At 35.7% G+C, this 119454-nt stretch overlaps 2 protein-coding genes across 2 annotated transcripts; both read right to left on the bottom strand.

The window, feature by feature from the left end:
- Positions 1-5922: 5922 nt before the first annotated feature.
- On the bottom strand, positions 5923-75291 carry VTA1 (vesicle trafficking 1). Its single transcript, XM_059082954.2, has 8 exons — positions 75089-75291; positions 56792-56886; positions 54176-54303; positions 53457-53532; positions 36854-36962; positions 27603-27776; positions 15475-15555; positions 5923-8368 (listed from the first exon to the last, which is right to left on the bottom strand). The coding sequence occupies exons 1-8, from the start codon at positions 75207-75209 to the stop codon at positions 8223-8225; spliced, it is 930 nt and encodes a 309-aa protein (XP_058938937.1). The 5' UTR covers positions 75210-75291; the 3' UTR covers positions 5923-8222.
- A 10512-nt stretch (positions 75292-85803) lies between these two features.
- Positions 85804-87864, bottom strand: GJE1 (gap junction protein epsilon 1). Its single transcript, XM_059083196.2, has 3 exons — positions 87627-87864; positions 86773-86955; positions 85804-86211 (listed from the first exon to the last, which is right to left on the bottom strand). Exons 1-3 carry the CDS (start codon positions 87663-87665, stop codon positions 85804-85806), a joined length of 630 nt encoding a protein of 209 aa, XP_058939179.1. The 5' UTR covers positions 87666-87864.
- Between the last annotated feature and the right edge of the window lie 31590 nt (positions 87865-119454).

Genomic DNA, 119454 nt, shown 5'->3' with positions numbered 1-119454 from the left:
AATAACTTAGCACACCCATGCGTTTCCCTTTAAATTCAGCATCAAAAAAAGCAGACATATTGCTTGCAGTCTTCACACATGTAGAAATAAAATCTCCAATTTTGAGAAACAGGGTCAGAAGATCATTCTCATATCATCCTATGTAGGAGTCACTACAAAAGAAAAGCAAACAAAACCCACTGCAGAAAGAAAAAAAAGATACATTGGTTTTATTCAGGATCATAGACCAATTTTAAGGGTCATATTTTCTTATTGTTCCATCAATTAATAAGATGGCTATTAAAATCCCCAATTATAATTCTGAATTTTTCTATTTCTCCTTGAAATTATACTAGTTTTTGCTTCATGTATTTTTTTTTTTTTTTTGCAGTACGCCGGCCTCTCACTGTTGCGGCCTCTCCCATTTGTGGAGCTAGCCTTTCCGCGGCATGTGGGATCTTCCCGGACCGGGGCACGAACCCGTGTCCTCTGCATCGGCAGGCGGACTCTCAACCACTGCACCACCAGCGAAGCCCTGCTTCATGTATTTTGAAGCTCTGTTGGTAAGTACATAAACCTTTAGGATTGTTATGCCCTCTTGATTAACTGACCACTTTTTCACTATGAAATGACTCTCTTTGTCCCTGGTAATATTCTTTGTCAGATTTTTGCTCACTGGCAATCTTTGCATTGGCAGCAGAAAATTCCCTGCCCAAAGGAACAACAATTATTTTGCTGTCTTGATCCTTGGTTTCAACTTTGTTCAAAACTATTTATTTACTGAATTCTTGGCATATTAATATACGATATTCAGGGGATATTTATTCATTAAATAGGATGGATGTCAGAATTTAAGTTTTGAAAACATGGTATAATGTGTCTAGTTCAAATGAAGACTGATTCAAGGACCACTGACCTAACCTCAAAATTTGCCTACAGAAATCTATGGAGTAGTCAGAGATTTAAGGAATCTTAGATCTTTAAAGGATATTATATACCTAACCCAAGCTGCTTATGTTATATGTGGGATGATTAATGCTCAGAGGAAGGTCAGGGAGGGTAAATTTTCTCTAGTCAATGGGCAGAGAAGATTACAGCAACAAGGGTACCGGAACCACGGTTTCCTGACTCAGAATAGAACACTTTTTGCATTATATCACCCTGTGCCCGTGGTTTTATAATCTTCACACCTTTTCTTCAGTTGCTTGTCTTTGGAGCAGTGGGTAGGATAAAGTAGTATACACTGAGAAAAAAATTCAAATGAGTTCTGACTTTTCTCAAAATGTTCAGGTCTCAGTGGCAGCTTCTAAAATTTTAAACTTTTATTTGCCCATTCATCTGTAAAAATAATCTTTCAGTTACAATTTCCTCAGACACCACAATTATGTCCAATTTTCACTGTGCCCTGAGTATTTTTTTCCCCCTATTTTTAAGACAGAGGTTTTCTTGTCAAATAACTCCAATGGGCTTGAACATATTAATTTCTGCTAGAGTATAGACAGACTGAGAACCTATAACCTGCCAGCAGGGAACATGTATGTTGTTACGAAGATGTTATTAGTATATATTATAAGAATGTTCTGAGCATATCTAAGTCACTGTTATCCTTCATGTTTTCAACAGATAAAGAACCATGTATCTGAATTAGGAATCAAGACTTACTGGTTGGTATAGATGGATTCTACCAATATTCCAATATTCTGATATTGTGGAATGAGGGTTTCTTAGATAGCAATGATTAACAAATGATTTCAGAACTTTTGGATGTAATTATCCTTATAAATTTATCTTACACTTCAATATTTGAGAACTGAGGTTTCTGAACACAATTAACATTTATTTTATGAGTTCAGAATAATGTCTTTATTCTTCCACCATTCATCTATTAATTTTGCCAGTTAGGGATAATTAATATGTAACAGACATTATGTGAAATACTAGGGATTCACAGATGTATAAATAGCTCTTACCATACTTAGCATCTAATGATCTAATGAAGGGAATATATATATATATATATATATATATGTATATATATAACTTACATGATATATAAGGTGAAGATGTAAATAGTAATTTTGCCAAGTTATGGTTGTTAGAGGGGTATTACTAGTTTTATATAAAAAAGTATAGGGACTTCCTTGGTGGTGCAGTGGTTAAGAATCCACCTGCCAATTTAGGGAACATGGGTTCGATCCCTGGTCCAGGAAGATCCCACATGCCACGGAGCAACTAAGCCCGTGTGCCACAACTACTGAGCATGTGCTCTAGGGTCTGCGTGCTGCAACTACTGAAGCCGGCGCATCCTAGAGCCCGTGTTCCGCAACAATAGAAGCCCTTTTATGAGAAGACTGCGCACCACAACAAAGAGTAGACACCGCTCGCCGCAACTAGAGAAAGCCCGCACACAGCAACGAAGACCCAACGCAGCCAAAAAAATAAAAAGTATAAAAGCACAGCACTATAGACAAATCTAAACATTCTTCTTCCTTCTCAAGGGACTTTGAATGGCTCCTGTATCACAACACAAATAACACAGCTGAGGGGTCAAAAAGACAAAACCAACTTGATGGTTCACCAATGTAAAACAAGCAACCAATGTTAGGAGCATATCTGAGGCGATCAAAGCCTTAAACTGTGAGAAATTTAGGTTGGAAGTCCAAGATCAAGGTGCCATAACGGTGGGGTTCTGGTGAGTTCATTTTTTCTGGCTTGTAGGTGGCCGCCTTCTCATTGTGCCCTCGCATGACCATGGAGAGAACTCTGGCGTCTCTCTTTTTTTTTTTTTTCTCGGTACGCGGGCCTCTCTGTTGTGGCCTCTCCTGTTGCGGAGCACAGGCTCCGGAAGCGCAGGCTCAGCGGCCATGGCTCACGGGCCCAGCCACTCCGCGGCATGTGGGATCTTCCCGGACCGGGGCACGAACCCGTGTTCCCTGCATCGGCAGGCGGACTCTCAACCACTGCGCCACCGGAGAAGCCTATGGCGTCTCTTGTCTCCAATAACACCAGCCCTATGGACTTACAGTCCCACCCTTATGACTTCATTTAACCTTAATTACCTCCCCAAAGGCCCTATATCCAAATATAGTCACATTGGGAGGTAGGGCTTCAACCTGTGAAGTTTCGGGGGGAGACTATTTAGTCCCTAACATCTTCCCACGTATGCAATCTCACATTTATAATTCTTGGTCTTAATAAGGCATCTGCCATAGCAACACTAAATTTCTCAAATTCCCTGAATTTCCAACATTTTTTTCTCCATGTTTTTGATCATGTTTTATTTTTGCTAAGTTCTCCCTGCTTCTGTGTCTGGCAAACCTGCAAGTCAATCTCTTTTCCCAGGCCTTCCCTGACTTTTTACAGGAAGAATGACTGTCTCATACATAACCTCTCATACGGTACAGCACTATCACGTTAAACTTAATTTATGGTAGAAGCTCAATACATATTACTATTTTTCAACAAATGGATGATACATTTTTACAAAATCTCCCAATATTGCTCACTATGAAGATAGTTCTCCAGGAAGTTATATTCATGCATTATTGTTATGCAATCATTTCTTTTCCCCCCAATTTTAAGGGATATCTAAAGTAAGGGATAGGTGTTCTTGTCTCATACTTTAGGCAAAAATTTAATTTAAAGAAATAACTAATTATAAACATTATTGTTATTTTGAAGTCCTGTGACAGCTATGCAATTAGGAAAAATAGTTATGTTGTTTAAAATAAAGAGAAAAAAGCAGGTGTGTCTGGGAAACCCAGGACTCCCTAGTGATGTGGGACTCTCTCCAGATGACATATTAATCCATTGGACCAGTCATTCAAATCTGCCTATTTTCTCTCTGGACACAAACTCCATTTGCTATCAGGCCATGGCTCCAGTGTGTGATCATGCCCTGTATTCACTGCCTAGCACCCACAGTTAATTGGAACATATTGTCCAGATAACAAAAAAAATCTAGTTGCTACACATCCCACTAATAAAAGGAATTGTCCAGTGACCTTGATAACATCTCACTTTTCTCATAATAATTTAACTGATCCTTTACCTACATGGATAATATTATTGCCTGAAATAGGCAGCCTGAGCTTAGAAAATTTCAATATTAGCTGTGTAGCCTCAGGCAAATTTATTACCTTGTGGTTGTCTCCTCATCTGTAAACAGGGACCATCCTCATCTGTAAACAGGGACCAATGGTAGGACCCACCTCTCAGGATCGCTGGCAAGATTAAATGAATACATGTAAAATACTCAGAATAGTGCCTGACATTTAGTAAACACTCAAATGTTAGTTATTATATTTACTATTATTGAAGTATCACTTAGTTGAAATTAGTCCTACTGAAGTATACTCCATTAAATGAGCTTTTAGTCTCCGAATTCCACATGGACATCAAAGATTACAACCAACCAGGTGAGCATACTTCCATATGAGGGACGCCTTAAAATTTTGTGATCTCTTTTGAAAATAGAACTTTTCTACTGGTGGAGGTTTATGTACTGTCCAAACTAGATGATCTGATCCTACTGCTTTGGAACATAAAATGAGTAAAGTTAAAAAAAATGGGGACGGGTAGAGAAAGCTGTGCAGATAACCAAAAACATTCAATCCTGAGTCAGTTATTGTTCTTTTCAAGTTGAAGATAATTGTAACAATCCTATTAGGATTTAAGTTTCTTTAGAAAGGACAGCATATAACCATTTCTTAACCCATACACAGTGATGTCACATTTCTAGAAGTACAAGTTATATATAAATAAATTCTATGAATACTAGGATGTTAATTTTCAAGACCTGTAACTGGAGTCTTTTTCAAGGGTGTAATCTTGGAAGCCTGCAAACTTCTTGACCATAACCTTGGGAACCGTTCTTGGCTTCTAGGTCCAGTTCAGCAGTGATTTGGTGAGATGTCTGTGCCAATCACTGTAGACAGAACTTATCTTTTCTTCTTCCTCCTGTCTGTATTGACAAAACAATGTTATCAAATACTTTTACTGGGATGCTCACAAGAACTTGGGAACACTGTACTTCAGCCTAAATGTCAGCAGAATTCCGTGACTTTCCCCACTGCAATTAATGACTACTTGCTCCTTCCAAGCATTCAAGTTAAATTTGGGGAGTCAACCTTCACTCCTTCTATGCTCATACCCCAAATCCGGTTTTTCAGAAATACTGTGGCTCTACAGAAAACCATTACACTGTATAACCTCCACTTCTACTCCTGATCTAAGCCATCATAACATTGCACCTTGAATTGTTGCAACTCTTTTTAACTCCTCTCCTAGCTTCCACCCTTGCCCACCTCATGGTCTTGTCTCAACACAGTAGTATGATCCTTTTAAAAGCTGCATCAGGCTACTCTTTTGTTCAAAACCTTTGAGTGGCTCCCTATCTTGCTCAGAGGAAAACCTAAGTGTTTTACAAAAAGCCTGTGTAATCCTGAGCTTCTTGCTCCTTCACCAGCCTTCCTCACTTATCCCCTCTTCCCTCCTCTGTTGACCTCCCTCTGCCACGAATACTCTTCCTCCCTTTTCCTTTTCACAAAACTGTCACCTCAGTGAGGCTTATCCCATCCTATTTAAATGTGCACAGGCCCCCACACACCCAAGCATTTCCTATCCCATACTGTGGTTTTCTCCAGAGCATTTATCACTATCTAATACAGAAGTTCCTGAAGTGTGATTCCCATCCCACGTGACACTGATGCTGGGCGTCCAGGCACACTTCAGGCGAATCTTCCTCCCAGACTCTCCATCTTTCCGATGGAAGTAGGGCTAAATCACTCAGACTCGAGGGACCACCAGATTACAAGAAGTGTTTTGTAAAGTGTTTCTTAAAACTCAGAAGGCTGGGCCCCACCCTTGGAATTTCTGATTGGGTAGGACTGTGGTAAGGTCTGAGATTTACATTTCTAACAATTACATGTTCAAAACCACTGGTTGAATAGAATATATGATATACTTTTTATTAAGCTTGTCCGTCTCCTCCCCATTAGAATAAAACTCTATGAGGCAGGGATTATTTTTTGTTTTCTGCTGTTTCCTCATGCAAAGGACAATATCAGGCACATAGTAGCTGCTCAATAAACACATGGTGACTGACCAAATAAAAACTATTTACCCTAGTGTTACATCAGAAAATTTCTAACTTTCTCCTGTCAGATTTTATATGCAGAAGTACAAAGCTAAAAGTCTTTATAGTTCAATCGCTTCATGCAAGAAAGCATTTTAAAGCAATGGGCCACAGAAACAACTGGGATTTCCTGATAGTCAGGAAACAAATGATTAACAATTTACATTATTGTTGTAACATTAATGTTAATTACAATAAACATTTATGGAATGCTACTACTTGCTGAGCACTTCATGTGTAGTATCTAACTTAGTGCTCATGACAAACTCTGAGGTGGCTAGTGGTGTCACCTCCATTTTACAGGTAAGGGCTGCTACATCACAGCTCACTTCTCAGTGGACTCCATGGTTTCCACAGCATCTTCTGCCCTCCATGCGCTCTCCCAACTGGGAGCAATAGGTAGGGTGTGAAATGAGAGGTGACAGTTTTCTTCCTAGTGGCCAGACATGTTAGGATTTGAATTAAAATTTGCTGAACTGTATTTTACATTTACCTTTTATAAAATGAAAGATCACCCAAGTCATTTTTCTATTTCTATAAACTTCTCTATAACTGTATCAGAGTCCTGGAATTCCAGATGCAAATGTTGAACCCTGCAAATGTTTTAAGAATTCAGCTGTGAAAGATGTGAAAATGTTTTTCAGGAGGCATGTTTTTGGGGGGCTTGTTTTTGCAATAATTTAGAACAGTTTATTCTGTCAATATTCATTCTATCGAACTCTATATAAATAACATTACACTTATGCAAAGAAAAATAGAAAGACATAAGAGATTATGAGATAATGATTCATTTTCTTTCAAACAGACTGTCAGAACAGGGGTCAGCAAACTTTTCCTTAAAGGGCCAAGTAGTATATATTTTAGACTTGCAGGCCATATAATTCTGCCATCGTGGAAAGCAACCAAACACAAAATATAAATAAATGGCTATTATTTGGTTTCAATAAAACTTTATTTACACAAATGGCCAGCCCATGGACCATAGTTTGCTGACCCCTTTGTTAAAAGATTCCCAGTATTAGTGGAATGAATGAAATGGACCAGATAATTTCAGGTAAATCTGCCAAATTTCTCTCTCTTTATATTATTATAACTAAAAATAATGACTTTAGAAAAGTGACAATTTTAGCATGCACAACAGACATTTGGCTCTGTGATAAACTGAATTAGTTAAAAGAATCCTTGTATTTATTTTTTAAACAGCACAAATGCAGGTGACATAGTAAGTCCATAATTCCCACATAACTTATAAACTTAACAACTGAAAGTCTATGTTTTTATAATCTTCTGCATCATTCATAACTATACACTCTATGGAATCCATTCCATAGCAGCAGAGGAGAACCTTAACTCAAAGCACCAAGTTTCCAGGCATTATTACAAATGTCTTGTTTTCATTCTCTAATACATGCAGTCAAACTGCCTAGGAAGCAAATACCAATTCACCTTAAGCGTCAATGAATAAGGGAAAACAGTTGAGCAACCAACATTACTCTTATGTCTAAAACTGATTCTACCTCTTTACCTTATTACATTTCCTTCCATGAACATTTTAACTATTAATGTAGCTATATTAAATATGAATATAAATTGAAATTTGAACATAATCTCTTTCAGATTCAACTAACAGTTTAGGATTTTGTATCTGTTTCAGAAGTCCTGATGAAAACAAAAACATCTCTAGAATATTCTGGCAATCTTAAAAGTTAAATTTAGAATTTTATAGCAAAGTAATATGGTCTGTCCGAATTATAGATTAAAAAATTCCTTAATTTATGTAGATTAAGATACAAAGCTAATTCCCAATACATTTTATAGAAGTGTGTTCTTATTTTTTGAACAAGCAGGGTTCAAATGAGCATTTTTAGGACCTTGCTCACATCAGCCCTATATACCCAGAGACTACTGAATCCACTAAATGGACAATGAAAACTGGTTGAGGCTGCTGATGAATGCTTCAACAGGAATCTGATACACAGACACAGATTCCATTGTTATAGTCAATGGAACTGAAGTCTTCCTTAAAATATGCTCCTGATAGGCTGAAGATAGAGTATTGGACTGTTAGTTCTTTAAGCCAAAAATGCATGGATGTTGTACAAAGGCTTCATTCTCTGCCTGTAGTCAGTAACTTGAGGGCCTTCTGTAGATTCTGCACTGCAGTGCTGACATCTTCATACTGCAAAGCACTGCCAGCGTATTTGCAGTATTTCTGAGCTCTAGCAAAGTCCTCTGGTGTTAGTCGGATATCTCCTAAGAGAAATACAGAGTAATTAAGATATTTATAAAGAATATAGGAAGCGTTCTCTTAGGCTAGGTAAATGCTTATATTCAAGATTACAGACAATGTTTAAGGTTATATTAAAAAATGAAGGTTTTTTTTCCCCAATCCCCAGTTGTATCTGAATGAAGTTTCTTTATGCTTTAAAATTTTTAAATTACTAATATAAACCATACAGATGTCAAAACATAACAACTTATATGAGCAAGATTTTCCTACCAGAAATCATAAACTGGAAGCCTTTATATTTTGGCAAATTAACTGCAAAAAAATTATATTCTGTATAAAATAAGGAAAATAGCTTTGGTGTGTATGTTAGAATTGCTGAGCCTCTCTTTTCATGGAACAATAAATACACACAGACTAAACCATTCAACCCTCATTTGAACTAGAATATAAATATAACTCAAAAAAAATTAAATAACCAACTTTATGTTAAAAAATTACATAAGTCATCTGTTTTTTAAAAATAGTTTGCATTTTTGTGCTGTCCATATACAAAACTCTAAGGTTTAACTAAGATATATCATTACACTACACAATTTTTAAACATGTAAACAACTCTTACCAATTATTTGTCCAAAATTTATCCCAGCAAGTTTTCTAGTTACACTTATGATTAATATGGATGAGCCCAACTAAATAATTTGGGTAAAAAAACCACACTGAAAACATTTCATTTAATCTAAGATTTGAATATACTTGAATATATATTTCTAAAGGTGAAATTAAAAACTGACTTTGTGTCTTACCTTTGGAAATAAATACCATTTTCTTTAGAAATTTTTATGAGGATTCTAAGGAGAACTGGTCAGAAGGCTGGGGGCATACAATATAATGAAAAGATAATATATTTCAATTGTTTCTAAATGAACATATAATATATTTTGATCCTGTTTATAAGCTTGTAGTTATAAATATAATTATTTTTTAGTTGCTTTTAATTTTGCCAGATAGTACAGCATTAAATGAAAACTCTGACATTCCCTAGGCAAGGACTTCAAAGTATGTAGCAATTCCAGGTACTCTGATACTAAATTCTTATCCAAATTATTATTTTCTAAAAATTTTCAAAAAAGAATACTGAAACAATGTATCCTAAAGTTTCTAGCCCAGTGTAAGTGCCCAATAACTTCAACAAAGGAATATAAAAAAAGCTGTCTGTACTTTAAATTCTTCCCACATTTTAAAAGGGATAAAAGTTCATAGAATTAAACATTAATTTTCAGATTTTAAGATAATGTACTTATACATTTACATATAATAACTAGCCCAGTGTGTTATACATACAAAGCCTTCAAATATTTGTTGAATTAATATTATTAAAGCTTATATTAAGAGTTGGTCCTTACTGTTGTGAATCAGAGATCACACATTCCAATTTTAACAGAACTTATTTTAATTTCCCTGAATTCTGGTCCTGCCTAAACTTTAAGAAATACAAATGAATAAACTAGTAAAATATAATTATATATTTAAAAAACAAAAAACAGTTTCTCCACAGTTCTGTTTTTAGTATTTTAGTGACTTGGCACTTGTTACCCATTAAACCTAAAAAACAATTGTCCCGCAGTTCTTTTGACAATTTAGTCAGGCACACTTCTGCTTATTTTTTTTTATTGAAAGATTCATCAATGTTTTTTTCAAAGTATATTGAGAGGCTCTAGTCACCTAGATGTATACTATTATCTAGGTGAGTGAGACATATTATCTAGGTGAGTGAGACATCTATGAAAATTAAGTTTACCTTAATACTACTCATTTAGTTCTTTAATAGTCTATTCTTCTATCCCCAGGCAACGTTTAAATATGTAAGACATCTACCCAGAGTTTACTGGACTTGCTGGAGGAAAGCCCTAATGCTCAGGACTAATTTTATTTTTTACAGCATCAGCTTTAACATTGTTTTGCTGATGTATCACTTATTTACTAATAAGATAAAAATGTGGGGCTTCCCTGGTGGCGCAGTGGTTGAGAGTCCGCCTGCCTATGCAGGGGACACGGGTTCATGCCCTGGTCCGGGAAGATCCCACATGCCGCGGAGCAGCTGGGCCCGTGAGCCATGGCCGCTGAGCCTGTGCTCCGCAACAGGAGAGGCCACAGCAGTGAGAGGCCCGTGTACCGCAAAAAAAAAGTGTATTGTAGTAAGAACTCTGTTACTATTTTAGTTTTTCTAAACTAATCTACTAGTGATAAAACTATTTTAAAACACAAATATTGCATTTTTTTATGGAATAACAATTGCAATGTTTATAAAGTGTGAATAAAATAACAGCAGAAAACTATAATTACAGATACATAATATATAGCTTACAGCATGTATGACAAATTATGTAACTATCTTATAAAATGTAATAACTAGATGATAAGAACCAACTTACAGATTTAGATGTAAAATGTAATTTACAGATTTATATAGATGTTAAGATTTATTTTTACCAATTAAATAAATATATAAATATTATAAGTAAATATACATTTATGCAGAATATATAAAAATATTCTATATAAATATATAATATATATAAATAAAGAACTTAAAAAGCCATGTCAAATAGTTACTTTTGATATTTTGTAATATTTCAAGCTTTCTTTCCTTTAAAAATATTATCTATGTCATTAATAATAAAACACATGAATTAAAATTTTAAATTAAATAAAAATAAAATCTGCTTCCTAGTTAGGATTCTTTTAAATTAGCATTTAAAAACTAAATAGAGAAAGTGAAAAAGATATAACAAAGGAAAACATATTTCAGGAAGACAACAACTGTTCAATTTCAGTTTATCTGATTTTATATTCAAAATGGTAACTATTACTTAATGCACCTAAATGAAAGCTTTTTCTTCTATCATTAAAATTTACCAGAAGCCATAATCAGAACCAGAGAGAGCACACTGTGGATCTAAAAGGTGTTTAAAGAATCAGAAAAAAAAGAAAGATCACATACAGCTAATCCAACCATAAAAAAAAAGATTTAGAGAAGTTGTCTAATTTAATACAATATCTCTTTTTTGAAATCTGTGCTTATAAGTTCCAGATGCCTTCAAGAAGACTGTCTTTATCACAGAGCTACTTCTCCCCTTCATAGGGCAGGACAAGAACCAGGCAGAGGAGAGGTAGAGCCATCAGTTAAGTTCTCTATTCCGGGGGAAAGAGCCTGGGTCAGCACTGGATCAAAGGTAACATTATTTGGTATAAAGAGAAATCCCTGCATGCTCAGTTGCTAGAAGCATCTATTTCCAAGGTTGATTTATCTAACCTTGACAGAGATAGAATACTTAATTGTAAATATTTCCGAAATGGGTCTTTAGAGATTTTTTCCTACTTAACTAGACATTCATGTGAAGGACCTTGGCTAATAATCTGATCCTAGTGTACTCAATTATCCTCCGACTTGAATGGAAAGCATAGGCAAAATCATATGGGAATCATCTGATTCCCCGCAGTAAATCTTGGAGGTAAATATAAAGTACAGTACTGATCCCTTAAATCCAGGCATCGCCACGACACATCACTTGATAATGGCAACAGCAATAGTAATGATTAGAGGCAGAATATTATGTCTTGAACCATGCTAAATATTTTTCATATATCCCATTTAATTTTTAAAAAACCTTTAAGAGGTAAGTTGTTATTCACACTCTAATACTATCAGGTATATACAAGTTAAAAAAGTAAATACAGTACTTCAAATACCTACCTTCCCAATTCCATTCTCCTCTTCAGAGTGAGCCACAAATTCATTATAAAAGTATTTAACCTTTTCTAATATGTGCACAGTATTCCATAGGACAGATGGATCATAACTTCTCATTAATAGACACTTAAAATTGTTTCCTACTAATACAAGTGAGGCTGAAATAAAATATCCTTGTAAATACATTTTGTGCTCATAGCTAAATATTTCTCTAAGATAGATTCCCAAAAGTGGAATAGCTGAGTCAAAAAAACATTTGCAATTCTGACAGTGACAGAATGCTACTGAAGAAGGCTTTACCAATTTATATTCCCACAAACAGCATACAAGAGTCATTCCTTATGTTTATTTCTCTGTTTTTTTTTCCTATTAAGTTTTATTTATTTATCTGCAGGAGCTCTTTATATATACTCTGAACAGTAGTTCTTCATTTTTTTAAGTATTGATTTCCTCCTGGTCTATTAGTTGCATTTTAACAATATAATGCGGAGAGGAAATCTTTTGCTGTATGCAATTTATTACTTTTCATTAGTCCAACTTGTTAAGATACAACCAAATGAGATATAGGAATTGGGGGATAGTATCTAATATATCTTTTTTCTAACATCAGTTTTGATGTTTTGTTTTTCTTGCCACACTGATCCAAATGCCACTTTCGTCATTATGTTAATTCCCATACTGTGTGGCCTGATTTCTGGATTCTTTATTCTGTTTCACTGTTCTGTCTAGTCTGCTTCAGATATTTTCACATCATATTTTAGGGAGAGCTTTTACAGGTACATGGGACTGCAGAGAGGAATCTGGAAAACAAGTTTAACAGAGGAATATAGTATTTGCTGGGCAGGTTATCTGTCTACTAATAGACATTTTCCACTATGTTCTTGGGTAATTTGCTAGTTTATTATAGTTTCTTTACTCTTCTTACCTTACCACTATGTTCCCCCATGAAACATACACATACTCTTAAACTAGGCCTTTCAGGATTCAAAGGCCATTGCAGCTCTTGATTTTAGGTTGTATAACTTATCTGCTTTTAATAAAACCAGGAAAAGTAGAATAAACTTAATGTAACTCATATACTTAAATAAGTCATCTACCTTGCCCCTCCCCACTTCACTTTTGAATTATTTCTATTTTTTGTTTTCTTAGGTTACTTCCCTAACCCCAGTTGATAAGCTTACACCACCATTTCTTGATTTATCAGTTTTTAGGCTTTATGTACTGACACTCTGCTATGAAACGTAAAGAATTTATCTCACTTTCCTCCTCTCCTGCCCTATCTCCTTCTAAATTTATTAGTGCTTTTAAATTTCTTAGTTGCTTACTTTTGTCTTCTATTTCTCATTCCATCAACTCTAGAAAAAAAATCACAACATTTCACTTCTGGACACTTGTCCTAATAACAGCTTTCTTTTATTCCACCTTTCAACTTCCAGAAATCTCTCTCTACCTTCACTTGTCAGTGTTGATTTATATTCTGCCCTGAATAAAGTATTCTGTTTGTGATAAGCCTATGCCATTTCAAGGAGAATGTTCTTTGTGTCCAAGTTAAACAAAATCCCTTTTCTTATATTTCATAATTCTATTATTGCTCAAAATCATGGCATATTTCAGTTTGCTTCTTACTTGAAACTACTTGTACGATTTAAAATGTTTTCTTGGATCTTTTTGTTCTTCTTGGGAAAGGAATTCTACAGCTTCTTATCCATTTCTTTCCCATTCTACAGCTTCTTATTCTCTATATTGCATAGAATCTGCTTGATTTTTCTTTAAGGCGGGGAGCTCTGATTTTCTGTTCTAATTTTAGAGCAATTGCTTTTCAAGCCTATGGAAAAGCTGTCAATGGAATTTTTCTTTAGGTGACCTAAGATTAATTTCACCATTTCTTATATCTCATATTTCTTTTCTTGGTTATCATTCTTTTCTTAATGGAGTAACTTCTTCTGAATAACTTCCTTAGAAATGGTGTATGGTAGGCAAAACTTCAGAATCCTTACATATTTAATAATATTTATTTTGCCTTCACATCTGACAGTTTGGTTGGGTAAAGAATTCCATGGTTCTAGTTCTAGATGATAGACTAGAACTAGAACCCCTAAGCACACATAATTGACTATTTTTCCTTCTGAAACTATATTAAAATAAGGTAAAACAAAAGGAAATAAATTCTAAAATTGAAGGAAAAGCAGAGAAAAGAGTGTAAAAACTGGAAAGGATAATTGGCAAGAGATTTAAAGAAACTTCTAGAAAAGTAGAAATTAAGTGAAGGTATGCTGTTAGATAAAACAGTGTCAAAAATCCCAATTCAGGGGCTTCCCTGGTGGCGCAGTGGTTGAGAGTCCGCCTGCCGATGCAGGGGATACGGGTTCGTGCCCCGGTCCGGGAGGATCCCACATGCCGCGGAGCGGCTGGGCCCGTGAGCCATGGCCGCTGAGCCTGCGCGTCCGGAGCCTGTGCCCCGCAACGGGAGAGGCCACAACAGTGAGAGGCCCGCGTACCACAAAAAAAAAAAAAAAAAAAAAAAAAAAAAAAAAAAAAAAAAAATCCCAATTCAGAACATGTAATATAGGAGGCAACTGGGGAGCCTATCCAGAGAAACTTCAGAGAGAGTCTAGCTGTATGAGGAGTGGGACTGGAGGGATCTTTACTTGACTTTTCTGTTCTCCCCTGTGAGTGGGTCTAAAACAATTATCTGCACTAGTTTCACATCCTTCCCTCCCTCTATCAACCTCTGCATACCTGTACACCCTCAGCCTTAATGGCTTCCCATCCCTCACATGAGTCCCTAGGCAAAAAAGATAGAGAATGTCTCTCTAAAATTGTGGAATTAACTTCCTGGACAGCTAGGACTGACAAGGTATGTGTGGTACACCCTTTGCCATCCTCCTCCAAGAAAAGATCTCCTCATCCATGGCTGAGATGCAGCAGGAAGCTGAATGGCCTGTTCCCACTCACAGGGTAGAACAGAAAAATCAAGTGGGAAACAGACCTGCAGACATAGTATCAGAGGAAATTCAATAACATCTACTGAAAATAATCAATCAACATCTTCATTCTAAATATAAAAGGAATACTCTCATCACACATATGAAGAAAACTCTGAATAAGAAAGACCAAATTAAACAAACAGAACAAACAAGTGGGGGAAAGAAAAAGAAGTTGAAAAGATTAAAAAAAAAAGAGAAGGCCTTTGGATTTAGGTATTTTTGATAGTAAGAAACAACCCTGGTTTACTGGAGAATCTAGTGAATAAAGGCATTCAAAGAAATGTGTTTCAAATTACCTAGACATTCAAATACACTGCACTCCTAAGATAAAAGTACAAAACAATGCCCCCAAACAGCAGAAACACTATAGCTCATAAAACAGCTGACTTACCCTGGGAAACTGTATTGAAAAGTGCAGGATCAATGGCCGGAATAGTCTGTGGAGTAGGCTGGATAGTGTTACTTGCTACACCTGCAAATCAGAAAACCATAAATGGGTATAAAAGTGTTACACCTCTCAATTACATTCTAGGAAAGCACTCAAAGGATCGTGGAGGAATTTCGTTACTTCACTTAATTACTTTCTTGAAACCTTAATGAACTGAAATTTGATATACTTATTTGATGGTGGAGGTTGCTACAGGAAATATGCAGAAAAATACATTTTGAGTGTTTACACACATGTATTGGCCACACATTTCTTATTATGTATTTTGCATTTTCTATCATGTCTAATACTTCAAGTTGCTTCTCAAGTAAAGCTTACCTAATATCTGTAGAAGTAACAGACTCCCTTCCTACCTTTTAATTTCTTAAATAAATAATTAATTTGGGGGATAAGGTGGGATATAATTTTGATTTAGTTTAACTTATGGGATGAGTCCCATTTCATCACTATGAATGAAATTACAAATTATATATTCCAGTTTTCCAGTTTATGTTTTTAAGATAATATTTTTATATACCCAATAAGCAATTAGTTTTGACTTCCTATTAGAACTTGTCATGACTGTCATATTCAGTGGATAACTAGCATTCTTGACTAATGCTAAGTAATATACTAGAGTTGAAGATTATTAATCATCTAAAAAATTAACACAAATTGTTGAAACTTCCCAAAAGAGACTTAGGTGATTCAATTAACAAGAAAGCAAATGAACAGGAAAAGTTGATTGCTCTTGATTAATGGACTCAAATAGAAAACAGGATTCTTCTGCCCTAAGCTAACAGGTTAAATCTAAATAGGCCATCTGTAGTAAAGGTAAAGTAGGAGAGACACTAGGACAAGAAGACGGGAACAGAAGAGAGGGAAAAAACAAATTGTGAAGTTTTCAGTGTCACGGATACATAGCCAATGAGAGTTCTAGAGCTATCATTTCACAAAGGTTGACTGAAGTTCTGAAATATACTCTGCAGCTATGAAGTCTTGACTGTGAAGGATCTTCTCAACCCCTATCCAAAGGAAAAAAAATGGTTTAAATATATACTATTTTATCTCATTTAATTTTGTCTTAGGACAAACTAGTTTCACTTTACAGGCTTAGTGCAATTAAGTCATGAAAATCTTACTTTTTTAACTAAAAATTGAACAAAAATTTTAACAGTACAAAGGGGTATGGATGAAAAGTCAAGTACAAATTTTAAATAGTAAAAAAAAAAAAAAAGAGAGAGAGAGAGAGAGAGAGAGGAAAAAAAACGGTGAAAAGCCTGCCTCTCATTCCTATTCCAGGTCACTTGAGGGCTATCACTAGTTTTAGGATACCCTTCTATGCACATACAAACATGTGTGTGTCCAGGCCAGTGTGTGTGTGTGTGTGTGTGTGTGTGTGTGTGTGTGTGTGTGTGAAATAAATGTACTTTGCTAAGAAATTTGTGTTCTAGCCTAAATCAAAACCCTCCGGACAAACTCCTTTCTCTATGGAGAATGCATTATTTGGTATGTATGTTTTGCCAATGGTAATATGTCTGCATACTGTACTATTCTGTGCATTTTTCACTTAATATGCCTTAGCAATAATTCCAGATTAAATATATTTAAATCAGCCTTTTTTTTTTTAAGATTTTTTTTTGATGTGGACCATTTTTAAAATCTTTATTGAATTTGTTAAAATACTGCTTCTGTTTTATGTTTTGTTTTTTTGGCCATGAGGCATGTGGGCTCTTAGCTCCCTGACCAGGGATTCAACTTGCACCCCCTGCACTGCAAGGCAAAGTCTTAACCAATGGACCACCAGGGAAGTCCCTAATCCTCCTTGTTCCTTTTAATGGCTACATAGTGTTCCATTCCATGCATGAACCACAATTTATAATGCTATCCATTACTGATGAAAATTTAGGTTGTTTCCAAACTTTTGTTGCTATAGCTAATACCACATGAATATTTTTATACACTGTATACATATACATGCATGAATATATTTACAGGAAAAAATTACAGAAGTATAACTGCAAAGTCAGGAGATATACAAATTTAAACTGACCAATTCAATCACTATCTTTTGCTTGATTTTGATAAATGCTAACAAAATATATTAAACTGTAAACATATGACATAATTCTCCCCACAGAACTTGAACTTTCAGAGGCACATAATTTACATAACATATATTTTTTAAAGTTAGAATGCAAGATTTGAGAGGGCTCTTGAGACTACCTGGTAAAGTCCAGTGATTTGAAGCAGCTGAGCATAAAAACACAGGTAGGTGACTACATATATTTTTCACACAGATCTTTAGAAAAAAGGATAAGTTGACAACCATCTCACAGACAATCTGGATATCAGTGCCATTCCTTACTAAGAAATTAGTGCTTCTGCCTAAATTAAAATTCTCCTAACAAACCCTTTTCTCTATGGAGAAGGCATACTTTCTTTGGTCAGCCTCCTGCATTAATTTTTAAATGCTTATTTGTACATCTCCAGGTGATTAATTAAGTAGGTAATATTATTTAACAAGAACAAAACAATTTACAGAGAGATAATTTACGTATGTAGTAAAATTTTACTTGAGCGATATTAAAAAAAACACAGATTATCTGCATTTTATTAAGAACTCTGGTCACTGTCATTCAACCAAGACTTGAACTGACAGCACAGGCTGCTCAACACACCTCATGCAGCAGTCAGAAGATGCTGCTTCTCATTTGTTTCCACGCCCAGGGACCAAGGCCTGTGTTCTTGGCAGCCATCATGACATGTTCCCACAAGGGCCTAGCATACAGGTTCAATTAAGTGCATAAATATCTGCTAAATCAATAAAAATGGTTTTTAGTTTATGTTATTTATTTTTTGAAATGCCCAAATCTAGTTAATTTTCCTTCTTTCTTAATTTGGAAAGATTTCAATTGTCAATTTGTGAATGGGTTGCAGCCCCCTGGACTACAGTATGTTGGAATGATGTCACCATAAAAACATTCCTGGGGGAAAGCAGAACTGTGTTAGAAATTTCCTTATTTCTATTACTCAACAAAAAGAAATGTTAACAAGTAACTTCTGGTTAATTTTTTAGCGGATGGTTGTTACACAGGCTATTTGATGAGATTAACATATATTCAAGAATTAAATGCTATATGATTTCTAGTTAAGTACTAAATTGTTCTCCTGACTACGTGGTGTGGGGATTCTGAAAAGGGAGAAATGGGTGTTAGTTAGAAAACTCTAGAAGACGTTGTAAAAAGTATTAATTAAACAGAACCCTGAAGGTCAGTAGCATTTGGAGAGGCAGAGAAAGAGAAAGACATGCTAACTATGAGGAACACTGTAAGCAAATGTAAGACTGGGTTAAATAAACCTCAGAATAATTATGGAAAATAGCACTGATAGAAATGGTTAGGCCAGAATATTAACCACTTTGAAAGCTGTACAGCAGAATTCAAATGCAGTACTTCTGTCACTTAAAAGAACAATAAAAGACCTAAGTTTTTGATTTACTTATGAGGTGAGCTGCATTTATAATTAAAAGGCTAGCATTAATTCTAAAATAACTCTTTTCATCTATTTAGATTTATTACTGACATCTTCAATATTTACAGACTGTGAAAAGCATGTTTCAAGAGAAAGAAAAAAAAAAAAAAAGAGAAAGAAAAAACCGTAGGCTGTATTGCCTCTATCTGATATTACACAGTGGTAAAAGCACAGAGGTAAACACTTGGCTGTTCAAACAATCACTATCCCCGCCCTCCTTGCACCCTCTGCTTTTCTGTGGAAGAACTAAAAACTGTATATTAGTACATACTATTCTTTTCAGCTATCTTAAGGATTTCCCTTTGATAAAAGTGCATCCTGGACCTTAATATGAAAGAAAGTAAATCATTCTTAAAGTGAGTAAAAGGGGAAACATCTGCCATATTTATAAACTAAAAATGTTATTTCACTTTCTAGTAGGCAACTATAAACTATTTTTTTTTACTGTTTTAAATATAATAGAAAAAAAAATCTGCCAGCAAAGAGGAGATCCCCATATCTCAAGCCAACCTTAAGAGAAAAAATATTATGAGAAATGTAGGTTTTGATTTAGAACTTTAGTTCCTTGGAAGGGAAACAGAAGGGAGGTGCCAAAAACATGAAATCCAAAAGACTTGGATTCAAATTCTAGTACTGTCACTTATTAGGTATGTTTCTATGTGTATTTTTTTGGGATAACTGCTTAATTTCTTTAGTTTGTAAAGTCGGGATAGCAATATCTAATATAGCTCTGTTAGAATAAGTTTATGAAATAGCTATGATAATTATTTAAATGCTAAGTCTATAAGAATGTACACCTGATGCCCTAAAGCAGGTCCAAGGTTTTTAGTTTTATGTCCCACTCTGAAAAACATGAGAGTGAAAAAAACAATAAGGCTCATGCCAGATTTAAATGGATCAAAATGAACTGCTCATGCCAGAAAGCTTCCTAACAGAAATAGAAGACTACCTCCTGATATCTATCTTTATGTGTGGATATTCTGAGCAGGAGTCTATTAGCTTGAACATATGAAACTACTAATATTTTATCACTTTTGTTGTACAAAAAGACATTTTGTTTGGTTCAACCTATTACAACCCTCTCATATATACATACAGTATGCCTACATATAAAATAGATGTATATGGGCCTATACCACAACTCTGCCCTAAGATACACTGTCTGAGCAATACCCCTTAGGCAATCTTTTGGTAAGGTCAATGTCCTACCCCAACAGTGACACATTTCTTGATTGACAAAATGATTTTAAGTGTTCATTAACTTGCTATTAAATACCCTTTCTTTGGCACAGAAATAGGAAGGAACATTTAAAAAAAGGAAGTATAACTAAGGCTCGTACCAGGCACCCGTGGAGGACCACGGACACCTAAGGGGATGGGAGGAACCCCCAGCGACTGGGTAGGACGTGGGGCGTAGGGGGGAGTGAGGGGGGAGGAGAAGTGGAGGTGGGAGGGACTGGCGCCCCTGGGGGTAATGGGGGAGGGGAAGGGATCCCACGCCCGAAGAGGGAAACTGGGGAACCACTGGGAGGGCAGAGGATCAAAAGGGAGCGTGGCCAGGTTTCCCCTGCCCACTTGGGCCCCCAGGAACCTGCTGAGATCCCAGGCCTGATCCTCTGTCCACCAAGGCCCCCTCCAGCCATGCGGGTCCTGAGGGAGCGGGAGGTAGGGGGAAGCAAAAGTAAAGGCCGGGCTACAGGACCAGCACCCCTCAGGGGTGGCTGGGGGAAGGGAGGAGTTCCTAAACCCAGTGACCCACACACGGTTAAGGGTCCCATGGGGACAGGGGAGACCCTGGGTGGGGACAGGGGGGCTCGGAGGAACAGAAGGGAATGGGGCCAGCACATTCCTCGTCCACTTCGCTACCGGGGAGCCTGCTGGGCTCTTGGGCCTAATCCTCTGCCCTCAGAGCCCACCTCCTGCCATGTAGAGCCGGAGCCCCACTCCCACACCCTCACCCAGGCCCTACCTCCAAACTCCGGAGCTTCACACTCCAGAGGTCCTCCTTTGGACATGCTGCCTCTCCCCTTCCCTGCAGGTCCTAAGCAGAGGCCCTGTCCCCAGGGCTTTTTCCAGCTGGGTCCTGAGCCTAGGCCCCGCCCCACACTCAAGCGTCACCCCCCCACCTGCCTAGGCCCCGCCCCACCATAACCCCACCCCTGCCTAAGTTCCACCCCCACCTAAATTCTGCCCCATACAAAGGCTTTTTTTTTTTTTTTTCCTCTTTTAGACTGGGGTTCTGTTTTATCTTGTGAATTCACTGTTGTTGATTCATTTACATTTCTATTTTTCCTAATAAAGCTTTTATTTTTCAAATTTATTTTATTCTTTATAGTTTGTTATTGTTCTCTCCCTTTGGCTTGTTCCCCCCACCCCCCCTTTTTTTCTGTTGTAGTTTTATTTTACCTTGTTGTGTCAATTATATTTTTATTTTTCCTAATTTTATTTTGTTTTCATTCTTTGATATTGTACTGCTCCTTTCTTTCTTTTTTTTTTTTTTTTTTTTTTGCTGTGCCATGCAGCTTGCAGGACCTCCCCAGCTCCTGTGGTGGGAGCTCCAAGTCCAACCCACTGGACTAACAGAGAACCTCAGATCCCAGGGAATATTAATCGGAGTAAGGCCTCCCAGAGGTCCTCCTCTCAGCACCAAGACCCAGCTCTATTCAACGGCCTGCAAACTCCAGTGCTGGAGGCCTCAGGCCAAATGACCAGTAAGACAGGAGTAAAGCCCCACCCAACAAAAAAATTTTTTTTAAACTGGAAACGACAAAAAAATATGTTACAGATGAAGAAGCAAGGTAAAAACCTACAAGACCAAATAAATGAAGATGATGAGGCAACCTACCTGAAAAAGAATTCAGAGTAATCATAGTAAACATGACCCAAAATCTGGGAAACAGAATGGGGAAAATACAAGAAACATTTAACAAGGATCTAGAAGAACTAAAGAGCAAACAAACAGTGATGAACAACACAATAACTGAAACTGAAAATATTCTAGAAGGAATGAATAGCAGAAAAACTGAGGCAGAAGAATGGGTAAGTGAGCTGGAAGATAAAATGGTGGAAATAACTGCCAGGGAGCAGAATAAAGAAAAAAGAATGAAAAGAATTGAGGACAGTCTCAGAGACCTCTGGGACAAAATTAAATGTATCAACATTCGAATTATAGGGGTCCCAGAAGAAGAAGCGAAAAAGAAATGGTCTGAGAAAATATTTGAAGAGATTATATTCAAAAACTTCCCTAACATGGGAAAGGTGATAGTCAATCAAATCCAGGAAGAGCAGAGAGTGCCATATATGATAAACCCAAAGAGAAACATGCCAGACACATATTACTCAAACTATCAAAAATTAAATACAAAGAAAAAATATTAAAAGCAGCAAGAGAAGAGCAACAAATAACATACAAGGGAATCCCCATAAGGTTAACAGCTGATCTTTCAGCAGAAACTCTGCAAGCCAGAAGGGTGTGGCAGGACATATTTAGAGTGAAGAAAGGGAAAAACCTACAACCAAGAGTATTCTACGCAGCAAGGATCTCGTTCAGATTCGATGGAGAAATTAAAACCTTTACAGGAAGCAAAAGCTAAGAGAATTCAGCACCACCAAACCAGCTTCACAACAAATGCTAAAGGAACTTCTCTAGGCAGGAAACACAAGAGAAGGAAAAGATCTACAATAACAAACCCCCCCAAATTAAGAAAATGGTAATAGGAACATACATATCGATAACTGCCTTAAATTAAAATGGGTTAAATGCTCCAACCAAAAGACACAGACTGGCTCAATGGATACAAAAACAAGACCTGTATATATGCTGTCTACAAGAGACCCATTTCAGACCTAGGGAACATACAGACAGAAAGTGAGGGGATGGAAAAAGATATTCCATGCAAATGGAAATCAAAAGAAAGCTGGAGTTTATCACACAAAATAGACTTTAAAATAAAGACTATTACAAGAGACAATGAAGGACACTACATAATGATCAAGGGATCAATCTAAGAAGAAGATATAACAATGGTAAATATTTAGGCACCCAACATAGGAGCACCTCCATACATAAGGCAAATGCTAACAGCCATAAAAGTGGAAATTGACAGGAACACAATCATAGCAGGGGACTTTAACACCCCACTTTCACCAATGGACAGATCATCCAAAATGAAAATAAGGAAACACAAGCTTTAAATGACACATTAAACAAGATGGACTTAACTGATATTTATAGGACATTCCATCCAAAAACAACAGAATATACTTTCTTCTTAAGTGCTCACGGAACATTCTCCAGGATAGACCATATCTTGGGTCACAAATCAAGCCTTGGTAAATTTAAGAAAATTGAAATCGTATCAGGTATCTTTTCCGACCACAACGCTATAAGACTAGATATCAATTACAGGAAAAAATCTGTAAAAAATACAAACACATGGAGGCTAAACAATACACTACTCAATAACAAAGAGATCACTGAACAAATCAAAGAGGAAATGAAAAAATACCTAGAAACAAATGACAAAGAAAACACAACCACCCAAAATCTATGGAATGCAGCAAAAGCAGTTCTCAGAGGGAAGTCAATAGAAATACAATCCTACCTCAAAACAAGAAAAATCTCAAATAAACAACCTAACCTTACAACTAAGGCAATTAGAGAAAGAGAGACAAAAAAGTCCCAAAGTTAGCAGAAGGAAGAAATCATAAAGATCAGATCAGAAATAAATAAAAAAGAAATGAAGAAAACAATAGCAAAGATTAATAAAACTAAATGCTGGTTCTTTAAGATAAACAAAACTGATAAACCATTAGCCAGACTCAACAAGAAAAAAAGGGAGAAGACTCAAATCAACAGAATTAGAAATGAAAAAGGAGAAGTAACAACTGACACTGCAGAAATACAGAGAATCATGAGAGATTACTACAAGCAACTATATGCCAATAAAATGGACAACCTGGAAGAAATGGACAAATTCTTAGAAAAGCGCAACCTTCCAAGATTGAACCAGAAAGAGATAGAAAATATAAACAGACCAATCACAAGCACTGAAATTGAAACTGTGATGAAAAATCTTCCAACTGGGCTTCCCTGGTGGCGCAGTGGTTGAGAATCCGCCTGCCGATGCAGGAGACACGGGTTCGTGCCCCGGTCCGGGAAGATCCCACGTGCCGCGGAGCGGCTGGGCCCGTGATCCATGGCCGCTGGGCCTGCGCGTCCAGAGCCTGTGCTCCGCAACGGGAGAGGCCACAACAGTGAGAGGCCCGCGGTACCGCCAAAAAAAAAAAAAAAAAAAAAAAAAAAAAAAAAAAAAAAAAAAAAAAAAATCTTCCAACAAACAAAAGCCCAGGACCAGATGGCTTCACAGGCGAATTCTATCAAACATTTAGAGAAGGGCTAACACCTATGCTTCTCAAACTCTTCCAAAATACAGCAGAGGGAGGAAAGCTCCCAAACTCATTCTATGAGGCCACCATCACCCTGATACCAAAACCAGACAAAGATGTCACAAAATAAAGAAAATCACAGACCAATATTACTGATGAACATAGATGCAAAAATGGAAATAAAAACAAAACTAAACAAATGGGACCTAATGAAATTTAAAAGCTTTTGTACAGCAAAGGAAACCATAAACAAGACAAAAAGACAACCCTTACCATGGGAGAAAATATTTGCAAACGAAGCAAATGACAAAGGATTAATCTCCAAAATATACATGCAGCTCATGCTGCTCAATATCAAAAAAACAATCAACCCAATCCAAAAATGGGCAGAAGACATAAACAGACATTTCTCCAAAGAAGATATACAGATTGCCAACAAACACATGAAAGGATGCTCAACATCCCTGTCATCAGAGAAATGCAAATCAAAACTACAATGAGGTATCACCTCACACCGGTCAGAATGGCCATAATCAAAAAAATCTACAAACAATAAATGCTGGAGAGGTGTGGAAAAAACGGAACCCTCTTGCACTGTTGGTGGGAATGTAAATTGATACAGCCACTATGGAGAACAGTATGGAGGTTCCTTAAAAAACTAAAAATAGAACTACCATACGACCCAGCAATCCCACTTCTGGGCATATACCCTGAGAAAACCATAATTCAAAAAGAGTCATGTACCACAATGTTCACTGCAGCTCTATTTACTATAGCCAGGACATAGAAGCAACCTAAGTGTCCATGGACAGGTGAATGGATAAAGAAGATGTGGCACATATATACAATGGAATATTACTCAGCCACAAAAAGAAACGAAACTGAGTTATTTGTAGTGAGGTGGATGGACCCTGAGTCTGTCATACAGAGTGAAGTGAGAAAGAGAAAAATACTGTATGTTAATACATATATATGGAATCTAAGAAAAAAAATGGTTCTGATGAACCTAGGGGCAGGAAAGGAATAAAGATGCAGACGTAGAGAACGAACTTGAGGACACAGGGAGAGGGAAGGGTAAGCTGGGACGAAGTGAGAGAGCAGCACTGATATATATACACTACCAAATGTAAAGTAGATAGCTAGTGGGAAGCAGCCTCATAGCACAGGGAGATCAGCTCAGTGCCTTGTTACCACCTAGAGGGGTGGGATAGGGAGGGTGGGAGGGAGACGCAAGACGGAGGGGATATAGGGATGTATACATATACATATAGCTGATTCACTTTGTTATACAGCAGAAAGTAACACAACATTGTAAAGCAATTACACTCCAACAAAGATGTTAAAAAAAAAAAAAGATGACCAACAAGGACCTACTGTATAGCAAAGGAAACTCTACTTAATATTCTGTAATAAAATATATGTGAAAAGAAAAAGAAAAAAAAAAAAGGAAAAGGAAGCTAATTTGCTGAACACTGATTTTGTGTTAGGCATAGTAGTCAACTTTCATACTTCTTCCCCTTTAATAATTGAAACAACTATGAGAAGTATGATTAATTTCATTTTAAAAGAGGGAATAACCTCCGTTGGGAACTGAGTAACAGTTGAGTTTGTGGTTTAGCAAGCAGTAGAAACTAATAACTAATACTATGTGACTCCCAAGTGTATTTTATTCTCACTTCACCCTTCTGTAAGGATGCTTGTGTTGGAGGCTCTTGGTCAGTTTTTAAACTTACTATCAACAGTATAACTTGAGCAGTATTTATCAAAGGCAAATACATCTAAATATGTAGCTGGTTTTGCTTACTTCATTCTACCCTGGAAATACTGAATATTCCCAAAAGATAATAAAATATTTAAAACAGTGCTCCATGAAATTTACTTACAAAACTAATGGAAACTGGTCTATTAATTCCATCACATAGACCTTAAAGCAATGAAAAGTCAGGCAGGGTAAAATATACAGAATAATGATACTTAAAGAGATACTAATGATACTGAAGTGTTAAAATTATCCTGTTCATCAATATGCTTAAAGACAAAAATGTCTGCATTATTTGTAGATGATATGAAGTTGAAAGCTTTAAAATAGGAGGAAAGAAACTAATTATAATTGCTGCTACAAGGGTCAAAACAGAAAACTCTTAAATGTTGTTCAACTCATGCAAAATAACCTAAATGGTTTGGGTGAACTGAGGCTGAAAATTTGAAAGTCAATGAAGTAATGGTGAATAACTGCAATGGCAGAAATCAAGGTGCAAAGACAACTTTTATTCTATTAATTAAATATTTTGAAATATATAGGTTACTACCATAGATTACCCTTATGCTGAGACAAAAGTTTAAAAACAGTTTTTGGAAAAAAAATTAAAATTAATTAAATTTAAGATTTATCTAAACTATGGTTTTAAATGCCCCTCTATTTGTAAGTAAGGGTGATACTCTGTCAACAATACAAGTAAACAAGAGTATCTGCAACTTTCAAAAGTTTGTTTTATGACATTGACTTATTCCTGGAGACTAGTTTTGTCAGATATTTTTTCTATGAAAACACAGACATATAGTACTAATTTATCCAAAGATAGCAGGCATCACTTCTGTGGTTTATTTTTAGACACGTTTGCAATATTAAAACAAACAAACAAACAAACCCCAAACCCCCTCCTTTCACTTGTCTGTGAATCCACTGCTATTGAGATTCTGTGCCTCAAAGCTTGCTCCTTCATCAATAAAACCCATGTTGAGGGCAGAGGCAGGGTCCTAAGGGAATAAGTCAAGAAAAATGAATCTTGCGATCACAGTGGGAACCTGACGGACACATCCTATAAGCCCCACTCACCTCAGTGCTATTCTTGAACAGTGAAGGGGAAAGAAAGGCAGGGGAAGAAAAAGAAAACAGCCACACACACACGAAAAGCACAGGAACTTTACTTATTAATAAAACATAAGGTCAATAGTAATCAATTGCACATAAATATTTTGTCATTTCTTAAAAAATTAAAATACAACTAATATTAAAACTTCAGTGAAAAGGATTTAATTTTTTGGTGGGTTCAAGTGGAACTTAAAGATCTTATCATGCTTTAGGACCATCATTATGAGGCACAAATATGAGAAGTGCAGTTGTTATTTATGAAAGGAGAGTTCAAACTCATTAAGCTTCAATTTCCTACCTGTGCTATGAGGCACTTCTGCTGGGGTATTAGCTGGAGCGTGGGCACCAGGAGGAATCTGTATTCCAGTATAGCTGCTTGATGGCATGTTGCTTGGGTCATACGTTGAAGATGACGGCTGAGGTGGCTGATTAGGCAGAGAGGCTGCTCCAGCGTCTTCATTTTCCTCAACATCTATTATATAATATACATGCAATGTTAAATGAGGTCCACACAGTCCCTGATTCATGGGGTTTTTGTACGATGGTGCAAAAGTGATAGGAACTCAGTAGAAACCATACTTTGAATTTTGATCTTTTCCCGGGCTAGCGATATGCAGTATAGTACTCTCTGTGATGCTGAGCAGCTGCAGCCACAGCTCCCAGTCAGCCACGCAATCACAAGGGTAAAAAACCGACACACTTACAACCATTTTGTTTTTCACTTTCAGTACACTATTCAGTAAATTACATGAGATATTCAACACTTTATTATAAAACAGGCTTTGTGTTAGATGACTTTGCCCAACTGTGGGTTACTGTAAGTGTTCTGAGCGCTTTTAAGGTAGGCTGGGCTAAGCTATGATGTCCAGTAGGGTAAGTGTATTAAATGCATTTTCAAATTATATTACCAATTTATGATGGGTTATCAGGATATATAACCCCATTGTAAGTCGAGGAAGATCTGTATTTTGAAATAGAAATGCCAAATACTCTTATTCTGCTATATGGACATGACAGACATTTGAATGTAATTCTATTTAATGCAACTGATAAGCAGCTTCTCTTAAAATAATTGTTTTAATTTCTTTCCTTTTCTTAAAACAGTGGTGCCTTGCAGTATGATCAACATTTCTTTAAATTAATACTTTCCAACTCTGTAAAATCTTTGCATATATTATATTTTTCTTAAAAATAAATTTTCTTTAAACCCATTCTTTAAATTTATGAAAACTGGAGGACATTTTTGGCAAAACATGTCACATTTATGCTCTCCATAAGAACTCTACTTTCTGACAGCTGCTTTTTACTCAATATTTATTGTTTGCTAGCTATTAAATGATTACCTGTGTGTTGTTCAACAAATTAATCAACAAAAACAAAGGAATAAAATTTAACATTGAGCTGTCTATGTAGAAAGGAGTAATAAGAGAGCCACTTTTGGGAATTTTACTAAGTTGTAGATGTATGTATACTTTATATATATATATATCATTTTCTCCCATATTAGAGAACTCTAACACTAATACATCCTGGGAAGGAAAAACCAAACAAACAAAAAACCCCCCAACACTTTTTAGAGATACTGGCAAGTGATCAAAAGCTGGTAGAAATTAAAGTGAAGATGGCCCTTGAGAGAGGAAATCTCACCATGTTAAGTCTGCTTTCATGTGGTTTTTCACCTGAGGGCACCCAAAAGTCTATGCAAAAGAAAGAGTTGCAAAAAAGTGGGCCTTGAAATGTGTGTACAAACTTCAACTAAATACCTATATGGCCCTGAACTATGCACGCACACTCAGGGAAGATTCTAAGGGGCCTGAAGAAAGCAACAGCCTTAAAGCTGAAAGAAAAGAGGGGCAGTGTTTGAGTTCAGGCAAGTTAATCGTCTGCTAGAACAAGAATCAAGACTTTGCAGAGGAAGATAACTGAATGCAAAGCTACAAGATGTTATCAATAATAAAAATTATTAGAAATATGGGGGCGGGGGGGGGGGAAATGTGACCAGAGTCAGTAGAAGAAGAGAGCCTATAGAAAAAGACTCCAGCATGCCCCAGATACTGAAATTAGCAGAAAATAACTTTAAAGCAGGTATTATAAATACATTCAAGGTCACAGAGAAAAATGTAGTCATAATGAATGAAAGAAGAAAAATTCACCAGAGAAAAGAAAACTGTAAGAGGCAACAGAAGCAGATGGGACTAACAGAAAACAAATGGCAAAAACAGTAGGCTTAAATACAGTAATAATTACACAAAATGTAAATGGCTAAACACTATTTTGAAGGCTGATGTTGAAAGGCTGCAAAATAAAAGACACACTTATGTGCTTTAAGACTCAGATATGTTTAAACTGAAAGGATGAAAATAGATACCATGTAAATATCAAGAGGCAAAAGCTGAAAGTGGCTAATTTCAGTAACAGACAAAACAGAATTCATGTCAAGGAATATTAGCAGAGATATAATTGGATGTTTCATAATGATGAAAAGGTTAGGTCAATTAAAAAAAAAAAGCAATTGTAGGGCTTCACCGGTGGCGCAGTGGTTAAGAATCCACCTGCCAATGCAGGGGACACGGGTTGGAGCCCTGGTCCGGGAAGATCCCACATGATGTGGAGCAACTAAGCCCGTGCACCACAACTACTGAGCCTGCGCTCTAAAGCCTGTGAGCCACAACTACTGAGCTCTCGTGCCACAACTACTGAAGCCCACGTGCCTAGAGCCTGTGCTCTGCGACAAGAGAAGCCACCGCAATGAGAAGCCTGTGCACCGCAATGAGGAGTAGCCCCCTCTCGCCGCAATTAGAGAAAGCCCACGTGCAGCAACGAAGACCCAATGCAGCCAAGAATAAATAAATAAATTTACATATATTAAAAACAATTGTAAAGGTGTATGTGCCTAATAAAATAACAAAGTTTCTAGTGAAAAAAAGCTGACAGAACTAGTAAAATCCCCATAGTTGGAGAATAAAATATCAATTAAAATATTAATTAAAATATACCCTCATATAATTCATATTCACAGAACACCACATCTAATAAATGCAGAATACATTCTTTTCAAATGCACATGCAACATTCACCAAGACAGATAATATTTTGGGCCATGATACAAATCTTAATGAACTTTGAAATACTGAAATCTTACAAAAAAAATGTTCTCTGACCAAAACAGAATTAAATTTAGACAGCTAGGGCTTCCCTGGTGGTGCAGTGGTTGAGAATCCGCCTGCCGATAGAGGGGACACGGGTTCGTGCCCCGGTCCAGGAAGATCCCACATGCTGCAGAGCGGCTGGGCCCGTGAGCCATGGCCGCTGAGCCTGCGCGTCCAGGGCCTGTGCTCCGCAACGGGAGAGGCCACGACAGTGAGAGGCCCGCGTACCGCCAAAAACAACAACAACAACAAAAAACTAAGCAAACAGGAAACTAATTTGTATGTTTGCTTTTTACAGTGGTATGAATTAACGATTCTGACTCTATCATGTTTTCCAGACGTGAACAAATGAGTGAATAAGTTAAAGATAAGGATTTGTAGTGCTGAAGAATGAATGAACACTTTCTTGTTCTGCTTTCTGAGAGGGACCAGAAGCAATGATATACCAGTAACAATGAGTACAGCTAGTGCCCAGGACTTGGCTTCTAAATATCATTCTTCACTAAAAAAGGACTCAGAACTCTTTAAAGAAAGGCTCATTCCAGGGGCTGGGGCAAAGAAAGAACTAGATATACTTGGAGCATTCTGAAGTGTTAGAAAGCAAGGAAGGAAGTACAAATCTCCAAGAAGGATAGGAATATATAAAAAAAGACACATAAGCCAGTTTGGAAAACTCCCACTGTATGATTCTGGCACAATGTGACCATTATAATAAGAATGGATAGTACTGGGTTATAATCACTGCATATAAATTCATGATCACATACTAGCATAGTTAAATGAATAGATATACAAATGGAGGAGACAGGAAAAGCTCTTCCCTATAGTATAATGCCAATTAATTAATATATAAGGAAGGATGGTATTAGAAAATCATCAGGAATGCTCAACATAGTGGATAAAATGTCAAAAAACCAGAATACTTACATGGTTTCAAAGTAACTTCCATAAACTACTTATTAATAACAAAGGAAAAAATAATTTTAAAGTGGAATGATCTAGATGATATCACACTGCCTAAGTGATCAGTTAATAAATATCACCAATATTTCAACAGAATCATACTTCCAATATGGGGTAGAGAGAAATCTATATCATTGTGGTGTATTTCTGCTAAGAATGCACAACCTTAATCGAATTATGAGGCAAAATCAGTCAAACCCAAACTGAGAGACAGACAGTCTACAACTAGCCTGTACTCTTCAAAAACGTCAAGGGAAGAAACACCTAGAAAGGCTGAGGAACCATTTCAGATTAATAAGGAACTAAAGGGACATGACAACTAGATGCAGTGTATGACCCCAGGCTGGATCTTGGAGGAGGAAAAAAAAAGCTACAGAGGGCATTACTGAATCAACTAATCAAAGATGAATGAAATACTTTTGGAGTAAAAGAGCATATCTCCAATTTATTTTCAAATACTTCAAAAAAATTTATATATGTAAAATGATACCTTCTTGTAGAACCGTAAGCCATTTCCAAGGAGATACTGTTAAAAGTTATGATATTAACACTAGATTATGACACTTTAAGTTTTAGATTAACCATGTATTGACTTATATCTCCCATATTATCTAACCAACAATCTTAATAACAAATATTTACTGAGACTAAAAAATGTTGAAGTTAACTATACCTTAGGCTTTTCCAAAAGAAGGAAACTTTAAATCACTAGAAATTTGAAAGAAACAATACCACCTTCATTAGTTTTTATTGATGGGGTATAGGTTAATATTGACCACTTAAAAACAATACCATTTTGCAGATAATGAAACCAAGTGGATATGGAAACTTAGAGTTTGAATGTTAACAGATATCCCCTCAGTTGAGCCTAAATTTTTTCTAGAACACTTTTTTGTACCAATCATATATGGCTTCCTTAAGTATTTTCTGACAATACGGTGACACAGTACTGTTTGCAAAAATTAAGTATACTTCTTGTTTTTCTTACTCTAAATTAACTAAGGTATAGTATCTATTATTTTTTTTACTAGCTTTACTAGAATTCAATTCCAGAATGACAGAAAATTAGACTTTCATTAAACATAATACCTTTTACACCTAGAATATCTTATAAAATTTAAAAACACAAGAGAATATAATGCTACACTGAGAAAAAGAAAAATCAGTTTTAAAGAAGTGTTTTTGCATACATATTCAGATTTAATACCATCCTCTTTTAGAGACAGAAGCCATTTCTGAGCAGACACTGTTAGATGTTATGACATTAACATCTAATTATGACACCAGGGTATTTTTTTAAATTAACAGGTTGAAAAGTATACAATGAAAATATTCTCCTTTATATCTAAAAGGATTATTAGTATTCTATAGCTAACAATTTTCTACTATCCAGAAGCTCTATAAAAACTGAATGAAAATAATGAATAAAAATTACAAGCTCAATTTAAGCCAATTTTGGGAAAGCAAAATAAAAATTACATAGATTTAATAATCTATAGTATTACAGAGGGCTTAAAACAACCATTTCAGAACAAAAGAGATCAAGATAATAATAAAAATGTCAACACTTTCAAGAGAAAAAGGTTAAAAAGTTTAAGATTAGAGAAAGTCACTGATGCTGAAAGAGTGCCTGAAAAACAAAATTGATCATTTATTCGGTATTTCAGTGTATCCAGAATGATACCTCTAAATGATATATTTAAAACAACAAAGATTTTTTTCAAGGTGTATTTTCACGGTGTATTTTCATACATAGGCATATATATGCAGTAAAGTATCTTTCAAATCAAATGTTTGAGAGTAATTATGAATAGTACATGTATTTTTACATTTACTACACATATGTGTATGTACCTTACATGTAATAAGATAACAGAAGTGTCTCTGCTTCAGACTCCAATTTAATATGATTACTAAAGGTGAAAAAAGGTTGGTTCCATCTTTGGTTTGAATTCTTAAGCAACCCATCCCCCCTGGGTGATCCAGCATTTTACTTTGGCTTCACTTCTTCCTTTCAGACAACTCCAAAATTCCACTTTCAGCCTTGACCTTTCTTCTGAAATCTTGGGTAGAATATCTAATCGCTATTGAACTTCCTCAAGTAGTAATCACATTAGCATCTCAATGCCTTCTCTTGACTCTTCCCACCAACCTGCTCATCTTGTATCAGCCATTTCTTGGAATGGAATCACCCTGCCTCTAAGCACAAAAGCTCAAAACAGGAATCATTTTCTGTTTTCTCCCTCTTCTCTCATATTAAACTGTTCCTTGATCCTACTGATTACACTTCCTTAACTATACTTCCTTCTCTTTATTCCCCCTTGGCCAATATCTTACCCAGATTTTCATTATTTATAATTTGGATTACCGCTCCTGGATTCACCTTACAACCTGCAAAGAATTATCTTTCTCCAATTCACTCTCAAAAACACTTTTCTTCTTTTTTTTTCTTTCTTTCAGTTCTTACAGTTAGCCAGTTCTCAATCTGCCTCCCTGCCTTTGAAGATGCTCTTCTTTTCAGCTGTAGCATCCTTACCTTTTTTTCTTTACCTGACTTATTTATTAATTAGTTCAATTTATCTTTTAAGACAGCTCAGGCACCACTTCTTACCAACATGTACTATAACTACTTATTAACCTATAGCTCCCCATGAGAATGTAAGCTCTTACAGTACAGGGCCATGTCTTATCCAACCGTAATACCCACGTAATGCCGACAAAATGACTTTAAAAAAGAAAAAAAAAGTTTCTTAAAAAATGAATGAAAAAAATGTATAAAGATTTAAAAAATGCAAATACAAGGGTATGTCCTAGGAAATGGGAGGTCATTACAAATTTGGGGCTCTATACCTTGGCTAAATCACAGAAGTGTTTCTCATAATGTTGGTACTATGTTCTCAATGGAAGACTAGATTAAGTTAAGTTGATTGGTTGATTGGGACATTTTCCTGGAAGGCTCAATGGGGAAAATATATATGTATTAAGTCTTGTTATCTGGTTGAGGAAAAAATGCATCCACTTAAATGTAGAATAAGAGCATAGACGTTAGAATTACAAAGATTTGGGTTCAAATCCTAGGTTCCATTAACTAGTCATTAGAGCTTGGATAGGGATGCCCAGCTACCAACAGAATTATATAGGGATTAAATTAGATAATATATGTAAAATGTTTATCACAGTGCCTAACACCTAGCATGTGCTCTATAAATTATGAATATTAGCATAAATTATGAAAATACTCACTTTATTAAACAATATATATTTTATAAGAAACTATAAATACATACATAAAATAGCTCTGCAGAAATTCACATGAAGGAAGACTTTTACAGATAGGCAGAATTCAGACAGGTAAAGAAAGATGAATATTTTAGGAGGGAGAAATGGTTTTAATTAAACAAGAGACAAAGGTTCTTTCTTGCTGTTAACTTCTATGGATGTAATAAAGGGTTTATATAGGTGTTATGGACTGAACTGTCCCCCCAAAATTCATATGATGAAGCCATAACCCCCAATGTGACAGTATTTGGAAACAAGGTTTTTAGAGGTAATTACAGGTTAAATGAGGTCATAAGGGAGGAGCCCTAATCCAACAGGAATGATCTGCACCTCTCCCCCTCCTCTGCCCCCTCTCCTTGACATGCCACCATATGAAAACAGAGAGAAGGTGGTCCTCTGAAAGCCAGGAAGTAGATCTTCACCAGAAACCAAACTCTGCTGGACCTTGATCTTGGATTTTCCAGCCTTCAGAACTGTGAGAAAATAAATGCCTTTTGTTTAAGCCACCCCGTCTATGGTATTTTGCTATGGCAGCCCTAGCAGACTAAGACAACAGGAGTTAGGAGTAGGAAATAAAACTGGTCAGTGCCAGATCGTGGTGAGTCTTGCTTGGTAGGCTAAGGATCTTGGATATTTTCTTTTGGACAACTGGAAGTGACTAATGGTTTTGTAAAAACCATTAACATAAAACATAAAACATGCCTGACTGTGGTCAGTATTAAAGCAGCGAAGGAAGTGTGTAAAACATTCCAAAATATTAAATGAAAAAGTGAGAAATAAGGTTGTAGCAATATACTTGAAAAAATCCAATTTCACTGCCATGATGTAAATAACTCCAAAACTTAACCATGTCTTAGAATAGTTAACTTTAAACACTTAATAACTTAATATTACAGTATTCATGCTATAGTGTTAGTAAAAAGAACAAAGGACTTTGAGTAATAATTCAACTTCTGGTTCTCCTTCTCTGTGGTTCTATGACATTAGGTAGGCCAAAACCTAGAACCTCAATTTCCTCTTCTGTAAAACAGAAATAACATCAACTGTCTCTTGGAGATTTTTGAGGGTATGAGATACATGAAAATGATCTGCAAGCTTTAAGGCATTATATGAATGCAAGGCATTTATTATATGACTGCAAGAAGCATTCTATGTGAAAAAGGCTACCTCAAGATTAAACAAGGATATATCACGAAGTGTCCTTCAGGAATAGATAGCAAAAAATTCATTTGAAATGATGCATAAAAGCTTCCTTCTCTAGGAGAAGAGCTGCAAAAATAGTTTACACATCGTATTTATATGTAGAACTGTAGTGTTGCTTTTTTACTGAGTGGCATTATAAAATTCTAAATAGTCCTCCAAATGAATGAACAATCAACCAACCAGATGTAGAACAGTCAATTGTGTGAAAAAAGTGAGGGTATATATTCCTATTTACTAGTAATTTATAAAAAATAATCTCTGTAAAAATACACAAAAAACTAAAAACTTTATTTACTTATTTGGGTTTCAGTAGAATCTGGGAAGATAAAGGGTGTGGTGGAAAGGAGAATTTCACTTCATATTTCTTTTTTCTTTTTTTTTTGCGGTATGCGGGCCTCTCACTGTTGTGGCCTCTCCCGTTGCGGAGCACAGGCTCCAGACGCACAGGCTCAGTGGCCATGGCTCACGGGCCCAGCCGCGGTGTGGGATCTTTCCGGACTGGGGCACGCACCCACGTCCTCTGCATCGGCAGGCGGACTCAACCACTGTGCCACCAGGGAAGCCCCCATATTTCTTATATACTGTATAAATCTTTAACCATGTGAAAGTATTATCTGCCCCCCTCCCCCCAAAAAACCCACCTCAGGTATATACAAAATAAATTCAGTGTTCTTTGTGATTTGGAAACATTTTATAGATTAAAAAAGGATTGCTTGTCCCAAGTAGGAAAGAAATCTGGTTAGAGGCTGGAGACAGATGTTAGAGCAGTTGACACAGACAGATATTAGAACAGTTTGGCCTTAATTTTTCACTTGTCCCTAAGTTTATAATTTTACACCTGATTTTGGACCTGATGAAGGAAACAAAATTGTATCACTCCTTCTAAAAACTCTGAATAATAATATATTGAGCAATTATGATTCTACTAAATCATTTTACTTAGATAAATACATACCATTATCTTCTTCAATCCCAACAGGTCCTGCTTGAGGAGTCTCTCCATTCTTTAAACAATTGTGAATATATGTTGCCTTCCACCTTGCATACTTTCTGTGTTTCACATTCTGTAAGAAATATTTGTATGTCAATGTTAGACTGCAGTAAAAAAGCCAAATAAAAATAAACATTATGATGACCTACATCATACTTCTGTGATAAAACCTACTTTTGCACGGTACAGCTCTGAAATATTCTGGCAATCTCCCCACCTTATCACGGGATTCTACCAACTGCCTAGGGCTTGACAGACTTCATGAAAAGCCATCTTCCTCGAGACACATAACTAGTTCTCTTTTGTGGTTTTGTGTTTCAGAAAAGGTCTATGATGGAACTATAGGAGTGTCCTTTCAGCAAAACTTGCAACTTTTATGCATAGGACAGAAATAGGCTAAATTGAATTTAAAATTAAACATAAAATAACAACATACTAAACGATTTTCACTAAAGAGGAAAAGATTAATCTGTACAAATATATGAAAACAAACAAACAAAAAACTAAGATGCTATAGTGGTTACAGCAAACACATGAACATTAGACCGACAGCTACGCAAACTTGACCTTTTAACTTATGTTATTTACCGGCTCTAAATCTCAGTTACCTCGGTTCTAAAAAGGGGAAAATAATACATCACTGGGTTGCTGTAAAGAGAAATGGAAAATCAGTGAAGAACCTGCTAGTTGCCTCTTCTTCTTTCCTGACTTAAAATTTATGCTACATGCTATAAAATAAGAGAAAAATTTGCTTTAAAAATACAAGAGTAAAATCTGTTAGAATTTCAGATGGACTACTGATTTTCAGTTTATATTTTCATTTGACCTTTATTATAATCATGGACCAGTGGCACTGCTAACACCTGGGAGCTTGTTAGAAATGCAGACTCTTCTAGCCCACCCCAGACTTACTGAACCACAAACTGCACTGCATCAAGACCCCCCCGGTGATCTGTATGCACATTAAAGTTGGAGAGAACACATGACTTTATTATGTTGAAAACAACTGTAATTTGCCTTTTGTAAAGATCCACTAAGTCATCAATAACTACAAGTACTGCATACAGTCCAGATACTTAGTTGAGTATTCTGTAATGTGAAATTCTCTACATACTACTATAGATAAGTAGTACTACACAGAAACCTAAAGAAAAAGTAACCCTTCAAATTACTGAATTTGTATATTTAACTTCTCTTCTCTTATAAAACAAACCTCTCATGTATTCCATTTTTTAAAAAGTTGATTCTCATTTTCTTCCAGGTACAATTATATTTTGCTCCGCTTCCCCTTAACCTGGTTGTTACCACAACCTTGAAATTTAGGCAGGTCATGTTTTACTCACACTAAGGCTCTGAGACATTAAAAGACTGGCTCAATGTAAATACAGATTAGCCTGGCATTCAAGGCCTTCTACATTGTGGACATGGCTTCAGTCTCATTTCCTACCATTTCCCTCAATCCAGCTGAGATTCTGCCTCACCTGCAGTCTTTCTTGTGCTATTCTCCCTGTCTCATACGGTTTCCTCTTCTGCCAAAAGTCTCCTCTTCTCTTAGGTTCCGTTCAAATGTTTATTCCCATATGAGCTACCCTGACTCCCAGCAAGTCAACAGCTATTTATCATTTACTCAAGTCAGGCACCATGCTAAGTGCTAGAGGTAATGGGATGAACAAGTTAGGCGTGAGCTTTGGAGTCCAATGTGAAAGCTAGGCAGTAATTTCCATCACTAAATGTGACACCTGTATTATCTGAAGTCCATAATATTTTCTTCATCTTTTTCTCTTAGGATTCTATAATCCCAACATTATAGAGATGAGGAAGTGGCATTACAAAAGTAAAATGACTTACCCCATGTCACACTAGTAGTCAACCCAGCCACTCAATTTAGGGCTGTTCTGATAAGCTACAATTAGCAAACTGCAATTTGCAATTTAGTCAGGAATATATATAATAAGGGAAAGTGTGCTTTTTAAAAATTATTATTTTTTAACACCTTTATTGGAGTATAATTGCTTTACAATGGTTAGTTTCTGCTGTATAACAAAGGGAATCAGATATACGTATACATATATCCCCATATCCCCTCCCTCTTGCGTCTCCCTCCCACCCTCCATAGCCCACCCCTCTAGGCGGTGGCAAAGCACTGAGGTGATCTCCCTGTGCTATGTGAATTCTCCCACTAGCTATCTATTTTACATTTTTTAGTGTATATATGTCCATGCCACTCTCTCACTTCGTCCCAGCTTACCCTTCCCCCTCCCCATGTCCTCAAGTCCATTCTCCACATCTAAGTCTTTATTCCTGTCCTGCTCCTAGGTTCTTCAGAACCAGAAAATGGGCTTTTAAATGGTACTTTAAATATAAAGAGAATCATTTTGAAAGTAAATGAATAAATTGCTTAGGAAAGTTTAAGTTACCTTCTTTTGGAGTTTTTTAAAAATGAGACAGATTTTCTTTGGTCTGAAATAATTTAACATTGTCTAATGACTTAATTGGGTAAATCATATTGTAATGACTTTAGAAGGTTCCTTCATTCCTAATTTCATAGTATGAACAGTGTAGAGACATTTAAACCACGTTGGGTTCCTTCATTAGTATGCGAAGTTTAAAAAACATTACTCTAACCTGAAATGGGTTCATTTTAATAAATACATTTTAAAAAATTTCCCCAAAGCAGATAAATCAACACAACAGTTTGATTTTTATTCCACACTATTTCCGAGACACCCCTAGAAACTGGTGCTTAAATTTTGAGCAAATTTTGGCAGTTGTAACTCAAAACCAATTCACCTTTTCATTGTTTTCTTTAAAATAAAGGATGCTAAATATTAAACAATATTTGAAGAGGAGAATTTCAAGATGTCAATATTTTTGAAATCTTTTAACTTCTTTTGGCTGATTAGACATCCTTTCTGGGAAATAGGAATTACAAGAAGAACTTTTACTTCTGTCCCTGGCCTATTCCTGTTTTGTTACTGGATCGATGAGAGTCACTGACAACTGCAAATTTTAGCCACTAAGTCAGCAGTGGTTAAATAAGAATTTTCATTTAATTTTTAAATCATCTGCACTCACTACACTCAAGAATGACTGGCCAACAAACACCAATCATATGTTAAAACAGGGGTTCTCAAAACTGGTGCATGTAAGAATCATATTAGGGTGTGATAAAAAAATTAATTCCTGGGACTTCCCTTGTGATCCAGTGGTTAAGACTTCACCTTCCAGTGCAGGGGGTGTGGGTTTGATACCTGGTTGGGAAGTTAAGATCCCACATGCCTCACGGCCAAAAAACCAAAACATAAAACAGAAGCAATATTGTAACAAATTCAATAAAGACTTTAAAAAAATGGTCCACATGAAAAAAAAAAAAATTCCTGGCCCAAATTATAGAAAACCTTATATAAAATACCAAAAAGCCACCTTGGAAGAGAATGCTTTATTTTTAAATTTTTTTAAACATCTTTATTGGAGTGTAATTGCTTTACAATGGTGTGTTACAGAATGCTTTATATTAGCTGTCTCCAATTCTTCCTCTTGAACCCATCCTAGTCAAGTTTTTATCCCTAGCATGTACTGCAACTGCTTTTGTCAAGGTTAAGGATTACTTCTCTTGCTAAATCCAAAGCTTAGATGTCATCTTACTTGTCCCCATTAACGTGGAAAGTTGAGTACTCCCTCCTCCTTGCAACCCCCTTTTCACTTGCTTTCCTGGTTATCAAGGTCTTCTGGTTTGGCCTCACTGGGTGTTTCTTTTCAGACCTTCACAGAGATTCTTTCTCATCTCCAGGGTGGGGAGTGCCACAGACTTCAGTTCTTAGACTTCTTGTCTTGTTTTCAACACTTTACCTTGACGATCTCTTCCAGTCTAATGGCTTTAAATACTGTGCGGTCAACTCCCAAATTCATATTCTCTGCTCAGACCTCTCTTCTGAACTTCAGGATGTATGCATTCAACTCAGCATTTCACTTGTCCATCTGATAGTTCAAAACATCTGAAGTTCAAAACCGATTTCAGATCTTCCCGCTACTCAATTCGTTCCTCCACGTCAGTAAATGTCTTGTAGTTGTTCAAGCCCCAACCTCTGAAGTCATTTTTGAGCCCTCTGTTTCTCTCATATTCTACCAATGAATCTTAAATTCTGTCAGTTCTACATTCAGATTGTATCCAGTTTCTCACCATGTCTTCTATTGCAATTTCTGGTCTGAGCCACCACTGCCCTCACTTTGATTATTAATAATATACTAACGGTGCCCCTATTTCCACCCTTGTCCATTATAATGCAAGTAATAACACTTTAAAGATAGCAGTCAAATCCTGTCAACTCTATTTGAACTCCCCTTCCCCACCTTCACCTGCCAGCACTTTCCTCACTCTAGATTCAGCCACATTGTATTCCTTGCTATGTCTTGAACTTTAACAGGTAATTGTGCTGTTCACAAATCTTTGCACTTTCTCTTGTCTCTTCCTGGAACATCTGTATGATTCACTCCCTTATCTTCTTCAGGGCTTTGCTAAAATGTTGCCTTCTTAGTGAGACATTCCCCAAATACCTTATTTAAATGGACCTTCCTATCCCTACCATGGGATCTCTACCATGATATTTATCATGACATACTATACATTTTATGTGTTTCTTTGCTTATTGTCTGTCTTCACCAGAGGAATGTGATTACCATGAGGGCAGGGATTTAATCCACTGCTCTATTACTACTGCCTAGAACAGTGTTTGGCATGTAGTGGACATTAACAAATATTTGGTGAATGAATGAATGGACAGTAGATTCTGGAATCCTTTTTTTTTTTTTTTTTTTTTAAATCAAGTACCACAAACGATTCTGAAGCTGGCTATCCTAGAACGGCACTAAGAAAACACTGAACTGGAATGAAACACTTTTTGCTAAAAAATAAATGTGAACATTAAACTTCAGTACACAGTTTCACTTAAGCTTGCGGGGGGGGGGGTCAGTGGATATGGTGAAGGGTGTCCTTGAAACCCCCCGAATTATATGAAAAAAAAGCAATACACATATGCATGGGAGAGAAGCCACAGCTTTCATAACATTTCAAAGTAGTTAGTGACACAAAAGAAAATAAGAATCTCTAAGTTGGTGGTAACATCACAGATAACACATTTATACTCTTAGGCCCTCAATTCTCCCAAGTATATTACACAAACAACAAGGGCTCTATATAACTCCCAGGAACACTGAACATAGCACAATGAGAAACACTTTAAAAATACATATTCAACAAACTTACTATCATGATTCAAATATTAAAGTGTTATCACAAATTACATGTATTTCCTGGAGACTTATTCAAAATTTTTATACCTTAATATTTTTCAAAGCAACTAGAATTTTATAAAACTAATTTTAAAAATGAGAGTAAAACTGTACTGAAAAATCTTAACTATAATACACAAATACTTAAATTTATTCTATTTTATAATATTTGAAAGGTACATTCCAGTTAGCTGAAAGATATCCAAAGAAGGTATGAACTTTAAAACTTAATCCACCAGGGCAAGAAAAGAAGTCAATGCTATCTTTTGGGGGGAAAAATTAAAAATATATATATATATGTGTATATATATATATATATATATATATATATATATATATATATATAGTTTTGTGAAGGACTTTATATAATTTCATCAAGCTTGGAGAAAAGTTTTAAAACTAGTACACGCTATCTTTCACTCAGATCACCCAATTGTTTACGTTTTGTATTATCAATCTATTCATATATGCATGGACTTACTATGCACATATTAATATGCAAAATGTTTACTGCATTTTTTCTGTACCAATTAAGAGTAAGTTGGAAGTCACTCTGCCCCCTTACCCTTTCATTAATCATTTTCTAAGATCAAGGACAATCTCACACACAATAAAATCAGGAAATTTAACACTTACACAAGAATACTGTTTGATCCACAGTCCCAATAAATTCTGTCAATTGGCCCAATGATGTCCTTGGTAGTTCCTCCCCTGGGTCTATTTAACTTAAAAAGCATACATTATTTAGTTGTCATTATCTTTTTAGCCCTTAATCTGGAACAGCCTTCTTTAGTGTTTCTTGACCTTGACATTTCAGTTTGGATTTGTCCGTTTCCTCATGATTAGGTTCAGATTATGCATTTTCCACAGGATTTGCACTGAAGTGATATTTGCCTTTCTCACTTCATCTTATTAGGAGCCACATAATATCAGCTGGTCCCAATATGGATTGTGTTAGGTTTGACGACTTGGTTAAAGTGGTGTCAGACAGGTATTTCCATTACTGGCTTATGATTTTCCCCTTTAAAATTAATAAGCAATCTGAGGGGAGACATTTACAGACTAATGTAAATATCCTGCTTGTCACCAAATTTTCTACCCACTAGTTTTAAATCCCATTAACGATTTCTAACTTTATTGTCATTTCTCTATTTATTAGTTAGAACGCTGCTGTGGAGCTTTCTCTGTCCTTCCATTATTTATTTATTCATTCATTTATTTATTCCATTGTATGTTTCAGTAGGGACCAATGAATTCTTATTTTATTCAATGCATTCATTACCTATTAATATCATTCATATTTCGATAGTCAAATTGTCCCTGATGCCGACAGTGGGAACCCTTTCAAGTTGGCTTCTGGATCCTTCTGACATGTTCCTGTGATTATGTGAACCATTTCTTTACTTTCTGGCAGTCCTTTCTATAAGAGTCCTGGTTCCTTTTATAGATGAAGGGCATTTAGAACCCAAAATCAGGCACTAGAGGTGCTCATTGTTATTGATGCATCATTGCTTCTAGGTTCTTTCAGTACAGAGATATAGGAACTATATTTTATGTGCATGTGTACACACACCTATGTATATATGCTGTATATACAAATACACGCACATACTGTATATGCACACATTTATAGTATATATACATACTGTTTATAGAAATATATCTATTTTGCCTTATTTGTATATTTAAAAGCATGAGTTAATACAGACATCTCCAACTCCAATCCAACACTATAATACAATCTAGTCTTCTCCCATCCCCCACTGTAACTTCTTTCCCCAGAAGTGAGAAATCTGGCTCCCTCAATATTTACTCATTTGCACAATCCTCGAATATAGAGTAAGCAGTTTTAGAATTGCCAACTCAATATCATCAAGAAAAACCAAACCTACAAACAATAGTTCAATATTTAACTTTTTTTGCAGTAATACTGATATACCTTGAGATATATAAATCTTAAGTGTATAGTTTGAGTTTTGACAAAAAGATCTACCTGTGTAAAACATACTCCTATCAAAATACAACATTTCTAGTTCCCCAGGAAGTTCCTTTATATCACTTTCCGGACCAATCTCCCCTTGCCATACACCAAAAAACTCCTAATTTTCTTCACTAGAATCAAGTTGTCCATTGTAGTACTTTATATGAAGGGAATCATACAGTTTGTATTCTTTTGGGTCTTTTTTTGCTCAACATAATGTCTACAAAATTGATCCATGTTTTAGGGTATATCAGTAGCCTCTTTTTATACCTTAGTAACAGCACAATTTATCAGTTCCTCTGCTGGTGGACATCTGGGTTGTTTACACAGCTTTGGGATATCATGAATAAAGTTCCTATGAGCACTCCTGAACAAGTCTTTTCTGGACATATGTTTTCATTTCTCTTGGATAAACACCAAGGAATTGCTGGGTAAAAAGGTAGGTGTATGTTTAATTTTATAAAATTCTGCCAAATCTTTTCCCAAACTGGTTATGACATCTAACATTCTCACCAAGAGATGTACGAAAGCTCTTGTTTTCACACATTCTAGCCAATATTTTATATGGGCAGTCTTTATTCATTTTAGATAATTTTACTGCTTTTAAACTATTTATCCTACCAATGACTGAGAGGGGGGTGTTAAAATCTCCAACCACTATTATGACTTTTTTTCTGTATTTTCTTTTATTTTTGTCATGTTTTGTTTCATAAAGTTTAAAACTGCTATTAGGTACACAGACATTTATAACTGTGGTATCTTCTTAAAGAACTGTAATATCTTCTTGATAACAAAATGTACCATTTTACCTCTGGTAAAACATCATCTTAAAGTTTACTTTATCTAATATTAATATGGCCACCTCAGATTTTGCTAACTTAGTATTTGCATTGAATATTTTTTCATCCTTTCATTTTCAAAATATCTGTGTCTCTGTATTTAAAGGATGTCTCTTATAAATAGTATACAGTTAGGACCTGCTTTCTACTTTTAAATTGTAGTGTTACTCCATTTACATTTATAGTATGTACTGATACAGTTATATGCAGGCCTAAAATTTGCTATTTGTTTTATATTAGTTCTATCTGCTTCTGTTTCCCTCTGTTCCCTTTCCCTGCCTTTTTTTGGGGGGGGGTTTACCAAATATATATGTATAGTTACAATTAAGTTTTACTTAAATGGCATATATATATTTTTAAAGAAATTAATAAAAGAGTAAATATATAGTTTTTAATGTATTTACTTATACACGGTATCAGTGTACTTTATTCCTTCCTATAAATCCAAGCTGTCATCTGGTATAATTTTCTTTCAGCCTGAAAAACCTCCTTTCTGCTGTTCTTTAGTTCTTTAGATCTTCAGTGCAGATCTGCTGGTAATGAACTAATTTATCTAAAAATGTCTTGTATTTTACCTTCATTATTTGAAGGGTAGCTTTGCTCTACAAAGAAGTCTGAGCTGTCAGGTTCTTTTGCTTGTTTGCTTTTTCTTTCAGTACTTTAAATATGCCAATTTCATTATCTTCTTGCCACAACTTTTTTAAAAAATGAGAAGCCATCCATCCTTCAAAGCATTGTTACCTTGTGCGTAATGTGTCATTTCCCAAGACAGCTCCTTCAAGATTTCCTCTTCCATCACTGAACTTTACTGGTTGGACTATCACAACCAGTAAATGCTCTCAGGTATGGTTTCTTTGCATTAATTTTACTTGAGGTTCACTGAACTTCTTGGCTCCATAACTATTTTTTTCACCCAATTTAGAAAATCTATGGTCATTATTTCTTCAACATTTTCTTTCTAGCCTCTTTTTTGGGACTCCAATTGTACATGCTGGACCTCCAAATATAGTAGTAATAATACATAATATGCCTATTTCTGAATAAATTTATCTTAATATATAAGATTGAGCATATGAGGATAGTTTCCATTAAAATTTTCATGTATTTTACGTGGATGTCCTCTCTAAATACAGGATATTAGAACATTATCCATCAACTAATAAAAGCAAAATTAATGTTTTTTAAGCATTTACTATATGCTAGGTACTTTGTTAAATGCTTTACATGTATTTTCTCATTTAAAATCCAAGACACCTTGAAGAAGTAGGTGTTACAATTCTCTTCATCTTACAGATGTGGGAACAGGCTTACATAAGTCAAATAACTTACCCAAAGTCACACAGTTATGAAGTGGCATATAGGATTTTGAGGCCAATGCTCGCTGTATACCAAACCACATTATATTAACATTGCATGCAAAAATACTTCATTCATGTACAACTATTTGAAGATCATGTACAAGACACTGTTCTTGGCAATTATTATACAGAAGTGAATACAAGATACATGAAATTCCTACTCTACTAAGAGAGACAATACTACCCTCATATCTTTCTATTTATTATTACAATTACTAAGAATGAGACCTTCAGTGTACAGTGAGAGCATGAAAACTTAAGGTATGGTGTATATACAAAACACCATTTTGTAAGTAGATGAATTTCTCCTGATCTACCATGGTTTTCTAGGCTAGCAAGATGTTGCTTAATTCTGAACCTTACAGTGCAAATGAATACCTTAAATAGACTACCTCCTTTGCAGACAGCTATTCATGTACATTATTATTCCGGTTATGTTGCAGCCCTGTTTTTCGAGTAGGGAGAGTCCCTGATTGTGATACAAACAGGATTCTCTGGGAGCTCCCATAGAGGGATGTAGATCAGTGCCAATCAAAATATGGTCCAAGAACCAGAGCTGGCCTGCAAACCGTTTACCACTTTTGTGACAAGACAGTACAGAAATTGAGAGCATTTAGGAAACTTATAGCAAATTAGGCTTGTATTTTATATGTCTTTTTAAGGTTTTATTTTTCTAGTTAATCATTACTTATATTTTACAAAACAATCAGCTTGCAACAGAATGGAAATTAAGAAAAAAAAATGCTAGACCTTTATCACACAGAGTTTGTTAATACTGTTCTGGGCCATAGCATCTGGGGACAAGGAACTTTTATTTTCTGATTCTGTTTTCTCACTGTAATTCAGGGTTGTGAAAGTGAAACAAGATATATCTAAAGTGTCTAAGCACAGTGCCAGGCAAATGGTAGGATTGGATCACGTCACTGTATTTTGTCATTACTACACCATATATCATCATGCTCCGTTATTCTGCTTTCCATTCCAAGTTGGAACACAAACCTTGTGAGGGCAGGAAAACATACCATATTCATTTGATTCCCCCAACTTAGCAGAAACTCAACAGATAAAGGCAAAATGGTATCTGCTCCTCAAACATTGCTAGAAGTGAAATAAATCTAAAATACGATAAAAGAAAGCCTATCAATACTGGCCATAAGTAGTTAACACAAGGTGTTAAAGTAGAAAAGTAACTTATTTATATTTTGAACATCGCTTGCTTTAAAATACAAAATTAAAATTTTTAATATATACTTCTGGTGACTCTATACCTAAAATTGGGACACTGATTCCAAGACAGTTATAGGACTGGTAGAAGTTTACAATGACATCAAATTTAATCAAATTCTGAGATGGAATTGTATATATAAAGCACAGTTAAAAGAGTTAAATACATATAACTAAACAGATGGGAGTGTTCAGAAACAGAATAACAACAAAGTATTTTTTTTAAGTTGAAGACTAAAGAAAATACAGACTTTTAAAATTTTTGTAAATACTGCAAACTATGAAAAATGACATGAAATTAAAAGGAAAAAATGTCAGGAAACAGACCAAGAAAAATGAGATCTATTACATTTTAGATGAGTTATGAAAGAAGTTCCATGTAAACAAGTCTGAACATTATCTTCAATTATACATTGAAAAGTGAAAAGCTAAACTATAGCAACTTTTGAAGTATCTATAGCTAAATAGCTACTAAATAGCTACTATTTTTACTCTGAGATTTTACCCAATGTGCAAATTTACAGCTACTGCTAGAGAAGATGTAAGAGTAGAATGAGACAGTCTCCCCTTTGAGGACTTACAGTATAATTTACTCCAAAATACGATATATAACACTTAAGTCAGGGACTTCCCTGGTGGTTCAGCGGTTAAGAATCTGCCTGCCAATGAAGGAGACACAGGTTCAATCCCTGGTCTGGGAAGATCCCACATGGCGTGGAGCAACTAAGCCCGTGAGCCACAACTACTGAGCCTGCACCCTAGAGCATGCGCGCCGCAACTACTGAAGCCCGTGCACCTAGAGCCCGTGTTCCACAACAAGAGAAGCCACTGCAATGAGAAGCCCACACACTGCAATGAAGAGTAGCCCCCACTCGCCACAACTAGAGAAAGCCCATGTGCAGCAACAAAGACCCAACGCAGCCAAAAAAATAATTTAAAAAAAGCCAAAAAACTTAAGTCAACACATTTATAGTGTAACATTCATAAAGTTAAGATCCTAAATGAGTTGAGAGAATGGAGAAATGCACGTAAGGGCTAGAATAACGGAGCTAAGACTCGAAGAGAAGGTAAGACTTAGACAGAGCAGGCTAAAAAACCAAAGTTTACGACGGTGAAAGCTGAGCGCAGGAGGTAAGCAGAATGGTCTGACAAACATACAATGGACTGTGTAAGAAACAGCATAAGAAGGAGTCTGGATTTGCAATGCCAGGAAAGGAAAGGTCCCTGTTAGGTTCTTCCATAAAACAATGACAGAGGAGAATAGGTTCCAGGGTAAAAGAGCCTAAAATAGGAAAATTAATTAGGTAAACTGCAGTAGTATAACTTGTGAACCAACGATCTTTAAAAAAAAAAAAAAAAAGGCTGGAATGTTAAATAAAAGGAATTTAATTAGAAGACTCAACATCTTTACGTACAAATACCATAAGAAGGCCCCAGATGTTCGTCTTGCTCCCTCCCTACACTAACAACCTCTACATTGCCATGTCATGTTTCTTCTCCTTTCTTCCTACTAGAAATTAGTTCTTTGCTGTCATAATTTCTGGTGGCTCTACTTTTCGTTATCATTTATATAACTTAAATGGGTAATTTTTCATCCCTCCTTTTGGAGCTTCTGATCTAAAACTATTTTTGCTTCTCTCCTTTTTTTTGTCTGCTTTTTCATCTTTGCTTTTTATTCTCCTTTTCCCATCTCTTCTTGCATGCTTGGAACATATAATCATAGACTGGTAGAGCTGCAAAGGACCTCAGAGATGGGCTTGACCAGGTTTCCCATTTTACAGAAGAAAAACCAAGTCCTGAGAGGTAAAATGACATCTTGGTTTGGAGTTTAGGCTTGGCTCTGACAACCACTGTCACTGTTCTTTTAAATAAATTTTCAGAACTGATAGGAAAAAAACACACCATTTTTTAAACTTTAAAAAATATAATTATAAAACCCCATTATCTTGACTATAAAGATGATAAAATTAAAAGATAATTTTAAAATACACAAATAAAAACTACAAGCTAATTATAATGCCTTTCCCTTCCTCATTTTCTGTTATTGTAGACTTTAATGTTTCTCAAACAGCATTCTTTGAGAAGCAAGGGAAACAACCCTTTTTGAAGAAAGTTCCAGCTTTATTAAAAAGCTATGGGATATTATGCAGGTAATAACACCACCACATTTCCTTTATAAATGAACAAATAAGAAACAGCAATTCCTGAAATATACCTACAGGAGTATATATTAAAAAAAAACATCTGCCTACCTGAAATCCTTAAACTTATTCTTTTCCCACATGTTTCCTGTCTTTGTCTCTGCTAGTGTTTTCAAAGTATAGGATGAAACTAAAGTGAAAGTGGAAAGGAGGGAATGAGTTACAATGCTTTGAGTAACCAGTTATACCCAGCTTTTAAAACATGTCATGTTTTTAATAGTTATTGTGAAATAAGAAATGTTCTGCTAGTCTGTGTCTTGTTTTAGGCACTGAGTGCTTAAATCACAAGTAAATAAATACAAGCCTTAGCTTTCCTCAGACAACAACGAGGACCTACCAGAGAGGGTTGATGCCGATGACTACTTTGCTTCTCCGTTTTGGCAGGAGCTGCGAAAGTCACAGCTAGAGCGTATTCCTCCCTATCCCACTCAAGTGGAGCATTATTTAAAGTTAAGACATTTCAAATCATTATTTTGAAAAACCTGTATCTCAGTGATAATGATGAATATGCCACTTCCAGAAATGGGCAATGATGGAACAAAAACCAACATTAAAAGTTAAGGGAAAATAGAATTTGAAACTAGGCTGATCAAACTGGCTGGCTGGGGGATTACGTTATTGGTGTATGGACCATCTTGCCAGTGTTTCACTTTCCTTGTCAGCTGCCTTTATTTAGTCAACCTTAGTTCATGGCCAAAAACCAGTTCACTAGTCATATAAGGATAAGATCACTGTATAATAATGGATAAGAGAAATGTCAGTATTGTATGCCAAACAAATTATAACTTTTGATACATACAACTTTCACTGGATGTATAAACTTTGTATGTTATAACAAACACATGTAAGTTAGTGAAGAGCACCCACATATAATTATACACTAAATGTGTGTACATACATTTTCTAATTTAAAATGCAGGATTTACATAAAGGCCCAAAGAATAAACCTCAGCCCAATCAAACAATTATAGGGATCTCCTTTCCATGCTGGCCTTACAATGCCTAATTTCTTTTTTCCATACCATTGCAGACCCCTCCTGCTCTCTGTATCCTTTAACCACCAACACAGATGCTATTTCCTACTTTAATGCCAATGCAAGGCAGAAAAACTTAGGTAGCAGGTTGGGTGATTAGACAGGGAAAGAAAAGAGTGTAAACATTTTGGAAAAATGTCCCTTTCACTCTTGGGCTACATGTAGTCTTTAGTATCCTCAGTATCTAAACATCTCTCCCCCAACTCCTTTTGAAGCCCTCTCATTTGTCCCATTAAGAGTCCTTGCCTTAGCTACTGTGTTCAAATAACTAAGAAAGCTGCTCTTTGTTAAGGATACCTATATGTAAACTTAGATTATTCTTCCTTCTGAAATGCAGATGAATTACATGCTAATTATGTCTGGAGGTATTTATGTGTCCCTTAAGTAAAACAAAAACAAAACAAAACCTACATTACTCACTTAAGACTTCTGGACATTTTGTTCTTTTTCCTGTATTATTACTTTACCTTTTATCTGGGTTCCCCACTGTTAGCAGTTGTAACTTCAAAGAACTGTGTGCTTGCTTCTGAGATATGTGGGCAAAAGCAGCTCCTCTAAGTAAGAAGTAGAAGAGGCAAGAAAAGCCATCTCAGAAGTATCTGGCAAACTGATCTGCTACTGTGCCTTATCATGACCTTCTCTTCTGATATCTTACATTTCTATCCACTTCTCTAATTGTGTTTTTTTATTCACTTCTTCCTCTAGCCTTTTAAATACAGGTGTTTATCAGGATGTTTACCTGACCATCTTCTCTCTCTTTCAAAACTATCTTCTTACCTGAGGGTTTGTCTAACCTCCTAACTTGAACTTTCATCTCTCTTTTGCATATTTCTTGTCTTTTCACTTCCAAGAGTCTTGTGGTGATTTATTTTTGTATGCTATACCTGCACCTCACACTTTAAAATTTAAGTCTAAACATATTATTTTTCCTCAGGTCATAACCCACTTTGTATGAAGTTCCACAGTAATCATAAACTAGTTTTTTTGCCAAATGACTTGTAGTTCTTTCCTGCCCCAGTTCATTCCATAGAGTCTTATCATACCAAGCACCCAAAGTATATTTTATTCAATAAGTCCCCTAATTGAAGATGCGAGGCCTTTTATCATCTGTCTGATCTGGCTTATGACTTACTTTTCTACTCCGGTCTCATTATTCTCCTTCAGCCACCTGGTACTCGCCAAAACCCTACTACCTATCTACAGCTTTCCATAACGTCATGCTTAAATCAGCCCTATGTCCGCTGTATGCCCTGTTTAGTATAGAGTCCCATACTAGTGAAACAGGAAAAAAATCCAGATCAGTAGTAACAGGAGACAGGAGTAGAAAGGGAGTTAAACAGTGGATCCACAGGGCCTCTAAAATGCAAAAAAGTGAGAAGCATTTGTGGTTTTCACACTCCAGGACTCAGTTTTCTCTTATACTTCTCTATTTCAAGAAAAGTTGACAGCAGTGGTTCTCAATGGGCATTGCCCCATACCCTCGCGGGTGTCTGGAAATATCTGTTGGTGGTTTCTAGTCATCTGACTGGGGAATGCTGTGTGGGCAAGAGACAGGATGCTTGATGTTTTGAAAGAAAAGGGACAGGCACGCACAATAAAAAAGTGTCCCTCATTCAGCACAATTTTGAAATGTCCTGCACATCTCTGCCAACTCAAAAACTCAGCTTACGATCATCAGGCCTAGAGCTTACCTACGTTTTACATATAAACAAAGCATTTATTGCACAGTTTTGATGTACTGTTTTAAGAACATGTAAAATATCTCATAGATAGATTGTACTTTCTTTTGTTTGGAACAATACACTGAGCTGCTCACTATTTTGAAAAAATCATTTCATAGAAAGCAACGTTCTTCATAGATTTCAAATCACTAATGTGACATGCCTCTATCAGTCTCATTTGTAACTCTCTTTTCTCCTCCCTTCTCCCCTCCCTCTCTCTCTCTCTTTTGTTCTCTTTCTAGATTAATGCCTCCCCTCTCAGAAAACAAATTTTCCACGTCAATGGTAAAGCCTGCTACAGTGAAAACAACACTGAACTCACGGCAACAAGTTTGTCACTTAGCCTCAGTTTGCTCATATATAAAATGAATATGTGCTCTACTTATCTTAGAGTGGCTATGAGAAACAAACTGATAAAATGGATAGGAAGTATCTTGTAAAATATCAAGTTCTATATGTATTTTACAATAGAGACAAATCTTTAACAAAAATACTTCCGCCTAGAAACAAAATAGGAAGAAAACAGCACTAAAAAGTCTCTGCCTCGAGTAATGTTTACCAAATAACAGTACAGAAATTTAACAGCATCCAGGATCGGTAATATTTAAACACTTAATAAAATCAAACTCTGAACCTGGGGTTCAGAGACCAATACAGTAGCTATGTACTCACTAATGTATAAAATACATGCTGGATTTAAAGAACTTACTACAAAAAAATAACATTTATCGTTAAAAATAATTCCATCTTTTGTTTTCACTTTTAAAATGTGGCTAGTAGACAATTTAAAATTACACGTTTTGCTTTACACTACATTTCTGATGGACATGCTGCTCTAAATAAACAATGCAATAATAAAACTAATAAAAAGCAACAATACTGATCTCCAGTTAATAAGACAATAAAGAATGTACACTCACTTCATCAGTGAGTTCTCCAAACACTGTTATGACATCTATTAAAAGACTTGCAGTATAGAAGGACTTGATCATGTTTCTGGAAGAGAAAAGAAAAGTTCATCTAATTCAAATGAAAAATGTAAGAATTAGTCTTGTAGCTACAAGACAAAAACTTCCAACGTTTATAAAAGCACTCTGAAATTAATGTTTTAAATAAAATCAGATTTCAAGAACACAATGGAGCTCCTTCTGTAATCTATTAGGAGGAAGTTACAACACATATAACAGGTGAATTTGCTACAACAAGGTTTCATAGTATGCTTTTGATTTTAGAAAATATAATGACAGTACTATCAGAATCCATATCAAGCCATGTGTATTTCTTTGTATTTAAGTCTTAATATAATAATGACAAATCATCTGAATTGGTAGGGGTGGGAATTTTTAAAATCAATATCATTGGACCAGGCTGTTTTTGGCTAAAACCAACACAGATTTTACTAAATGGCTAGTTAGGGTATATTTACTAAGAAAATGAATCTGCCCTGGGTATTCTTCAGTTAGCCATTTTCTCTAAAAAGCCAGGATCACTCTTGTAACCCAAACTCATTCTGAGATTCAAAAAAAAAAAAATCTAAATCGTTAATCAGGAAGTTTGAGAGTAATCAAGAGAAAACTGGATACATTCTGGTTATACAGTAACTAAACTTATAATTTTAATTTTATCTATCTTTACTTACTTGTGAAATCGCCCAGCACGATCTTCATTATCTGCATACAAAAACATTTTCAAAGCATAATTCTCCAAATGGGCGGAACCAACTATTTCTTGAGTAACAGCTTCATTATCACCCAACTGTTTCTTAAGCTAAAATAAAATGAGATACAGAACTTATGATTCTGGGCTCACAGAAGTGTATACTGTATGAAGTATAAAAATTCCCAAAAATCAAATCCAATGTTCACGAAATTTTGAAGAAAGACACTCATGATAACGTGAAAGTATAATTTAGCTCTAAATATCAAAATAATCAATAATAAAAAAATCCAACTATGTAAAGCATCAGACAAAAATTTCAAATGTACTAACAAGTATCCTAAAATTGGGATTAAGAAATTCTTTTCTAACCATACATAATTTAAATTTTTAGTTTATTCCTATTTCAGTTTCTTCTATCAAATAGAAAAATACAATGAGAAGGATCATTATATCCTAAAAAAGTATCTCTCAGAGCACATTGCATTAGACATCTAATTCTAAGTAAGGTATAAGAAAACAAACTTAGAATAGGATTACGGAAGTTTTAAAAATTTAGACAAATATATACCTCAAATCAACACAATTTACAACCATGTAAATTTCCAGTCAGTACATCCCTTTCCTACAAATACAATAATTTAGAGTATTTTAAAAACAACAAACTAAATTCCTACATTTTACTCAGACTGTCATACTGGAGTAAAATGACCTTCTGGAATATTAGATCTGAGTACCTCACTACTGTTTAAAAATTGTTTTTTTCAAAGAACATTATAAAGTAACAAATTAAATTGAGAAAAAGCAAGAGGATTTTTCATAAAATCAGCAAAGTACATATTCTCATAATTAAGGCCCAGAAGAGTTTGAATACTGGAATTTAAGGATATCTGGGCACGCTTATCCTGAACAAAAACAGAAAAAAAGCCCCACATATAATAACACTGGTTTACTGTATCCACACTGTGAAATGATTTAATTATAGAGGCAATTTATTTCTAGAAAAATTTAGTGGGAGCATGTCATTTCATCTCACCTTCAGCATAAAATATCTGGCAACAAAAACATAATATACTTGAAGGGTTCCAACTATAAATATAAACATTATAGCACAAGCAGATTATGTTCTCACCATGGGATGAACTTCCTTGTTATTTAATGTAGATAATAATAAATTCCTGGTAAGTCTCTTTATAAATGTGATTTTACATTTTGCATATTATAAAGAACTGTTTGAGTTTTGTCTTTATCCATAAGCTACTGTTACTTTAGCTATTACTGTTAAGCTGTAAAATTAATAAAGAGATATATTCTATGTAAAATGTCTGTAAGAGATGGTATTGTACAAATGTATTGCTACGTGTCAGACACATTCTTCCTCCCACCTCCTAACCCCACCCTCCAAAAGAAGAGTACTCAAATTCTTCCTGCACCCACAGGAGCGGTGTTAGAAGTATAAGGCCAGACAGGCTCCAAGGGCAGCTGAGTTGTCATCAGTGGTGCCACCAGGCTACCTTGGATGGTTAATAGTAGCAGATGACAGGATTCTGGGTCAGAAGGCCAGGCACCCATACAAAGTTAGAGAGAACACTATTGCCCATGGCTGCTTAATACAAGTAGGCTTTGATTTGAGTAACTTTCAACATTTAAAAAAAGTTCTGGGCTGGCTGGTATAAGTGTATTGATTTTTAATATGTCTGAATTTTGTTTCTTTAAACAAAATAATGCAACTGATCAAATAAATATTTAGGTTTCTAATTCTCTTGAGCCGGTCACATAACTAAATAAGCAAATAAAAAGTAAGTCACAGCTATGAATATAACTGCCTTGGAGGTGATGCATTAATGAGAAGTAAACCTTGACATTGTTAAAAAAGAAACTGGGATGGCTGGGCATGGGAGGCACAGGGTGGAGCCCTGCTTACTAAGTAAGGTTACTGTGGTTTAACACTGCCTTCCTGATGCACTGACACCCAATCAGATCCTTCAATTTTCCCTGGATTCGTGCTTCTACATAACCTGTGAAGTTCCGTCATAGGTCAAGATGACTTATTAGTCACCTACCACATTTCTGCTAGCAGAGGAAAATGCCTAGACCATAAGAGTATCTTGTTATGGGACCAAGAGTAGAAGGAAGAAACAACAGGCAACTTCCATGTGGGACTGCAGTTCCCCAACCAGGGATCGAACACGCAGCCCCTGCAGTGCAAGTGCGACGTCTTAACCACTGGACCACCAAGGAAGTCCCCGATTTCATTATTACAAGAGCCATTTAAGAATGCCCAAATCAATCATCTGTGTGACTGCATGAAGGAAGGTTAGAAAAGGGTTTGTCACTTACTAAAGAATGACTCAAAGGTCATCTACAATAACCTGGAACAAGTTATAATGTATATGTAAAGATACTGAAACTGACTTATACCTACCTACTTACAACTCCCTAAGCAGTATGATGTAAATGAAAAAAAAAAAAATGTGTCTCATTTTTCCTCATTGCTGATTGCTGCCAACAGGAAGAACTAAAATGACAACACACACAAATGAAATAAAACAGCATTTAAAACATTAATCAGAAAATAAATGTTCAGTGTTCAACTTACAGCTTCTAACTGATCCATTAGCTTTGATAAAAATTTACGACATTCAGGAGTTTTACTATCAATCTTCATTCCCGTTTGCATCGCATACAAACGACCTACAAAGAAAAATACGATTTGAACAATTTCCAGGACTGAATGTTTAAAATATTTTGTCTAATTAATAATTCCAATTTTAAGTGAATTTAGAAATAAAACTTTGATTTACTATGGCTCTTATTCACAAATATAAAGAACACAAAAATATTATCCAAAGAATGCAAGATGAATGATGATGATAACAAATTTTTATGAAGTAAGGCCTTCTCTTTCGGCATTATGTTTAAAAAATACAAGGACTAGGTCCTAAGCTGTCAAAGGGACCTGCAATTTAATAGGTAAGTGAGGGCATTCAGAAAAACAACCACGTGCACAGGAGCACTTGCCAAGGGCGAGATAAGTAATACTGATAAAATACACAATATGGGCTGGGACAATGGGAAATGCCACTGGAGCTGAGGCTAACAGGGATAACTTTTTTGGTCATTTTTATATATACAAATAAAAATATGTATACCATCTCTTTAAAAAAATAGAAATATTAGAGATAAGGCTGAAGCTAAAAACCTCTCTGCTACCACAATCCTAAATAGCTTTCCCAGTGATAAGAGCTGTAAAGTTTGGTGGTAATTGTTGTTACCACTGGTATGTACATATACTGCCTATAATTTACCTCTTACATTCAACAATATGCTCAGGAGATCTGTGTAGCACTACAGTGTTCCACACTATGGCCAAAACAAACTAAAGCACATTTGGGTAGTTCTCAGATTTTCATCATTACAAACCATGTTGCTCTACCAGACCTTCTTGAGCACACATTCAAGAGTTCCCTGAGGGAGATACCAAGAATGAGAATTGCTGACTCATAGTATATGTAGTACCTTTCTCACTTTAAAAGCTACTCTTAAAACTGTCTTCCAAAATGAATTACCACTATGCAGTTATATCTATAACACATGCAAGCACCAATTTCTCCTAAACTCACAAAAAATTGATATTAAAAATTAATATTAAACTTATCAATCTCAGAACTGTGTTATCATGTTTCCCCCACCAAATGGAATCTTGTGAACACTATCCCCCTTCCCTGCTTTATTTTCTCCTCAGCAGGTAATCATCTTCAATTTTTTTATCCTCTGATTCTACTACAACTCCAACTTAAACTCCATGAAAATGGTGATTGTAGTCTACTTGGTTTGATGTATCCCTGGCATCTGGGATGGTGCCTGGCCTTCGATAAACATTTTCTGAATAGATAAATACATGAATGAAAGAATAGCGCATTCTGCCCCACTGATTTAAATGCCACTTTTATCATTCATTAGCATATATTAAGTTTTCATGGGATAAAAGGGCCTAATTCTTTATATTGTCTATCTTGCTTTGTTATTTGTTAGTCTACTGGTCTATCATTGCTTTATTTACTGCAGCTTTAGAACATGGCTTGGTATGTTAGCTACTCTCAGGATTTCCAATTCAATTATGTCAACCCAATCATATCTTCTTTAAAGATGTATTAATATACAAATAATACAGTTATGTATTCTGCATGTATTTTTAATTTCAATAGCTGTATCTGAGGGAATACTTTTGAAGGCTTAGGCTTTTAGAGCTATCTCATGTTATAGAGCTTTAAGCTTAATTAATTAACGCATTTATTTCTATATCAAATTTAAGAGTTTGATCCATCTAGGTATTAATGAGAGGAAAAAAAGGAGTTCTAAAAGTACTGTATAGGTTTACACTGACTTACAGTGTAAAAAGCATGATGCTTTCATTTTCACTGCACAGTAACCAGCACTGGATATCACTCTGACAAAAAAAAAATTCTGAGAAGCAAAAAAAAGCACTTTATTATCCATCGCTTTAATCACAAGTGTGCCTAAATTTTGTCTTTTTCTCTTTCTTTTAACCAGTCATATTTAACATGTCCAGGTCATTTACCCATTTGAGTACTAGGTTCTAATCACCTCTCCCCACTCCACGCCTTTTAAAGCATGGCTGAACACCCTCCCCTCTTCAAACCAGTCATATCTCTTGAGTTGTTCAAGCTCTGTACCCATTTTAGTCAGCTTTTGTTGTTATAATTGTGACTGAACTCGGCAACACCTCCTCTCTGTGAGTTGTTCTGGTCTTCCAGCATTTTTGTTGCATTTTTTAAAAATTAAAAGTGCATCACATGAGCTCTTTGGAAAATAAACATATTGGCTGCAAATACTGTGCCATCTTTCAATTTTTTAATATTGTTTTAAAACACAGAAGCTTAAAATATTTATGTACCCAAAGCGATATTTTCCCCCCGATCAAATCTAAGCTTGGAAAGCTCTTTTGTCTCTAAGAAACTGGATATTCAGTTATGATTTTTCCAGTTAAATTCCTTTTTGAATTTAACTTTTAATAACATGCATCCACCTCAGTTACTGGCATCTGTCTCAAATACACTCAATAAATAATCCTTTCTTTCTCTAATGATTTGTAGTTCCTTAATATGTTTTTGCTTTTTTTTTTTTTTTTTTTTTTTTGTGGTACGCGGGCCTCTCACTGCTGTGGCCTCTCCCGTTGCGGGGCACAGGCTCCGGATGCGCAGGCTCAGCGGCCATGGCCCACGGGCCCAGCCGCTCCGCGGCACGTGGGATCCTCCCGGACCGGGGCACGAACCCGCATCCCCTGCATCGGCAGGCGGACTCTCAACCACTGCGCCACCAGGGAAGCCCCTGTTTTTGCTTTTTATATGTCTTGGCTATTTGACTTCACTGAGATCACAGATTAAATGTCATCTCACATGATAATACCTGTAACTGATAATTCCTCCAAATTTAATCTTACTATGTCTTATGGTATTACAAATTTTTTTTGAAGAATTTTAAGTGTTCTTGCTCTTATTTTTAAGGGGAAGGCTTTTAGTTGAGTGCAGGGATCAATGCTGTGCTAGGCTGCTCCTATTTCCCCCTAATAGTCCCCAGCCTAAGCTATACTGAGGCTGCAACCTTTGAGACCTATAAGATCCCAGGGATTGGCAGGAGTGTGGGGAAGAAGATATCAGCATTTCTATTGATACGTCTCTCTCATTCTTTATAAGTTCCTATTTTTACATATCTTTTATAACACATATAGTATTTTTATAATACATATATAGTATTAGTACATCAATACAGAAAAGTCATTTATAAATAATTATATAACATTGGAGATTTGTGTTTAATTATTTTTAACTCGTGGGTAGATGAGCAAAAGGTTAAGAATCACTGCTCACTGCATCCTTACTCTTCTCAACTGTAAACTGTATTTTCTCCACACAGCCCTGTTCCTTCTACCATATTCCCTGGAACTACTGTTTCAGAATCAGCAAACTCCCCTACCTCTCCTCAGATTCCTTCTTCCTCTTTGTCTTAATTAAAACCTGAATGTCACTTGAAGAAATCATTTTATTTGCAGTCCTCTCAAGTAATGAGTTTTAATTCTCTTACATTCCTTCTAGTGTGTAAGAGAATTGAAAAAGAGAATTGGCAAGTATGATTGGTTTTCTCTTTGCATCCCACTGTTACAGTATTCTCTCAATGTTTTCTAAATACGCTGGTCTAGGGCTCATCCACTCTCTTCCATTGGATTGTTATGCTTGTAATTGCCCATGGACCTCAGAGTCTTTCCTTGTGTTTCCACCATCTTGAAAATTTCACTGTTCACATGGATAATCAATACTTCTGGCAAAGACTGCTAGCTGTCTACCTGCATCCCTTCTGCCCGTGTTCTTTACAAACTAGATCCCTACACATTATTAGGGAGTTGTAATGTAGCTAGCCAAAACAGTGTATTTCCCAGTATTCCTCAAAGCAAAATATAGCCATGTTATTACCTAAGACAAATATCATATAACCAGAAATTGTTGGGAGAGACTTCTAGACCTTAAAAGGAGGAATGACAGCAGGGAAAAGACCTTACTGACTCCTTCCCCTTTCTCTTCCTTGCTGCCAAGAATAGAAACGGGATGACTGAAACTCTAGCAGATATCTTGGACCACAAGGCGACCTTGGTAATCGTGCTAGTTTGTAGACTTGAAATTAGAAAGAGCTTAGGTCCCTGATGACTTCACGGAATTGGCACATTGGCACTGGGTACTGCCAACATCAGACTTTCCTTTAAATGAGGGAATAAATCCTTATTTTACGTAGCAATTGTAATTTTGAATTTTCTGTGATGAAAAAGCAAATCTATTTCTTATGCATACACAGTGCTGTGTTCTCAATTCTTAGCAACAATGATCTCCAATAACTGTACATACTCTCCTTTACATGCCAGTCACCCCATAACTAAATTCATCTCAAACTGCTGTACTGTCAATATCAGTATATCAAGCACTCACTCTAAGCATAATACCTTTTCTTCCAATTTTAAACTCTGCTTGTTATAACAGGCTTCCAGTTCACTGGTGTTGCCCTAATTCTTCATTACAACCAGTCTTTTCTCCTTTAACTTCCCTCTGCAACCAGCTTTGATTTTATGATAGATTTTTCTTGAACTTTATTGTCCTATCTCCTATCCCTGAATCTTTTTATTACATTCCTCTGGCAAAAGCACACTCATATATAAGCCCAACTATCTTTTCTCCCTATGCCTACATACTAGCAACAGAGACCACTGGCAGATCAGCATCACTATAAATACCATAATTATCAACCTCAAATGAGCTTAATACCTTTTTTTTATAATTGAATATTTCAGTATTATTTATTTGACCAAAGTAAAATACACTTTCCATCACTATAAACTGAGCACAAGCTACAGTTGTTTAAACATCCATATTTTTATGATGTGTCAACATTTTGCATCCTACGTGAAACATTTGGCTTGAAAATATTAAAGTTCTCTATTTTGTTTACCACCTTCTCTCCTGTTTTCTCCATTCTCTGAAGACATTTTATATTAATTGTGTAAGACTGATTTCCTTATCTTCCCAACCTCTCAAATGACTTTTTCAAACATCTTTCAAACAAAACCTCACCCAAACACACACACAGAAAATTTAGTAGACATTAATTAATTACTCGCTATCTATATATACTATTAGTCAACACAGTAACACAATAATGTGAGGAAATACAGTAGTGACAGTTTCATTTCCCTAGGAGGTCTTTCTCCTTACTTTAGCAAAGTAGTGAACAATATATGAATCCTACCATCTATGGAGTGTAGTTAGCTACTTAGTGGACTAACTTTGGGCATAAATGGCTATCCAGCATAGGTAACAGCCCATTAAGCAAACATGCAGAAAATTAATCAGCACTTTCTTGCTACCAAGCGATGAAGATTATCTATATCTCCTTTGAAGCAAAAATCAAATTATTCCCAATTCACTATCACCACAACCATCATCAATCTCCCTCACAACACAAATATAAACAAATGTCAGCTTCTTGTTCTTTAAAAGTTAACCTTAATACAAATGGCTGATTCTCAAAATATAGTTTAATGGTTTCACTTACATGCATTTTTTTCTTGGCTTACATGCATATTCAGTCTTTGTAATTACAAGGACATTATTATAAAGCAACACCTTTAATTGAAGGACTGGAAAGAATCATCTGAGACCCGGAAAGATTTAGGATAAAAGTTGGCCTTTTACATTTTTTAATATCTTACATGGTTTACAATTCTTAAGTGGTATCACAAGATACACTTTCTAATATTAATAAAAGTGAGAAGACATTAAATCTACTTATGAAAATTAATAAATACACCAAAAGATCTTTTTTCATAATGGATGGAAAAAAGCATCACTTTCATATAGAACTCTGTTCAGGACAAATAATTCATTGTAGCAGCAGCAGCATGACGAAAAATTAATGTCTAACATGGAAAGTTACCTACCGAAACAGAATAAATATGTAGCTCGAATCGTGTATAAGATAATATATTTGATCTATTTCATCAAGGAAATGTGTTTATTTTTATGAATAAATATTATTTGAAGATGAGTAATGAAACATATTTGTAAAAGGATTAAATACTTTCCAACCTAACTTTAATGTGAAACATTTAGGAGACAAATATTTACTAATCCTGAAGGTATGAACATTAAAAATCTAAACATTAACATTCTAACACACCCTTGCTTATACATGAGAAATCTAAAACTATGAAATGCATGATATAAACACACAAAAGGTATATAAAAGCAATTGTGAAGAGTGATGAGTTAATAGGTTAAATTAATGTAGCACTCAAATAGGAATCATTATGCTATACACTGATGTAGAAAGGCAAATTTTATTCCAATAAATAGAACTGAATATATTACTCTACTCATAAGTATATTATAAATCCCTGCTATATGGTTAGTATTATCTTTTGTGAATGGACTTCCAAATCAAAGAATAAAAACAAAGTATGAATGAATATATATTAATAAAGGGTATTTACTTCACTCATTCCTTCTTAAACAAATTTTTTAGAGCTTCTGTCATAATACAGTAGCTTTAAGAAAAAGTTAGCTATTTCTGAATTCCTACTAAAAGACCATGCTGGTACTTAGCAAACACTAAGTGATGATTTGATTACTAAAATGAGAACACAGATTCTAATTCTGACCACATGGAGTAGTGAGATTTGCTATCCCACTTAAACAACCAAAAAACTAGACAAAATATGCAAAACAAGTTTTCAGACAATGGAAACAAACACGGTAAGACCAAGACATCTGCAGAAAGGAAGCATATGAGGTGACACTAATATCAGCCTAGCATTCTGCCTGGAGGTATATCCCAGTCTAAGGAATAGGAGGGGAGTCCAAAGCAGAGCACAGTCCTCTAGCTGAGTTGAGAAAACAGACGAGTTCACGGAGACTGAGGCAGCTGTAAGGTGAGGGGAAGAGTTCTGAAGAGGATGAAGCTATGAAGAAAAGAAATCCAGAAATCTGTATAGGGGTAAACTTGAGGCTCAGGAGAACCCTACCATAGTGCGTGTGAAGGAGAAAACTCCACATGGTCAAAGAATGAGCTGAAGCTGTGAGCTGGACTGTCCCCAGAGCACACACAGGGCTGGGATGTATTCAAGTTCCAACCAAAAGGACTGGAGAGCCCCAGCTGCTTACCCAGGATATTCAGTAGAGACTCCCAAAGGGACATGCTATAGTGATAGGGTTAACCTGTCCCTAAAGCAAAGGCTACTTTAGATCTGCTCCCCAAAGCTAAAAACAAACAAAATAAAGCACAAAAGAATCTAACTGAACAGCAATTAACTTAACTGTTGGTCGGATTAAATCCCTTCAAGAACAGACATTCAAGAACTTAAAATTCACTCTGTCCTGCAAACAATCAAGAATGACTAATGATGGCAATAGCAGAAGAATGTGAACGTAAGATAAAACAATAAGATAAGATAAAACAATGACAAAATAATGGAAATAGCAGACAATGATATTAAAATACTGGGGAACTATTATAAAGTATATTTAATGGAAACCATGAATAAAATGAGGAGAGAAATAGAACATACACAAAGGAACACAAATGGACCATCCAGAGATGAAAAATATACTATCTGAAATTAAAAATTTACTGGACAGGATTAATAGTAGTTTAGACACCATAAAAGAAAAAAATTAGTGAACTTCAGAACACAGCAATAGGAACTACTTAAAATAAAGCAGGGAGAAAAAGGATTGAAAAAAGAAACAAAAACAAACACAAAACCGGAGTTTCAGTGAGGCGTGGGAAAACACCAAGTGCTCTAACATACATGTAATTGGAATCCGCCCCTCCAAAGGTGGGGAGGTGTGGCAAAAACAATTGACAAATTAAAATTTTTTAACCAGCAAAAATGAGAATGAAATAAGAGCTGTTTCACACAAGAGAAGCTGAAAGAATTGGTGGCAATCCTACAAATGAAATGATAAACTTTCCAACAGGAAAGAAAACGATACCAGATTTAAAACGATCTACACAAAGGAATGAAGAGTGCTAAAAATGGTAATTATGTGGGAAAATATTAAAAATTGTATTTCCTCATTTTATGAATCTTTTTAAAAAGGACAGTTAAAAAATTAAAAATATATTCTAGGGTTTATGGTATATGTATAAGTAAAACTTATAACAACTACAGGCAAAGGACAGGAGAAAAGAAAGTGAAGTTCTTAACTTATATGTGAGGTGTTATATGATAGTAGACTGTGATAAGTTACTGTAAATGCTAGAGCAACCATTAAAAAAATTAAAACAAAGAGGAATATCTAATAAGCCCACAGTGGAGGCACAATGGACTCCAAAGTGTTTCCAAAGAGAAACAAGTAACTGGGATTACAAAATACCTAAAAACCAAAAAACCTGGACAAGCCACAGAAAAATACATGACGAACTGAATGAAAGTGAAAATTTATCAAGCACTGAAACCTGTGCTGCTCAAGAGGATGTAAGCTTTCACTTTGAACAATCATAATTGTCATTAAAAAAAAAAGAATCTTATCAAAGATGATTTAAACTTGCACGGGTGCCAAACATAAGACAATGACAGATAAGGACAAATTACATGACTACACTGATCCTGTCCCCTCAACCTTGGAAACAGGTTGAAAGAGTCTAAAACCAGCATGATTTACTGTACTCAAAAAAGGAGTAATTATTAAGAACGACTATTTTATGATATAAAATGCATGTCTGCATATATGTTTGCAAAAACAAAAATGGAGTACTAATGGATAAGCCAGTAGTCCCAACTTTCTGCGCGTATTTACTAACCTGTCATTGCTACAGTAAAGTATCCCGAGTCAGCTTATAATAAAAAACGATAAGTACTTAGATAAGAAGACTATGGGCTCAAATTAATCGTTACAGGTTCAGAAATGAGCAAAAAACAAAAAAAGCCACTGCTTATCTTCATTGGCTTAGTTAAGCTTATCTGTCATTTAAAAAAATCCAATTTCTGTGTAACAACAAAAAAATAACAGGCAACTGATTATTAATCTTAATATCCACCATCAATCAAAAAATCCAATATTTTTCAGCCTTTATTTAAACTAAATTAAAAATTTACACTTGTGCATCTTATAACATCTTGTATATGAAATATACCATACGTACTTACAACTTCCTGAAAACTACATTTAATTTTCCTATGATCATATAAACATGACTCTGAAAGAACACTTGTACACTTTCACTGAATGTCTATTAACTGTACAATATCACCCCCTAGAGGAAACTTTAAAAAAACAAACTTGAAACTTTATGTATTTAGTTACTTAAGCAAATTTAAAAGGAAGGAATCTTTCTACTTTTAGCTTTATCCCACAACACCAAACTTCACAGAATCAAAATAGTTATCATATGGTGCCCATGTTTAGTAGAGAATCAAGTATTATCTGGCTTCATTAAGGAAAAAAAAAAAAGAGACATACAGAGCTCAGAGATATGTTAATAACATCAAGCCTGTCCTCCATTTCTACCCTCCACTTATTAGGAATCTTCCAGATTACTGCATTGGCTCCCCCTTTCTTTTTCACCAATTTAACTAGTCCCTTTACCTTCACTCTGTAAATGGTATTCTAATTACTACCGACTATCAACAATTTTACAAATAACCATTTCTCATCTAGTATCTGTCACTCATGTCCTGGCTCCATCACTTACTAATAAAAGGACCAGGATTAACTATAAGGTTCAAATCAGATGCCCTGAAGAAAAGTATTGTTATTAATGCCAAGAGCTACATAAATGTTAGTCATCTGGCCTCTTTATTCAGTGACAGCTATAAGGCCATAGTTCCCTGTAGGGACCATAGTAGCCTTAAAATTCAGATCAATTTAACATTTTTGGAGCAACTATTCTTTATTGTGTAAATATGTCTAGTGGCCTAGCACTACCTGGTACAGTAAATGAATAAAGAGCTCCCAGCAGGGTGCAGCCTTCTTAAGTTTACCATCTAGAAGACACAATAGGCAAATGAAAAGCAATTACGTAAAGCCATACAAGGCATAATGAGGACACAGAGATGATGCACCTTAAAACTAGGGAGTTTAAGAGAAGGTCTCCCAGAAAAAGTGACATTCAAGCTAGTATCCAAAGGATAAAAATGAAGCGGGGATGGTAGGGAAGGGAAGAGGTACCAAGGGAGAGAGAACAATGTTGGAAGGCCTGGAGACAACAGAAAGCCAGTAAGGTTCTAGAAACTGAATGAAACTCAGCTTGATTAAAACTACAAAAGATGATGCCATGTTCAAATCATAAGTGGTTCCTAAAGGCACTTACATTTTTTCTGATAGTCAGATGGAGCTACCACAAGTACCTTTAAAAAAAATTTTTGCTTTTAATAAAGCTTTTGTTTTTTAGCATTTATGAGACACGCCCACTTATAGAATAGAAAACATTAAAAAAAAGACAATCAAAAGAAAACCATACATAAACCTAAAGGCCACAATTTCTTCTCCAAGTGTATGTATGTATGTACATATAAGAAAGTTCAAATCGCAGTAATATATAATTTTAGATCCTGTATTTTTTTTTTTTTTTTTTTTTTTTTTGTGGTACGCGGGCCTCTCACTGTTGTGGCCTCTCCCGTTGCGGAGCACAGGCTCCAGACGCGCAGCCTCAGCGGCCATGGCTCACGGGCCCAGCCGCTCTGCGGCATGTGGGATCTTCCCGGACCGGGGCACGAACCCGTGACCTCTGCATCAGCAGGCGGATTCTCAACCACTGCGCCACCAGGGAAGCCCCGATCCTGTATTTTTATATCAATTTTCTCCCATGTTACAAAAGATGCTTTGTAATTTTTAAATGATTACATCACTTTCTATCTAATGGATATAACATAACTTACTTAACCATTTCCACAATGATATGTACTTAGGTTGTTTTGAGCTTGCCACAAATGTATAAATAATCATTCAGAGAATTCTGCATAAAGTTCTTAATATATTAGTGATTATTTCCTAAGCACAAGCTTTTCAAAACTGGAATTACTGAACATCAGATAGTTTTACAATTCCATACACTCTGACAAAAATGCTTTCTAAAACTATGAACCAACTCACACAGCCACACCAATGAAAATTTCACCATATACTCATTTGTACTGAGTTATAACTTTATAGTCCAAAAAAGGTATGCCATTTTAACTTACCTGAATGTTAATAACTAGTATTCTCTCCTTTAGTAGTACATACATATTCTTTGTCCATTTATCTTTGGGGATCTTAGTTTTGTTTTTTTTTTAAATGGATTTATATGAGTGTTTTATATATCAGGGATATTGGCCCTTTGTCTCTAATCTATTGGAAATATTTTTTCCTAATGCAATGTTTTTATAAATTAATTGTACTGTTTGTGTCACATACAATTCCTAAATGTTTAGTTAACTTTATAATTCTTTTATTCTGTGTTTTTTTCCACTAAGCATTTAAAGCAGAACTTTTTAGTAGCAACAGGGATTACCTGCTTGAAGTAGAAGGCAGGAAGCTATGTCAATAGCTTATATGTAAGGTGAGGGGATGATATCAGAGAAACTAAGGAGATAAGTAAAATTTTAAACGTTTGATGACTGGCTGATTGTGACAGGTATGAGGAAAGGACGGGAAGGTTAAATTTGTAATTTTTAACTAATAAATTTGAAAATCTGACAGATATGAAAGATATTCTAGAAAACTTTAATACATCAACATTAGCTCAATTCGAATTTTTTAAATGTAAGAAATTGACAAATATAAAAAAGAACTTCCCCCCAAAACATAAAGTTCTGGCTGTAACAGGGTAACATGAAGAATTCTTCTTAGGAAACTGCTCTTTATCTTCACTACGGTGATGGATACATGAACCTACACCTGACAAAACTATTTAGAACTAAAAACACATGCACATGCAAATGAATACATGGAAAACTAGGGAAGTCTGAATCAGATTAGTGGATTGTGTCAATGTCAGTATTCTGGTTATGATACTGTACTATAATTTTGCAAGATATTACCACTGGGGCACAATGGGTAAAAGGCACACAGGATCTTCTGTATTATTTCTCACAACTGTATGTGGATCTATAATTATCTTAAAATAAAAAGTTTAATGAAAAACAAATTAATGGGATTCTTTCCAGGAATGAGGAGATGTTCCAAATATTAGTAAATTTAATAATTTGTTATTACTTACTACATTAAAAGTTTCAGAGAAGTAAACACTAAGCATATTAGTCAAAAAGTAATTTGATCTATGGTGTTTCAACACTCATTCCTGACTTAAAAAGAAAATAAAAGCTCAAACAATTTAGACATGCAGGAATATTAAGGTAACAATTTAAAAAATGATAAAACACTAGTGTATTCCCATTAAGGCCAGATATAAACCATTTTTGGAAATCACAAAATACTGGAAAGGAGGAGGCACAATGGGCACATCCTATGACATATCTGTGACTCAATCTAATACCCACAAGTCATAAAATACTGTTTTGAAATTCTTTTCATTACGTTTCCTTACTGTAGTAAGAGCATGTGAAAAAACTAAGAATTACCGTATAGTTCATTTATTCAATCAAGAGATATTACATGTAAATTACATAATTTACAATTATCCACCATGGCTTAGGTACTGTATTAGGAGTTAAGAGATTCAACTAAGATAAACTTCTTGCTCTCACAGAGCTTACATTCTAGTAAGAATGGAATATTCATAATATTTAGAACAATGGCATTCATTAAATATTTATGAATGCCAATTATGTGCCAGGTGAAAAAAAGGTATCAATCCCAGTCCTCCAGGAGAACCCAGGAGACGGAAAGATAACAGTGTTGTAACACAATGTGATCAAGATGAGGGACATATGTGAAACAATTTCTAGACCATTCTATGAGGTCAGGAAAACCAATCTGCAAAAAGTACTGAGTTTGCAAGCATAAATTAGTTAGATTAAGAGGAAGTCAGAGGGGATTCCAAGCAGAGAGCAACATATATAAAGCCTCAGAAATAAGAGAATATGGAACTTTTATAAATCAGCAAGTACATTAGCAAAATAATCTTGAATTTTTTGCTCACAAAAAATTCTTCCTTGCTCTAGGAATTCAGAATATTTTTGTTTGCTCTAAGTTTATAGAAATGTATCCCTTCACACATTTTTCAGCTGACATCTACCACTTTTCATCAGACGTTTAAACAGGTAAAAAAATGTAATTTCTGTACTAAATCAAATATTGACATCTAAAAATTATATCACTCTTTCAACTGTAAATACTATAGCAATTCGGTATCTATTATAATCTATTTCAAGATACAAAAAGCTCTCTTTTTAAGAGTCAGAAATAATACACTGTTGTATTTTCTTTTAACCCATATTTCTATTTACTTATCCTATAGAATTTTATTATAATAAATGTATTTGTATGCTCAAAAGTCCTACTTGATTATCCTATCATAGTGCTCTGCAACAGAAAGTATATAAAAATTGAAATTTTGACAAAATTTTCTGAGAGAGAAAGTACTATGTGTTAAAATATTTCTTCTGGAATTGAGTTTTGGCAATTATTATTATGTATAATTGATCAAGACAACATGATTATTTACTTTAATAATCATTACGTATAAATAGTACAATTTTCTTGGAAATGCATCAAATAATTAGTTAAACTGCCTATCTATGAATTAATATGATTTATCCTCATAATGAACCAGGGTAGAGTATTGGTTCTATTCCTACTTTCATTTTTATGAATTTAACAAGGGAGAAAATTCATTCATATAAAGCAGCAGATGAGAATGGAAGCTCTGTCACAGCAAAATCACTGAATTCTTTAAATTCCTTCTGGGTTATAGGCTAAAAATCACATCATCACTTATCATCAAATAATATTGTTAACAATCTCTCTTAGCTGACATTTTAATTAGGTCTGCCTCAAAATTTGTTTTAAGACTAGAAAAGAATCTGTCACCCCATCATTAGAGTATTCATTTTCTCAATTCCTGTGAAGTATTCAGAAAAGATCTTATAAAGAAAGACTCATCATTTTCTTTCAAAGGCTTCTTTTTATACTAAGACAGTGACACAGGATTGGGAAAACCGAAATACTGTTCATTTCAACATCTGCTGGCAGGGAAAAAAAATTTTTAATATTTTAATTTTGTCACTTGTTTTAAATGTATTTCTGAAAAAAACAAAACACTTCAGAGCTAAAGATTTACCTCATTTAAGGAGAATGTCCACCATTTTACATAAATGGCAAAACCAGCTGTTAAAGCCAAACCAATTGGCCACTGGAGGTTTACTTTTTTCAGAAAAATATGACTTCTCTAATTCGAATAAATATGTTAACACGTCCCCACAAGCCCCATCTCATTTCTGAATTCTAATTCTAAAATTTTGATAACCTACAGACCTTTACATGAGCTTGTGACTTGGATGAAATACGGCACTGCCCCACTTCAGCATTTCCCTTTTGTTTCTTACCTCCGGAATGACATGTTAGTAAGGAACAGAGAACAAAAAAGTAAGGTCATATAATGAAAACTCTTACCATTTTGAAACTTCAGAACACCTTAACACAGGCCAGTTTTGAACATGAGATGTTACCCCTAATATATATACATACAAGTGTAAGAGACTCTGAAATACAGAGAAGTTTCCACTGTGGTACGTTCATGTCCTTGTCCCCACAGCTAACCCTCTCCACACCATCTTGCACTTGATCTTGGTCGCAAACTGTCCCTCTGCACTCTTCTGGATAAAATCCAAAATGACCAAACAATGGCTGCTAATAGCTAAGAACAATTCCTCCTTCTTCTGAGATTCACTCTTGACTGCTCCCTTTATAAAAAGTTATATGTTAGAATGTTCCTTTGACATCCTTTCTTTCTCATGCCCAGCATTTTAAAATAAAAGCTTATTCTTTGCTCTGACTGGTTTTCTTCCAAATAAGAGAGAGAAAGATAGGAAGCTCTACCTAATACCTTAATTAATGGAGGTTTCACTAATACCAGTAATTTATTTGAATTGTCCCTTTTTCTGGACACCCTGGAGTATTTTCCACCTTCTCCTCCAGGGCAATACACCATAAAAATGCTAATGAGGTGTCAGACTATGTCCTTCTTCTTTAAAGTAGGAGAAGGGCAATTCAGAACAGGAGATGATTAAAAAAAAAAAAAGAAGAAGCATACTACTTTGCTACCTTGACCAAAGGAACTTTGTCAGGAAAGAAACATACAGAAGTTGAGAATTGTGAAAATGATTCCTGTAGAATTATTTGCATACTGAAGTTTGAAGAGCACTGGTTTAGTACATCTAGAGCATAAATTACAAGGAAAAAAGTCATCATGAGCCATCTTCTGTTAGACAGCAGAATCACACCTAAAATACAACATGCACAGGAATTATCAGACAGCAAATATAAACGTAAATATTTTTTAAAGCATTTAAAGAAGTAAGAGTGTTTTAAAAACACAGTTAACAAAAGATTATCAAAAATGGCTAGCTGATTTAAAAACAAAATGAGAACATCTAGAAATAAAAAATGGAAATAGAAACTCAACAGATGGGTTCTACAATAGGATATGTGGAGGTGAACACAGACCTAAAGAAGTTATACACAATGTAGCACAGAAAGAAAATGGATACAAACTATGAAAGCATTAAGAGACAAAGAAGCTAAAGGAGAAAAATGCAACACATACCTAATTAAAACTGCAGGAGAGAACAGAGATAGCAGAGAAGCAGTACTTGAACAGATGATAGTAGAACATTTTCTAAATTTAATGAAAGACACCAACCTACAAACTCAGGAAGCCAAAGTGCCAAATAAGGTACACAAAAACAAATCAAGGCCTAGAAAATCAGAACATGAACCATAAAGAAGAGATTAATAAACTGGCCATATTTTAAAATTAAGAACTTCTGCACATAAAAGGATTTCATAAATCGAGTGAAAAATCAAAACTATAAACATGGAGAAGACAATCACAATGCATATACCAAAGGATCAGTAACTAGATTATTAAGAAAAGACAATGAAATAGAAAAACGGTCAAAAGCAATAAATAGGTATTTCAAAAGGAAATCACAAATGGTTAATTAAAATATGAAAAGATGCTCAACTTTATTAAGGCTCAGTGAATTGCAAATTTCACTCGAATGAGACATCATTTCACACTCGTCAGATCAGCAAAAATTTAAGTCTAATAGCAGCAAATATGGTGAGTACATTAGCATTCATTTTACTGTTCCTTACATACATTATATACGTTCTTTAACAGGCATATGTTTCATAACAAAAATATTTTTCAAGTGTCACCTGGATTTAGCAAAAAAATGTTTGTTCATGACCCTGCTGAGAGCAATTACAGTGAAATAATGGGCATGAAAACCAGACCGCAATGGGCCAAAAAAGTTCTGTGAGATAAGGATATGATGACAACTACAGACAATTATTTCAAACTTATCTTTGAGGCTGGACAGGACAGCAACTTTAGGGGAATGTCACAGTGAGAGCTCCTTTTATGTTTTAAATAAAGGAAACTGGGGCAAGTTTAGAAAGAAATAGCAAAAGAGGGAAGATAATGACACGGGAAATAAAGGGTCTCTGGGCAGTCACAAAGGTATATAATACAGAACCCATAAACAGGGATTAGTTTTACAAAGAATCAAGGGTTCCTATTTCATTGTTATAAGAGATAACCTCTTTGACTTTAATCACATCATTTTTCTCCTTGCTCTATCACTCCAGTTACAATGGTCACCTTGATCCTCCTTCAAGCAAGACTTTTATGCTTGTTACCCCCTCTATGGAGAGTACTCTTTCCCCGGTGATGGTGATGCAAAGCCTGCCTTCACTCCTTTCAAGTCTTGCTCAGATGTGAACCCAGTAAAGCTCTCCCTGACCAGTCTAAAAATGAATTCCCTTCCTCACTTCCTACCACCCTACTCCTGGTACTCCGTATACTTTCCCTGCTTTATTTTTCTTTGTAACCTTCTAATATTCTATATAATATACTCATTTTATTGCTTAATCTCCCCACCCCATAGTATGTATGTTCTATGAATACAGGACTGTAGTCACAGTGCCTGGTAATGCTCATACAGGTAGAATCTCAATAAATACAAGCTGAATGAAAGACTAACGGTCCCTACTTGAGGAACCTCAAAAACAAGTATAATGGAAAAATGCTGCTACAATTTGAACAAGCTGAGGTAAAGCCTTGAAAGTAATCAACTTACTGCCCACAGAAGTGGTGACATTTGAGTTAGACCCTGAATCATAAGGAGTTTGCCAAGTGGAGAAGAAAGGAAGATGGTCCAAGACAGTGAAGAACGTGGAGGTTTGAAAGGGCCTTGCAATTTCAGAAATGAAAATGGGGTCACCTGGAGTATGGCAGGGATGACAGTGGACCATTTTTTAGCTAATCTTATAACGACCACAATAGAGGACACATTATATTGAGCTTCTCAAGGCTAAAAATCCTTTTCAGAAGCTTTATAGTTGCTTAGTTATGTGTTTTATTTGCAGTAATATTAGAATATGGAATATGAAATAAAGTTTACTGGACCTTCTCTCTTCACTGCAAAGGAAAAAGTGTCAACAAAATTTAATCTGTTTTTTTCATCACCTGTAGATTATAAGCATCACAGTCAACCAAAGTGAGACTATTGCTACCAAATGTCTCAACCCCAGGTATTATTCAAAATCAAGACTATAAATTCTCATTGGTGGGACAGGGTAGTTTGAATGCAGAAGGGGGAATGGACAAATCCAAGTACTTGTTTTGTAGCAGCTACTCTCCATTTATGAATTTTTGAATGCGCTTGCACGTTGTCCTAATTCACCTGCACTTATTACTATAGTTTCAACTAGTCAATCTTCCTTTTGTCCACATCACTATTGTCTTTGGGACACTTACCTTCGTTTTAGCTCCAACTCAATTACTTAACTACCCAGGTTATTATCAGGATTCCCTGGTGGCGATAGGAGGCTCTAGTGTGTACACGGAGAAAAAAAACCCTTAGAACAGTGTGTTCCAGAGTTCACGAGCCCAAGTATTCTGTTTAAAAATATTTAAACACAAGACTGGATAGGTGGTGGACACCATGGTCCTTTTTAAGTTTTGCCTTTCTGGGGCCTTCGAGGGGGCGGAGAGAAGGTGTAGATCCCTGAGGAGGGCGGGGCCCCAAGGGATTCCCAGGGCAAGTCAGAGGTCAAAGCTCAGATCTAAACCAAGGGGAGCGGGGCCTGCCTTAAGAACCAGGGGGCGGTGTGTGGGCCCCGAAGGGTAAGTATGACCGCGGCGACTCGGAAAGACTCACAGTAATAGGCCACCACAGGGTCCCGCTTGTCATGCTCCTGAGCCGTCCTCAGATGATGCTGTATGCTCTTAAACTGTGGTGGCAGCGGGGGCAGCGGGGGCAGCGGAGCAAGCGCCGCCATCTCCACTCCAGGAATAAGCCCTTCTTACTCGCCGGCCACCGACACTTCCGCTTCCGTCTGGGAGGGTGCGCGCACTAACGCGCAGGCAAATCCCGCCCATTTTCCCGTTGCTCAGCAACATCGAGGCAACTACGGGTTCCCAGCAGGGACAACCTCAGTGCGCCTGGCTCGTAGCAGTTATAAAGCCCAGAGGAGGTGGAGCAGCTTGGCTGTGATACCGCCTATGGCACCAGCGCTCCCTGCTGGCCGCTGGACGGAGGGAGAAGAGATTTTGTTTTATTTCTCTTCTGTTTCCCGCCTCTACCCCCCTTTTGTGGCTGAAGAATGGGTAGAAAGAGAAAAACAAAAAGAAAATAATGCTTGTTGATTGGGAGGAAAGGTAAAGACATGAATTGCCTTTGGCATCCTTCAGGAATGATCGTTTCCAGTACCTCAGATTATATTAATAGCGTCCATAGAAGCTTTTCTAATTTTAGAAACTTTAAATTCAATTCTTGCCTAAGATGAGAGATGATGTGTTTCCATGTTAAATTACACTCTTCTGTATGGGCACATTGGATAAAATAACCAGATACTTTTTCAACATAAATACTAACACATTAAGCTTAAAGAAAATTGACCTTTTTTCTGAGCTGGAGAGTGTATACACTAGTGAATGAATAATTTGTAGATCGTTTGTTTCTGGAGAGTAATGAGCGATTTGCAAAGTCATTTGGCAGTTACTGTCTTGTCAATGCACAGATAAGGCGTTCAGGTAGTAGTTCTTGCTCAATGCTGCCGACTCATACCATTGTAGGTAGGCATCAACTTTTCCTGCTACCATCAGTGACATCATCAGTTCTTTTTCTCTCCTCTCCAGCCCATACTATCAGGACTTTACACTTTATTTACCTCCTCCAGTAACCTTAATCTTTATTTCTTTATTTTATCTCACTCCCCAGTTTTGAGAGTTCATCTTAAAACTGGTTTTCATTGGAGTCACACCATCTCCAAGAAACAAGATCTCAAGCTCTGAAATTTCCCTCTGTCTACTATTTTCTAATCAACACTCCACCCTATCCCCACCCCCACCTCAGCAGAACCTACTCTGTGTCCTTGTATTGTCTCCAGTCCACATTTTTGTCTATCCCTTTTTGCAGAGTACATCAGCTTAGTCAGCGGGCTGCCTGTTTTCCAAGAAACTTGAGTTCTGTATTCTCCCCAATTTCAGCAACACATTCATTACCAGTTGAGAATGTATGTACTATGGACTGAATATTTGTGTCTCCCCAAAATTCATATGTTGAAACTGAATGCCCAAGGTGATGATATTAGGAGGTGGGGCCCCTGGCATATGATTAGGTCATGCAGGCAGAGCCCTCATGAATGAGATTAATGCCCTTATAAAAGAGACCCCAGAGACCTAGCTTGCCCTTCCACCATTTGCGGATACAATGAGTAATCAGCAGTCCTCAGCTTGGAAGAGGGCTCCCACCAGAACCTGACCATGCTGGCACCTGAACTTGACCATCCAGCTTTCAGAACTGTGAGAAATGATTTCTGTTGTTTATAAGCTGCGCAGTCTGTGGTACTTTGTTACAGCAGCCTGAACAGACAAAGATAGTATGGTTTCTTTCTCCTGCTCTATTCCCACTATGCAGTCAGAAGTTGCTAGATTGGTAGAGAAATTAATGAAGCAAAACAGAATCATCTCTCTGTCCTTATGATGTCTCATTTATTCTTTCCTATTAGTTCTTGATTCTCAACTGTGGTTGTCCTTAAAGTTCACCCCAGAAATTTTTTTAAAAAATTAATTAATTTATTTTTGGCTGTGTTGGGTCTTCGTTTCTGTGCGAGGGCTTTCTCTAGTTGCGGCGAGCGGGGGCCACTCTTTTTTTTTTTTGCGGTATGCGGGCCTCTCACTCTTGTGGCCTCTCCCGTTGCGGAGCACAGGCTCCGGACATGCAGGCCCAGCGGCCATGGCTCACGGGCCCAGCCGCTCCGCGGCATGTGGGATCCTCCCGGACCGGGACACGAACCCGTGTCCCCTGCATCGGCAGGCAGACTCTCAACCACTGTGTCACCAGGGAAGCCCGAGGGCCACTCTTCATCGCGGTGCGCGGGCCTCTCGCTGTTGCGGCCTCTCTTGTTGTGGGGCACAGGCTCCAGACGCGTAGGCTCAGTAGTTGTGGCTCATGGGCCCAGTTGCTCCGCGGCATGTGGGATCCTCCCAGACCCGGGCTCGTACCCGTGTCCCCTGCATTGGCAGGCAGATTTTCAACCACTGCGCCACCAGGGAAGCCCCAACCCAGAAATTTTTAAAAAGCTCATGTCTCGGTACCCCCGCCCAGGCTTACGGATTTTACTGTTCTGAGTTGGATCCTAAATATCAGTATTTTTTAAAGGTCTTTAGGAAATATTAATGGCACACTCAAGTTTGAGGGCCAGTGCCCTAGTGAATCATCAGTATATGGCTGATATTTTAAGCCTTCTCCACTCTCTTCTAGTCAGACCCTCTAGCCTGATTGCCTTGATCAGAAACCACACTTCCTGCTACTGAAGTTAAGTTCACCAAATATGAATTGTTTCACCTCATCCCTGCCACAACAAAGCAATAATAACTAGCTAGCAGTTTGCCAAGCATCTACTGTGTATCGGGCATGTTTCTAGTGACTTTAAATCAACTCATTTAATCTTTACTACAACCCTGCAAAGAAGGTGTTATCATTTTCATTATTTTACAGGTAAGAAAAATGAGACACATAGAATTTATTTAACTTGCATTGGGTCACAGCTAGTAAGTATGAGTGTAAACAAAGTAAATAGTAACAACGTGAAGTTGATTTTTCTGGTTGATGATTTACAATTAAGAATTTACTGATATTTTACTATGAAGAAAGACCTAACTCTCTTCCATCCAACTCTGATCAGTTGCTGAAGGACCTGATATCACCCTCCAGGTTGGGGCTAGAATCTTGGCAAGTTAGGGGAGGGCAGAGATAGGGGATAGGAGCAACCACAGGAAGAAGAAAAGGGAGAGAGACCAGAACTGACTGGTGTTTTGGTGGGAAAAGTTAAATGTTCTGCACCATTCCCTGCACTCCAGTGTACTCGTGGTCTTCTCACAGCAAAACTTTCTGTTCTAATTGTGGTCACCAATATTTTGATGGGAAATGACAGGGCTCAACCAATGTAATAAGGGTAGTATATACCTATAGCTGTCTCTTTTGAGTACACTCTCTATGGTAGAAATTTGTCTTCCAGTATATGAGACTCACATTCTGATTGTTTAGCATCCCCTAAAATAGAGTTGTTTTTTTTCCCTACAGTTGCTAGCAGAAAGAGAAGACCAATGACTTGGCCAGGTCCATTTACACATCCATGGCTGAGACAGAGTTAGAGGTAAAAAATTGCTGTTTATTTTTTCAACATGGATATCTGGTTGTTCCATCACCATTGAATTAAATTGGAGAATTAAAATAACAACAACTATATATGTGCTGAACTAGTTTTGATCTCTATTGTTCCTGTAATCAACATGCCTATCTGCATACCAACCCTACTCTGTTTTGATTATTGTAACTTTGTAGTAAGTTTTGAGAATACAAGTCGTGTACTTTTACTTTTTCAAAATCTTGTTGACTATTCTAGGTCTTTTGTATCCCATATAAAATTTAAAAGCAGCTTATGAATTTGTACAAAAGCTTTCTGGGATTTTGACTGGAATTGTATTGGATCTACACATCAATTTGGAGTGACCGAAGTTATAAAAGATTAAGGCCTTTAAACCATGAACTTGGTTTATTGTTCCACTTATTTAAAACATCTTTAATTTCTTTTTTTAAAATAAATTTATTTATTTTATTTAATTTATTTTTGGCTGTGTTGGGTCTTCATTGCTGTGCATGGGTTTTTTTCTATTTGCGGCAAGCAGGGGCTACTGTTTATTGTGGTGCATGGGCCTCCCATTGCAGTGGCTTCTCTTGTTGCGGAGCATGGGCTCTAGACGTGCAGGCTTCAGTAGCTGTGGCTCACGGGCTCTAGAGCTCAGGCTCAGTAGTTGTGGCATGTGGGCTTTGTTGCTCCGTGGCATGTGGGATCTTCCCGGACCAGGGCTCGAACCCGTGTCCCCTGCATTGGCAGGTGATTCTTAATCACTGCGCCACCAGGGAAACCCTAACATCTTTAATTTCTCTCAACACCATTTTGTAGTTTTCATTGTACAGGTTTAGCACATTTGTTGTAAAATTTATCTCTACCTGTTTCATACTTAATGAATAATATTGTAAAACTTATTTTAAAATTTAAATTTCAGTTTTTATTGCTCTACAGAAATTTTAATCTTGATAACTTAATTACAAATTCTAATAACTTTTAGCACATCCTTTAGAATTTTTTATTTATATGATTATGTCTGTGACTAAAGATGATATTTCTTGGTTTCTAATCTGTGTATCTTCTATTTTTTGTCTTATTGCATTTATTGAATAAGTATATATTAAATATATATGTAATTTTTGTTTTGTTTAGTCTTATTGGCCTTCAGTTCAATGTTAAACAAAAGTGGTAAAAGTACACATCCTTACCTTTTTTCCCGATTATATGGGAAATTATTCATTCTTCCACTATTAAATAGGATATTTCCTGTAGGTATTTTTAGATGTTTTTAATCAAGTTTAGCTAGTTCCATTTTATAGTGAGAGATTTGGGCTTTTGTTTGTTTGTTTCATTATAAATGGGTGTTATGTAATCAAATGCTTTTATCTGCATCTATTAGGATGACTAGATGATTTTTTTTCCTTTATTCCATTAATCTAGTTGAATTACATTAATTGGTTTTCGACTGTTAAATAAAACTTTTCATTCCTGGGATAAACCCCACTTGAACATGATGTATTATCTTTATATATATTTGCTAGATTACATATGCTAGACTATTTTTGCTAAGAATTTTTGATATCAAGGTTAGGCTGGCTTCGTTAAATGACATGGAAAATAGTCCCTCCTAGTTCCTAAAAGAGGTTGTGAAGTATTATTTCTTAAACATTTGAAGGAATTCACCAATGAAGCTATCTGGGCCTGATTTTTTTTTCTGGGAAAGCTTCTGATTTTAAATTCAATTTATTTAATAGGTATAGAGATATTCATATTTTCTGTTTATTGTTGAGTCAGTCTTTAGTAATATGTGTCTTTCAAGGAATTTTTCCATTTCATCTAACTATCAAACTTATTGGCATAATATCGTTCATGGTGTTTCCTTATAATCATTTAAATGTTCTGTTGTGATGTTTCTTTCTTTTTTCATTTATGATATGAGTACTTTTCATTTTCTCTTTTATTATCTCAATCTGTCTAGATAGAAATTGGTCAGTTTTACTAATCTTTTCAAAGACTAGCTTTTCCTTTCATTGATTTTTCTATTGTCTTTCAGTTTTCTATTTCAATGTTTCGTGCTATTATTTTTATTTCCCTACTGTGTAATTTGTATTTAAACTGTTTTTAAAAATAATTTCTTGAGGTGGAAGCTAAAAATTCTTTTTTTCTAACATAATATATAGAACTTTTATAAGGCTGTCGAGAACTGTTTTAATTGCTTTCCACAAATTTTGATAAATTGTGTTTAAAGTAGTTTAAAATTTTCCATGTAATTTCTTCTTTGATCAATGGGTTAATAAAAATGTATTGTTAGTTTCTCAAATATTTGGGCATATTTCAGATATCTTATTTTTATTAATTTCTAGTTTAATTCTATTGTGAATTAAACAAAGTCATTGAGACTTTATCATGACCCAGAAAATGAACTTTCTTGGTGAATGTTGCACTTGAAAAAAATGTATATTCTGCTGTTGTCTAGTAAGAGTGTTCTCTAAATATCAATTAGTTCAAGTTGCTTATTGCTAATGTTTAAGTGTTCTATTTCCTTCCTGATGTTCTACTTTGTCAATTGATTACTGATGAGGAATGTTGAAATCTTTAATTATAATTGGATTTATTTCTCTTTTCAGTTCTAGCAGGCTTTGCTTCTGTTTTGGCACTGTTGGCATACACATTTATAACCGTTATGCTTCCTAATGAAATTATACTTTAATCATTATGAAATGTCTCTTTTATCCCTGTCATTATTCCTTGCCCTGAAATCTGCTTGAGTTTTCTCATTTTAATACAGCTAATTCAGCTCTCTGATGCTTACTGTTTGCGTGATATATCTTCTTCCACTTTTATTATTATTTATTTGTAAAAATATTTAAATGTTTTAAATATTAAATATTTAAAGTGGGAGCTTGTTAATAATTTGATCTGGATTTTTTTAAAAAATGCAGTCAGAGGGCTTCCCTCGTGGCACAGTGGTTGAGAATCTGCCTGCTGATGCAGGGGACACGGGTTCGTGCCCCGGTCCGGGAAGCTCCCACATGCCACGGAGCGGCTGGGTCCGTGAGCCATGGCCGCTGAGCCTGTGCGTCCAGAGCCTGTTCTCTGCAACGGAAGAGGCCACAACAGTAAGAGGCCCGCATACCACACACACACAAAAAAGTGCCGTCAGAAATCCCTGTTTTGGTTTGGAGTGCTAAGACCTTTATACTTATTGTAACTGTTGATATTTTTAGGTTTAGTTCTACTACCTTGTTATTGTTTTCAATTTGTCCCATCTGTTTTTTTCCCTTTTTGTCTTTTTGGTCATCTTTTGGATTAATTGAATGTTTTAATTTCTTTTGTTGGTTTAGTAGCTAAAATTTTGTTGTTTTGTTTTTCTGGTTGTCTTGTATTTAATAGTATACATCTTTAAATTATCACAGTGTATTTCAAGTGATAATATATAACTTCATATATATTATAAAATCTTATAAGGATATACTTCCACACTTGATTTGATATGCCACACATAGCTTTTTCAAGAACAATTTTGGATTTATCTATCGTATGCTGTTTGTTTTCTAATTTATTTCTTTCTGTCTTTATCCTTATTAAATTATTTTTGTTTTCCTTAGTTTTATTTTGAAGTTCTTACATTTGCTGTTTGAATTACATTTATTGTTTATTTTTTAAAAAGAAATGTATTTTCCACTGTCAATTGGCCATGTACTGCAATTTTGGCAATGTCTTATAGGTTTTAATATGTAATATTCTGACTGTTGTTCATTTATAAACAAACTGAAAAAGTTCAGTTTGAATTACTTTATTTCACCCCACAATTTTTTGTGGAATAACTTTAAATATATTTTCAAGTGGTTAGTTATTTGTTTAGCTTTGACATTCTTATTAATTTTTGCTACATTTGCAGTTTAGTTAGAAAAATCAGTTTTTATGTTTTAAACTATATTACATATATTTAAATATCTTATATTTTATAAATGCTATATTTTTATGTAGCATTTATTATCCAGGAGTATACAGCTGTGTGCTAACAATCCTGATATAGTTACTAACAAAATGAAATCATAGAATAGTATAGATCATTAAGGAATTGAAAAGACTGTCCAAACCAACTCTCACAGGATCTGTATCTTTACACATAACAATAGGGACTGTTTACTTAAAAGAAGCAGAGGTGACCAGGGTTCCTCTAGTGGCTTAGAAATGCTATCCTTCATCCTTGTGAGTTGAGGAGAGAGAGTCCAGGGTTAAAGAGGCTAGTTTTCATAGGACAGACTACCTTAGAGGGAGAAGCTAGAAAGCATGAGAGCTCAAGAGATCTGTAAAGGGCTTCAACTGAGTCCTGATCAGTGTAACATCTTTAAACATCTTTGCAGAAAAAGAGCTACCTGAAAGGATTAAAAGGAACAATACCCAAGATTCTCACAGAACTGAGAATAGTTACTTTTTCCAACAGCTAGGGTAGAAATCCTCTTAAAAAGGAGCATACTTTGACAGTGTCCTAGGATGAATCAGCATAATAATAAATCAAATTGTTCGCTTGTGAATGGGCAATGATATTAATGGGAAGTCTGTTGGTTTTTTAAAAAAATGATCTTCCCTTAGAAAAATCCTGAGAGACAAACAAGAAGAATGTCTTTTTGCCCCTTCTCCCTTCTTTCTCTGGGCACAGCAAAAACCTGCTTCCTGTAGCTACAGCAATTTCTGTTGTAACCATGAGTGCAATGGGCCGAATGTTGTGTCCCCCCAAAATTCATATTTTGAAAATCCTAACCTCCAATGTGATGGTATTAGAAGGTGGGACCTTTGGGAAGTAAGTAGGTCATGGGGAGGGAGCCGTCATGAATGAGATTAGTGTCCTTATAAAAGGAACCCTAGGGAGCTCTCTGGCCTTCTTTCCACCATGTGAGGATACAATGACAAGTCTGTAACACAGAAGATGGCTCTCATCAGAACCTGAACATGCCAGCACCTTGATCTCAGACTTCCATCCTCCAGACCTATGAGAAATAAATTTCTTTTGTTTATAAACTATCCAGTCTAGGTATTTTGTTAATAGCAGCCCAAATATACTAAGACAATGAGTCAACCTGCTTGAGGAAGGAATTCAAGAATTTGAGAACGGTGGAAAGATAACATTTCCAAAGCACCACAGAGGCATCTCCTAGAGCACTTAGAAACGTTTTGCCTTAGTAAAGGGGCAACATTAGCCCTTCAGTAAGGGCTACACTGGTCCCATCTCACAAAGCTTAAAAGGAAGTACAAAGAATCAACTGTTTCCAAGTAATTTAACTGTGCCCCAGAATAAAATTTAAGAATTATTTATGGGAAGACAAAAATATTCAGCATCCGACAAGGTAAAACATACAATGTCTGGTATCCAATAAAAAATTACATGCCTTCTAAAGATGCAGGAAAATATGACCCATATTGAAGATGTATGTGTTTGTGGGAGAATTGGTAGGAGCAGTCCACCCTAGGTACAGGCAATAAAGGGTATATTATCTGCAGATAATTTAAAGATAAGAATAAAACATACTAGACGTTATTGCTGCTTATTATCACTAAGGGCCAGTGATTCTAAACAAAAACAATGAGCAAATAGTCTTTCCTTCAGAGGGGGCTATTTCCAACAGCCCCCAGCCTCTTGTCATGTCACTGTGGCCCTCACTAGAATATGATCTTATAAAGGCACTACATCTTGTTTATCTTTGTATTTGAACTTTAAATGTGGTACATGTTTAATAATCGATACTATGCAGCTATTGTTGAATGAAGGTAAATTGGATTTTTTCTTGTGCTTTTCTGTGGAGAAAGCCTCAATGATTTAAAAATTAATGTAGAAATTCATGATATCAACCATAGGTTGAATAATGCTTAAGAAAAAATTGAACACCTCAGTTTTTGACTGACTATACTTATTTCCCTAATAAAGCACCAGTATAAGGCAGTCATACATAAAGTTTTCAAATGATATCGTATGGACATGATTCTTGGTAAGACAGGCAGATAAAAAGAAATGCACTGAATTAATATAAAATTACCTTTGACCATGTTATGTGGCCGCCTGGATGGGAGGGGCGTCTGGGGTAGAATGGACACATGTGTATGTATGGCTGAGTTGCTTTGCTGTGCACCTGAAACTACCACAACATTGTTAATCAGCTATACTCCTTTATAAAATAAAAAGTTTAAAGAATTGCCTTTGGGGCTTCCCTGGTGGCGCAGTGGTTGAGAATCCGCCTGCCGATGCAGGGGACACGGGTTCGTGCCCCGGTCCGGGAAGATCCCACATGCTGCGGAGCTGCTGGGCCCGTGAGCCATGGCCGCTGGGCCTGCGTGTCCGGAGCCTGTGCTCCGCAACGGGAGAGGCCACAACAGTGGGAGGCCCGCGTACCACAAAAAAAAAAAAAAAAAAATTGCCTTTGAAATCATTTTATAGCTATTTAGGAAGTCTACCTTAATATAAATATAACTTACTATTTCAATAATCTTGAATATAGAAACTATAGTTGTAGGATATCTATGAGCAAAGAGGGTTTTTTTTTCCCAACAAGCAACAAGGAAACCATGCACAGTATTTTCCATAGCATTTTTTATGTATTTGGTGGCCATATTACCATATCATTTAATATTAAAAATTTCAAGAAAACAGTATGAGTATAATATTAAAAATGTAAGTGCTCCATTTCTTCAAGTTAGTCATCAAATTATAGAATGACTCTTAATAATTAATTGACAACTTTTGCACTTAAATAAGGTATATTTTACATGAATACAACAATAATTACATCCTCAAAGTTTATGCTGCATAGTTAAGTGGAAAGGGAAATGGCTTTATAGTTAGGAAAGCTGAATCCTCGGATTGCATATATTAATTTCCCTGAGCCTCATTTTTCTACTCGGTGTAAAAGAGTTAATAAAAGTTTCTCTGGCCATAAAATACTGTGATTGATTAACATGTTGTATATGAAAGAACTCTGTAAAAGTACTATTTTAAAATGAATTAACACTAGTTCCATGTATATTTCCTAATGTGTGACAAAATTAAAATGGAACAAAGGTTTTGTTCAAGAATCCCTGCCTTAGAACTGAGTATTGTATTTTATACTAGGCATAAATTTTAGACACACTGAGGTTAGTTTGAAGAACAGATATTTATGTTTGAAATTGAGATACTCACTGAATGAGATAAAACTAAATAAAAATGGTTGATAAATAATTGTGGCATGACAGTAGGTAATCAACCTTTTGGTTGTTGCCTAATTAGAAAGCATAATCTTCTAAATATTATCTCAAAAATCTCAGCAACACATAAGACTATTGTAATTACAGTAAATGTATACATTGCAATGAGAAAAATGGTCTTCTCAAAGTGTTCTGGCACCATGCATTTTACAGTAGTAAATTTTTTCCCAAGAGACACAGCATCACACAGGTAAAGAGGTTTTACTTGGAAACCAAAGAGGTGAATCTGAAGCCAAAATGCTACCACTTCTAGACTAATTCTTAATAAAACAGAGAGGATATAAATCACAGTGTAGATGGGCTTTTGAAGAATGCATTCTTGATTGATGCTTTTACATGCAGCATAAAGATGAAAAATAGCTCCAGGAACCAGGACAGTCACTAGTTGTAATGCCCAGAACACCTAAAGTATGTCAGAAATATCTTAGTCAAATCAGTCAACATGTAATAAAAAAATACACTAAAAAAAAAAAAAATCACTGACCCTCAATAGAGGCTAATTTAAAAATTCTAAGTTTTGTAAGTCATGAGGATAAAAATAATATAATGAAGGTGGTAATGCTGGACAGAATCTCATTTAATTACCAAGATGTTTAGAGTTTAAAACTTTAAACATTTAGTAATTGTGAAAAAGTAGTCATATTTTACTGTCATCACCTACCAATTGCTAATAATGATGGAATACGTTATTTTAGTATCTACTCAATTTCCATTTCTAATTACAAGCCTGGAGTATAATTCTAACATCAATAGATAATAGAATGCTGGACTGGAAGAAACTCTTGACCAACGCAAATTAATTTACCTGAATTATACAGCTAATATTTTTAAAAGATAATTATTCTAGAAATAATACCTGTTAGAATATTCTTCATCTTATTATGACATTGTTTTACATTTAAAAAGAAAACAATTTTATCTGGTGTAGAGTAAGGTTTACATTTGTGCACACAGAAACACTTACTTGTGGAGTGATTGGCCTGAACTGATTGTAACAGATGAGGTTTATTTCTCTCTTGTCTGGATCACAACTGAAGTGCAAAGCCTCATTCCCATAGACCGCAAAGCCTAACACCCCGAGGAAGAACATTCGGACCGATCCAAAGAAAAGGGTGTGGAATTGACCGATCACGGTGGGAGGCTTCATCTGTTACAGTTTTAGGAGAAAGGAAAAACTTTTGAAAACAAACATTAAAGGGGGATATTTTAAAGGATGTTTTCATTATCACATTTTAAAAAATTTAAGATTCATGAAGTTTCGAAGAAAGAAACTTAGAGATCATCAAGCCCAATTCAAATCCTGCATTTTGAGATTTCTTACCCTTTTCACTTTGAAAATATGAAATGCAACAATTAGGGACTTGTTGCTAATGACATAAATAATTTTGGAAACTTGTAAAAAGCTTTGAATTTAATTAATATCCCTTACCCCTGTAATCCTTTTGCAATAAAATCAAGGTAATCTTAGTATATCTAGTACCTTTTTAAAAAATTGGATAATAAATCTAACATTAAATTCATTAGTATACACACTACCTTAATAAGCAAATAATGTTTATTTAGTTGTCATTACAGCTTCTCTTCTCAATTATCAAATTGAGAGAGCGATCAGCTTTAAAGCACCAACAGCGAAAAGTACTTCCTGAATTATTCTAGATACAATTATTTAAATTCAGAATATGTTGAAGCAAATGGTTGATATTTATATTATTCTGCATACATGTAAAGGACCTTATTCATCAGCACTCATGCAAATCAGGTTAAAATAACAGACAGGACACATACAATTGTTGTTACTGCTGCTTGTATGATACTTACACATCCTTCATAGAAGTTTTTGATGTAATTTAGAGACATGTCTCAGGAGATGTTATCCCTGCATCCCTGTGGGTTAATCCTTGACCCACATTGCCAGTTTGTTTCTGCCAGAATCAAACTCTCATTTTCTGTCATAACTTTTACAACAGAAAGCACTTATCACTGCACATTTCTCTCCCCTCCTCCTTTTCTTTTTTTTTTTTTTCCATAGCTCTCTGGGGCTCCAGTCAACTTTCCTCTCTCCCTCCCCAAACAAAACAAAAACAAAGAAACAAAAGACTAGGGCATGTGGTCAATCTGATAATCCCTTGATTTACACTGTCAGCATAGCCAGCCAGCCAGACAGGAGTGCCAGTAAAGCAGGCCAGGCCGGCAAGGATTCTGACACTCAGTGCCTCTCAGTTACCTAAGAATTGCCTGCGTGTAAAGCAGTGGACCCTTAGCTTAGAGTTTTCTCTGAAATGTCAAGTGATTTGTTTTTTTTTTTTTGGCTTCCTTTTAGGTATGTCTGAAAAGATAAGTATGTGGGAAATATTCCTGATTCTTTCTTGTTTACTTCCGTGGAATAAAACTGATTTCTGGGGAGTTTAAGAAACTGTAAAGCAGGTTATGATAGCTATTACATCATTGAATGTTACTGATATGTTACTATCTTTGTCTTTTTGATGAATACTTACCACAGACATGGAAAAATCTGCAGTTAGATCTGGATTCTAAGGAAAAAGATAGGATACTGCTAACCAAGATAAGACCTGGATCTAGCATAAATCATGTGACTAATCCCACCCTCCCTTTCTTTTGTCCTCAGTAGACACATCATCTGCTAGACATGGTTATGGGTACTGAGAATGAACAGGGGCCTAGAACAAGTGGCTGCCTTCTAACTGCTAATACATCTGCTTGCTATCTTCCAGCCGCCTATAACACTATTCAGCCAATGGTTGATCAGACTTGATTTCTTCACCTGCTTTTTCTCATCTTTGTTTTGTTTGCAATCTGTGAAAGGGATAACTCCAATTGACTTCATTGCTCTTGTCAGCCAGTGGAGAAGTGATTGCATAACACCTGTAGTTATACCAATGAGCAAGAGGCAGTGGCCTTGTTGAACCAGACTGTTGTACTGGATAGGAAAAAATAAAAATGGGCAATGTAATCACCCCTCAGAACTGTTGAGTAAGAGAAATTGGTATATATTCTCATCTTCTGTGAAACAGAATTCCAGGTTCGCTATGTGTTGATTCCTTTGAAGGGGTATCCAAAAGCCAAAACAATCATTTGCATGAGAGGAATCCTGCTTTGACTTCTACCACTGTACAGTAATCAATGTTTTTGTTTAGACAAATATATTCAAGGGTCAGACTTGTAAAAATCATCAAAGTTCTTCCTGTGTTTTTCCAGAGACAAATGAAATTGTCTTGAACCTTAACTGCATGTGTAGAAGAGGAAAATGCAGCACCATTTCATTGTTGGGATCTATGAGAGGCAAAATAAATAATACTGGTCTTCCTCTTATGGGTTATGATCCAACTGAATCATAAGACAAAGGAATAAGGCAGATGAAGGTCAAAATGTCACCTTTGTTACACTCTTACTACCATAAGGATTTGGTTGGAAAAGGGACATAGCTTAACTCTTTGGGAAAGTGTGACTTTCAGGCAGACACAGGTGCAGGTCAGGTCAATGCTGTACCATGGCTGCCTTTCCAGCATGGAGCACCCCCCTCCTGTATAAGACTTATGCATGAAAAGAGCAGAATAGAACTATTGATCTCTGTGGGCAACCTGCTCCCAAGCGGAAGATGCTAAGAAATGAATGATGTATGCCAAGTTTTACCTTCCAAATGTAAGGTGAACTCATCAGATAAGATAGTGAGGTTGGCCTCACATGTATGATACTTGGTAGGGCTGTTAATTTGGGTGACAACCTGAGCTTCCTTACATGTTAATAGCTGCAATTTTCCAAAAGCAGCAAAAGAGGGCAATCCCCAGTGTGTAAGCATTGTTTAGGCCTCTGCTTGCTTCATGTTTGCTGATGCTACATTAGACAAGTTGAATTATAATCCCAACGCAGATTCAAGAAATAGTTCTATGTCTTGATGGACCTGCAAAGTCATGTTGCAGAGCTGTGGGTACAAGGATAGAAAAAAAAATCTGCGGCCAACTTTATATTCTATCACAGTGTGCCCTATGATCACATATATTCATATCTCTCCTACATGTCTTCACCTTAATCCCAAAATGTCAGAACTCTCATCTAATTAGAGCATTAAAGTTTGAGTCCAGGGTTCTGTGATTTGTCTCATGTGAAAATCTGGATGTGGCTCAGAGGTGACTCTTGGTGATCCAGAATCTAATGAAACAAGAGGAAAAGTTATTTTCCATACAAAATCAATATACAATGATGATAAGGGGTAGGATGATTCCAATAGATGCTTCCACTCCAACAGGAGGCACATCATTGTCACTGGTCCATAACAATTTTGAAATCTTTCAGGGAAAATGTTGCCAGTTCTTCCTATTCTGGAGTCAGAAAATGTCCGTGATTAAGGTATAGTACTATTCCCCGAAAGCTGCTCCCTACTTTACTGTACTCTACTGCTTAATGGAAGTGGATCCTTGGCTGAAAATATCTTCCCTTTTGCATTTAAAAGAATGGCTATACTTGAAGCTGATTATCTTCCTCAAACTGCTTCTTGTTAGAAGAAAGTTGGGGCGCCAGAAGTCGTTTCTACAATTTCACCACTATTTTGTTTTAATTGAAATTAGTAGTTCTTTTACTTGTACAAGTCTCTTAATCACTTTTTGAGTTTTCTATGTATTAGATTTAATACAATTAATTTGGAAAAAAAAGTTATACCCACAATTATTTTACAGATATTTATTTATTTACTGCTATTTTTGGATTAAGCTTTTCTGAGACCATGCTTTCAAGATTTTTAGAAAACTTTTGTCTAATTGATTGAGATGATCATTAGTCATGCCTTAAGTATTTGAGTCTTATCAAGGCTGTTATAGTCACATTAATGATTTGTTTTTTACCCTCAAACCATGTTTTACATGAGAAAGTTTTACTGGCCAACACTAGGGATTTAAAAAAAAAAAAAAGAAAGGAATTCCTGTGTAGCAAGTCCTGATCCCTCTATATTTTCCCCAAATTTTCTTTGCAAACTCATCTCTAGGCTCCTTCACTAGGTAATCTCTCTCTTCTTACACCTTATAAAATGTGGCCAGGAGTACCAAACTGTTACTTTTAGTATTCTCTCTGGGATGTTCCTTAGTCAAATCCAACATTTAGTTAATACATTTTTTACCTTCCAAGTTATTTCAGGTGACTGTTGTGCTAATTGTCTCACTACATATAATAAAGGTTACCATATTTCCAGCCTGTCACAGTAGTTTCCTCACTGCTTTTCCAGCCTTCACTAATAGTTTCTCATTGCTTTCCCTGACATTAGTAATAGTTTCTTTGTTACTTTTCTATCTTCTGCCTTCTGCCTGGTCCCAAAGATGATGTCATGTTTGTTCGTTTGTTTTTTTGTGGTACGCAGGCCTCTCACTGTTGTGGCCTCTCCCGACCAGGGCACAAACCCGTGTCCCCTGCATAGGCAGGTGGATTCTCAACCACTGCACCACCAGGGAAGCCCGATGTCATGTTTTTTTAATGTATTTGTTATAGTAGCAGTTAAGAATTTTTTTCATAGCAAGCCACTCAATTAATGGTCAAACAGCAAACACTTATTTAGCTTACGGTTTGGGTGATTATTTTTCCTTGTCTGGGCTGGCTCAGTTGGTCTCTGCTGGATTCTCACTTGTATGTGTGGTCAGTATGCAGATAAACTGCCAGAAGGATTATCTAGAATGACTTCACTCACGTCAGGTGGTTGGCAGGCTTTGGGTGGAGTGATAAGGGTGACTATGGCACATGTTTCTTGTCGTTTTGGAGACTAGCCCAGGCTTCTTATTATGGTGGTGATCCCAGAGTTCCCAAAGCAGTAAGTAATGGAAAAGCCCAAATGTGCAAGAGCTTTTCAAGTTTCTGCTTGATTCATGATTGCTAATGTTCCATTGGCCAAAGCGAGTGTCACTGCAAACTTGGATTCCAGCTCTTAGTGGGAAGATCTGAAGTCACATTCCAGTGGCATGGATGTGAAAAGATGAAGAATTTGCAGTAATTTTACAATTTACCACATGACTGGGGTATAAATCAAGTAAGTCTAATATTCAAGAATCTTGGCTGTTTCAAAATGCAATCTGAGAATCATGGATGTGTACTTTCTTTCGTAGAGAATCCTAGAATCAATTTATGAGAACTAAAGTTTGAGGTCAGGCTTGTGTGCTGTTACATTGAGACCCTACTTTCTGGTGTGAAAGGAACATGAGAAGGACTAGAACAGATGGGAAAAGAACTCTCCTGTAATTAAAAGCTAATAATAATGTACTACGCTTATTGAACGGTTTCTATTTGCTACTAAGTGTTTTAAACAAATTATCTCTCTAAATTCTTACAACTCTGTAAAGTATGTACTCTTATAGATCTGTTTTGCAGATGAGGCTTAGAGGGTTTAAGCAATTTATCCAAAGTTACAGTTAATAAGTGGCAAAACCAGGTAGGGACAGACAGTGAATGAGTTACTTGTTGTTAAATGACAAGCTAAAGGATATTAATAGGTTGATTGCTAGGATTCTGAAACACAGGGAATGAAGGGGAAATAAGCTCAGACATTCTTATTTTCTCCTGAGAAGAGCTCAGAGAGTTATCAGGGCACACAGCAGCTGGATGGTTCTGCAGAGCTTTGGCCCTTGTCCTATGCTCCTGGCCAGATCTCATTGTGAATATGAAAGGCCATGAAGAGAGCTAACCAAGTATAATACATGCTGGGGGAGTACTTGAGAAACATGAAAGACTCCAGAGAAATGAATTCAGCTAATGTTTCTTTCCCATCTGGCCTCAGTGTAAGGGGAAATGACCACATGGTATCTGGGATCAGGGGCTCTGAAGTCAGAAAATCTACACTGGTTTCACCATTTGGCTAGATTTGAGATCTCAGGAAAACTTACTATCTCAATCTCAGCTTCTTTACCTGGGGATGACAGTAGTATTTACCTCACAGGGTTGTTGCATGTGGATTATTAAAGCATTTGGAGGACTATTCCTCCTGTCTTTAATGAGAGCTTGAACCATCAATTGTTTTCTATTCATTTTTCCTTGTTGTGGAGACTACGGATATTAACATATTAATAATCTTTCTTTTTTTTTTTTTTTTTTTTTGTGGTACGCGGGCCTTTCACTGTTGTGGCCGCGCAGGCTCAGCGGCCATGGCTCACGGGCCTAGCGGCTCCGCGGCATGTGGGATCTTCCCAGACCGGGGCACGAACCCGTGTCCCCTGCATCGGCAGGCGGATTCTCAACCACTGCGCCACCAGGGAAGCCCCACCTCTATCAATTTCCTGAGTAAATGGCCAAAAATTTGAGGCAACCATACCAGCTTACTTGCTCAAACTTGCTTAAAGCTTTTAACTTCAGATAGCGAGGTGAAGGGAAGCTCAGATTTAGCACTACTACTGCTGCTACTACTACTATACACATACACACAAATTGCTAGCATTTATTGATCGCTGTTATCTTCCAGTACTAATCTAAACCCTGGAAGTCACATATAATCTTTGACAGATATTCTTGATGTCCTAAAATTTCTGTGATTAAAAACATTTAAGACCTTTGTGGTCTAACCCAGAAGGGGGATAAACCTTTAATTCTGTGCAGAACCCAAGACAGTATTGAATAAATTAAAAATGTAGAAAAGTACTATTTATGACAGCTTACACATGAAAATCAATCCATACGTTAGTTATTATTACTATTTAATAATCTGCTCTAAATTAGTACTTTAAAATTGAGTTATATGTATTGCTCTAGATCTATGCTTTTCTATGTGTTTGTGCTTATTCACCCATTTTTCTCATTCATACAATAAATATTGAGCACCTACAGTATCAACTGCTGTGTAAGGTATTGGTAATATGTAAGAACGTTGTGGCCCCTGCTTCATGGGGCTTACATAAACGCATGTGTGCTTGTGTTGTATTTATGTATGTACATATGTACATTTGTATACATGCATGTAGTTGACATGCATACTGCTGAGAACTTGCTTAAAATGAGGCATGACATATTAAATCCTTCAGAGTAGTGTCGTAAACTATCTTGGATTATTTTATATCTGGCAAACAAGAAGAAATGATCTCTCTATAAGTTTTGCACTGTTACAGTATCTACCCTCCTCCACATGAGCTATCCAATGACTGTTGGATGAGATGGACTAGAGGTCAATTTAGGTGCTCACAACAGTATGCTTCACAGAAGGACAGCTGAGATAAGGCAATCTGGATAGCTGCCTCAATTCATAAATCACAATCTTTAACCAATTCACATCTCATTGAAATGTCTGACCTGCCAAAATTGGGTTTGTCCTTCTGCATGAATAATTTATATTTTCTGGAATGGAATTGAGGATGGCTTAGAATAAAGGGTCAAGTAACCAATGATGTTATTTTAGGCAAGTTATTTAACCTTCTGGGGTGTGTTTCCATTTCTCCAAAATGAAAAGACTGGATTCTATGATTTGTAAGTAATTTCACAATCTATTTTTTTAAATTCTAAGTCTTATAACCATACTTGGAGCTATTGTACTAGCTCTGAGATTTATCGTCAGTAATTTTTATGATGCCGATAATTACTTGACCTAATGGTTAAATTGAAGACCTTGTTTTCCATCTTTATCAATGAGTTTGTATTTTAAATATTCCTAAACGACATGGTTTCTAGTTATATAATACGTATGCTTTATTTCTTTTTTCAGATACTCCATCCATATAGCCAAGCTCTATAGGAGAACACAGCCTGTAAATCCATAAGACGTGAGTTCATGTCTTTTTCTACCATTACTGGTTGTTATTTAAACATTCTGTCTTAACTGTGAGTTTTAGTTTTTCCATCTGTAAAATGGGGAAAATTATTCTTATCTAATAGAGATACTGTAATTAGATGAGAGAATATATGCGATAACATGGAGCACAGTGCTTGATGCATATTTGGCATCTCAATAAATATGATCTTTGCTCTTATTATGGAGACTAGAGTCATTCTATCAAGTTTGAGAGGAAGCCTACCAAATAAGTAAAAACATGGGTTCTTAAACAGCAAACATGAATTTGAATCATAGCTTGTAATGAAACTACATTGGCAAAATTATCTAACAACTCTAAACCTCAGTTTCTTCATTTGCTTGGAATTTGTTGAGCTCTCTGTATCTGTAGACTTGTTTTCAACACATTTGGAAAAAAAAATCAGCCATTATTTCTTCAAATATTTTTTCTTTGTCCTTCACCTCTTGTTCTGGGACTAAGAATATGTATATATATCAAGACTGCTTGATACGTTGCCAAACATACCTGATTCTCTCTATAAATCATTGTTCTCATGGTGTTTCATTGTGAATAGTCACTATGTTAATTTCCCTGATCTTGTACAGAATCTTATCTGAAGCTAATCCTATTCAGGGCATTTTTCATTTCTGATATTTTTATCTCTAGGACAGGGGTCAGTGAACGATTTATTGTCCATGGATCAACTCACTCCTTTTGTAAAATAAGGTTTTATTGCAATGTACTCATTCTCATTCATTTATGTGTTGTCTGTGGTTGCTTTTGTGAGAGTTGAATATTTGCAATAAAGATCATATTGCCCATAAGCCCCAAATATTTACTATCCGGCCCTTTAAGAAAAAAATTGCCAATCTTTCCAGAGCCAACCCTGCTCTAGAGGTTTGTTTTTTTTTTAATGTATTTATTTTACTTTATTTTATTTATTTTTGGCTGTGTTAGGTCTTTGTTGCTGCACATGGGCTTTCTCTAGTTGTGGTGAGTGGGGGCTACTCTTCGTTGCAGTGCGTGGGCTTCTCATTGCAGTGGCTTCTCTTGTTGTGGAGCACGGGCTTTTGGTGCGCGGGCTTCAGTGGTTGTGGCTCACGGGCTCTAGAGTGTGGGCTCAGTAGTTGTGGCGCACGGGTTTAGTTGCTCCGCGGCATGTGGGATCTTCCTAGACCAGGGATCGAACCCGTGTCCCCTGCACTGGCAGGCGGATTCTTAATCACTGCGCCACCAGGGAAGCCCTGCTGTAGAGGTTTAATTTGGGTCATTTTTTAATCTTCCATTTCTCTGAGCATCATGTTCATATTTTTCTCTACCTTTGTAAATGTAGATGGAATATATATATTTATTTCACTTTTTGTCTTAATTGACAAATAACATTACATTATTTTAGTTTCAGGCATACAGCAGAGTGATTTGATATTTTTGTATATTGTGAAATGATCACCACAGCAAGTCTCGTCAACATCCATCACCACACAGTTACAAACTTTTTTCCGTTGTGATGATAACTTTTGAGATTTACTGTCGTAGCCACTTTCAGATAAACAATACATTATTATTAACTACAGTCACCATTCTGTACATTAAATACCCATGACTTGTTTATTTTATAACTGGAAATTTGTACATTTTGACCCCATTTACTCATTTCACTTACCCCCCAAGTCCCACTTCTGGCAACTAGCAATCTAGTTTCTGTATCTATGAGTTCAGTTTTTTTTAAAAAATTTAGATTCCAGTTATAAGTGAGATCATATCATATTTGTCTTGCTCAGTGACTTATTTCACTTAGTGTAATGCCCTCAAGGTCCATCCATGTTACAAATTGCAAGATTTCCTTCTTTTTTATGGCTGAATAATTTTCCATTGCATATATATTCTGCATTTTCTTTATTCATTCATCCACTAGTGGACACTTAGGTTGTTTCCATGTTTAGCTATTGTAAACACAGATGCAATGAACATAATGGTGCATATATCTTTTCAAGTTAGTGTTTTTGTTTCCTTCAGATAAATACCCAGACGTGAAATTGCTGGATCACGTGGTAGTTCTATTTTTAATTTCCTGAAGAACTCATACTGTTTTCCATAGAGGCTGCACCAATTTTCCCACCAACAGTGCACAGGCGTTCCCTTTTCTCCACATCCTTGCCAACACTTGTTATTTCTTGTCTTTTTATGATGGCCCTTCTAACAGGTGTGAGGTGACTTCTCATTCTGGTTATGATTTGCATTTCCCTGATGATGAGTGATGCTGAGGATGGAATATATTTTAATAGCTGTTTAATGTCCTTATATTCTAGTTCCATCATTTCTGTCATTTTTATGTCTCTTTTTAATGATTGATTTTCTCCTCATTATGGGTTATATTTTCCTGGTATTTATATAACTGATAATTTTTAATACTGGATGCCTGACTTGTTGGTTGCTGTATTGTATTATCATACTTTCAATAGTGTTAGAATTTGCTCTGGCATGCAGGTAGGTCACCAGAATCAGTTGGATACCCTTGAAGCCTGATCAAAGCATTGCAAAGCTGAGTTTAGATTAACTTGTAGTATATGGCGTATTTAGGCTCACAACTCAAATAATATGTTTCTAACTATTCTACAGGGTACACATTGCTTTTCAATGTCTTTCCACTCTCCTGTGGAGACACAAATTACTCTCAGCCCAGTTTGTACTTTAAATCTTAGTGCGTGGTTCTTTCTCTAGCCATGGGAAGTTTCTTCTCATGCATAAGCAGATCAGTACTCAGTCAAAGCCTTAAGTGGAACCCCCTGCAGATCTCTGAAGTTCTCTATGTTTAGCTCCCACCGGGGTAGTACTCTGCCCTCCAAATTCTAGCCATCTCTGCCTCCTGTTCCTAAATTCAGTGAGGACTTTGGGCTCTATTAGGGTTTCCACTTCCTGACCAGTGGCCTGAAAACTGCCTCAAGGAAGTAAGTTCTTGTGTTCAAGACTCCCGTGGTTTGCTTCCCTCTTCTCGGTGATTATAGTCCTGTGTTGCTTGTTTTCCAATGGCTGTCTTATATTTTACAATGATGGTTACCTTTTTGGATCCAGTTTTCTAGTTGTTGTTATGCAGAAAGTAGAAAAGAATACCCACTCCTCATTACTCCATTTCTACCAGAACATAAAACCTTTTACACTGGTTTTATGGTTCTTGACAATGTTCTGAAGAGTTAAGATCATATGACCTTTAAATAAGTATAATGTCAATTTTGCAATCTTTGTAATGCAGTAGATCTAACTTTATATTTAAAATTAAGAAGTCAACAAGTTCTTCTCAAGTGTCAAGTAGTGTATATGGTTAGTAATAAGTCAAGTTGTGTAGATAGTTTAGTAAAGTTCTTACAATGATGGAGTGTGAAACCCTAAGTTCCATGACTTATCGGTCATGTGATATTAAATACATTTGTCAGTTTTTCTTTTCTGGGTTTCAATTTTCCATCTGTAATATAAAAATAACAGTACACATCTCATAGGGTTGCTATTAAGATTAAGTAAGACAGATTAAATAAAAGTATTTAACGTGGTACCTAACACTGTATGTACCAAGTTAACGTAAAATACTATTTTATTATTGTTGTTGATGTGATTGTTATTGAGAAGTTGTACTGAAGATGAGTCTATAAACATTTAAGTACCCATTTTGCTAGAGTCCTTGCTTTATGTTTTGGGTGAAAGCAGGCCAATTTACTTGGCTTCAACAGACTGAACGAGCTTTAGGGCACCAGCTGAAACTGGCCATGAGTAGGTATGGTAGAGAAGGCCATGCCTAATGACGTGTTCTTATTTAGTGGAAGTAACCTGATTGAGTCAGAGCTCTCTTCTTGGGGTGGTGAATGCTATGGCACTTTGCCTTGGCGCCATACCCCCGCTGCTGGGAATATTGGCTGGTGGCAATGCATATATTCTTCACCGAACACAGCCCTCCATTGCAGGGAAATGCCTCACCCAAGCTTGTGTCCCTTCCTAGAGTGAAGGGATATGTGGTCAGAAACTGGCTGATGCAGAGCTAAAAGGCCTGCTCCCATCCCATTTCAGAACAAATCTAAAGGGCCATTCCAGCTCTGGAGCAACCCTTGGGATTGATGGCGACTTCAGCTGCAACCACATTGCAAGTGTTTCTTCGTCTGCTCAGTCCTACTATCCTCATTTCCTTACAGTGTCAACTCCTGAGAGCACTCTTCAATAAACCTTCTGCACACATGTCATCATCTCAAAGTCCATTCTTGCGAAACCCAATCTAAGACACTTGGGGAGCATGAATATGACACATTCCCAAGTGAGAGAATGGTAATTTGGCATACAGATGATCCATTGCGCTGTCTCTCTCTGAGACCACACATAGGCCTCTGAATCAGGACTATGGAGATCAAGAGTTATTGAACATCTGCTGAGATGGTTTCCTATGCCTTCCTTCCCTGTGGTTCTTAAACACAACCTTCAGCAACCCAAGTGAATCTGGAAATGTTTTTTCTTTTTAAATTGGAAACCTTTATAATACATGTGTTCCTGAATACATTTCAATCTTAAAGAGGAAGGAAGGAAGGATATGGAGAAAGTACAGAAAGAGAGGCAATAATTAGACCAACTTGCACAGTCGCTTTTGGAAAAAAAAAAAAAAAGCCCTAGGTAGCTGAGGTGTTTATCTTTCAGATGTGCTGGAAGATGGAATATTTCTAAACTCTCAGATTCACATTAACTTCCCCAAAGCTTCCATGCTTCCTGACACTTTTTGAATAGTCCACATATTCCAAAAGATTTTCAGACATGGCCATTTCTCCTAAAAGTGATTCCTAGATAAACCTGAAGGTGTGTTAGTGTAATTCTTCAGTTAACAGATTCTCCCAATATGAGACAATCTGCATCAATAGACCTGACTTTGGAGGGCTCTTATCTGAAGTTATTACAAATTGCCATTAGCAAATGAGAAACTTAGGTATTAGAGTTGGCTATGTGCACAGGATTAATATTCTTAGTAGTAACTTAGTGATGACTACAAATATGAGTGTAGTAGCATATACCTTTAACATGCCCAAGTTTTCATATAATTTCAAATTACTTCAATACCGAAGGAGTTAGTGAGCATTATGGCACTGTAAAGGGACCCTTTAGATTTATTGGTTGGAGGCGTTACTCCTCTTCCTGAGAAATACTAAATTTTAAAATTCGTTCATGCTCAGTTTTATTAAATTACTTTCTTTGAACCAAGTATCTGCAGGGAGCTAAACATCTGACAGTCAATGGTTTTTGTGAACTTATTTGCTATAGAGTCAAACTCAGAAGCCCAATCTTAATATTACTCATTTGTCATCCTTGACAAATGAGTAATTTGTGCTTATCCTTGATTTCACCCCGATTTTCATCAGTATAGGTTCTATAAGTGATCAATTTGCTGTAATTTTCCAATGTTGGACATAATGAGAAATTGTAAGTGCTTTTGTTGCATGCTTTAGTGTCGAGAAAAGTAATGATTCTTTTATATTTGGCAAAGCAGTATACTCCAACTGTTTCTTAATTTCAGTATATACTGAATCATATTTTGCATTGTTGAAATACATCGCATTCCTTTAATTTATGAAATGCTTGTAGAATCAAACTTTGGTGCATATAATCAGTCTTATGTGCATAAACTCCAGATTACTGAATTAAAACCCTGTGCTAAATTGCTGGGCTATCATTAGAACTTCCATTCTTTATTCCCTTTGTGACATGTTACCAGGGAAAATTCATTGCTTTGAATAATAATGAGCTTGAGACAAATTTAGCTTTTGAAAGCTGATTAATGCCTTTCCCTGCTATGAACACCTAATATATAAACCGTATTTTCTCCCTTTTAGAAGCAAATTTTAACGTCCATTTTTCTATGAATTCCTACTTATTAAGTATTAGGATATGCTAAGTTACCTTTAAAATGTTAATATAGATCTCAGGATGCAAATGTACTGGAGCTGGTAAAATATGAAGCCATATGTGAGATGATTATATAAATATGCTACTGACTATAATTATTCGAGTTTTATGAGTCAGATGAACTAAAACCATCACGTAGTCTCTGATAGTTTTAGAAGGAATGATTTATCCAGCTTTATATGTTCAGGGTACATACTTTTCAAGATGTAGTGAAAGGTTTTGCGACTGTCTAGTGACCTTTAGTGACTTTATCATCACAAGATCCTTGTACACTGCAACGAATGGAAACCAATCCCATCATTTATGTTTTTGAGATACAAACAATTTAAGATGAATTTATGGGCTGCAAGTTCCTAATAACAATTTTTATCTATAAAACTTATGTAAGACAACTTATTTTGGGTGAGGTGGCAGGTTTCTAATGATGATATTATAAGTTAATTTGTTTAAAGCAATTATGTTAACAACAAGATAATCATTATGGGGTTATTTGCCTCACTGCATAAAATTTACAATAATAATAATCTGAAAAATGATTTTATGCCAATAGATCTTAAATCTTTTGAGATATGTAACAGTTATGAATGGAGATTTGATGGATAAGAAAATAAAAGAATGCCTAAGTCACACCTGGCTGAAAATTGCTTATCAATTGTCAAATGACACAAGGAGATCTTGTGAAAAAGCAAGACCCTGGAGTTGGTAGACAGAGTAATTTGGAATCAAGTGGTATCACAGATATGATACAGAGACCTTCCCCTGATTCCTGCTATGTCACAACTCAAAAGCATCAACAACCTTCTAGAATTTCAAGACTGTTAGTGAAAGTACCATTTGAGCATGAGTTCTTCATAAAAGGTTCTAAAAATAGAACCCCTTGAAGAACTTTATCTGCATTCAAACAAGGTTTTAATAATGCTACACACTCCCTTTGAGCCAAATATTCTATGCACAGCTTCCTATAGTAATTGTAGGCTGAAGATATGTTTTTGTGTGGGTGTATGTGTTTGGGTAGGTATATGTTTTTGTGAGATTAAGAGAATACACAGAACAATGGGTGGATCCTTTGCATTTTCCAAAAAATGTCCTACTTTACCTTCCTACTCTTCATATTCCTAGTTAAAATTCTATACTTGTTTTCAGGCTAAGTTTAAATTTTATGTGTATGATCCTATTTCTGATCAACTGAGCTAAAAGCAAACTTCTCCCTGAAGTTTTAGAACATTTGCCACCACACGGGGCTGGTACTAGATCCCTGGACATTTTTGTATAAATGAGAAAAACTCACTCAGTTTGGGCAGACAGTCCCACAGGCGCACAGCTGTGTGAGCTGACTGATTCTAAGTGAATTAGAAAAAAGTACTTCTTAATCCTATCACATGTAGCTCCTTGCCAGGATGCATTTTTCCTAGTGTATGGAGATTCACTAGACTTCAGTTCTCTCTTCTGTCACTGTCTAGCTGGATGACCTTGGATATGTTAGTTTACCTCTCTAAATTTAGTTTTCTTCCTAGTAAAACAAGCATAATAATATGGAGTTCAGAGTGTTGGTAAGAATACGACATGAGATAATGAATGTAAACTGTCTAGCAAGTTATTTGGCATAGAAACCCTAATCAGTAAGTTGTACTGACCTTTACAAATATTATGTTTTGTGCCACCATCCTTAGTCTCAGGCCTAGTCTATTTTCTCCTTGAATTAAAGTTTCTGCTATGGAAGTTAAATGTATTTGTAGACACAAGTACATTTTTGTTTTTTTCACTGAAATGTTTTCTGATGATCATTAACAAGTCAGTACCTCTTAAATAAATATTAACAAGACTGCATTTCTTGAAGCATGATGTTATTTTCTTCTGCTGTTGACATTAGCTAGACACAGACTGACATACAAACCTAGAGAGAGAAAATAAATATGAGGAAGGTAGAAGTCCTATTCATACCCTGACCTTGATTTAAAGTCATGATGGATTTTGAGAAAGACATTTGTTATCATGATCAATCATTTCCATTCAACTAATGAGAACCCTTTCCGTTTTTTGAAAGGCAATTTGTGAAAAAATAGCAGATTACTGACCACAAACCACCTAGTTATGTGGAGAAAAAAAAGTGACAGAGATAATTCTCCACACAACACCAAAGAAAAAGGTCTTACTTAGCCTTGACCCAAGGAAATTGCCTTCAAGGCAACGAGGTAATTTATTTTTCCAACCTATGTGCATTCAAATTCTTGTCTTCTCTAGCAATATCACTGCAGGTTATATTCAGTGGACCAAATTCTTATCAGTTTTTTAACCTCTCCAGAGCACTTTGTAACTTCATGTATAGGCTTTGAGTGGAGCTTTTCCTATTTCACAATTGGGCTCTTCATGCTGAGAAACCTCTGGGGCATCACCAGAGGTTTACAGCCAGGAAAATGTGAATGTAGGAAGGAATTGGGCCAAAGGAAGATTTCTGCTAAACATTCATGTATTTGCATTTGGAGACTACTAGTGACTTCAATATTTTGGCTATGTTTATATTTTCAAAACATCAAAGGCTCTACGTGAAAAGGAAATGTTCAGACAAAATTGAAATTTCAGGGAAAAGTGGCAAATATTTAAATTGTTTACAGATGTTTAGATGCTTTCAAATTTAGTAAGCTGCTTATTATACGATTGGAGACTGTGGATGAGAAAACATGTAATGGGAACATTATTTGATTCCTCAATCCTGGTGTTTTACCTGCATTATGTATATGGTAGGAAAAAAACATGTAATGAGTGTATTTAATCAGATATAGGGATTATTTAATTTTAATTTTATTATTAGTTATTACTTTATTACTTATTGTTATTTTGTTATTTCAGACAAGATTTCCAGGAAGGTGGTAAAAGAGCTAAAGTTTGTGAGAACTCTTTCCAAATAGAACCACTCTGTTTTATAAAACTTACCAACAGTTGAATATCAATAAACTTGATACTTAACCACTTTAAGTTCTTCATGTGCTTCCTGACTTTTTCAGTTGTTTCAGCGAAGTCAGAAGTTTGAATTACCTCTCCATTTTCATCAATTGAGTCTTAATACACCATGTTCAGTGTGTATGATTCAATGCATTTTCAAAACTGAAAAATAAAATATGACTTTAAGCTATAAAAATACCCCTCCTTTATTTGTAGATATGAGAAAATACTAAGAAAGGGGTTTAAACATCAAATATGGAAAATCTCTTTCCAGTGAAATGAAATATTTCAGCTTTCCCAATTTTTTTGATTAATCAAAGTTGAAGTAACAGCCTAGCTTAGATCATAAGTTCAGTTGTAGCATTTTAAAGTTTTTTGAAAAAAATTAAAACTGAAAATGGCATTCCATTATGGGTTAAATTGTATAGAATTATTTAAATTTTTTAGTGTTTTGTGGTTTGCAAAGATTTTTCACATGCTTTTTTTAATATAATTTTTATTATAATCCTGATGAGTAAGGCTGGTATGGCTTAATATTTGCTTTTGTCAAATATTTTAACCAAATTAAGTGTCAGACTTAGATAAATGAAATTTAAAGATAATTCTTCTTTTTTGACCTGACGGTCACTGCTCTGGCTACTGCATGTCTACTCAAATAGCATGGATTAAAAGAAATGCTGAGATACAATCATTCTATTGTCATCCTTCTGTTACTTTGATTTGATTCCTTTTGGATTTACTTGTAACTATTTCTAAAATGTGACCAGCACTCAGCAGGTGGAGCTAATGAGACACAAAATATTGAATTGTCAACTCCTATTGCCCGTGAAGATGCGTTATAGTTTAGCAATAAGAATTTAGGGGGTAAAGACATGCTAGTCATCCTGTCTCTTATTTGAGGAGTGCTGATGCCGCAGCCAATGATTTTCGAGATTTATTCAATTCTTACTTTATATTGAATTTGAAGATAATATTTATTCTTTCATGTTTACTTCATAATATTTGAAAAAAATAAAGCACCTTCTACTGAAAACTAAGTCAAGTTGTTTGCCTGTATGAACTACTTTCCAGTCATATGCTGCAAGAGGGGAAAATGTTGAATCGATACATTGTGGTGATTCCTTTAAGCACAAAATTCAGAATTCAAATGAAATTCTTGGGAGCTACTAACTCCCAAGAAACTATAATCCTGCCTATTTTTGAAAGACACCTAGCAGATTATTTACCAGTTTCATATTCAGGCCAAGTTTCCCAATTTGGAATATTTTGTTTCATTTTGTGGCTCTACTGAGCATTTAGAATGAAAACCTAATGTACTGTGGTAATTAAATGGGCTTTTTAGAATAAGAAAATATCATTAAATTAGAAAGAATTGAAGTATTTGCTTACTTTGTCAATTTAATAATTAAGCTGTACAAGTTCCATTTCCTCATGTGTTAGGTAATGCCTTGGTGTTTTCTGAGCAAGTTATTTGAGAAATACCCCACCAAGAGAGAAAGAACTTCATCTTAAATGGGGAGTTTCAGTGGAGTTTACTAAGAGCATATTAATGCATATTCTTTGAAGTCATATTTCTACACAGATTAGTTACTGACATTTATGGTACCCTAAGTTTTTCAATCTTCAATTTTTTTCATTAATAGCCAATCTCATCCCAATTCTATATGTCCTAATTAGCATAAAATGATCTTTTTCATATTTTTGTGAATCCTGTTTGAAACCAGCAGGCGGATAAAACTATTTCAAAGAAGTTTCTCCTGAATGACTAAGGTGAAGACACTGCTACATAAGTGGCAGTCTAGTTAATTTTTTTACAAGTAACATTAACTGGAAGACTCATAGAAATCACCTTATTATACAACCAAAGCAAAATTTTCTCATTAGGAAAATTATTTAATTTTTTTGTTTTTATCTACAAATCAGAAATTATAATGGTTATATTCATTGCCCCTTCCCAACAGAAATGACCTCTTTGCAGGTACGTACAGGTTTTGCTGCATACAGTAGTGTAAACCAAAAGACATACATGGGTGAGTTCAGGATACAAGTATTTTGTGGCATAGCCACAGATCTTTTATCATTTTACAGGATTGAGTTGAAATACTTTCCCAATGGGAAGGGTCTTCTAAAACAGCCAAGAAACTTCTCAATGGGATAATCTGAGAGAAAAGTAAAATATTTCCAGTCCCCACAAGGTCAACAATGGGGTATGACTTATTTTGATCTACCCATGAAACCAAGCTGTCAAGGAGACTGATGTGAATTATATTCCCCATTTAGAAACTTCCATAATTCAGAGGGTTCATAGATTTTCCGTAAATGGCTGAAGCAATAAACACAATAAGCTAATGAGTCTCCTCCTCCTTCTCTTCCTCCTTTTCTTTCTTCTTCTTAAAATCTTTAGTGATATATAATTCACAGACCATGCCTTTCACCCACTTAAAGTGTAGAATTAAATGGTTTCTGATATATTCACAGTTGTGTAACCATGACCACAATCAATTTAAAAATATCGTATCCCCTCCAAACAAGTCCATAGCTGTTAGCATTTCCCCCTATTTCTTCCCAACTCCCAACAGTCCTAGGCAACTGATAAAGTACTTTCCATCTCTGTAGGTTTGCCCGTTCTCAACATTTCATATAAATTTCATAAATTCCATTTTATATAAATGGAATCATGCATTATGTGGTCTTTTGTGATTGGCTTCTTTACCTAGCCTGGTATTGATATTGTCAGGCTTCACCTGCATTGTGGCATGTATCAGTACTTGATTCCTTAATGCAGTATAGGAACATCATTGTATGGATATTTTACATTTTATTTATCTATTCATTAGTTGATAGACATTTGAGTTGTTTCTACTTTTTGGGTCTTATGAATAAAGTTAGGATAATTTGTGTATAGGTTTGTGTAACATTTGTTTTCAATTCTCTTGGGTATATGCTTAGGAGTAGAATTGCTGGGTAATATGGTACTTTATGTAATCTTTTGAGGAACAGCCAGACTTTTCTACAGTGAATGCACCATTTTTCATTTCTCTAAGGGTTTGAATTTCTCCACATCCTTGTCATCACTTGTTTTTGTCTTTATTTATTTATTTATTTATTGGCCACACCACATGGCTTGTAGGATCTTAGCTCCTCGACCGGGGATTGAACCTGGGCCCTTAGCAGTGAGAGCACATAGTCCTAACCACTGGACCACCAGGGAACTCCTGATGTCTTTATTTTTTTTATTATAGTTATCCTAGTGAGTTTGGCGTGGTAGTTCATTGTGGTTTTGATTTGCATTTCCCTGATGATTAATGATGTTGAGCATCTTTTCATGTGCTGATAGATCAATTGTATATCTTCTTTAGAAAAATGTCTATTCGGATCGATTGTACATTTCTAAATTGGGTTATTTATCTTTTTATTATTGAGTTGTAATGGCTCTTTATATTTTCAAGATATAAGTCCCTTTTCAGATATATATTTTATAAATTCCATCCTGTGGATTGTCACTCCACTTTCTTGATTGTGTTCTGTAAAGTGCCAAAGTGATGTCCCTCTTTCATACCTGATTTTGGTAATTTGAGTCTTGTCTCTTTTGTTCTTGGTAGTATAGCTAAAGGTTTTTCAATTTTGTTGATCTCTTCAAAGAACAAAGAACAAACTTTTAAAAACTTGAGGTAGCATTGGTTTATAACATTATATAAGTTTCATGTGTACAACATTATATTTTGACTTCTGTATACACTACAGCATGCTTACCACTAAAAGCTTAGTTTCCATCTATCACCATACAGTTGACCCCTTTACCCATTTTGCCCTCTCCTCAAACCCCCCTCCCTTTTCTCCTCTGGTAACTATTACTCTGTTCTCTGTATTTATGAGTCTGTTTTTGTTTGGTTTGGTTTGTTCATCTATTTTATTTTTAAAAATAGACCACACCTGAGTGAAATAATACTGTATTTGTCTTTCTCTGTCTGACTTATTTCACTTAGCATGATATCCTCAAGGTCCATCTGTTTTGTCATAAATGGCAAGATTTCATCTCTTTTATGGCTGAGTAGTATTCCATTGTATATATACCACATTTTTTTTATCCCTTTATTCAAACATGGACACTTAGATTGTTTTCATAACTTGGCTATTATAAATAATGCTCATGATGAACCTAAGGGTGCCTATATCTTTTTGAATTAGTGTTTTCATATTCTTCAGATAAACAGGTGGATCATATGGTAGTTCTATTCTTAATTTTTTGAGGAACCTCCATATTGTTTTCCATAGTGGCTACTTCTGTGTACATTCCCACTTATAATATATGAGGGCTCCCTTTTCTACACATTCTCTCCTTTTGCCTTTTTGGTAATAGCCATTCCAATGGGCATGAGGAGATATCCCATTGTGGTTTTGATTCACATTTCCCTAATAATTAGTGATGTTGAACATCTTTTCATGTGACTGTTGGCCATCTGCATGTCTTCTTTGGAAAAAATGTCTATTTAGGTTCTCGGCCCATTTTTAGATCAGATTTGTTGTTGTTGTTGTTGAGGTGTATGAGTTGTTTATATATATTAACCCCTTATCAGATGTATGATTTACAAATATCTTCTCCCATTTTGTAGATTGTCTTTTTGTTTTATTGTTTCCTTTGCTGTGAAGAAGCTTTTTAGTTTGATGCCCCATTTGTTTATTTCTGCTTTTGTTTCCCTGCCTGAGGAGACATATCCACAGAGATATTGCTAAAACTGGTGTCAGAGAATGTATTGCCCATGTTTTCTTCTAGGAGTTTTATGGTTTCAGTTTTTAAGTCTTTAATCCATTTTGAATTGATTTTTATGTATTGTGTGAGACAGTGGTCTATTTTCATTCTTTTGCATGTAGCTGTCCAGTTTTCCCCAATTCTTTTTTTTTTTTTTTTTGCCTGCTTTGGGTCTTTGTTGCTGCAAGCGGGCTTTCTCTAGTTGTGGCGAGTGGGGTTCACTCTTCATTGTGATACATGGGCTTCTCATTGAGGTGGCTTCTCTTGTTGCAGAGCACAGGCTCTAGGCACATGGGCTTCAGTAGTTGCAGCACAGGGGCTCAGTAGTTGTGGCACATGGGCCCTAGAGTGGGGGCTTCGGTAGTTGTGGCACTCAGGCTCAGTAGTTGTGGCTCACGGGCTCTAGAGCACAGGCTCAGTAGTTGTGGTGCACAGGCTTAGTTGCTCCACGGCATGTGGGATCTTCCCAGGCCAGGGCTTGAACTCCTGTCCCCTGCATTGGCAGGCACATTCTTAACCATTGAGCCACCAGGGAAGTCCCCCAACACCACTTGTTGAAGAGATGATCCTTTCTCCATTGTGTGTTCTTTGCTCCTTTGTCATAAATTAACTGTCCATATATGTGTGGGTTTATTTCTGGGCTCTCAATTCTGTTCCACTTATCAGTGTGTCTGTTTTTCTGTCAATACTATGCTGCTTTGATTACTATAGCCTTGTAATGTAGTTTGAAATTAAGGTGTGTGATACCTCCAGCTTTGTTCTTTTTTCTCAAGGTTGTTTTGGCTATTTGTGGTCTTTTGTGGTTCCATATAAATTTTAGGATTTTTTTTTTCCATTTCTGTGAAAAAAATATTGTTGGTTTTTGATAGGGATTGTATTGAATCTGTAGATTGCTTAAGGCAGTGTGGACATTTTAACAACATTAAAATGTTAAATGAGCATAGAATATCTTTCAATACATGAGCATAGTATATCTTTCCATTTATTTCTGTCTTCTTCAATTTCTTTCGACAATGTCTTATAGTCTTTAGTGTACAGGTATTTCACCTCCTTGGTTAGATTTGTTCGTGGGTATTTTATTATTTTTGATGCAATTGTAAATGGGATTGTTTTCTTAATTTCTCTTTCTGCTAGTTCATTGTTAGTGTATAGAAATGCAACATATTTTTGTATATTGATTTTGTACCCTGAAGCTTTACTGTATTTGCTTATCATTTTGAACAGTTTTTGGTGGCATCTTTAGGATTTTCTATATGTAAAATCAAGACACTAGGAAATAGTGGTAGTTTTAGTACTTCCTTTCCAATTTGGATGCCTTTTATTTCTTCTTCTTGCCTAATTGCTCTGGCTAGGACTTCCAATACTATGTTGAATAAGAGTGTCAAGAGTGGGCATTTTTGTCTCATTCTTGATCCTAGAGGAAATACTTTCACCTTCTCACTGTTGAATATGATGTTAGCTGTGGGTTTGTCATATATGGCCCTTATTATGTTGAATGTTTCCTCTATACCTTCTTTTCTGAGAGTTATCATAAATGGATATTGACTTTTGTCAAAAGATTTTTTGCATTTATTGAGATGATCATATGATTTTTATTCTTCAGTTTGCTAATGTGGTGTATTATGTTGATTTATTGGTGATATTAAATCATTCTTGAATCCCTGTGATAAATCCCACTTGATTATGATGTATGATCATTTTAATATTTTGTTGAGGACTTTTGCATCTAGGTTCACCAGAGATATTGGCTTGTAGTTTTCTTTTTGTGTGTTGTCCTTGTCTAGTTTTGGTATCAAGGTAATGTTGGCCTCGTAAAATGAGTTGAGAAGTGTTCTCTTCTCTTCAATTTTCTGGAAGTGTTTGAGAGGGACAGTTAGTTATTAAATCTTTGAATGCTTGGTAGACTTCACCTGTGAATCCATCTGGTCCTGGAGTTTTGTTTTTTTGGGAGGCTTTGGTCACTGTTTCAATCTCCTTATTAGAGATTGATCTATTCAGGTTTTCTATTTTTTCATGGTTCAGTCTTGGAAGGCTGTATGGTTCTAAGAATTTTCTATTTCTTCTAGGTTGTCCAATTTATTGGCACATAGCTCTTCATAATATTTTCTTATAAACCTTTGTATTTCCATGGTATCTGTTGTTATTTCTCTTCTTTCATTACTGATTTTATTTATCTGAACCTTCTTTCTTCTTTTCTTAGTGAGTCTAGCTAAAGGTTTGTCAACTTTGTTTCTTTCCAAAGGACCAGATCTTAGTTGCATGGATCTTCTCTATCATCTTTTTAGTCTCTATTTCATTTATTTCTGCTTTGATCTTTATTATTTTTTTCTTTCTACTGGTTTTGGGCTTTATTTGTGCTTCTTTTTCTAGTTCCTTTTGTGTAAGGTTAGATTGTTTTTATATGAAATTTTGCTTGTTTCTTGAAGTAGGATAAACTTCCCTCTTAGTATCACTTTTACTGAATCTCAAAGATTTTGGTAGGTTGTATTTTCATTTTTATTTGTCTTCAAGCATTTTTAAAATTTCTCCTTTATTTCTTTATTGACCCAATAGTTGTTCAGTAGCATGTTGTTTAGTCTCTTCATAGTTGTGAATTTTCTGGCTTTCTTCTTGTAGTTGATCTCTAGTTTCATACCACTGTGATCAGAAAAGATGCTTGCTATGATTTCAATCTTCTTAAATTTACTTATTTATTTATTTTGCAAATTTTTACTTGGTATTTTGTTGATATTTTTAAACATTTTTATTGGAGCATAATTGCTTTACAATGGTGTGTTAGTTTCTGCTTTATAACAAAGTGAATCAGTTCTACATATGCATATATCCTCATATCTCTTCCCTCTTGCATCTCCCTCCCTCCCACCCTCCCTATCCCACCCTTCTAGCTGGTCACAAAGCACCGAGCTGATCTCCCTGTGATATGTGACTGCTTCCCACTAACTATTTTACATTTGGTAGTGTATATATGTCCGTATATACACTACCATTCTCTCACTTTGTCCCGGCTAACCCTTCCCCCACCCAATGTCCTCAAGTCCATTCTCTAGTAGGTCTGCGTACTTATTCCCCGTCTTGCCCCTAGGTTCTTCATGACCTTATTTTTTCTTTTAGATTCCATATATATGTGTTAGCATATGGTATTTGTTTTTCTCTTTCTGACTTACTTCATTCTATAGGACAGACTCTAGGTCCTTCCACCTCACTACAAACAACTCAATTTCGTTTCTTTTTATGGCTGAGTAATATTCCATTGTCTATATGTGCCTCGTCTTCTTTATCCATTCATCTGTCGATGGACACTTAGGTTGCTTCCATGACCTGGCTATTGTAAATAGACCTGCAGTGAACATTGTGGTACATGCATCTTTTTGAATTATAGTTTTCTCGGGGTATATGCCCAGTGGTGGGATTGCTGGGTCATAGGGTAGTTCTATTTTTAGTTTATTAAGGAAGCTCCATACTGTTCTCCCTAGTGGCTGTATCAATTTACTTTCCTACCAACAGTGTATGAGGGGTCCCTTTTCTCCACACCCTCTCCAGCATTTATTGTTTCTAGATTTTTTTGATGATGACAATTCTGACCGGTGTGAGATGATATTGCATTGTAGTTTTGATTTGCATTTCTCTAATGATTAATGATGTTGAGCATTCTTTCATGTGTTTGTTGGCAATCTGTATATCTTCTTTGGAGAAATGTCTACTTAGGTCTTCTACCCATTTTTGGATTGGGTTCTTTGTTTTTTTGATATTGAGCTGCATGAGCTGCTTCTTAATTTTGGAGATTAATCCTTTGTCAGTTGCTTCATTTGTAAATATTTTCTCCCATTCTGAGGGTTGTCTTTTGGTCTTGTTTATGGTTTCCTTTGCTGTGCAAAAGCTTTTAAGTTTCATTAGGTCCCATTTGTTTACTTTTGTTTTTATTTCCATTTCTCTAGGAGGTGGGTCAAAAAGGATCTTGCTGTGATGTATGTCGTAGAATATTCTGCCTATGTTTTCCTCTAAGAGTTTAATAGTGTCTGGCCTTATATTTAGGTCTTTAATCCATTTTGAGTTTATTTTTGTGTATGGTGTTAGGGAGTGTTCTAATTTCATTCTTTTACATGTAGCTGTCCAGTTTTCCCAACACCACTTATTGAAGAGGCTTTCTTTTCTCCAGTGTATATTCTTGCCGCCTTTATCAAAGATAAGGTGATCATATGTGCGTGGGTTTATCTCTGGGCTTTCTATCCTGTTCCATTGATCTGTATTTCTGTTTTTGTGCCAGTACCATACTGTCTTGATTACTGTAGCTTTGTAGTAGAGTCTGAAGTCAAGGAGCCTGATTTCTCCAGCTCCGTTTTTCTTTCTCAAGTCAATCTTCTTAAACTTATTAAAACTTGTTTTGTCTCCCAACATTTGGTCTATCCTTGAGACTGTTCCATGTGCATTTGTGGAGAATCTGTATTCTGCTGCATTTGGATGGAATGTTCTGCAGTGTATCAAATCCATTTGGTCTAATGTTTTATATAAGCCTACTGTTTCCTTATTGACTTTCTGTCTGGATGATCTATCTATTGATGCAAGTGGGGTGTTAAAGTCCCCTACTATTTTCTCTACTGTTATTGTGTTCCTGTCAATTCCTCTCTTTAGGTTTGTTAATAATTGCTTTCTACATTTTAGTGCCCCTATGTTATGTCCATATATATTAATAACAATAATGTCTTCTTGATAAATTGTCCTCTTTATCATGATGTAATGTCCTTCTTTGTCTCTTATTACCTTTTTTGGCTTGAAGTGTATTTTGTCTGATATAAGTAGGCTATAAGTGCTTTCTTATGGCTACGATTTGCTTGGGGTATCATCTACCATCTTTTCACTTTGAGTCTATATTTCTTTTTAGAGCTGAGATGAGTTTCCTGGATGCAGCATATAGTTGGGTCTTGTCTTTTAATCTATCTAATCATTTTGTATCTTTGATTACTGAATTCAATCTATTTACATATAGTGTGATTATTGATCAATGTCAATTAATACTGACATTTTATCTTTTTTTCTGGTTATTATCTATTTCTATTATTTCTTTTTCTTTCTTTTTCATTCTGCCATTTTAGTTTGATGGTTTTCTATAATTTTTTTTTCAGTTTCCTCTTTTTTTTTTTTGGCCACACTGTGTGGCATGCAGGAATTTAGTTCCCCGACCAGGGATCAAACCTGTTCCCCCTGCATTGGGAGCATGGAGTCTTAACCACTGGATCGCCAGGGAAGTCCCAGTTTCCTCTTTTTTTTATGTTTTGTGTCTCTGTTCTAGATTTACATTTTGTGGTTACCATGATGTTTGTGTAAACTGTCTCATAGATAAAATAGTCCTTTTTCTGCTAATGGCATCTTATCTTCATTTGCCTATGTGGGTTCCATCCTTTTCCTCTTACTCATTTTTGATTTTTTTGTCTCAAATTATCCCTTTTCTTGTTGTGAGTTTGTTACCAAATTGAAGTAGTTATATACTTTCACTGCTTTTTTCCCTTTAACCTTTGTGCTACAATTAAGTTTTTAACAACCTATTCCAATACAGAGTTGCATTTTTCTGTATGTCTATTTATCATCTTACTCAAAGTTTTGTGTGCTTTTCCTTTTTTGTTTCAGATAGAAGAGCTTCTTTCATTATTTCCTGTAAGGCAAGTCTTGTGTTAATGAACTCCCTCAGCTTTTGTTTGTCTAGGAAATCCTTTATTTCTCCTTCATATCTTAAGTATAATTTTGCTGTGTGGAGTATTCCTGGCTGAGAGTTTTTATCTTTCAATACTTTCAATACTTTGAGTGTGTCATTCCACTCTCTCCTGGCCTGTAGAGTTTCTGCTGAAAAAATCTGCTGATAGCCTGATGGAGGTTCCTCTGTAGATTACCATTCTTTTTTCCTTGGCTGCTTTTAAAATTCTTTCTTTGTTACTAAATTTTGACAGCTTTAATATAATGTATCTTGGAGAAGACCTTTTTGCTTTTAAGTAATTTGATGTTCTCTTAGTTCCATGGACTTCTATATTCATTTCCTTCCCCAGGTTTGGGAAGTTCTCTGATTTTATATCTTTACATAAACTCTCTTCTCTCTTCTCCCTCTTTTCTCCTTCTGGGATACCCATTATTCTAACATTGCCCTTCCTAATGGAGTCAGATAACTGTCATAGAATTTCTTCATTTTTTAACATCTTAATTGTGTCTCCTCTTCTACTTGTCTCATTTCTATATTTCTATCTTTGAGCTCACTAATAGTCTCTATCATATAGTCTTCTCTATTTCCAATGTTTTCTAATGTGTTCTTCATCTCATTTATTGAGTTCTTCAACTCCAGAATTTCTGTTTGGTTTGTTTTTAGAATTTCAATCTCTTTGATAAAATATTCCTTCTGTTCATTAATTTTATTCCTGAATAAAATTATTTTACTTTATTATATCTTGAATTCTTTTTCAGTTAGATCATAATATTCCATGACTTTAAGTTTGGTTTCTGGAGAATTGTCTTTTTCGTGTGTGTGTGATATCACATTACCATGGTTCTTCATGGTGTTTAATGATTGATTTCTCTGCTGGGGGCAGAAGGAGTCTTGTGTTCATTGTTGCACCCACAGAGAGAGGAGTTTTTGTCATGCAGAGCTAGCAGTGAGGATCAAGTCTCAAATGTCAGACTTTGGATGTTTTCACTTAGATTTAGTAGATAATATTGAATAATATTTCTTCAGTTGCTGTGTGTACTTTGGACAATTTCTATAGACATTAAATAATTATATATGTTTACTTATAATTTTCAACAATTATGGTTGTTTCACTAGTGAGAATGTATGTGGACTCTTTGCACTGCCATTCTAGACATTGTCCTCCCATCCTGGGCTACTTCTGCTTCTATTTGTAGTAATATATCTAATAGCTCTTTTTGATTCAGAGTACAACCTCCTTCCTACCGTTTTGTTCATTCACATTTTCTTAACATTTCTTCCCTTTGGAAGAAATTTAGTTAAAGCTTCTTTACCAGACTAAGAAGCTTACTCTCATTTGCCTTCTCCCTAGAATAATATATCATGGGGCACCATACTCTTACAAGAAGGCTTTACCCTCTGAATGTCTCTTTGCATTAAAGGTGAATTCTGTTTGTGTTGATTTACCTATGTCTAGTCTCATTTCCCCTAATGGTCTCTTTGACCTGGTAGTCCAGTTTTGTTTTATCTACCATATATGTTGTATCCATTGTATTGTAACTGCCTGACTGAAATTAGGAAACACATTTGCACAGAAAATTTTTCCATTTCCCAAGACAAACTCATGTGGGAGTGGTTACCCCTAAATATACCTTTATATACCCAATATACCTATGTGGGTCTCCCATAGGCCACCTTGATTGCAAGTAATGTAATCTCCAGTATCTGAGCCCAGTTAGGTTCCCCATGGATTCATCTGAAATGGTACAGAAATGGTACATATTTTGTCAGATTTATACTTAAGTATTTTATTTTGGTGGGTGCTAGTATAAATGGTACTGTGTTTTTAATTTCAAATTCCACTTGCTTATTGCTGGTATATAAGAAAGCAATCGACTTTTATAAATTAACCTTATATTCTGCAACCTTGCTGTAATTGCTTATTAGTTACAGGAGCTCCTTTTTTGTTGTTGTTGATTCTTTTGCATTTTCTACATAGACAATCATGTCATTCCCTAACAAGGAGCGTTTTATTTCTTCCTTCCTAATCAGTATACCTTTCATTTTCTTTTTTCCCCCTACTGCAATCCTAGAATTTGCAGTACAATGTTGGATAAAAGTGGTGAAGGAGGACACCCTTACCTTGTTCCTGACCTTAGTGGGAAAGCTGCTAGTATTCAATCTTGGTAGAGTTTTCTTCATGTTTCTTCTGCCTGGGATTTGCTTTCATCAAATTTGAAAAATTTGGGGCCACTTTTTCTTCAAATATTTAAAAACCTCTTCCTTTCTTTCCTGTCCTTCAGAGACCTAGTTAAAGATATAGTGCACTGATACTTTGTTCATTATTTTCAGTCTTTTTCTCTCTGTATTTCATTTCAGATAGCTCCTCTTACTATATTTTCAAATTCTCTACCTTTTCTTCTGCAGTGTTTGATATGCTGTTAATCTTGTAAAGTTTATTTTTCATCACAGACATTGTTTTTATCTCAATATAAATTAAATATATTTATTTTTATATGCTCCATATCTCTCCTTACATGCTAATGTTTTCCTCTTCCTCCTCAAAATCATGAAATAAGGTTTTGCTAACATTTTTAATATCCTTATCTACTTATTATATCATCTGTGCCGTTATTGGCTTAGTTTAAATTGACTGAGTTTGTCCTTATTTTTGTTTGTGGTTTACAACTTATTAGCATGAATTTGAAACAGCAAGAAATGTTTATATATAGTTCTGAAAAGCATTTGTTCAGTTTAAGGCAATGAAATGTATAATGTATATTTTATAAACGTTGAATGCCTTAGTACTAAAAATATATCCTTCAATTATATAGAAATCACATTTTCCCAGGTACTTGTATTCTCTGGGAACAGTGAGATACAATAGACTTTGAAGTCAAATATAATAAGCTTTAAAATGCAGTTTTTCTGATGTCTTTATAAAAATTAAGAAAGTTATCTTGTCTCTATGAGTTTTGATTGTCTCATATGTAAAATTAAGATTCAAATACCTACTTCATAGAATATTTATAAATGTTAAATTAGACATGATGCTAAGGAATCTAATGTAGTGTATGACACATTGATTTCAAAAAAAAGTTTGTTCCTTCAATAGATATTTGTCTCTGATGTATACTGCTCCTATACAAATGTGACAACACTCGTGTACCTATATGTAACTTGGTGATGTGTCTAAATAACACATACATAGTGACAATAACTTTATAACATATTTTAATAAAATATCAGGAAGGCCATCATTATTAACACATTTATTATACTCTCCACTCCCATGACCCCAAACCTTTCAGTAAATGCATATGGATTCACTTGAAATGGAAAAAATCAATAATTCAGATGCCTTATTTCTACAATGCTAGGCAATTGGATATTTATTAATCCAGTTTTAGACTAGACATTTTTCTTATCTAAGTCCTTAGCATCATCCAGACACAATCAGAAGAGAATACAGCTATGCATACAGCAATTTTAGACTAAAATATGTTTTCATATAAAATAAGTTAAAATGTATTGTTGCAGTTTGAAAGGCTGAGAGATTTCAGGATTTAGAAGATTGCTTTGTAGTTAATTTACTTTGCATAGTGAGATTGGATGCTAAAAGTGAAAACTTAAATAACTTTGAAGATAAAATTCCTAGAGACATTTTCAACTTATATGTAATATTAATTGCCTTGATATCTATGATACATAAAGTTCATTAACACATATTCAAATGTATTGTATAAACATTCTATTTAACCAACCTCAATAACAGACTATTTTAAGTAATGAAATCCAAGAAGAGTATAATTAGCACTTGTAATTGTGTTAGAAAAACATAAAATTGATTACAATGCAAATGTTTACCTTATCTAATTAAACTATGATAATTAAATGCTGTTCTTGGTCAGCAATATCTGAAAAAATTACTTAAATTTTACAAATGGCTTGGCACTTTTCATCAGCTTATGACTAGATCATTGTAGGCAGTCTTTGACCAATTTTCTTGTTATCATACAATTTTATCCTTTAACCAAGAATTAGCCAGATGTTTTTTCCTAATGTAAAAAGTGTTATTTGGCTAACTTCAGAACTGTGCCACTCCTGAGAGGTTTATATTAGACTCAAATGGTGTTAATTTGGAGAGTTGTTTTGTTTTTAGGGATATTCTATTTAAAACAATGTGTCAGATATATATTGAGAATATACTTAGGGGTGGCATTGCTCGGTCATAGACATGCACATGTTCAGCCTTAATAGGTATTGTCAAGCAAGTTTCCCAAAGAAAAAAACTTGGAATTCACTTTGAAAAATTGTTAATTTCTGCTCAAGTTTAACATAATCATTGTGACCTAGCAAATCCACGTCTGGAATTCCAATGTGCACCAGAAGACAGGCACATGGATATTTACAGAAACATTATTCAAATTAGCTAAAGCTATAAAGAATCCAAATGTCAATCAACATTAGAAGGGATACCCGATCAGTGGTATATTTATACTGGAATAGTATACAGCACTGAAAAATAATACACACAAAAATGTGGGTGGATCTCACAGCTATAATGTTGAGTAAAAGAAGCTGGACACCAGATTAAACATGTTATAATTTCATTTATATGATGCTCAAAAGCAGGCAAACTAACTTAGATGATAAAAGGCAGAATGAATAGTGGTGACATTAGGCAATAGTGGTTAGATTGTAGATTCTGAATGGTGGTTAGACTGAACTTACATTTAAGAGTTGTGTACCTTATGCATGCTATATTTCAATAAACTGTAAGTTAAAAAGTAATATGCCAGCAGTAGGAAAGTTTCTATATTCGGGGTGAGAAAAGTGGATCAAGGAAGAAAAGTAGGGAGGGAATTCCATTCATTTACTTCCTCTTTTGTCACTCCTTTTCTTTCCTAAATTCAGTGCGAGAGCCTCAGGGACTCACCAGCTCAGCCCCCAAATCTTCAGAGGTTCACAGACTTCTCTCTGGGGCGTCTCCTACTCGGAGGCGGGTAAGAATAGATATATATAGGGAGGCAGTGTGCGAGAGAGGACTCAGAGCCCCTCCAATCCCACACAATACAGCAGGAACTGCAGAAACAAGAGCAAAGCTGTGGGACCAGCAAAGTGCCAGACACCCCACGCTAGTGCCTAGCGTTTGGTAGTGTATATATGTCCATGCCACTCTCTGACTTCCTCCCAGCTTACCCTTCCCCCTCCCCGTGTCCTCAAGGCCATTCTCTAGTAGGTCTGCGTCTTTATTCCCGTCTTACCCCTAGGTTCTTTTTTGTTAGATTCCATATATATGTGTTAGCCTACGGTAACAAATCCCGCTACTTCTTTGACGAGTGGATGTTCAGGAAGGTGGGCTGCAAACTCATCCCGGTGATCCAGCTCACCCCCGTGGCGGTGTCCGCGTTCACTCTCACTGCCCTCAGAGCCGACAGGTAAGGGCCTAGGTAACGGTGGGTGGCCTAGAAAAGCAGTGGAGAGGGGCAGGGAGTGTACCTGGGGAGAGGAGGGAGAAAGGAAGGGCTGGGAGGAGGACGGGAGAAGGACAGAGATTGTATCTGGGAATTAGAGTAAAAGGAGTTAAAACTGACTGATGTGACGCTTGAAAAAAAA

The sequence above is a fragment of the Kogia breviceps genome, chromosome 13 (genome assembly GCF_026419965.1).
Source record: "Kogia breviceps isolate mKogBre1 chromosome 13, mKogBre1 haplotype 1, whole genome shotgun sequence".
In the NCBI taxonomy this organism is placed as follows: domain Eukaryota; kingdom Metazoa; phylum Chordata; class Mammalia; order Artiodactyla; family Physeteridae; genus Kogia; species Kogia breviceps.
The sequence above is the reverse complement of the archived record's forward strand: the minus strand, read 5'-3'. Positions and strand labels throughout refer to the sequence as shown.

Coding starts and splice junctions, on each gene's coding strand:
- GJE1 (XM_059083196.2), bottom strand. CDS start 87,665: ATGTCTCTAAATTACATCAAAAACTTCTATGAAGGATGT. Junction 86,956..87,626: donor AAAACTTCTATGAAGGATGT/GTAAGTATCATA, acceptor AAACTGTAACAG/ATGAAGCCTCCCACCGTGAT. Junction 86,212..86,772: donor TCAGGCCAATCACTCCACAA/GTAAGTGTTTCT, acceptor GACATACTTTAG/GTGTTCTGGGCATTACAACT.
- VTA1 (XM_059082954.2), bottom strand. CDS start 75,209: ATGGCGGCGCTTGCTCCGCTGCCCCCGCTGCCCCCGCTGCCACCACAG. Junction 56,887..75,088: donor CCCTGTGGTGGCCTATTACT/GTGAGTCTTTCC, acceptor TTTTCTTTGTAG/GTCGTTTGTATGCGATGCAA. Junction 15,556..27,602: donor AGAAGTGCCTCATAGCACAG/GTAGGAAATTGA, acceptor TCTGATTTGCAG/GTGTAGCAAGTAACACTATC.